General features: G+C 45.1%; 1 long non-coding RNA gene across 1 annotated transcript; it reads left to right on the forward strand.

The window, feature by feature from the left end:
- Positions 1-20902: 20902 nt before the first annotated feature.
- Positions 20903-84757, forward strand: LOC311228022. Its single transcript, XR_014619659.1, has 6 exons — positions 20903-21069; positions 32552-32634; positions 36693-36842; positions 62246-62332; positions 64304-64396; positions 83969-84757. It is a non-coding gene; the product is annotated as an uncharacterized lncRNA (long non-coding RNA).
- Positions 84758-144179: the final 59422 nt, after the last annotated feature.

Below are 144179 nucleotides of genomic sequence, written 5' to 3' on the forward strand. Positions count from 1 at the left end.
ATTGTATTTTCTGTGATCTGATACTCTGTTTGTGTACTGTAATGCTATTTGGAAATATTTTTATATTTTTATATGTAGGAATATTGGAATATATTTTTAAATGTATGCTACTATAATGTTATGTATGTATGTACTGTTTTTGTTGTGTGTGGACCCCAGGAAGACTAGTTGTTGCTGCGGTGATGACTAATGGGGATCCGTAATAAAGATAAAGATAAAGCGCCGTTGGAAACAAGTACAATACCTGTCAGATCTATTTTGGACTAGATGGATAAAAGAATACCTACCTCTTATGAATGTACGTCAAAAATGGAACCGCATCCGCAGGAACTTTGAAAAGGAAGACATTGTGATCATAGCTGACACGAATGCACCAAGAGGATCCTGGATGTTGGCTAGAGTCCTGGAAACAATGCCAGACTCAAGAGGACTTGTGAGAAGTGTGCGTCTTCAGACAAAAACCAGTGTACTTGAAAGGCCCATCAGCAAGATTTGCCTGCTGGTGCCAAACTCAAATTAGGTACTGAAGATTCAAACAGGCCTATACACCATGCCTGTTTCCCACCTCACAAGTATTTATTTTGTTTTGAACATTTTGTATGGCTCCAGCAGTTTTTTGATTTTGTATTGTTATTAGAGCCTGCCCATAACAATATGGGCCGGTTATGTAGGAGCCATTTCATTTGATTTAATAGTTTTGACTAAATAGCGCCGCCACTGGTCGCCTCGTAAAATGGCACCATGGTCCTCCTATTAATTATGGCCCAGCTGTGTGTAGGGACACGCCAGACGAGAAACAGTTTTTCAACCGCTCGCTTGCTACACACACACACACACAGCGCAGATTGAATGAATGAAAGACTGAAAAGAAAGACTTTGTTTAGAATAATTTTGAGTTTATTTGAAACCCTTTTGCTGCGCCTGTTTGCTTTGAAACCCTTTTAGTACAAGTCTGGAGCCTGTTTTGTTTCATTGTATTCCCCGTTATTATTTGAAACTTTACGCAACTCCTTCCATAAAACTCAACCGGTTCGAACCCATCGGATGCAACTATCAACAAACATCAAACAGTGAGTAACAAACAGCCCAAGTCAAAGTGGTGTGAGCGCGTTGAAGACGTATCCTGGCTTAGATAGGCAAATTGAGCCTACAATATTCATTGAACCCCATAGACTGATACATAGATATACACCCATAGACTGATACATAGATATACACCCATAGACTGATGCATAGATATACACCCATAGACTGATACATGGAGATATACACCCATAGACTGATACATGGAGATATACACCCATAGACTGATACATGGAGATATACACTCATAGACTGATACATGGAGATATACACTCATAGACTGACTTTGCCACTTTGGATTACAGTTTTTTGTTTTTTCTGACTTGACTGACCAAGCGATCATAAAGATCCCTCCTTAAGGCTATGTGCTAGTAACCTCTGGCCCTAGGATACAATTAAGAAAGAAGAAAAGGACATTTGCGAGAAAATTATAAAAAAAAATCGAAAAAAGAAGACACGTGTTTGAATAATGTCAATAATTGTGCCTTATATTGAATGTTTTTCTTGTAGGCTCCTACATAATGTACAATTCTGTAATTATTACATTTGAATAATTAGGGGCCGGTGACGAAAAAAAACTATTGTTTGAATGATTGTGCCTTATATTTAATGTTTTTCTTGTAGGCTCCTACATAATTTACAATTGTGTAGTTATTACACGTGAATAATTAGGGGCCGGTAACGAAAAAAACTATTGTTTGAATAATTAGGGGCCGGTGACGAAAAATAACTATTGTTTGAATAATTGTGCCTTATATTTAATGTTTTTTCTTGTAGGCACCTACATAATTTACAATTGTGTAATTATTATATTTGAATAATTAGGGGCCGGTATGTAGGCGCCGTAATGGAGGTCTCTTTATTATCATTCAGTATTCTATTTGTGTTGTATTATTAGTTGTACTGTCACTTTAGGTGGTGGGCGTGCTCACGGGGGTGTGGCGCTAATGGGAGTGTTTTATGGAATTTCATTCACCTTTTCACGTCTGACAGTTCTCGGGGGTTGACAGTTCACTGAGGTTGACAGTTCACGGAGAGAGGGGGTGAGAGTTAGGAGAGCATATTTTCTTTTGACCGCAATAACGCAAAGCGCAAATCGCAAATCGTATTTTGTTTGTCTCATGAAGCGAAAGAATAAAAGCCTCAAAAGTATTTCCTGGACGTGGAACGGAGTTATTTCACGTGCGTGTCAATTGTTTGAACTCCTCCACTCAGCCCCTCGGCACTACCTGTCTATGACAGTCTACTGCCGCAACAATGACATTTAAGACATACATGATGTTAGGGTTTGTAACCAACCTCAAACGCAACGGCACAGAGAGAGTTGTTCAGAGTTAGCCAAAGCAAGGGCGTATTTATTTTCAGAGTTACAAGATGGAATGAAGTTGAGCAACCGAACAAACGGGGAATCTGGCATGTGAAGATTGTTGCGGCTCTGCAGATACTCCCAGTAGGTGGTGGTGAGGAATTGGCTTGTGACGTCTGAAGCGGCTCTGCAGATCCTCCCAGCTTTCACTCCCGGTGGAAACGGAGAGAGAGAGAAATCTGAGTTAGCCCAGCGCACAACAGAAACAGAGAGGTGACTGATCCAGTATATATCCAAGTGACTTGATCTTCGGTGTACCACACACAGTTAGCAGAGTCCAGAGAAAAAACAATACGGTAATCCAAAGTGTAAATCCAACACAAAAATAGGTGAGAACAGTACAAACAAAAACGGGATCTCTTCGGTGTTTCACAAACACACAAAAACTAATGATCCAAAAGAACTGTTTCCAAAAACTCACCAGAGCGCAACGCGTAAAGCGGGCAGATAACGAGGCGCAGCTCAGAACGGGAAACCAGGTTCTCCACAGGGATTCTCCACGAAAGTCCTGGAGAGCAAAAGACAGCAAACAGCGACGGGGAAGGCAGGCAAATGCAGGAGTATTCAGAACGATCCAACATCGATAGTAGGGGGATCAGGGTATATAAAGCCACAGGGCGCTGATTACAAGCTGTGACAGCTGCGGGATGAAATTGATACTTGCTCCAGAAGCGTGTGGCGGGGAGAGCACCAATCAACACGGCACCTTACATGAACGGAGCGTGTGGCGGGGAATGCAATTAATCAACAAAGTACCTTAAAGGAACGGAGCGTGTGGCGGGGAGCGGACCAAACCTCACAGTACCCCCCCCTCCACGGGAGCCACCCGGCGACCAGGCCGACCCGGCTCGCCCGGATGGGCACGATGGAAGTCGGTGATCAGGCCGGGATCCACAATGAGCTGGCGGGAGACCCAGCTCCGTTCTTCCGGACCGTACCCCTCCCAGTCCACCAGGTACTGGAACCCCCGACCCCGCCGTCGAACGCCCATCAACCGGCGGACCTGCCACTGGGGGTGACCGTCCACCATCTCGGGAGGAGGTGGTTCCGGAGCAGGAGGCATCAGGGGACTGAGAGAGACAGGCTTAACCCGGGACACATGGAAAACAGGGTGAATGTGCATGGACGCAGGAAGCTTAAGACTCACCGCCGCCGGACTGAGTACCTTCAGAACCTCAAAAGGTCCGACGAACCGGGGGTTAAGCTTCTTGGCCGAGGACCGAAGTGGAAGGTCCCTTGCGGAAAGCCACACCCTCTGCCCAGGGTGGTACGTCGGCGCAGGAACCCGGCGCCGGTCAGCCCCACGACAGGCGCGCTCTGATGACCGGAGCAGCGCGGTCCTGGTGATCTCCCAGACCCGACGGCACCGGTCGAGGTGGTCCTGTACGGAGGGAACTGCCACCTCCGTCTCCTGTGCAGGGAAAAGAGGGGGTTGGTAGCCCAGGGATACCTCAAAGGGTGAGAGGCCGGTGGCAGAACTGACCATGGAGTTGATGGAGTACTCGACCCAGGGAAGGAAACGGCTCCAAGAAGCTGGTCTCTCGGCAGCCACACACCGAAGAGCAGACTCCACACTCTGGTTCATCCTCTCCGTTTGTCCGTTAGTCTGGGGATGATAACCAGAGGAAAGACTGACCGTTGCCCCCAATCCCTTGCAAAAAGCCCGCCATACCTGGGAAGTGAACTGGGGCCCCCGGTCCGAGACGACGTCCTGGGGAAAACCATGGAGGCGAAACACGTGGCGTGTCAGGAGGTCCGCCATCTCGGCCGCCGAGGGAAGCTTGGGAAGGGCCACGAGGTGAACCCCCTTGCTGAACCGATCCACCACGGTCAGTAGGCACGTGTTCCCCTGGGAGGAGGGAAGACCCGTGACGAAGTCCAGCGCCACATGTGACCAAGGACGGCTCGGAATGGGAAGCGGCTGTAATAGCCCGGAGGGTGCCTGGTGGGAGGCCTTGCTGCGGGCGCAGACTGCGCAGGCCAGTACGAACTCCTTGACGTCGTTCCTCATGGTGGGCCACCAGAATCGACGAGCCAGGAAGGAGAACGTGCGATGAACGCCCGGGTGGCAGGTGAACGGGCTGGTATGGCCCCACTGGAGGACCCGGGACCGGACCGAGTCGGGGACGAAGAGACGATGAACCGGTACATTGCCTGGAGCGCGATGGAAGCGTAGGGCACGCCTTACCACCCCCTCGATGCCCAAGGTGACGACTCCTACCACCCTGGCCTCTGGGAGGATGGGAGTCGGGTCCTCAGTGGTTGGAGCCCCCTTGGAGTGTAACCGGGACAGGGAGTCGGCCTTTGTGTTGCGGGAACCAGGGCGAAACGTCAGCGAGAAGTCGAACCGACTGAGGAAGCTGGCCCATCTTGCCTGCCGGCCATTGAGGCGCTTGGAAGCACGGATGTACGTCAGGTTCTTGTGGTCCGTCCAAATGGTAAACGGCTCCTCGGCCCCCTCTAGCCAATGACGCCACTCCTCCAAGGCAGCCACAACCGCCAGCAGATCCCGATTGCCGATGTCATAGTTCCTCTCGGCAGGGAGGAACCGACGCGAGTAGAAGGCGCACGGATGTACCTTCTGGTCTGTTGCCGACCGCTGGGATAAGATAGCTCCCAGTCCAGTATCCGAGGCGTCCACCTCAACGATGAACTGTCTCTTGGGGTCTGGATGGAGCAAGATCGGGGCGGAAGTGAACCTCTTCTTGAGGGAGCGGAACGCAGCACACGCCGCTGGGGACCAGTCGAACGGCAGGGCGGGAGAGGTCAGTCTGGTAAGCGGTTCCGCCACTTGACTGTTCCGGATGAACCTTCGGTAGAAGTTGGCGAACCCGAGGAAGCTCTGTAACTCCTTCCGAGAGGTGGGTTCCGGCCACTCCTCCACGGCCTGGATCTTGCGAGGATCAGCTCGGGTCAAGCCTCTCTCCACGATGAAGCCCAGGTAATCGACGGAGTCGGAGTGGAATCGGCACTTCTCCGCCTTGACGAAGAGCCGATTGTGGAGGAGGCGCTCCAGCACACGGCGGACATGCTGGATGTGTTCCTCGAGGGTCTTGGAGAAGATGAGGATGTCGTCTAGGTATACTACCACAAACTCCTCCAGCATGTCACGAAGGACGTCGTTCATGAGCGCCTGGAATACCGCCGGAGCGTTGGTGAGGCCGAACGGCATCACCAGGTACTCGTAGTGGCCCCTGGGAGTCTTGAAGTTGGTCTTCCATTCATCGCCCTCTCGGATACGGACTAGATGGTAGGCACTCCGGAGGTCCAGCTTGGTAAAGACGGTAGCCTGGGTGAGAGGCTCGAAGGTGGAGTTCATGAGAGGTAGAGGATACTTGTTCTTAATGGTGATCTCGTTGAGCTGGCGATAGTCGATGCAGGGTCGAAGGTCTCCGTCCTTCTTCCCAACAAAGAAGAAACCGGCCGCCACAGGAGAGGAGGAAGGCCGAATGAGTCCTGCTTCCAAGGACTCAGAGATGTATTGATCCATCGCTGCCTTCTCCGGGACGGTCAGACTGTAGAGGCGGCTGCCGGGAAGGGGAGCCCCTGAGCGGAGGTCGATGGCACAGTCGTAAGGCCGGTGAGGCGGAAGGGCCTGAGCCCTGGACTTACTGAAAACCTCCATGAGGTTGTGGTACTCGGGGGGTATGGTCGAGAGGTCCGGAGGCGGCTCACCAACGGATCTCCGGGGCGAGGGACAGGACGCCGCCTGAAGACACTGGGCATGACAGGAGGAGCTCCAACCCTTGATGGTACCGGAGGACCAGGCGATGTGGGGCTCGTGCAGCGCGAGCCAGGGCCGGCCCAGGACTACTGGGACAAGAGGGGATCTGGTGATAAAAAACTGGAGTCTCTCAACGTGGTTACCAGCAATGGTGAGCAGGACAGGGCAGGTGCGTTGAGTGATGTCAGCCAGGCGGGGTTGGTCCAATGCGAATACCTCCAATGGCCTCACTAGGTCCTCAAGTGGAATGTTGGCCCGGGTAGCAAACTCGAAGTCTAGGAAACTCTCGTCAGCCCCCGAGTCAATGAGTGCCTCCACCGTGGCCCGTTGGTCCGCCTAGGCCAGGGTGACGCTCATCAGACGGCTAGGTGGTGCACGGCTCTGGGAACGAGAAAAACGGCTCACCAGGATCTCCCGGGGTCCCGGCGAGCCTGGTCTTTTGGCCGGGTGGGGCAGTTGGCGATACGGTGTCCATCCCGACCGCAGTAGAGGCAAAGGCCGGACCTGAACCTCGCCTCCCGTTCAGCTTGGCTAAGATGAGAATGTCCCAGCTGCATGGGTTCCTCCTCGGGCACCGAACGGGAGGGAAAAGAGCCACCAGTCGTGTTGGGAGCAGGGCGACCAGCAGTACCGTCACGAGTACGGGGGGTCCGGAGTACCTCTGGAGGTCCCTGTCGGGTTCTCTCACGTCTTCTCTCCTGGAGGCGTCCGTCGATGCGAATGGCGAGGCTGAACAGGTCCTCGAGGGACTCAGGTTCCTCACGGGTCGCGAGCTGGTCCCTGACTGCGTCGTTGAGCCCCCTCATGAAGGTGAGACGAAGTGCTTGATCGTTCCAACCGCTCTCCGTTGCCGCCAGTCTGAACTCCAGCACGTAGTCGGTGACCCCGCCACTGCCCTGCCGGAAGGTACCCAACCGGGCTCCAGGGTCCTGGCCACGGGCTGGGTGGTGGAAAACCCTGCGGAGCTCAGCCACGAAGTCTGGGTAGGAAAAACAGAACTCTGCCCCCATTGCCCAGGAGGCAGTGACCCACTGGGCTGCCCGGGCTGAGAGCAAGTTAGTCATGTAAGCCACTTGGGCTCCCCTTGAAGTGAATCGACTGGGTTGATGACGAAAAACCAACTCACATTGCATGATGAATGTGGCACAATCCTCGAAGTTACCGTCGAACAACCGTGGTTCGGAGAGACGTGGCTCCCGAGGTGCGGGATCGGGAGGCGCAGGGCCTGCCAGGGCTGCGGGTGATGCTCCGGCCGAGGCTCCTGAAGTAAGTGGGGTTACAAGCAAGGTGTTAACGGTTTCACTCAGCGCTTGTAAGTGGAGGAGAATATTAGACTGCTGGCTAGCCAGACAGCCCAGGGACCCCTGAATAGGCAGGACCTGCTCTCGGAGTTCCTGTACAGCAGCCGCAGCCGCATCTAGCTGTAGGCTGTGGTCGTTGGTTAACTCTATCTGGACTGCCAACGCTGTTCTGACTCTCTCTGTGTCGGCTGGGGTCGTCATGGTTGGATCGTAATGTTAGGGTTTGTAACCGACCTCAAACGCAACGGCACAGAGAGAGTTGTTCAGAGTTAGCCAAAGCAAGGGCGTATTTATTTTCAGAGTTACAAGATGGAATGAAGTTGAGCAACCGAACAAACGGGGAATCTGGCATGTGAAGATTGTTGCGGCTCTGCAGATACTCCCAGTAGGTGGTGGTGAGGAATTGGCTTGTGACGTCTGAAGCGGCTCTGCAGATCCTCCCAGCTTTCACTCCCGGTGGAAACGGAGAGAGAGAGAAATCTGAGTTAGCCCAGCGCACAACAGAAACAGAGAGGTGACTGATCCAGTATATATCCAAGTGACTTGATCTTCGGTGTACCACACACAGTTAGCAGAGTCCAGAGAAAAAACAATACGGTAATCCAAAGTGTAAATCCAACACAAAAATAGGTGAGAACAGTACAAACAAAAACGGGATCTCTTCGGTGTTTCACAAACACACAAAAACTGATGATCCAAAAGAACTGTTTCCAAAAACTCACCAGAGCGCAACGCGTAAAGCGGGCAGATAACGAGGCGCAGCTCAGAACGGGAAACCAGGTTCTCCACAGGGATTCTCCACGAAAGTCCTGGAGAGCAAAAGACAGCAAACAGCGACGGGGAAGGCAGGCAAATGCAGGAGTATTCAGAACGATCCAACATCGATAGTAGGGGGATCAGGGTATATAAAGCCACAGGGCGCTGATTACAAGCTGTGACAGCTGCGGGATGAAATTGATACTTGCTCCAGAAGCGTGTGGCGGGGAGAGCACCAATCAACACGGCACCTTACAGGAACGGAGCGTGTGGCGGGGAATGCAATTAATCAACAAAGTACCTTAAAGGAACGGAGCGTGTGGCGGGGAGCGGACCAAACCTCACACATGACATACAGTACTGTTACATTTGTGAGAGTCAGTGTGTCTGTTTAGAGAGAATAAAGCATATCCTCTAAAAATTACTTTTAGTCAGTGTTTTTGTGTAAACCTCCCATTTACTGCACTTCATTTTACACTTACTGCACTTCGAGCGCCATCTGCTGGCAAAGTTAAAGTTGGTCCAAGGAGCGTATTGAGGAAGTCCCCACCCCAGCAGAAATTACGTCAAGGCCCGCGCTCTCCTCGTTGTATGTTGCTAACGGGCTAATGCTAACTTGTGATTCTGAACAGATCTATTGATTGATTGATTGATTGATTTATTGATTGAAAACTTTATTAACAGATTGCAGAATGGGTACAGTACAGTACAGCTCAATACATACAATTGTTAAGGGGATGCAGACCAGAGAAAGACTTTCGTCTTGTTTACATCAGGGTCCCCCATTTTCAATTCATCATAACATATATGACACACACGACATACAGATAGACAGTACTGCTACCAACTATACATTTATGACATACCAGATTTGCAAATACAGTACTGTTTGTGATACAAAAAGAGTCCAGAAAAGAGAGTATATACATTTGACGTAGAAACTGTACATTGGAGGAGGTTGGGTAGGGGGTGGGTGGGGAACACTGTACATTGGAATATTGACTAGAGGGCGCTATAGGCGGAGCCGCTGATGCTACAGCCAGGTGGAGAGTATTTAAGGAGATGTCTCCTCCCCCTCTATCTCTTTTCCACCTGCCTCTCACGGAGAGGAGAACTCATGTACTGCTGCCTTGCCATGTAAATAATAAACCACGCCGATTAAAGGCTGAAGGTAGAAACCATGCCTCTTGACCACATTATTGTTGCCCCATAGCCAGACTCTGTCAACAGTGTTTTTGAAAGTGGGTAGTGATTCACATTCCTTTACAGCTTTGGGTATGGCGTTCCACATTGATGTGGCATAATTGCGAAACGTGTTTAGTCCCTTGTTTGAGCCGAATATGGGTTTAACATGATTTGTGGAGCTCCCTCTGGTGTTGTGATCGTGGTATTCACTGACCTTTGGGAAGTATTTTTACATGTACATGGGTACCTTGGTCGTGTAGTGTATCTTGTAGACCAGGCCCATTGCAAGTTGCTGTACTCTGTTGTCTACTCTAAGCCATCCTAGGTTGTCAAAGTGGGCAGGGGTGAGGTGGGTTCTAGGAGTCAGGTCAAGCAGTAGTCTGACCAGTTTGTTTTGAGATGTTTGTAATTTTGTTTTTAGAATGTAGAATGTAGAGATCGTGTAAAGAACGGACTAACTGCAGCTGCTGGAGAGATATGTGAAGTATTTGAATGGACTAAGGAGCAGTATGAACTAGAGTAGAGTTTGGTCTCCACCTTGAAGGTTCTGACGTCTGAACGTGAGATGAAGAAACACAAAGTAAGTTTGTTAAATCACCAGAAGGTCTTTTGGACTATATTCTTACACCACTTATCAATAGGGATATGCTTTGAGGTTACGTTATTTCACAGTTTTCTACCATTCAATTATGTATCCAACAGCTAGACCTGTGTTGCGTGATTAGCGTCTTTTAAGAGTTTTAATAAGAACAAGAATAAGATGTCCGGTATGATTCTGTAAACTATGGATGAGTCGGTCGAAGACACTCTGACACATGATTTTTTTCCCATAGCCTATGTTTGCGAAGACGCTCTCTGATTGGCTAGCCGCGTACAGCGAAGACCCTCTCTGATTGGTTTAGTGCCGAAGGGTCTCTTCCGCCTTGTACATATATTCTCTGCTTCAAAGTGGTTATGCTTTGGCCCTCTTTCGAAGTGGGTTATGCTTAGAGTTAGGGTTAGGGTTAACAGGTTAAGGTTAAGGTTAGGGTTAGGGAACAACATATTAATTGTTGTTGAATATGTGGAAGAGACCCTTCGGCGCTAAACCAATCAGAGAGGGTCTTCGCTGTACGCGGCTAGCCAATCAGAGAGCGTCTTCGCAAACATAGGGTATGGAAAGAAATCACGCCACTCTGATGTCACGAGACCGCCGCCATCTTGGCATTGGGGAAACAAACGGATTTCTACGATCAAATGTATGCGTTGAGCTCCGTTTTTATTACATATTTTATCACATTCTTGTTCATTTCATAACCTTTTCATATAATTTGTTTTGAAAATATTGAGGCCAACATGGCATTTCACTATTTCGAAAGCCTTTCTGGTGATTCTAAAAGTGCATGTTTCCCCCAAGCTTCGAGTGTGTTAAGAGTGGGGGGAGTGAGCTGAGCGGCCCTCACAGCGCATGCACGGGTCCAGAGTGGGGGGGGTGAGCTGAGCGGCCCTCACAGCGCATGCACGGGTCCAGAGTGGGGGGGGTGAGCTGAGCGGCCCTCACAGCGCAGGCGCGGGTCCAAGGTGGGGGGAGTGAGGCGTTATTTTTTTCCGTGGCCGCATTTTGCGGAGACGCTCTCTGATTGGCCACTGACTGACGCTCTCTGATTGGCCACTGACATGTGCGCCAGTGGCGTCGTTAGCCCTGGGCTTCCGGGTCTTTAGCCCTGGGCTTCCGGGGCTTTAGCCCTGGATGTTTTTCTCCTAGCCCCGGATCTAAAAAAAAAAAAAGAAAAAAAAAGTTTAAATTTTTTTTTTTTTTATGGCAGCATCCCCATTGTCTGTGCTGAATGTTTGTTAGTGTTTGGTATTTTTCTTTGGTTTTTAGTACTTTTAAACATTGATTTTTAGCAAGTAGTAGTTTTCATTTGATCCTATATAATTTTTTCATTCACCGATTTGTGGACTTTTTTTTTAGTGTCTTGAAAGGCGCATTATAAATCAAATGCATTATTATTATTATTATTATCATCCAGGAGGGAAAAGACACTTTGGATAGTAGGGACTGCATCTCTGCCTGTCCTGGCCAGGAAACACTTTGCAACTGTGATCTCCTCTGGCAGTAGTTGGATATTGTAATGTGTGGCGAGGGGTTGCAGCAATTCCACTGAGAGAAACTGGTCTGAGGCTGGATAACATGCCTGTATGCCTCTCATACGTTGTTCTCCAACTCATGAGAACCTGCTCTCAAGCTCTTGCAGCATTCTGTCGAGGACTGGATAGAACAGTCTCTGTCTCAGCTGATCTCCATGAGGTCTGAGCTTGTGCCACTCAACTACATACTCGTCCATCCTTTTCTGCTTCCTCCTTTGGCTGGTAGTATGTTCCTCAATCCCAAGGCCATTACATATGGCCTTTGTCCTGTCATACATGTCCACTGCCATCTCTGAGGTGCGATAACCTTTGAGTGTGTCCTGCACTGTGCTTTTAAATAGTACAGATACATAGGTATTGAAGATGTGCACTTTAACGCAGCAGCACCTGGAGCCATCCATACCCATGTCCAGTGTCCACTGACAAAGACATGCTCATGATACTGTGATAAACTATAATAAGCTTTAATCGAACCCTGGTTCATTCCCTCGGATAGTCCGGTTGGTTTGGGGTGGTGAGAAAGCTCATTCACTCTTGCAAGTGAACCCTGCTGTGGTTCATTTGAGATGTGAATGCAAAGCGGACCAAAGGCAGGAAAAGACCCCAAAATCTAATATTTTTTTATGAGAAGACTGAAACATTATGTATATAATTTTTTCGATTGCTTAAGCACGATTTTGAAAACAGGGCCCGGTGTTTTAAAACACAACACACAATTAGCACAACCACACACACAATTATCAGAACACCTCAGATCCTTTGCTAAATTAAACACAAACTATACACTAATTTATAAAAACTACATTTTGTTACCATATGAAACACACATTTCATATGACTTAATTCTGTTTGAACCAGTTACACACTGCTGTGCTTAACCTAAAACACATTTAGCAATTCTACTTCTCAGTGATTAGAGTACTGTAAGTGAAGTACACAGAGAATGTGCAAATTAAACAATAAATTCACCAAACACTACACAAGACCAATGCTGTAGAGACTGATGAAAATATAATTTATTTATCTCCATATACCCAGATCAATGATGCAGAAATAAAAATGTTCTCTCCATATAACCAAATCAGTCAACATTTCAACATGGAGAATCACAACAAAACATGTCCCAGTTTTCATGCTACTACAGTGTGCATAACACACTAAGCTCAGCAAATATCAGACAAACATAAAATACTGTATCCAGTACAGGTTAAAATTACAGTAAAACACTAACAAAAATTGAAACAATTTAAATAGAGTACAGAAAATACTAGACATTATCTCTTTGCCTAGCTGGATCTGGCAAGATATTATTTTGTTGTGATTCTCCATGTTGACTGATTTGGGTATATGGAGAGAACATTTATATTTTCATCAGTCTGCATCATTGGTTGTCTTGTGTAGTGTTTGGTGAATGTATTGTATATTTTCACGTTCTCTGTGTACAGTACTTCACTCTCCTTCCATTTTGGTTGAAGGCAGGTGAACTCACCTGCTGCATTTTTATAGTGCTTAAACCTGATTGGTGTATCTACAATTAAGCAATGGTGTGTTTGTGCATCTGATTGCTGTGTTTAACCAATTGGCTCATATGTGTGGTAATTTGACATTCTACGTGTAATGTAATGCAAGTGTGTTTAGTGTTTTGCAAATCACTGTGTGTATTGTTTTGCAAAAAGTGTGAGGCTGACTTTGTGCTTATAGGGGTGCAAATCTGGGCCTATGTTTTGCTCCTTGAGTGTAAGGTTTTGATAATTGTGTAATACTTTTGATTTGAGTGTTTAAGCAATCGAAGAAAAGTGTAAAGAATAGAGATTAACTGTTTATTTCTTTTGTACATAGGCTGTGCATAATGTTTTTTTGTTTATTTGCTTATGTGTATGATTCTTAACTGTGTTTTTATTTTGTTATTGGTGTATATGTGTGTATGTATATGTATGTATGTATGTATGTATGTATGTATGTATGTATGTATGTATGTATGTATGTATGTATGTATGTATGTATGTATGTATGTATGTATGTATGTATGTATGTATGTATGTATGTATGTATGTATGTATGTATTTATGTATATGTTATATGTATATTTGTACCCTCGTTGGGGCCTCTTGGACCATATCAATGTTTTATCTGGCTAAATAAAGGTTAAATAAATAAATAAGAAACTGATGATTTGGTCCTGTTAACTTTGAATTTTCTATGGGGACTGCCCATATCCCTCTCATGGACCTGGACCTCACTTTAAAAAACTCGAATCTAGTTATTCAGTATTCGTCTCTAATTACTCTAAAATTGCGTATTTCTGTGTGGGCTGAAGCCCCCAATGTTTTCTAACCCTAAAAACGCCCCTGATGTGCGCCCAATCGCGTGACGAGCTGTGTCTTTGCCCATTTCCGCGTCGAACAGCAGCAAACGACCTAACGCCTAGTTTATCACTGGTTAAGCTTAGGCGACTCTTTCGAAGTTGGTTAAGGTTAGAGTTTGGAATCAGGGCTGGTGTTCTATCGCCCTGCTCTAAGACAAACTCTAACCTTAACCAACTTCGAAAGAGTGCCTAAGCTTAACCGGTGTAGAAACAGGCGTCACACGATTGGGCGCACATGTCACATGAAGTGGCCAATCAGATGGATTGGATCATATCTAGATTCCACATACTATAAATACTGCCAACAATGTAGAATGCATTACAGTTAGGAATGGAAAGATTGTCTACACAACTTCAATGACATTGATCTACCCTTGTGCTTTTACGTTAGGAATGTTACAGGTTAGAAACTGGCTGACAACTTATTAAATGTACATGGAAATTTGAGGCTCTTACAGATTGAAACTTTATTAACAGATGCAGAATACAAGTATGATTCAAGACACAGAACATTAGTATGCAAAATAAAAAATTAACACAGATTTGAGTGTGAATGAAAACTTTATTTAACATATTGCAGAATGGGTACAATACAGTACGGCTCAATACACACAATTGTTAAGGGGATGCAGACCAGAGAAAGACGTTTGTCTTGTTTACATCAGGGTCCCCCATTTTCAATTCATATTGACATAGGGACATACAGGTATTTAGTACAGATACATTTGTGACATATACGGTATTCAAATATACAGTACTGTTACCCATAGATCCTGACAGAGTATATACACATATGATGGGGAGGGGACTGTACATTAGGAGGGGGTGGGTGGGAGAGAAATATACATACGGTGGTGAGGAGACTGTACATTTGGAGGGGGTGGGTGGGAGAGAAATATACATACGGTGGGGAGAGAATATATACATGCGGTGGGGAGAGAATATATACATGCGGTGGGGAGAAGACTGTCTATTAGGAGGGGGTGGGGGGTTTGGACATTTACGGTGGCCAGTTTCGAATTGCAGCCTCCCGTAGGTGCTCTTTAAGAGCGGTTTTGAATGTGGGTAGGGATTCACATTCCTTTACACCTTTGGGTAGGGCGTTCCACATTTTTGTGGCATAATTGCGAAACGTGTTTAGTCCCTTGAGGGTGAATAGATTTACGAGGTTTAGAGAGATGATGTTTCCCATTAGGGGTGTAAAGGTACACATATCCGTACCGAACCGTTTCAGTGTGTAACGTACCGAACAAATACAACGGTATGTTAACCACTAATGATTGTGGAGGAGGAGGCTCTTGTAGGGGATTCGGTAGTTGATGGGGAGCCAGTGGAGTTTTTGCAGGGTGGGGGTGATGTGCTGCCAGGGTTTGGTGTGCGTGAGGACCCTTGCAGCCGAGTTCAGCGCTGCGTCTTCCTTTCATGGTTGATTTGGTCATCGAATGCCTCCCACTCACTAATATGAAAAAGCATAATATATAGAAAATGTAAAAAAGTTTGACAATGCAATATTCTGGTAATTCTACACTGTAACACTATACATAGTTAGGTCTAATAGCGATATGACCAGGACAACACATACTGTGACAAAGAAAATTCAAAACAGACATTTAAAAGAGAAAATGTTTCAGATAATAAAAACGAATCTGATGATTAGGATAATGTTGGCATGCCTTTTGTCGACATCTGGGGGCAGCCAGGAGCAGTATCTCTCATCGGTGAACCATCACATCTAAATGCCATATGAACACAACAAACAGTAGCTCTCATCTGTGTACCTAAAAACAGTTCTGTAGTCTTCATCGCCAAAGCCAGAGGTATGCTCTATGTATTTGGAGTCCAATAATAGAATCTCCTGTATGCGTGGCTTCAAGACCTATAATGGGTATGTAAAAATAAGCACAGCATGTCAGTCAGGTTTCTGTGGTAATGTGGATTCTGCTATTCTCCCAGAACGGCAGACATGTGCTCCTCTCACCCAACGTGGATTCTGCTATTCTCCCAGAACGGCAGACATGTGCTCCTCTCACCCAACGTGGATTCTGCTATTCTCCAAGGATGGTGGACGTGTGCCCCTCTCATCCAACGTGGATTCTGCTATTCTCCAAGGATGGTGGACGTGTGCCCCTCTCACCCAACGTGGATTCTGCTATTCTCCAAGGATGGTGGACGTGTGCCCCTCTCACCCAACGTGGATTCTGCTATTCTCCAAGGATGGTGGACATGTGCCCCTCACCCAACGTGGATTCTGCTATTCTCCAAGGATGGTGGACATGTGCCCCTCTCACCCAACGTGGATTCTGCTATTCTCCCAGGACGGCGGCCATGTGCCTCTCTCACCCAAACGGCAGAATCTGCTCCGATAGAATGTTTAGTTAATAGCTATCAAAGCCTTTTAGTTTATAATTCCTTATAAACAGATTAAGTTTATAAGACACGCATTACTAATTTCACTTACACATAGCACAAAGTGGTTTTCGGTCCAGGCTGGAAAGACTATTGCATGTTTCATCTTCATGTCAGCCTAATATTTATGAAACATGAGTTTGCCATTAGAGTAGGGATGTGCCATTATGCTTATTCAATTTACTAACTGAATAATTATATTTATTTCATCAATTAATTACACTTACCGGAAATGAAGCTAACGGGTTGATACTTCGGTCCTTCCAGGTAGGAACAACATACATGTCTTCTATATAAATGTCCATGTCCTGATGAGGAAAAAACAAACATGATTATTAATAGTCTGCCTTCAGTACCAAAAGTTACTTTTAAATGTGTAATTAAAAAAGAGGTCATACACGTTTCAGAGCCAGTTCACCAATGAGCTTCAGGCATGCATTTCCAATCTGCAAGAAATCACAATTAAGACATTATAGTGAACATGACTGAAACTCTTCCTTTGGTAATAAATGTTAATCTGTTAGACCATGTGACTACTCACAGTTGAATCCATATATCTGTTCAACCCAAGGCTCCAAAACTCATCCCGTGTCAAACAAGTTTGTCCTTCCTTCACAATTATTTCTTCCGAAGGCCTCTTTCGGTCCAGGACATAACTGAGCTGAAGATAATAACCATTGTTGTGATACAGATGCATGTAGTTTTACATAGAAAGTAATTATTTGTAGAAATTTGCCTACCAGTTGTTGTTGGATAGGGTTTCGGGACATTGCCCAGGGTTGGTCTGGTGAGTACTCATTATTGTCCACTGGAATCTCAAGTTCTACAGGGATGGACATACAAAAAAAGATAAGAGAAATAGTTCTAGATCAAGGACTGCTTCCTGTGACATTGTAAGCAGATGACAAACACAGCTTATAGATGGGAGGCCGAGTCTGTCTAAAGTGAACTTGATTGATCCATGTTGGCAGACTACACAATTCTTTGTGTGTAATATCTAGTTATTATGTTGAGTCAAAATACGTTTGTTGGCCAGCCGTCTGGTGGTCATCGGTTATCGTAATCTTACATTTAAATTAAATGTTTGCTCATGCATATCTTTGGACACCTCTAGCTGATAAACCAATCAGGATACAGAAACGGGAAGTACGGACCCCAAAATTGTCAACAAGAACAACGGAGAATCTGACTGGAACGCTAGCTGGATTATACATCGCAACATGAGACAGTAAATAATAAATGTAATAAAACGTTCAAAACTATGTTCAATTTGTGTATTGTTTTGTTACTATAAGATTGTATTTCGCACTGTATTAAGCCATTCCGAGTCACAGATGAGCTTTAGATGGTTAACGTGATATTAACTTCTATCTATCCGACCTAAATACTATTGTAATAAAACGTTCAAAACTATGTTCAACTTGTGTTTTGTTTCTTACTATAAGATTGTATTTCGCACTGTATTAAGCCATACCGACGTCACAGATGAGCTTGCTAGCCATTAGATTGTTAATGTGATATTAACGTTAGATCTATGACCACAATTTGATTCCAAGTTTTTACATACCTCACTTTGTTGGTCTCTCACGAAAGTCTTTCTCTGGACTGCAAATATACCGTCTCATAAATATACTCTTCCAATATATAAATATACATATAAATATATTGTTTTAGATGCTGTTGTCACTATGAATTACAAATGGGGGACCCTGATGTAAACAAGACAAACGTCTTTCTCTGGTCTGCATCCCCTTAACAATTGTTTGATACTTTTCTGGACTCTTTGTATCATAAACAGTACTGTATTTGCAAATCTGGTATGTTATAATTAAATGTATAGATGTAGCAGTAGGCCTACTGTATCTGTATGTCATGTATGTCATATATGTTATGATGAATTGAAAATGGGGGACCCTGATGTAAACAAGATGAAAGTCTTTCTCTGGTCTGCATCCCCTTAACAATTGTATGTATTGAGCTGTACTGTACTGTACCCATTCTGCAATCTGTTAATAAACTTTTCAATCAATCAATCAATCAGTTTATTGCCACCGCTGTCCCAAATATTTTTGTGATGTTGTCCATTCGCTTCTTGTTTTTGTTGTTGAAGTGTTCTATGTTTCTCATCAGGAACAGATGGGTTGATGGTTGTTGCTGCGTTAAAAAGTAATTATTCCTCAGAATCCTTCTCATTTGTGCAAACAGTTGTTCTGCAACTTGACTGTTTACATGTCCTGCCATTTGAGGGACCAGACCTCAGGGCTTTATGGGGTAGAACACATAGTAGCTTACTACAAAAACCTAGGGGTCCGCAAGGACGACTTCAAGCTGGAAATGGTAACAACAGATGAGGTACTCAATAAACTGAGCGCCCTCCAACCTAACAAGGCCACTGGCCATGACAACATCCCCTCCAAATTCCTCAGAGACTCAGCAGCCGCCATCACCCCAATCATCACACACATAATAAACCTCTCCATAAAACAGGGACACGTCCCCAAGGACTTCAAAATTGCGAGGGTGACCCCTCTGCACAAAAAGGGCAGCAAATTAGACCCAGGCAACTACCGCCCTGTTTCTATTCTCACCTCCATCTCGAAAGTCATGGAAAAAATAGTCTACGAACAGGTCGAAAAGTACCTAGCGGAAAAAAATCTAATCTACGAATTCCAATCTGGCTTCAGAACATCCCACTCCACTGACACATGCCTTCTCTATTTGAATGACCACATCAAACAAGAGGTGGACGCAGGCAAATACTGCGGCATGGTCATGCTGGACCTACAAAAGGCCTTTGACACGGTCAATCACTCCATTCTGATTGACAAGCTAAAAGCAATTGGTTTTGATAGTCTATCAGTGAGCTGGATGCAATCCTACCTTGAGGGGAGGGAACAGATGGTGGAGGTAAACGGTACCCTATCCCCCCCTCTCACAGTGAGCTGTGGTGTTCCACAAGGAAGCATACTAGGACCGCTACTGTTCCTAATTTATGCAAATGACATGTCGTCAGCTTGTGACTGCAACTTGTTCCTGTTTGCGGACGACTCAGCCCTGCTGGTCTCTGACAAGAACAAGTTACAGGTTGAAAAAACCCTCAGCTCGGAACTAGGCAGAATCTGCATATGGCTCGCTGATAACAAACTATCATTACACATGGGCAAAACAGAGTCCATTCTCTTCGGTTCAAATAACAAACTCAGCAAGACCGACGGCTTCTCAGTTACAGTGGGTGACAATATTGTCACAAGGAAAGATGAAATTACCTACCTGGGTTCCATCCTAGAGGCTAATCTCTCCTGTGACAAAATGGCATCCAATGTAATAAAAAAAGTCAACCAACGAACTCGATTCTTGTACCGGATCTCCTCTCTGGTAAACAAGAATACCCTGAAGACTCTGGCAGGAGCACTCATTCAGGGGTACTACGACTATGCTTGCACCTCATGGTACCAAAGCACCTCAAAGGCGCTAAAAACAAAATTACAAACATCTCAAAACAAACTGGTCAGACTACTGCTTGACCTTACTCCTAGAACCCACCTCACCCCTGCCCACTTTGACAACCTAGGATGGCTTAGAGTAGATGACAGAGTACAGCAACTTGCAATGGGCCTGGTCTACAAGATACACTACACGACCAAGGTACCCATGTACATGGCAAAATACTTCCCAAAGGTCAGTGAATACCACGATCACAACACCAGAGGGAGCTCCACAAATCATGTTAAACCCAGATTCGGCTCAAATAAGGGACTAAACACGTTTCGCAATTATGCCACATCAATGTGGAACGCCCTACCCAAAGCTGTAAAGGAATGTGGATCACTACCCACTTTCAAAACCTCTCTCAAGAGACACCTACGGGAGACTGCAATTCAACACTGGCCCCTGTAAATATCCTAACCCAACCCCCTCCAATGTACAGTCATTTACCTAGTATGGTTGTCAATAGTCCAATGTACAATTTTGTTTGTTTGTACAGAGTCTCCCCCCCTCAATGTACAGTTTTGCTTGTTTATACAGTGTGCCCCCCCCCCCCCCCCCAACCACCTCCAATGTACAGTTTCTACGTCAAATGTATATACTCCCTTTTCTTGACTCCTTCTGTATCACAAACAGTACTGTACTTGCAAATCTGGTATGTCATAAATGTATAGATGTAGCAGTACTGACTATCTGTATGTCATATATGTCCTGATGAATTGAAAATGGGGGACCCTGATGTAAACAAGACGAAAGTCTTTCTCTGGTCTGCATCCCCTTAACAATTGTGTGTATTGAGCTGTACTGTATTGTACCCATTCTGCAATCTGTTAATAAAGTTTTCAATCAATCAATCAAACCGAGTTTGCGCAGAGCCTGAACGGTCATCCAGAGAGAGAGAGCGAGAGCGAGAGCGAGCGAGAGAGCCCCCCCCCCCCCTTCATCCGCATGCGCAGTAGTGAAAAGCCAGGTACATGCCACAAGGCTAGTCCACGCCACGAAGCCCCGCCTCAAGCCTAGTCCACGCCACGAAGCCCCGCCCAGACGTTGGGCTCTGTGGCTCTGCAGATTATGCTATTGGGTCAGAGTGCAGCGCGAACGGTAGAACTTTATTTGTCTGTAACTTTAGTCAATAACATTAAGGATAGAGAGCTGTTGTCAACCCTGCAAACCCAAATAAATGCGCAGTCCTCGAGAGAAGTGTTTCCTGGTTTACTGTCACCACCTTCCAGAGGGAATGAGCCCGAAGTCCGGCTACTTCTAACAAGTAGGTTACATGACGGAGCTCCACCTGCAGCAGGAGACGCTGCTGGACTCTACTGCGTTCAGAACAACACAGGGAAACAAACACAGATAGGTTCTAGGGGTGGGACGGGAGTCCGTGGGACGATATCGATCTAATTTCAAATATCAAGTAGGATCGATGCAACGTAAAACGATCAAATATCGATGACTCTTTTTGTATCACAAACAGTACTGTATTTGCAAATCTGGTATGTCATAAATGTATAGATGTAGCAGTAGGCTACTGTCTATCTGTATATCATGTATGTCATATGTCCGACTCCTGATTAATTGAAAATGGGGGACCCTGATGTAAACAAGAGTCACAAGACGAAAGTCTTTCTCTGGTCTGCATCCCCTTAACAATTGTGTGTATTGAGCTGTACTGTATTGTACCCATTCTGCTATCTGTTAATAAAATTTTCAATCAATCAATCAATCAATTCATTTTCCTGTTGCGCAAGTCTCATTTATCCAGAAACGAAAGCTCCGGCAGCTGGATTCGTGCGAGATCATCACGTGAAACGGGAAATCAAACCATCAACACAACAGTCAACAGCAGCTGCGGGATGGCTGATTGATTGATTGATTGATTGAAAACTTTATTAACAGATTGCAGAATGGGTACAGTACAGTACAGCTCAATACATACAATTGTTAAGGGGATGCAGACCAGAGAAAGACTTTCGTCTTGTTTACATCAGGGTCCCCCATTTTCAATTCATCGTAACATATATGACATACATGACATACAGATAGACAGTACTGCTACATCTATACATTTATGACATATCAGATTTGCAATTACAGTACTGTTTGTGATACAAAAAGAGTCCAGAAAAAAAAAGAGTATATACATTTGACGTAGAAACTGTACATTGGATTGGGTAGGTGGGGGTGGGGGGGGGACTGTACATTGGAGGTGGTTGGGTGGGTGGGTAGGAGTGGGGGGGGGGGGGGGTTGGGTAGGAGGGGTGGGCGGGCGACACTGTACAACTGTACAAACAAAACTGTACATTGGATTATTGACAAGACCATACTTGGTAATTTACTGTACATTGGAGGGGGTTGTGTTCGGACATTTACAGGGGCCAGTTTCGAGTTGCAGTCTCCCTTAGGTGTTTTTTGAGAGTGTTTTTGAAAGTGGGTAGTGATTCACATTCCTTTACAGCTTTGGGTAGGGCGTTCCACATTGAGTTCAAGTTCAAGTTCTTTAATAGTTGTCATACAGAAGTACAGAATACTTTCATACAAAATGCTTCTTACTGTTACGCTCCAGAGACTGTGCTAGACAAGATAGTATCAAATAACATAATAACATAATATAGCATGAATTTAGAAGAAGAAAATGAGGTCACAGTGTTCGGTATAGACATATGTACAATGTTCTGAGTTACCATATAATATACAATACACAATACTATGCAGTGTACTAATGTACAGTACTATCTAGTGCAAAGCAGAAATGGGATGAGGTACAATTTTAGGTACAATTTACAGTAAGGTGTACGAGTTGTAGTGCAATCCTTCATCCATAAATATAAAGTGTGGGGAGTGGGTGCTACAGTGTGTTTGTTTAAAGTGGGTGTGTGCTATAAAGTGTGTGTAGTGGGTGCTACAGTGTGTTTGTTTAAAGTGAGTGTGTGCGTGTGGATGTGTGTGCTATGTGTGTTTGGTGGTTGTTGTTGTGTAGTGTTCATTCATTGTTCGTTTAGCAGCCTGATGGCCTGGGGATAGAAGCTACTTCTGAGTCTTTCTGTGCTCGCCTTGAGACTCCTGTATCGCTTGCCTGACGGCAGCAGTTCAAAGAGGCAGTTGTTCGGGTGGCTCGAGTCCTTAATAATTCTCTTAGCCTTCCCCTTGCAACGCTTGTAGTAAATGTTCTGGAGGGTGGGGAGCCCCCCTCCAATTGTGCGTTCGGCTGAACGTGTCACTCTTTGTAGTCTGCTTTGGTCTTTTGCAGTGCTATTCCCAAACCAGGAGGTGATGTTGCCGGTCAAGATGCTCTCTATTGTACATGAGTAGAAGTTCTTAAGGATCTTCTGGCTGACTTGGAACTTCCTTAGGCGCCTGAGGAAGTAGAGGCGTTGTCGTGCCTTCTTCACCACACTGTTAATGTGTGTGGTCCATGTCAAGTCCTCGGATATGTAGGCTCCGAGGTACTTGAAGCTGTTGACTCTCTCAACCGGTGCCCCGTCGATGCTGAGGGGGCTGTAGTCCTTGACCCCCGACCTCCTGAAGTCCACAATCATCTCCTTTGTTTTGCTGACGTTCAGGGAGAGGCTGTTTTCCTGGCACCATCCCGCCAGGACCTTGACCTCTTCCAGGTAGGCCCTCTCGTCGTTGGCAGAGATCAGGCCCACCACCACTGTGTCGTCAGCAAATTTGACGATTGTATTGCTACTCCGCTGAGCCACACAGTCGTGTGTGTACAGGGAGTAGAGGAGGGGACTCAGAACACAGCCCTGGGGGGCCCCTATGTTGAGGGTGATGGATGAGGAGGTGCAGTTGCCTGCTCTCACCACCTGGGGTCTGCCAGTCAGGAAGTCCAAGACCCACTGGCAGAGGTCATAGCCCAAGCCCAGGTCCCTGAGCTTGGCTATGAGTATGGAGGGGACTATGGTATTGAATGCCGAGCTGTAGTCGATGAATAGCATTCTCACATAGTTCCCCTGCCTCTTGTCCAGGTGTGATGCTGCTGTGTGCAGCACATGGGATATGGCGTCCTCCGTGGACCTGTTGGGGCGGTATGCAAATTGCAGGGGGTCCATGTTGATGGGGAGGGAGGAGCAGATGTAGCCCTTTACTAGCTTCTCAAAGCACTTCATGGCTATGGAGGTGAGAGCTACAGGGCGGTAGTCGTTGAGGCAAGCAGGCTTGGATTTTTTGGGTACAGGGATAATAGTGGACTTCTTCAGGCAGGTGGGGATGACAGCCTGTTCTAAGGACAGGTTAAATATGTCAGTGAATACTGGGGCCAGTTGGTCGGCACAGACTTTTAGGACGCGGCCGGGGATGCCGTCCGGACCTGCTGCCTTCCTGATATTCACTTTTTTAAAGGTCCGCCTCACCTCATGCTCTGTTACCCTGAACACTGCGCCTCCATCAGCAGCCGACCCCCCCCCCCCCCATTGCCGAGGCTTGTGAGCTGGTGTTGTTATTACCAGCATCAAACCTCGCATAGAAGGTATTGAGGTCGTTTGCTAAGGAGATGTCACTGTTCAGTTTGAGGGAGGCGCCTTTGTAGTCTGTCATCGTTTTGAGCCCCTGCCACATAGCTCTAGAGTCAGCTTGTTCAAACTGGAGTTCAATTTTATCCCTGTAGCGCCGTTTGGCCTCTGACACTGTCCTCCTTACGTTGTGTCGCGCCACCTTGTGGTCATTCATGTTGCCTGCCACTAGGCCGTCATTGTATGCTTTGGTGCGCTCTCTCAGAGCTTCACGGACGGATTTGTCTACCCAGGGTTTTTGATTTGGGTAAACTTTCATTTTGGTAGTGGGGATTGTTTCTTTCACCCTAGTACAGACATAGTCCAGCACTGTCTCCGTGTAGGCATTAATGTTATCTGTGTCGCGGAACACAATCCAGTCTGTGTTGTGAAACACTGACCGGATCGTATCCTCTGACGTCACATCCCATTTCTGCACCTCTCGCGAGACTACGGGAGTACTTTTAATTCTTTGTCTGTACTTTGGTGTAAGGAAAATGGATGCGTGATCTGACTTGCCAAAGCCACTATCAGAATGAGCCTTGTAGCCACCTTTAAATTGCGTGTAACAGTGATCTAGGATGTTACCGCCTCTGGTGTTGCAAGTCACATGCTGATAGAAATCAGGCAATACCTTTCTCAGATTGGCGCTATTGAAATCTCCCAGTACTAAAATGGCGGCGTTAACGTTCGTCGCTTGTATACTATTTACCTCGTCGTGGAGTCTGGAGAGCGCGGCGTTGTTGTTGGCTTGCGGTGGAATATACACTCCGACCAGGACGATCGCCGTTAACTCCCTCGGGAGGAAGAAAGGACGACACTTGATGGTTATATATTCCAGTTCTGGGGAGCAGTGGTTGGATAATTCCTTCACGTTCGTTGGGTCACTCCAATTTTTGTTAAACATGAAGGCAATACCTCCTCCACGTTGTTTACCGGACTCTGATTGTGTCCGATCCTTCCTATGGATAAAGAAGTGATCCGCTGGTTGAATCGCGTGATCTGGAACCTCCGGTGTTAGCCATGTTTCGGTGAAGCAAAGGACATTGCAGTCCCTAACGTCTCTTTGATATTGAATCCTTGCTCGGATGTCATCCAGTTTATTGTCTATTGATTGTACATTGGCTAGCAATATACTGGGAAGTGGTGTACGGTGCCGCCTGGTTCTCAGCCTGTTACGGACTCCAGCTCTCTTTCCTCGCCGTCTGGGTCCTTTGTCCCTGGGGGCGAGATCCGGTCCTGATGTCCTCAAGATCTCAACGGGCCATTGTTGCGGTTCAGAGAGCTGATCCAGAGAGTAATCCAGTCGGTAAGTTTCCCGTAATCCAATGTCTATTAGTGACTGACGGTCATACACATTAATTGCACCTACTGTTGGTACAGACAAAACTCTTAAAACTATAAATATTAACAAAAGTATGCACAGTCTCGACGGAGCGCACAGACAGGCAGCCGGACGTAGCGGCGCCATCTGATGTGGTATAATTGCTAAACGTGTTTAGTCCCTTGTTTGAGCCGAATCTGGGTTTAACATGATTTGTGGAGCTCCCTCTGGTGTTGTGATCGTGGTATTCACTGACCTTTGGGAAGTATTTTGACATGTACATGGGTACCTTGGTCGTGTAGTGTATCTTGTAGACCAGGCCCATTGCAAGTTGCTGTACTCTGTCGTCTACTCTAAGCCATCCTAGGTTGTCAAAGTGGGCAGGGGTGAGGTGGGTTCTAGGAGTAAGGTCAAGCAGTAGTCTGACCAGTTTGTTTTGAGATGTTTGTAATTTTGTTTTTAGTGCCTTTGAGGTGCTTTGGTACCATGAGGTGCAAGCATAGTCGTAGTACCCTTGAATGAGTGCTCCTGCTAGAGTCTTCAGGGTATTCTTGTTTACCAGTGAGGAGATCCGGTACAAGAATCGAGTTCGTTGGTTGACTTTTTTTATTACATTGGATGCCATTTTGTCACAGGAAAGATTTGCCTCTAGGATGGAACCCAGGTAGGTAATATCTTCTTTCCTTGTGACAATATTGTCACCCACTGTAACTGAGAAGCCGTCGGTCTTGCTGAGTTTGTTATTTGAACCGAAGAGAATGGACTCTGTTTTGCCCATGTGTAATGATAGTTTGTTATCAGCGAGCCATATGCAGATTTTGCCTAGTTCTGAGCTGAGGGTTTTTTCAACCTGTAACTTGTTCTTGTCAGAGACCAGCAGGGCTGAGTCGTCCGCAAACAGGAACAAGTTGCAGTCACAAGCTGACGACATGTCATTTGCATAAATTAGGAACAGTAGCGGACCTAGTATGCTTCCTTGTGGAACACCACAGCTTACTGTGAGGGGGGGGGGGGTAGGGTACCGTTTACCGGCTAACAACCAAGACATTGACGGTGAGGATATTATCTCCCCTAAAGGAAATAAATCAGCGGTCTGGACATACTTTGGATTTCGGATGAAAGACGGGACAACAGACAAATCGCATGCCGTCTGCAAACAATGTTACAAATGAGAGATTCGTTACTCGGGAAACACACAAACCTCAGACCGTACAGGCTTTTAAATCACTCTTGAAAACCTACCTGTTATCCTTGGCCTTCCCCCCTACTTAACCACCACTAGACCCCTGGCCCTTCTATCCTCTTTGTTTTACTGTGTCCTACCAGTTTTTATTACTTTCATTGCTTTATTATGTTTTTAATCCTATATCTTGCACCATATTGTTTTGTTTTTGTTGCTTTCATTGCTTTGCTATGTTTTTTTTTCTTTCTTTTAATCTTATACCTTGCCTCACACTATTTTGTTTTTATCAACTTGCTTGTGAAGCACTTTGGTGTCAGCTGCCGCTGCCTGGAAATGTGCTATACAAATAAAACTGACTTGACTTGACCTCGCTGTGCATCTAAAGAAAAAGCACGGCATTGATCCCCATGCCGCTAGTGCGTCAGAGGCTAGCGCGAAGTCAACAACAACAACAATCCTATGTAGCTGTGACCTGTCATCATATTGACAAAGACTGGCAAATGAGAAATGATGTTCTCCAGATGCGCGTTTTGAATGACGCACACACAGGCTCTTTATTAACAGATTGCAGAATGGGTACAATTGATTGATTGATTGATTGAAAACTTTATTAACAGATTGCAGAATGGGTACAGTACAGTACAGCTCAATACATACAATTGTTAAGGGGATGCAGACCAGAGAAAGACTTTCGTCTTGTTTACATCAGGGTCCCCCATTTTCAATTCATCGTAACATATATGACATACATGACATACAGATAGACAGTACTGCTACATCTATACATTTATGACATACCAGATTTGCAAATACAGTACTGTTTGTGATACAAAAAGAGTCCAGAAAAAAAGAGTATACATTTGACGTAGAAACTGTACATTGGATTGGGTAGGTGGGGGTGGGGGACTGTACATTGGAGTTGGGTGGGTGGGGGAGGGGGGGGGGGGGGTTGGGTAGAAGTGGGGGGGGGGGTTGGGTAGGAGGGGTGGGTGGGGGACACTGTACAACTGTACAAACAAAACTGTACATTGGAATATTGACAAGACCATACTTGGTAATTTACTGTACATTGGAGGGGGTTGTGTTAGGACATTTACAGGGGCCAGTTTCGAATTGCAGTCTCCCGTAGGTGTTTTTTGAGATTGTTTTTGAAAGTGGGTAGTGATTCACATTCCTTTACAGCTTTGGGTAGGGCGTTCCACATTGATGTGGCATAATTGCGAAACGTGTTTAGTCCCTTGTTTGAGCCGAATCTGGGTTTAACATGATTTGTGGAGCTCCCTCTGGTGTTGTGATCGTGGTATTCACTGACCTTTGGGAAGTATTTTGACATGTACATGGGTACCTTGGTCGTGTAGTGTATCTTGTAGACCAGGCCCATTGCAAGTTGCTGTACTCTGTCGTCTACTCTAAGCCATCCTAGGTTGTCAAAGTGGGCAGGGGTGAGGTGGGTTCTAGGAGTAAGGTCAAGCAGTAGTCTGACCAGTTTGTTTTGAGATGTTTGTAATTTTGTTTTTAGCGCCTTTGAGGTGCTTTGGTACCATGAGGTGCAAGCATAGTCGTAGTACCCTTGAATGAGTGCTCCTGCCAGAGTCTTCAGGGTTGAATACAGTAGTTGAGTTTACTCACAATTGTTAAGGGGATGCAGACCAGAGAAAGACTTTCGTCTTGTTTACATCAGGGTCCCCCATTTTCAATTCATCATAACATATGACATACATGACATACAGATAGACAGTATTCAGTATACCTTCACACTCTATTATCTTATGCAACTCATATTCACTCCACAAACTGAAATATACATACATTGTTGAATGAACAGTCTGTTTCTTGAAGTTAGACTCTCCTCTAAATTGTAACCCCCCTCTATATAACAAGAATTTTTGGATGTTACCCGGGAGTGAATTGTTTCGTGCTTTAAACATGATTTGTGCAGTCTTAAATTCAGCCAGGTCCCAGAGTTTCATGGCATGTGATTTAAAAAATTGTGTGTTTGTGTGTTCCAGATATCCTACCTTATTGATAATCAAATCAAAATCAAATGTATTTGTAAGGCCCGACAACGTTAATGTCCCTTCAGGCCCATGTCCCTTCAGGCTATGGATTTGCGGTGTTTTCCAGCTTATACAAAAAATATATATATTATTTTGGAATATTGCAACTATACTACACAAAAACGTGAGTACACAAGTTCAACTCATGTTCAGCCCTATGTTACTCATTAGCACTAAAGGTGATTTTTCTTTATTGTGTACGAAACTTCAGAATGTTATCTTTCAAAAGAGACCAGGCTTATGCATGTGCTATAAGCATAAAGTATAAAGATAAAAAAAAGTATGCAGTCCTCAAGTTCAAGTAAAACAAATTTTTTCTGGGTGCATGTTTCCAAGCATATGTTAAAACAATAAAGGCATCTTTGAGTAAACTGAGTAGAGATTCAAGAGGTTTATTCATCACATACAGTACAGTACACAAGACATAGTGAAATGAAGGTGGCCATGCCCGCTTCGATTGTGCAAAGTATCATTAAGTATCTCGAGGCTGGGACCAGCATGTCCTCTTTTTTGGAAATCAAAATATGGTCACCCTAGTACTGTATATTTGCATATCTTGTATGTCACAAATGTCATGATTAGATTACCGGTAGATTATTATATCTCTATATCTGTATGTTGTGTATGTCATAAATGTCATTATGAATTTGGGGGGCCCTGATGTAAACAAGACAAAAGTATTTCTCTGGTCTGCATCCCCTTAACAATTGTATGTATTGAGTTGTACTGTACTCTACCCATTCTGCAATCTCTTAATTAAAGTTATCAATCAATCAATTGGGATGGAGGAGATATCAGCAAACGGGTCTCGCCCACGCAGAGGGGAAAACATTCTATCCTCTGGACTGGGCAGGATATTCCTTTATTGATCCCCTTGGGGAGATTCAGTCGCAATAGCAGCAAGTACAGGTATGGTCAGGGTAATAGGAGAGCAATAAATATAAGCAATAAACAAATGTAATCTGAATATACAATGTTTATAAAATAAACTATACACAGAGTTGCATATGAGTCTGTATACCCTATTGGTCATAATATAAGTTACAATAAATATAGGCAATATAAAATATGACCAGTATACACAAAGGTGCAGATCATAATGTGCGTTAGTCCATGCAGGGTTTAGTGGTTAAGAGTCAGACATTCCTAATGGTTCTCAAGTTCTGCAGCCGTTAGTTCTCCAGCTACTGGCAGCAGTCCGTGCCCCCGGTTGTGGAGCCTGATGGCCTCTGGCTTGAAGAACTGGCAGACAGACACACGTTGTTGACCTAGTAACGTTTAGAGATGTTCCGATACCCTTTTTTCCTTTCCGATCCGATACCTGAGTTTTGGGTATCGGCCGATACAGATACTGATCCGATACCAGTGCATCTTTTTTAAAATATTCAATATTTTTTTTTTTTTTTCTTTTTTTACAGCTACATACACTGTTTTACATAATACTGTTTTTTTTTTTTTTTACAATATACTACTAACCCTGTGATATGATTGCCATCATTGTTGTATGGCATGGCTCAGTTAAACCCTTTGTAAAATATGAACAAATACATACAGAGAATGAATGCCATGATAGAACTTTCTTTTATTATCAAGTTTGACAGTCAGTCATAAATGAACAAGCACGTTAGCACTTAGCACACTAGGGCTGTCTTAAATACTTCGAAGCTTCGTTCGATGGGCATGGGATTCGAATATGAAAATAAAATTAGATTATTCAAAAAAAAAAAAATTATGATTATTCTTTTTGCAAAATCAACTCTGCCTCTCTTTGTTAACTACAACAAGCAATGCTGTTTGTTATTTAAGAAGCGGTCGGACTCAGCACCGACAGATTTGTGTTCATTGTGCTGCTTTTATAAAGCCTCAAATGACGGCTTACAATATTTCATGAAAGCAAAGTGTTTTGTTTGTCTAAGATTTTAAATGAACAGCAAAACAACATGAACGTTGGACTTGGGGATGTTCCATTTGGCCAACATCCCTTCAATTGTTTCGGCAATTGCAGTGCCAGTATGTGACCCACGGAATTTATTTGCTTGCAGCACCGCACTTTTAAGAGCAAATGTCAAAGCCGTGTCCACCCAGTGTGCAGTTAAACTGAGCAAAGACATTGGGCACACGTCGGAGCTCCAAATGTCAGTTGTAAAACTAATCGCATGCACGTCTTTTAGTGTTCCTGAAATGTGTTCCCTCACCGTCTCATATAGTTTGGGGAGGGCAGTTTCAGAGATATATTTGCGACCTGGCAAATTGTACCGTGGCTCCAAATGTTCCATTAAGCGGCGAAATCCCACGTTTTCAACGACCGACAGGGGTTGGTCGTCCAGAACAATGAATTCCATCAGTTTGTCAGTTATTATTGTCGCTTTTGGCCTGTCTTTTAGGAACTTTTCACGTCGCTGTAATGCGGTTACCAGAGTTTGCTGCTGCAGCTCGTCACTTTTTTCCCCCCTTTGCCTTGATGAACTCCGCATGCTCTTTCGCGTGATGCGTCTTAAAATGCTTGATAAGGTTGCTCGTATTGAAATTGGCAACACTTGTGCCACCCCTCGAAACTAAATTCTTGCATATTGTACACGTCGCCGTTTTAGTGGTGGGATTTTCCAGTGTCAAATATTGCCAAGTTACTGACATTTTTCTAGCTCTGCCTCTGACTAATGTTACACTCCGCTAGTGCCGCACGTGTTGTTTACCTATGAAAAAAACTGTTGCGTGATAAATTACGTCATATCGGACGAGCATAGACTCGCATACTCACCAATACCAGCATTTTAGGCAGTATCGGCGGCATTTCCGATACTGGTATCGGTATCGGAACAACTCTAGTTAGAGATAATCTGGATAACTATCGTCCAATCTCCACCCTTCCTTGCTTGGCCAAAGTACTTGAGACCTTAGTCAGTTCGCAATTGAAGTGCTTCCTTTCAAGCCACTCTATTCTTAGTCCTCACCAATCCGGTTTCAGACCTGGCCATAGTACAATCTCTGCTATCACTCATGTAACCAACAATATAGTCTGCCTTGGATAGGAGGAAGCACTGCACGGCCCTCTTTGTCGACCTCTCAAAAGCCTTCGACACGGTCGATCACCACCGGCTTTTAAAAAAGCTGTCCGATATCGGCTTGGATATGGGTGTTTCTGCATGGTTTCGTGACTACCTATCTCTCCGACGTCAATGTATAAAATCATCACATGGCAATTCGGAATTCTTAACTGTTAGAAAAGGTGTCCCACAGGGTTCGGTGTTGGGGCTAGGCTTGGGCGGTGTGACGGTATTACGGTATACCAGGGTATTTAGAAATCCCGACGGTATTGAAAATCAATACCGTCAAAACGGAGTTTTGTTGTAGTGCACACACGCGCCTGCAGAGGGCGAGACCAGTCCTCACTAGTGGAGCGAGCCACGCAGAGCTGGTTGTCTACACACAGGAGGAGGGGAAACCCCGCTTCACTGGACATTAAATGAGACACGCTTACCGCTGCTGGCTAACTGGCTATTCTGAGAGCTAACTGTTAACTTAACTTAAACGGAACACATTTGTGATCAGTCACCGTCAACTCCTCTGTGCAAACATGACTGACTTTTAACCCAATTGTGAACAAGATCAAGTGTGTTACCTTTTGTTGTGAGTCGGATCAGAGACATGTTGGATACAATTAAACAAGTCTCTTTCTAACATCTCTGTGGCAGAACTGTACTGGACCAAGACTTCACATCTGGATCAAAAAGTTCTTCTTGTGGAAACGGATCAGACTGTGGACACCACAACATCTGTAAGTACAATTATGTTCACATTGTTTTCCACTTATTGCTCCTTCCTTGCAGCAGCAACGCTCGAAAGAAACAGTTGCGGCTACATGTAGGCTGTCAATAAAAAGGCTGCGAGGGGCTAAACAGAGGAGTATAAACACTGTGACGCGCATCGTATAATAATTCAGTTCCACGTCCAGAATATGCTTTTAAACTATATATTCTTTCACTTAATGAAACGCAGTAGGGGAGTCTGGGGTAAATTGAGCATAGGGGTAAGTTGAGCCACCCCTTGTTTCTAGGAAACCGTACAAAAAAATGTATTAGACATGCATGTTAAAAAAAACAATGTTCACTCATGAAAGTGAATTTAATCATGAGGATTGTGTTTAGACCAACATAGATTATTTAAAATGTGTTTTATAACTGAGTTGGGATATCTAAAAGCTGCACCATGAGGTAGTAAACCTAGCATGAAAGTGCACCATTTTAGCTGTTGGGGCTAATTAATTACATATGGTATCTCTGGGGTAAGTTGAGCCATTTGGCCAGGGGCAATTTGAGCCGGTGTGAACTATAATTGCCCTCATGTAGTGATCCTGAATATGTCTCAACTTACCCCAGTCTCCCCCAATACACACGTAAACGAATACTGTTGCAATCTTGATAATACTGACTAATCTCGTGGTTGGCACTGAATGGGTTAATAATATTTGGCACACAAAGACCGAACTGAGTGAAAAATATAGGCAACATTTGTCAAAGTATTAACTTGGTGCAAACAAACAAAATAATTAAACATTTTCTATTTTTGTGGCCACATTATAGACAAAGTCCATCAACATAATGCATAATGCAACATAATGTCATGCACATGTCCTAATCTAACCTACACTATAGCACTCAACACTTTGATGAACATTGTTACTCAGCTGATAGAGTTGTACCCATGGACCGCGGAACGCATTTGGAATGGGTAGGGCCAATTGGCCAAAATTATGTGACGTTGCTCCCTCCGCCCAAACCAAGCCACATGCTCGTAATGCATTTGTTTATTGATTATAGCCTACATTTAGTCACAATCAAATAGTATCATAATATGTATTACTTAACCAGTATGATTAGAAAGCGTAATATTGTGACGCGGCGGTCAACCAGTTGCATAACCCTTTCGTGACTGTGATGCACCGAGTGAATCCACAGTCACTTGCTCCTCAATAGCAAACCAACGTATGTTGACCATGAAGGACTGGTTCTAACCGAACCGTTCGTTATACAAGAATCACAGAGACATTTCAAAGGTACTCACAGTTGCACAAGGGTTTCGGACAGAGATACGGGATGGTTTGAAAGCTCGGCGTTGCTAATAAACATTTTAAATATTTTTTATAAACTGGTCAACACCGCTCAAAACGGCATTATTTCCGGCGTTGGGTGCCTGGTGTGATCACAGCGCATGCGCATCATGCACCCAACGCCGGAAATAATGCAGTGTTCGAAACCCTCGTGCATCTGTGACTACCTTTGACATTTCTCTGTGATACTTGTATAACGAAGCCATCTGTGGTCCTTGAACCACTTGGGATAAACAGACCGGTTTCTTTGAGATGTCCTTTCTCCTTGTATCTGTTTTGTACCTGCGAGAACAGCAGGGTTGTCTGGTTGATTGGACTTTGAGAGGAACAGTGGACGTCTGCGAGGCTCATAACGGTAGCAGAGCGCTATTTGAAATGGATGCGCGTTAGTGTGAGTGACATGACACAATAGCCAATCAATCATTAGGAAACAGAATTTGTCACTTGTGATAGGCTAGTTCACGTTTTTTTTTTTTTTTTTTTAACGTATGCTTACAGATAGTGGAAATTAACCCGGGAAGCGTGCAGAAGTGCAATACATTAAGAACGTAAATGTATTTGCTGATATATTATATTATTAAATGTTTACATAATGTTTGATGTTTGATACACCCCAAAGTAGATAGGGCCATCGCCCTACTGGCCCTACCGGTTCCGCGGTCCATGGTTGTACCCTTCCTGCTGTCTTGTTGTACAAAACTTGTAAGTCACTTTGGATAAAAGCGTCAGCTAAATGACAAAATGTAAAAATGTAAAACATAAAGTATGCATAATTATATGCTCAACCAGCACTAGACTTTCTTATCAAAAAGGAAAAGTCACTGTTATTTAAAATAAATAAATCATGTGTACTAAATTAGTGATGCACTGATGTGAAAATTGTGGCCGATACCGATATTAATATTGCTGTTCTGGCCGATACCGATATTTACAGATGTTGATATTTCTGTATAGAAAACAGTTTTTTATGATAATCAAATAAAGAGCTTGTTAAAGTTAGATGTTATGTATGATTGCAAGTAACTGTCTAACTGTGTCTAACTGTTTCCACAAGAGGGCGCTATAGGCGGAGCTGCTAATGCTGCCGCCAGGTATAGAGGTATAAAAGTAGATGTCGATTCCCCCTCTGTCTCTTCCACCGTCGCTCTCACAAGAGAAGGACTCTCATGTACTGCTGTGTACTGCTGTGTACAGGCAGAGATGCAGTCCCTACTATCCAAAGTGTCTTTTCCCTCCTGGATGATAATAATAATAATAATAATAATAATAATAATAATAATAATAATAATAATAATAATAATAATAATAATAATAATAATAATAATAATAATAATAATAATGCATTTGATTTATAAGGCGCCTTTCAGGACACAAAAAAAAAAGTCCACAAATCGGTGAATGAAAAAATTATAGGATCAAATGAAAACTACCTACTAAAAATGGATGTTTAAAAGTACTAAAAACCAACAAAAAATACCAAACACTAACAAACATTCAGCACAGACAATGGGGATGCTGACATCTTAAATAAAAAAAATAAAAAAGAATGTAATTTTTTTTAAACTCTGCAGTTTCATTATTTCAAGTGAGTATTAATACATTTAGTTAATTAACACTTTGAGTGCCACGCCGGGTTTCCTTTTTACCCCCTTGATGCCACGGTCCACTTCAATGTTAACGTTAATATCGCCTAATCTATGTTTTAAATTATGGCTATGTGTCTAATCTGCCCGTCGCTTATCAAAGACTACTTTTCCAGTCAGTGCTGTCAAGGTAGATTGGTTTTTTATCGCTTCATTTCCGTTTCAGAGCATTTAGAAAAGCACCCGTTTTGAGATAAAAAACAGTTCATTCTGGACCATTCTATGATAATCGTCTTTTACTGGAATATTCCAGAACGTTGATATTCGTCGGCCTATTTATGAATCGTTTTCAAATAAACGCTAGATGATCAATATTATACGTGCACGCAAGCACATTCGGGCCGCGCACGGATAATCGCCGTATTCATTTCCTCTTGGACTTTTACAGTGAAACCGAAAGAGCCCATTTCACAAAACAGCCTATATCTTCATCAAAATGAGTCTGATTATCCTAACACTGATAACATAGATTCCTTACCTGACATCAGATGGTATCCAACTGGTATATTCCAATTCCTGATCACCATTCGAAAAAATCTGGATGGATCCAACGTGATACAGTAGTACACATGATTCCGCGGGGCTGAGAGGCTCCAGAATGAACTGTGGTAACCCCGGCTGGATCAGTGGACTGGAAAATGTGGAGTACCGGATTTTTTTTTTCCCCATCCATTTTCATTGAGTCCATTCCAAAATCCCTTATGTCATCTGGGAGACGATAGGGGGTGCTTTTTTCCACATATGATCGCCGGCGGCGCTCGGGTATACTCGGGTAGGCTCGCGTGATGCAATATGATTTCAGATCGCTAAAAAAAAAAATTCAGAGAAATCTCGTGAGTGGCTTTCAACATAACTATCGGAAACCCGAGATATCTCGTGTGTGGCAGTGAAAGTGTTAATACATTCATTGTATATGAAGTCTGAAATTGTGTAAGAGTCTGTATGTTTTTGTATTCAAATTCATAACTGGATAGGCAGTGTCTTGTATTCGACTTGTGTCTTGTATGTCTTGTATTCGGTTTTGTCCCTATCGGCGCCTCATAGTAGGTTAGTGACGTGTCTGTGGCCCCGCCCGCCCGGTAGATCCCCAGAGGTGGAGACAACAGGTTTTCGACTTGTGCAGTACGAGGCCGAGCTGTCTGTAGCAGAACTCTACTGGACCAAGACTTCACATCTGGAGCAAAACGTTTTTCCTGAGAAAACACACATCACACTGTGGACACCACAACATCTGTAAGTACATTATGTTACATTGTGTTCCTCTCTTGTGCTGCTTCCTTGCAGCAGCGGCTCGAAAGGAGCCTTGAAGTTGTACACTCCCAGCTTAATTCAGAACAAATGCCAAATGTTTGACATGTGTAGTACTTTACCATCTCCATGGTTCACGTGAACGCGCAAACATATTATTTTGGTCCGCTATGTTTGTCTGTCCGTCACTGAGTTATTATAAAGTGTTATTGTGATTGTACCACAGTTTCATATTAATGTACTTATATACAGGTATTTATATATATACCGTATGTATGTATTTATATGTATAATGTATTTATCAGCATACAGGTATAAGGTAAACAAAGTGGATGAGTTCGGATAGATAATTGGCACAATGCGAGGTCAACTAATTTATTTATTACATAATACACCACATATTATCATTGTCTCTTGCATATTGTATAACGTTTATATCTTTAGATTGTTCGCAGCCTTAGGGGTAGTGCTAGGCTTAGAATCAACTATTAGTTGCAATGAAACACAGTATATATAGAGCAATCTGTACTGTAAAGTGTAATGGCTAGCACAATGTGCAATGGTAAGAAAAATCTACACAAGCTATGGGCTATATACACAGGCTATTCAGTGAGGTGCAATGGGCTATGTAAACAGAATATAGTGCAATTGTAAGCTTATATACAGGTTAGGCTGTCATAAAATCGTTATTGGTCTCAGGAAAACCTATATAATAATCGAATATCTCGATTGTGGTCTCAGCCTTGATAGCAGGGCCGTAGCCAGGGTTTAGAAATTAGGGAGGTCCATTTATTTTTTTGGCCCAGACCGGCCCACCATAATCGGTCGGACACCACCCACCAGTACACCATCCTTGCGTCCCCCTTAAATATGCGTACCTACTGTACTATTCCCCCAAACCACTACAAAGCTGGGTAGTAAGTGCCATGGACAAGTGGACCAGTGTACTCACTCGCTCTTGGCTGCATCTTGTTTTGGGTGGTGATGTAAAAACACCTGCATCATAGCAGGCTCAGGATGGGCAAAGTAGTCTATAGCCTGTTCATCCCTGTCTCTCTCCTCCACAACCTGGCTTGACTAGACATAAGGAGAGAGAGATGATTACAATTTACTGGTACATTCAGGTCCAGAATTGTTGGAATTCCCTGACAAAGATGTGCAAAAAGCTGTACAATTTAAGCAATACCATACTGGTAATGAGCAAATAGTTGTTTATTCAATTAATGCATGGAGCATTTGATACTAACTACTCAGTTCATACAGATTTCAAGTATCCAAATATCAATGATGAATATTGCATAAGGTTTACACAGTTAATAGATCACCTTTTTGTTTTATATTCATGTTCAGAGAGGAGTAATAGTTAGATCTTTGTATGTGTGATTTATATAGCAATTAAATCAATGGTGTGCTTGTTTGTTTGGGGAGTTTGACCTACAGTTAATGTGCCTACCACGTGAAGGTGCATGCTCAATGGACAGCACACAAACTATTTGTGTAGGTGGAGACTATAGAGCTACCACAGATAATAAGTTATAAGTATACTGATATTGTCCAACTCTTAATTTCCGATACCGATATCAACCGAAATCAACCGATACCGATATATGCAGGGTCCCCCCCCCAAGAACTGAATAATTTCAGGTAATTAACATTACATATCTCTTTTTTTTTTTTTTTTTTTTTTTTTTATCGATACCGATATTTTTCGATATCACATTTTTATGCCAATATCGGCCAATAATATCGGACATCCCTAGTTATAAGAGTAAGTAATCCATACCATATATATCCTAATAGTTACCTTATTACCATACTTGGCTGAAAATAAACGTTGCTGCCTGTTGTGAATGTGTTTTTTCCCTGTAGGAAATACATTTTTGCAGTTGAGCAAAAATGTGCAGTTAAGTAGGCTATATGCTGTGTTTTTATGTCTTCCATCGAGGATCACCTTGGAAATAAGTGTTTTAATGAATGCTTTTAGGTGATATCCTCAGGAATACAAATTGGTCAAGATAATTTGTTTTTATGATGTGTTTTTAATTTCCAAATACAAATCTAATCAAATAAAAAAAGCAGTTTTTGCAGTTGAGCTACAGGTGTTGTATATTATACAGCCTTTTCATACATCTTTATCAAGGGAACCCTTATATATACCATTACTATATGCCAGTCGAGGTTAAATCAGTCTCATGGAGTTCTAATAGTGAGGATTGAGGAAAGGGGAGGTCTCCTTCTCTCTTTCTCTCTGTACGTTCAATGATGATGATCAATGAAGTAGCAAAAATGTACACTATAAAAACGAACTTGATAGTTGATGATAATAATATTGCACTTCATTAGCAAAAATATTGTAACATCAGACATTAAGTCTCCTATAAGCTATTCTCCCTCTTGTGTGTGTGTGCATACATTTACTATATGCTACTCTTTTTCACATGGATTAGGCTAATTGGCTTTAACAATCCTGATTGCTGAGCCTATTTGATTCAAAAGGAAGATATTGATTTAAATATGTATATAGTCTATATATAAAAAAATTATTGTTATCGTATCTCCTGTGCTGGCACAAGCACTACCATAGCGTGCAGTGGAGAGATAACACACAATACATATAATAATTCATGGAAATATACTGAAAAGCTATTTATGGCCGGTAATAATCTCTGGTTGGTCTTTTTTAAATCTAAAGCTAAAAAGGAGGATAGACATTAAACATTTTGAAATATTCAATTGAAATACATTTTTTGGGTAAATTAATGATTAATCAACTAATCGATAAAATAATCAACTGATTAATCGATAACAAAATAGTCGTTAGTGACAGCCCTAGTCCGCAGTATAAAGAACAAAGAGGAAGGGAGCCAAAACTGTTCCCTGAGGGGCTCCAGTTTTTGTCCAGATGGCATCTGATACTATATCATCCAGCCTAACAAACTGAGGCAGAGGAACAAGATATTTCATGCACCAGGTGCTGGTTGAGTTATGCAGTTTAAACTGGATATTTTTGTTTGCTAGGATATGTGGCTGGATTGTATTGAAGGCACTAGAAAAATACAAATCAGTGCATCGTTGACTCCTACACTCTAACTGTATGCAAATTGCAAGGGGTCTAAATAAGGTGCCACCTGCTCCCTGAGGTGGCCCAGCACAACCCTTTCAAAACACTTCATAATGTGGCATGTCAGAGCAATAGGTCTCAGGTTAGTGAGGCTCTTACGCACGTTGTTCTTTTTAGGCATAGGGACAAGACATGATGTAACCACATTGCAGGAAAAACAGGTGAAGACAGAGATAGAGAGAAAATAATGAAAAACATGGCACAACTGGTCAGCACAGACCTTAACCATTTCAGTGCCAGCCATAACGTTGATTAATGTCCTTGAGTGCCATCATCCACTTCAATGATAGCGTTAAAATCGCATAATCTATGTTTTAAATTATGGCTGTGTCTAATCTGCCCGTCGCTTATCAATGACTTGTTTGCAGTCAACATTGTCGAAACGGATTGTTTTTTAATCGGTTCATATCCTTTTTATAGCATTTCAAAAAGCTATAGTTTTCTCGAAAATGTCCGTAAAATAGAAAGATTCCCTCATAAACGGCATTTATTGGAATATTCTCGAATACACTAGACACATTGTCATTTGTCGGTCTATTTATGAATCGTTTTCAAATAAATGCTAGATTATCGATAGTATGTGTGTATTTATGCACGCTATAGAAGCGAGCTGAGAAATCGATTCTCTCATTTCCTCAACATCACACACACACACACACAGGCCCGGACTGGCCATCGGGAGCACCGGGAGTTTTCCCGGTGGCCTGGCCTGCACAGATTAAAAAAAAAAATTATACAAAAAAAAATTATAATTTTTTTTTTTTTTTTTTTTTTGCCAGGCCATTGTTTCTAGTTGTGGCGGCGGCGCGGCGCGATAGTTAGATAACGTAGGTGGGTGGGGAACAACCAGGATTTCACTGTCTGCGACAGAGTTGAAGAACTATCTGACTCTCTCCCTCACGCGGACACACACACACACAATGGAGCCGTGCTGCCGCTTGTGATTGGTGGAGGCGGGACCAGGCGATACAACTGATTGACAGCGGTGGCGGCGAATGGAATGGCAGACGGCACTCAGATGCAGAATAACAGCCAGGCAATGAGCCAGGTAGTGAGGGACTCGGGAGAGATACAGCAGAGCGAAAGTCAATTAACGTTGATGTCAAGATGGACAGTGGAAGAAAGAGAAAGGGTGGAGGAGAGAGGGATAAAACAAAGAAAAAGAAAGGCCCTTACAGGAGAGAGTGGTTAACTGTATTATAATAGTAAATAGAAAAATATGTTGTGCTCTTGCTTTTTTCTTTTTGAAGGTGGAGAGAGTAGCATTGCTAGTGCCACAACAGTTTTATTTGAGGTCCATAACAGTACATTGTAATAAGCAATTGTTGGCTCATTAGTTTGTGATTCACATGCACTAAAATTCACCAGAATGCAGGAAATTAAGTCTTTGTAACAAAAAATTTCCTGGTGGGACCCCCAGACCCCCCGCTTAAAAAGTGGCCTGATTGGGGCTATATTTCACGCTATATCTCCCGGTATGAATTATTTCCCCAGTCCGGCCCTGCACACACACACATACACTTACGGGACACGCTGTTATCTCAGTGAATACAGCTCTGATTATCCTAAAACTGGTAACATAGACTCCTTACCTTAGATCAGATGTTCTCCAAAAAGATTATTCTAATTCCTGATCACCATTCCAAATATCGATCGTGTTTATTGATTGATTATTGGCTGCTGTAAATATATATTCCACGCTGCTTTCCAACTCGCGATCACTTCCCTCATCATCAGATCCCTCGCCAGTATAATGGAGCCAGTTGGCTCCCCCCACAGGGATCTTCCAGTATAATCGAATGTGCAGTTACACAGGGATAGACGATAGGGGGCGTTTTTTTCCCATCGGAGCTCCTGGAGGGGCTGCTGTACCAAAATGGGTTACTGGTCACACAGACCTTGAGGGTGCAGGATAAATACCATCAGGCCCAGGGCCCTGTTTACCTTGATGGAGGTTAGGGTTACTGGTCACACAGACCTTGAGGGTGCAGGATAAATACCATCAGGCCCAGGGCCCTGTTTACCTTGATGGAGGTTAGGGTTACTGGTCACACAGACCTTGAGGGTGCAGGATAAATACCATCAGGCCCAGGGCCTTGTTTACCTTGATGGAGGTTAGGGTTACTGGTCACACAGACCTTGAGGGTGCAGGATAAATACCATCAGGCCCAGGGCCCTGTTTACCTTGATGCGCTTAAGCTCCTGACGAATCTCTTCAGTAGAAATGACAATAGGGGGACAACTGTCCTCAGGACTAGGCTGAGCCAGAGAGGAGAGGATACTCTCCTGCTCAGCTGAAAAATAAAAGCTGTCGAACCTAACCTAGCAAAGAACTGGTTTGCAACATCGATCCCAGAGCGCGAACAACTGGAATTGTTGGTCCAATCAGTGATCGATTGAAAGCCTTTCCAAAGGCCTGTGGTATTGGTTTTGGACATTTGTCTTTCTACCCTATCTTTATATTTAAGTTTTGCACGTTTTATTTGAGCTTCAGCTCCTTTTGAGCATGTTTAATCATATCTCTATCACCATACAGTGTCTCCCCCCCCCCCCCCCCTCAATGTACAGTTTTGCTTGTTTATACAGTGTGCCCCCCCCCCCCCCCCCCCCCCAACCACCTCCAATGTAGATTACCCAGTATGGTTGTCAATATCCCAGTGTACCCAACCCCCCCCACCCAACCTCCTCCAATGTACAGTTTCTACGTCAAATGTATATACTCCCTTTTCCTGACTCCTTCTGTATCACAAACAGTACTGTATTTGCAAATCTGGTATGTCATAAATGTATAGATGTAGCAGTACTGACTATCTGTATGTCATGTATGTCATATATGTCCTGATTAATTGAAAATGGGGGACCCTGATGTAAACAAGACGAAAGTCTTTCTCTGGTCTGCATCCCCTTAACAATTGTGTGTATTGAGCTGTACTGTATTGTACCCATTCTGCAATCTGTTAATAAAGTTTTCAATCAATCAATCAATCAATTCAATCAATTTCAAAACCACTAAGAAATGCTCTCTTCTTTCAGTTAATTGCAGTTTTCGCCTCCCTAGACACCCAAGGTTTATCATTGAGGAAAGTTTTAATAATTTTACAGAGCGCAGTCGAGAGAGCAGTCGCAATTGTTTGTCCTGCGTCGCCCAGCTGTTTTCTTGTTTTGTTCGGATTCAGAGCATTGCTGGCGTCTCCGTTGTGACTGCCGCTTCTGTCCGTGTCTGTGAACTTTATTCCAGCCCTGTTACCCGTTTCTTGTATTTTTTACTGTCTACGTTGCTTGTTTTCCCTGTCCACTCTCCTGCGCCCGTCCTGGCTGTGTACAAACATTTAACGTCCTCACTTTTTCCCCCCTCCGTGGACCTGCTGACTACACTACCACCGTTCTCATCACTGGATCTCAAATTGGATTACAAACCCCGCCGCTGGATAATAAACTCCCCGGATCTACACCTTTTTTCCCTCGACTTAGCGTTACCTGTCCTCCGGTCCTGTGTGTTCCTCCCTCTGCTCCTGGCTCTGTTTGTTGTCGGCTAACCAGCTACCTGCCGCTGGCACTGCCTGCCTGGCCGTGCGGTGCTACTACCCCCTTCCCGTGAGGGTGTCATCACTCCCTCACGCTGGTCTGCGGGTTACCATCTCCACGGGTGAGTGTCGGCGATATTACACTACTGCTCTCACTCTCCTGCTGGACTTGGCTGTTGGAATGGTGCGGTCAGGTTGGCCTGCTATGCGGGCTAGGACTGGAGCCGGCTACTACGCGCTTCATCACAACAACAACACACTCCCCCCCTGCTCTAACGCTAGTTTTCCTCAACTCTCCAATAGCGTCCAGCTGCAGCTGCGGAGCGATCCTCTCACAACGCTACTACAACTCTCCGCCCACCAGCTACTATCAATTTTTAACCCATTCCTGCTCCTATCCTATACCCAACTTGGATTCCTGCTTCTCCTACCGTTTTCCCTTGGATTCACACTCCCCCCCCCCCCCCCCCCCCCATCCCCCCATTTTTTACTGCACCTCGCCGCCTCTCATATACTCCTGCTGATCTTCACTCGTACAATAACAATTACCGTCTCCATGCTGCCATTGCCACTGCTGTCAGAAACGCTGGCATTCAGTGTCGCCACCGCAACATCCACGAGGCCCTCTCCTAAATCGAAACCGGACTCTCCACCTCCCTGACGGCTCAAACATCCCCTCTTCTTGGACTACCTCTCGCCCCCCTGTCACCTTCACCCACCGCACCGCTAACCTCAATAACCTCCGCTCCTTCCTCCCTGCTCCCCCATCCATCTCCCTTGCACTCCTGAACACTCGCTCTCTCTCAAACAAATCACCTCTGATCTATGATTTACTACTGGACAACAACCTCGACCTACTCCTCCTCACTGAAACCTGGCAACAGCCCTTGGACTTCTACTCCCTCAACCAAGCTACCCCCCCAAACTACAGCTTCATCTCCAAGCCCCGCCTCTCTGGCCGAGCGGGGGGTCTTGCCGTTTTCCACAAACTCTCCTTATCCATCACTGAACTGCACCTAAACCTCCCTCCCATGTTATCCTTTGAATACCTTGCCTTCTCCAGGGCTCGAAATTAACATTTTTACCCACCAAAATGTAAGGAGCAGCAACAATATATATGTAATATATTTTTTTTATTGATACAAAAACGACTAACAGTACTGTAATGCAGTAAAACAGTGAAAGTAGCCTTAAACTATAGTATAGTGTAGACCAGGGGTCTCAAACTCGCGGCCCGCGGGCCATTTGCGGCCCGCGGGATGATATTTTGCGGCCCCCTACTTGACGTCAAAGTGTAGTGTTAATGCGGCCCGCACGCAACTGTTTGCTGAGTCGTTGCGCGAGAGTTGGGCGTTTTATGGGGCTGCGGCACTGCAGACATACCCTACTCCAATGATCCGCACGGACATTAGACGGTGTTGCACTCGCTACCCAGTCTGTAGCAGTCGCAGAGACTCTGGCTAGTAGTGACGTTCGAATGTCGTGATTTTAGATGCAAAATAAATATTCAACATTCTCTTTTGAGACTCCGCCTCAGAGACTCTTATCCTTTGGCACTTGGAACTTGCTGTACTTTGCTTGCAGGTCTGCAGCCATTATTGCTGGATTATGAATAGCACCAACTTTAGCCACGGGACCGTTGTCAAGCTAAGCTAGCTGACCTAGCCCGTCTTCCCCGCAAGGTTTTCACATTGACATTTGATAACGTTAGTCAGCTAACGCTAGTCAGTAGCTACTTGACTTAAATACGATTCACCATGGGTGCATTATTGTTGATAGACGGACAGAGTGTCAGGTCCTGGAGAAAGGATAGGCCATCATCTGACTTGATGTAACGTAGCTAACGCTAGCTTTTCAGCTAATGCTATAATAACACCAAGCAAAACACATCCCGTCCGAACTCCCCGTCACACGCTCTGTCGGGGACAATGGAATTTAAGAAAGTGTATCTGCTGTTAAAATGACAAACAGCATCACACTTTAAAACACGTTCATTTTCTAATCCTCACTCCGCAGGAGATAAATGACGTCATGGGATCGGAGGCTAGAATTGACGTGTATTGATTGATTGATTGATTGAAAACTGTATTAACAGATTTCAGAATGGGTACAATACAGTACAGCTCAATACACACAATTGTTAAGGGGATGCAGACCAGAGAAAGTCTTTCGTCTTGTTTACATCAGGGTCCCCCATTTTCAATTCATCAGGACATATATGACATACAGATACCAAGTCCTCACTCAGTGGCAAGAAGCCATTCTCTCTCTCTGATGCATACATAATAAAATAATGTATGACTGAAGTGATGGAGACCATGTTTGAAGGCAAACAAAAGCAAATCCCCCTCAGATCGCACAGCAACCAGAATAAACAGCTTTGTGATAGAATAAAAAAAATGCACAGTGCATTTCCATAGCTGTGGATGTGTCCACTGACACCACTGAGAAGCATATGTTCTGAAGAACCGTTCATGTTCTGAAGAACTGTTCATGTTCTGAATTGTTATTGCTAAAGATTGAGACGATTGGATCAGTTGTACTTTTTTTTGGAATACTTGAAACCCTTTTTTTGTGGAATATTTGATGCAGCCCAGCCTCACCCAGACTCTACCTCCAGCGGCCCCCAGGTAAATTGAGTTTGAGACCCCTGGTGTAGACCTAGTAGTGTAGCTCCACTCCATTGCGAAGTAAAAGGTAGCCACTAGCCAGCACAGCCCGTATTAGCTAGCTACAGTTGCTAGGTAGCTAACGTTAGCCACCCGAAGATCGGTAGCTAGCTAACGTTAGCCACAGCTGCAATGTTATGAGCTATCAGTAGCTAGCCAGCTAGATAACGTTAGACAAGTGAATAGTTTACTGGGCCATTGTTTAATGCTTCAGTGGTGTTAAAAGAGGACCTGCACGCTTGCTATCTTCGGTGCGAATGCGAGGGGGAGGGCACTGCGAGCAGCGTGTGTGTGCGTCAAGCTCACGTTTGATTGGTTAGAATGGTCACTGTCAACTCACTGGCACATACTGAGTGACAAACTACAGTAGCGAATGTACAGAGAAAGGGATGAGGGGGGCCGGGGGGGAGGGGGAGCAGGAGGTTGCACCAGAACAATTATTTGCACTTGCACGAATGCTCCCAATTATATTTTGAGGTTGCACAGATACAATTTCGGTCGCATATGCACCCAAATCGGTCACAATTTCGAGCCCTGTTCTCCCTCCCCAACTCTACCACTGCTTTACCGCACTCCAAAGCCTCACCCCTCTTTCCTAACTGAACTTTCAGATCTCCTGACTATAGTTTCCACTCTCTCCACCAGCCTCCTACTCACCGGTGACCTCAACATCCATGTTGACCAACCTAACTCAAACCTCACACCTGACTTCCTCTCCCTCCTTGACTCCTTTAGCCTCACCCAGCACATCAACTTCCCCACCCACAACAAAGGCCACACACTCGACCTTGTCTGCTCTGCCTCCCTACCCATATCCAATCCTCACCCTATCCCATTCCCACTCTGACCACTACTGCATCCTTTTCTCTGCTCCGCTTCCCCCACCACTCCATTAAACGCACCATCTCTTTCCGTAACATAAAATCCATTGACCCTCTCACCAATGTTCCCTCTAATTATTTTTTGGTCTGAGCAAACACTCAAACCTCCTGAGCAGACATCAGCAACTACTGAGCAACATACATCACCTGCCGATTAACCGGTTAGTTGATAAGCGGCGGTTTGTAAAAAATCTGATAATCTTAATTTCCCTTAATGTCTAACATAAAAATATATACATTTTGCTGATACACAGAGAAATAATACAAAAAGGCATATTATATTCCTTAATCAAATATTTATTTGACCATTGATTGACGATACAGAGCATAGTCCTTACTTTGGCGGTGGCTGTGTGAGTCGTGTCACTAACTTTTGTCTTTTTAGGAGGCTGACTCGTCATTATTTTATTAAGTGAATTATAATGCGACTTCAAGGGTGACCATATTGTGATTTTTTTAAAAGAGGACACTCTGCCTTCAGCCTCAAGATACTTAATCAAAGTTTACTCAAAGATGCCTTATCATTATAATATATTTAAAGTATACCTCCTCTGTATGGATATAAAATTATTGTTTATATTATTTTATATAACAAAATAATATCTCTCTATAACCAAAGTTACTCAACATGCTGTATTATGCCTAAAGTAATCTATCTGACAAATCTCAAGAAAATAACTAAATCAACCTATGACAAAATAATATATATTTTCAAGTCTTACTGGACAAAATAAATAACAAGAAAAATATGATGTAATGTTCTAAATAATACCTCTTCTGTATTAGAAAATCCAGCTTTAAAAAATATATCTTTATCTTTTCATTGTAATGTAAATTATAAAACGGTAACCTCACAAAGATACTAATTTAAAAGTGCACTATGCAGTTTCAGATTTTTTGCAATTAGTGTACTAAACTAATTTATTACACACATAATCCTTATGATTGTATCATAAGCATCTTATCAAACCAAAACATCATTTTGAGGCATCAAAATAGTTTTCAATTATTTTCTTTCTCTCTCTGTATAGCTGTATTCTTCAATCAATTTGGTCAACTTTGCCATCAAACTCTCGCCTCGCACCGCTTTGTTTGTAATGTTTTGCTGTGTCCATGTGAGCTTTGAGATCGTCAGCACCTTTATTAGACACAGAAACATATGGTCAAGCTTTGCACGCGTTGCACTCCGAACTTCCAATTAGTCTCGACCGGGATGATAAATTGGAAATTTTCTCTGCAGTTCATCTGTAATGTACATTTTCGCGTTTGCATTGTGAGGAGCCAGCAATGCTGGTCGGATCTGTCCGACCATATATATATTTCTTTTTTATCCCAAGTTCTCACATTACATTCACCCTGAATGTTAATGTTATCCAGGTGAAAAGTTAACTTCATTCAAGCGAGGCATTGCTATCCTTGACATAAATCATTTGATGTATAATTAAATCAAAGGAAATGCGTTTGGGTCTGAGAGTGTGGCTGGTCTGCCGTTCTGCAGCTGGATACTATTGGTTTGTTTTGGCAAAATTCTTCTGCTCTGTGTGACAATAAATAAATTAATGATGATATGCAATTTAAAACCAAAACTAAGGCCTCAGTATGAGTTTAAGACGTGAACATGGTCATGTTTGTTGAATAAAAAAAAATAGTAAAAAAAAAAAAAAACATTTTTTTTTTTATTTTTTTTTGATCGATTTCAGATGTGCGCTGGAGCGTTTTGCCATGTGCGCGCGCGCGCACGGGCACACCTTAGGGGGAACATTGCCTCTCACCCTGTCCCAGTCCATATCCTCTGCCTTTCCCCCTGACTCCGCACCCTCTAACCCCGACGACTATGCCCTCCTGCTCAACTCCACTCTCTGACTCCCTTGACACACTGGCACCCCTGAAAACCATCACTGTCTCTTTCACCACCTCCTCCCCCTGGTACACTCCGGAACTCCGCTCTATGAAGCAGACCGGCCGCCAACTTGAACGCCTCTACAAAAAAACCCATCTCACCATCCACGTCTCCTCCTACCGTGATGCACTTCAAGCTGCCAAATCTGCCCACTACATCATCAACAGCAGCAACCGCAACCCCCGGACCCTCTTCTCCACTGTCAAGAAACTCCTACAACCCCCGGACAATAACTCGCTCTCCTCCCCTGACCTCTGCAACTCGTTTCTCCTCTCCTTCAATAACAAAATATCTCAAATTAACAGCCCGCATCGCCAACTCCCCCACCCTTGACCCCCTCCCCACTACTCTCACCAAGGCCTACCTCCTGCTCTCATCCCCCACCTCACCGCCCTCTTCAACCAGTCACTATCCCTAGGCTACGTCCCCTCTCTCTATAAACTCGCCGCTGTCACCCCTGTCCTCAAAAAACCCACCCTCGACCCATCCAACCTCTCCAACTACCGCCCCATATCCAATCTCCCATTCTTCTCCAAAACACTTGAATGCATTGCTGCCTCCCAACTCCACTCCCATCTCCAGTCCAACACCCTCTACGAACCCCTTCAGTCTGGCTTCCGTCCTGCTCACAGCACTGAAACTGCACTGGTCAAAGTCATCAACGACCTCCTCATCTCCGCTGATGCTGGTGCCCTCAACATCCTGATCCTACTAGATCTTAGTGCAGCCTTTGACACAGTGTGTCACTCTTTCCTCCTCCAAAGGCTGCACCAACTGGGTGTTGAGGGCACAGCACTTGACTGGTTTTCCTCCTATCTCACTGACCGACATCAATTCATCTCCCTCTCCGGCCACACCTCTTCCCCCTCCCCAGTCACACAGGGGGTCCCCCAAGGCTCAGTCCTAGGCCTCCTGTTCTTCATCTGCTACATTCTCCCCCTCGGTCACATCATACGTAAATACCACCTCAACTTCCACTACTATGCTGATGACACCCAAATTTACATCAGCACACAATCCCCCCACAGCCCTCCCCTCAGTCACATCGAATCCTGCATCACTGAACTGCAAACCTGGATGACCCATAACCTCCTCAAATGAAACAGCGACAAGACGGAACTTTTCATCATCGGCACCAACACCACCCTCACCAGATCCGGACCCATCACACTCACCATCAATGACTCCACCATCACCCCCTCCCCCCTAGTCCGCAACCTCTGTGTCATCCTCGACCCCACCCTCTCATCTGACCCCCATGTCCGCTCCATTGTAAAAACATCATATTTTCACCTCCGCAACATTGCCAAAATCCGTCACTGCCTCTCCCCCCCCTGCTGCTGAATCCCTCATACACGCCTTGATCTCCTCCCGTCTGGACTATTGTAACTCCCTCCTCACTGGCAGCATCACCTCCTGCTCCCTCCATAAACTGCAGATGGTCCAGAAATCAGCCGCCCGCCTCCTCACTAACACCCGGTCCTGTGAACACATCACTCCTGTCCTCCACTCCCTCCACTGGCTCCCGATCAAGGAACGCATCAACTTCAAAACACTACTCCTCACCTTAAAAGCCCTACCTGACTGACCTCCTTCTCCCCTACCGCCCCACCCGTTCCCTCTGGTCCTCTTCCACTCTTTCCCTCACTGTCCCATCATCCAAACTCAAACGTTTTGGTGACCGGGCATTTTCACGAGCTGCACCCTGACTCTGGAACTCCCTCTCTCAGACCATCAGAGACTCTCCCTCACTCTCCACTTTCAAATCCAGACTCAAAACCTACCTGTTCTCCCTAGCATTCAACCTTCCTTACCCATAACCACCCTCCTCCAACCTACCACCCCCTTTTCCCCTGCCCTACGTTCTCTCCTCTCCTGCCCCCCCACCCCCCTCGGTTTCCCTTACTCACTTCCCGACTGTCTCCCCTACTGACTCCTGTATTTTTTATCCGTTACTCGTGGTTTTATGTTCTTGTGTATTCATATTGTTCTCCGTTTCCCTGTGGTTCTATGTTTTTTTTTGTTTTTTTGCCTATTGTCAGTGACTTTGGGTCATTGAAAAGCGCTATACAAAATAAATTAATAATTATTATTACAGGGGATGGCATCATCAACACAGAAATGTATATAAACGGTGACTATCAGCTTTACTGTCCAGGTCAAGATCACTGTCGTCTAAAAATACAGACCAGTCAGTACATTCAAAGCTCCCTTGTAATGTATCACAATCGTTATCAGACCACACACGCAGTTTTAGACTTAGTAGGCTGTCTCTGGATAACAGGAGAATAGCTAGGCATCACAGATAACCGATTGTGATCAGATTGTCCAAGAGGGGGAGCGGCTTCGTAACGTAGCTCTTCTTAACGTTTGTGTAGAACAAATCGAGTCGCCACACACACAACGCAGACGTAACACACGGGTTACATTTGCATCCTAAAATGGCTTACCTGAGCTTGGTCCACCTTGGTTGGTCTCCTTGTTCTCATGCAAGGCCAGTGTTTCCTCTAGGATTTTTTTCAGGGGGGGTGGTAGGCCCCCAAAACGACTAGTGTTTTTGCGGGGCACGCGTGTCCCGCGGATACGTGGTGTCAACAGTGTCGTCATAGACGCGCGCAGTAAGGCGGTTGTTAGTATCGTGCATTTCTCTACACTGAGCTGAAATTAAATGATTGCACATAATTAGGTAAATAAATATTAACAATATTTATTTACAACACATAAATTAACTTATTTACAATTATACATACAGTAGTGACAACACACATATGAACTATTTACAATACGGCGAGGCACATACAACACTCATAACTATTTACAACCAGTGTCAGAGCAGCGCACTCAAGTTGTTCTGAAATTCTGAGGGCTCAGAGTGCACACTGGACGCTCTGACCAAAGAGTCAGTTTATCAGAGCGGAGCAGATTTTCAGAGTGAATTTATTAACTCACCTTAACACTTTGAGAGCCACTCACGGCTAATCTCGTGTTTACGATAGTTACGTTGAAAGCCACTCACGAGATTTCTCGAAATTATTATTATATATTCTTTTTAGCGATCTGAAATCATATTGCATCACGCGAGCCTACCCTAGCCTACCCAAGGGCCGCCGGCGATCAGATGTGAAAAAAGCGCCCCCTATCGTCTCCCAGATGGTAAATCACCCTTTTGGAATGGACTCGATGAAAATGGATGGGGAAAAAAAAATATTCCAGTCCACATTTTCCAGTCCACTGATGCAGCCGGAGTTACCAGAGTTCATTCTGGATCCTCTGAGCCCCGCGGATCATGAGTTCTACTGTATACACGTTAGATCTATACACTTATCGATTTTTTCGAATGGTGATCAGGAATTGGAATATACCATTTGGATACCATCTGATGTCAGGTAAGGAATCTATGTTATCAGTGTTAGGATAAACAGACTCGTTTTCGAGGAGATATACGCTTTTTTGTGATATGTGCTCTATCTGTTTCACTGTAAAATCCATGAGGAAATGAAAGCGGCTATTATCAGCGCGTGGCTCGAACGTGCGTGCGTGCACGTATACTATTGATCATCTAGCGTTTATTTGAAAACGATTCATAAATAGGCCGACAAATATCAACGTTCTGGAATATTCCAGTAAAAGGCGATTATCACAGAATGGGCTGTTTTTCACCTGAAAACGGGCGCTTTTCAAAATGCTCTCAAACGGAAATGAAGCGATAAAAAACCAATCTGCCTTGACAACACTGACTGGAAAATGATTCTTTGATAAGCGACGGGCAGATTAGACACATAGCCATAATTTAAAACATAGATTAGGCGATATTAACGTTAACATTGGGAGTGGACCGTGGCATTCAAGGGGGTAAAAAGGAAAACACTGCGTGGCGCTCAAAGTGTTAACTAGGGCCCTATGAAATCCGTGTTTATCTTTCCCTGTTTTCGGATATGAATTTTCCTGTTTTCGGATTTCTCCGTTTTTAATTTTTCCGTTTTCAAATTTCTCTGATTTTATATTTTTTCCTTTGGATTTAACAAAAAAAACCATACAAAATTATGTTTTTAACTAACTTTAATAACTACATCTGCAAACAGTGCCAGTTGTAGTTCAATGTTCAGTGCCAGTTATGGTTTGTATGGTAGGTTATGAGGTTTCTTTTTTCCAATTCAGTTCAGTTCAATGCAGTTCAACTGCCAGTTAAATATAATACAAAATAATACAAAATAATAATTTGTTTAAAAGAAATCAGAAAAAAACTGTAAAATGTAATTTATTTCAAAGAGATGTCCTTTAAAGGTTCATGCTTCTCCCCATCTCTGGCTGACATCACCATTGTGATACATGATTGTTAGGCCTTTGTGTTTTCCTCAGTGAGGGATTCTCTTTTGCCGGTCAGCAGCGTTTTGAACTTGCTGAAGCTTCTCTGTATAATAATTTTTTAAGTTTAAATATCAACATTATCTGGTCATCCTCAGTAAATAGTAAATACTATCAAACTAGCCAAAGACCAGAGTTGGGACGGACACACACACACACACACACACACACACACACACACACACACACACACACACACACACACACACACACACACACACACACACACACACACACACACAGAGAGAGACTGCGACGTGTTACGCGCAACGCTAGTCAGTCTCGGAGTTGTCTCGGAATGGATTTGGTAGCTTTTTTCTGCGTCTCCGTAGACTGTGCCGCACCACCGTTTTAAAGTCTTAGTGAAGATTGATTTATATGAAAACCTATTTATGTATAATTTAGCTAGCTCGCCAACGTTACTATGATTAAAGCAAACTAAAAAAAATTATTTTTAATTTTTTAATACATTTTTTTATTATTATAATTTTTTCTGGCGGGGCGGGCCGCTCCCCCAAGGCAATGGTAGGGGAAACACTGAAGGCTCTATAATGCCTCAGCATCGGTGAGGTGTTATTGTTGTATCCAAGTTATTTTGAACACAACAGACACTTCACCTTTTAATGTAACAGAAATTAGAACAAGGGATACACTGTGTTGTCACATTTATGAATATGACTATGTGCATACTTAGGAGAGAGATCAGCTCAGTTAGTTATTACTATGTGCATACTTAGAGAGAGACCAGCTCAGTTAGTTATTACTATGTGCATACTTAGGAGACAGATCAACTCAGCTCAGTTATTACTATGTGCATACTTAGGAGACAGATCAACTCAGTTAGTTATTACTATGTGCATACTTAGAGAGAGACCAGCTCAGTTATTACTATGTGCATACTTAGGAGACAGATCAACTCAGTTAGTTATTACTATGTGCATACTTGGAGAGAGACCAGCTCAGTTAGTTATTACTATGTGCATACTTAGAGAGAGACCAGCTCAGTTAGTTATTACTATGTGCATACTTAGTTAGTTGAACAGATAGCAAACAAACGGGCAATAAATACCTAAGTCGACACAATGTGAGGTCATAGGTAGGGATGGGTACCGACCGAATCACGTCTGTACTACTGAGTACCGATTCACGTGAGATATATTTTTTAAGTCTGATGACGTCAACGTTTAGTTTACCGCGAAACAACCTATGAAGTGTGCCGCACGATCACACGCACAATACACGCTTACCTAGGATTTGACTTGATTCAACAACAAAGCAGTCGGGGCAATGGCAAGCCGAAAACGGTTGCAAGTGTTGTTACACTTTACAAAGCTAGATGCAGACAACGCGTGCTGCAATATTATATATTATATATTAAGGCTGTCAAAGTTAACGCGTTAACGCCCGATTCTATTAACGGCACTATTGTTTTTAACTCACGATTAACTTTTAAGAATTTTTTTCCCTTCCCCCCCCCCCCATAGACGTCACTCAGGTGTATTATTGATGCTCTCATTGATACTATGTTTGTAGGCCAAGGGGTGCTTGAGCACCTGCCTTTTTGAGCCTCAACAAAAAAGTGCCTTTTTTGAAAAAAAAATAAAAAAAATATTTTATTTTTATTTATTTGTTTTACCATTGCGCATATAGACTGCCCTTCCAACTGAAAAAAATTCAGGATAGAATCAAAATATTAGGTAAAGAGAGAGAGATGCCCCATATTCCATTGCAGTTTGCACGGCTTCCTCACCGTGCCTCTCCGCGGACCTATATATTTTATGCATAGCGTGGGTGGCGATGATGATGATAGAAACCGCTGTGGCGCATACAGTTGAATGCTGGTATTACACTCATTGAGGGATTTGATTTGATTTTTAATTAGTACATACAATTTATACAATAGTATAAAAACAAGGGGTACAAGGATAACATGTGAAAGTCTTTCGACTTGTTTCCAACATGGTCCCAAGAAGAATACAATAAATCACAAAGAAAGAGTTAAGAAGATAAGATAGATACAACAAGTAGATAAAATAGACAACACAATTTTCTGAAAGAGCCTCATTACAGCATGTCATGTTCCTGTTCTTCAAGAGTGGTGGCCAAGCACCCTCTGCAACCTATTGTTGCAGATGTCGCTTCACACCCCTCTTGAAGACAGCAATAGTGGGGGCGTTTTGGATGGCCCTGGGCAGAGTGTTCAACGAAGAAGTCAAGTCCGATGGGATTTGGGAATCTCAAATACAAATCGGGATTGGAATAAAAAATGCATTTATATTAAACAATACAGAATATACAGCACTTCTTGGGGTCTGTAGGGTAAGCACTTATTCCCTCCCCCCTGAACATTTATGGAGATGTGTGGGCCTTTTAAGTCAGTGATAAGTGATAAGTGAGCTCCTGCACTGATTATTATAGTTCAATATTCAATATTTGATCACCAAAACCCCCCAAAAAGCATAAAAAGGGGGCCCACCGCCCGAAAGGGGCCCTTAAAAATCGTGCTTGCGAGCTACGCGCGCTCTGTTAATATATACACACAAGTAGGCCTGCCACGATAACACATTTTGCTGGGCGATTAATTGCCCCCGAAAATATCGCGATAAGCGATATTATTGCGACCGGTTAGAGAATTTTTTTTTTGGAGACATTTATTTCATAAAACTTTTATTTTGAAGCCAACCGCTCCGTCTTTTCCGGTGTTTTAGACTTTTATTTTGAAGCCCACCGACCGGACCGGAAGTATTGTTGCGATTATCAGGTACTTTGGGTACCAGAAAAGTCACGTGAAACACTGCAGACCACTGATTGGTCAGAATAGAGACGCGTCTCTAGGATTTCATAAGCATTATGTTTGCAGCAGGCACAAGTGCAATAAACAAAGGATACAGTCACTGTGTATTCTGCCTCATTTATTGATTAAACAAAACCGACATCAACACAATTTGCCACCGAGCGGAGAGTTTAGTCTCGCAAAAAGATCGCTGACTTGTTAAGGCTTGTTGTTAGGTTAGGTGCTAATGTTGTGCTAGCGTTTTAGCATGGCTATCGTACATAGCGTTATCAATATAACTCGCTATTGATTGTTTGTATGAGTAACGTTAATGCTAGTAGAATAGACACAACGTGAGGTAATCACCATCCATTTTAAACCGGTTATTACCTAATGCTAACGTTAGCAAATAGACGCGACTGGTAACGTTACAGCTAACGTTAACGCTTGTAGAATAGACACATTGAGAGGTAACGTTAGCGTTAGCAGAATAGACACAACGAGGGTCTCGTTAATGTTGTTATTGATTGATTGATTGAAAACTGTGTTTACTCTGTTTGTATGAGTAACGTTAATGCTAGTAGAATAGACACAATGAGGGGTAACGTTAGCCCCACGGAGCTCCTGTGCTGTGCTCTGTAGTAAAGCCAGCGGCCCGCCTCCCAACACGGACAGTGACTGACAAGGGGCACTGGGTCCGCCTCATTAAAACAAACGCGCAAATAGCAATTAATCGCGCCCGTCAAAATCATTGCATTCATTTTAATTATCGCGGCAATTAATCGATTTATTGCTTATCGCGGCAGGCCTACACACAAGTATAGTGCCCTTTTCAGCCTCTGAGCAACTGCCCCTCTAAAGTCCTGTGCACGTCCCTGTGTGTGTGTGTGTGTGTGTGTGTGTGTGTGTGTGTGTGTGTGTGTGAGAGAGAGGGAGGAGGGGTGAAAGAGATGAGGAAGGGGCAAGAGAGTAAGAGAGCTGGGAGAGTGTGTGTGAGAGAGAGGGGGGGTGTGATTACTCAGCCCTTGTGTGGGTGAATGTAACAAGTTCCTAACATTTTCTTTCCCCTATTATTTCATGCACACTTTATTCATTGTTTTAAATTATTATTTTGTGGCGATAAGAAAGTAGCGAGCCAGAGACGTGGTTCGAGTTGAGGTACTTTACTTCTCACTCACATAGCATTTACAAATAACAACAAAGTTAACCCGGAACCGGAAGTGGTATTTAACCTGTCCCCTAAACAGTAAAACCCACACTCTTAAAGGCACAAGCCCACCTCGGTGAATGTCTCTTAATATAGGTCACCACACAGGCCCCCCCAGAATTCACCAATACAAAAACTGCAACTAATTAATAGCCAGTGAACAGTCCATCAGTGAACAGATCACAGCACGAAATAGTCAACGTGGAGGGGGACGGATCAAGCGGCCGAACCGACTGCGCTTAACCAGAGGGGGATTAAGGGAGATAAGCGGGACCAGCGGCCGGGCCCCGGAAGGGGCCAAGGCCGGAACAGAGGATAGGGCAGGGGTCTGAGCCGAAACCGGGGGGCGCCCCCGCCGCGGGGGCAGGGCCAACCTAACTGGTTCGTCCTTGTCCAAGTAAGCAGGCTTAAGACGGTCTATAGTGACCCGCTCTGGCCTGCCTCCCATGTCCACAACAAAGTTTTTAGTGCCTGCCTCCAGGACACGGAAAGGCCCGTCATAAGGGGGCTGCAGTGGGGTCCGATGGCTGTCGTGCCGGATGAAAACATATTTGGCCAATGGCAGGTCCCTGGGGACGTAGGACTGGGGAAGGCAGTGGCGGGATGTTGGAATGGGAATAAGGGCATCGGCAACACCCCGGGACACTGTTCGATGGGAGGCGACGGACCAGGACGCTGTGGCCTCCGGAAGAAACTCCCCAGGGACCCGCAGCGGCTGGCCGTACACCAGCTCGGCGGACGAGGCCTGGAGGTCCTCCTTGGGGGCAGAACGAAGACCAAGCAAGACCCACGGGAGGCGGTCAACCCAGTCGCCATCCGTAAGGGCAGCCCGAAGAGCGGCCTTCATGTCCCTATGGAACCGCTCGCAAAGTCCGTTGCCCTGCGGGTTGTACGCCGTAGTGCGGTGGATCTTCATCCCCAGGTGCTCCGCAACTGCAGTCCAGAGCTCCGAAGTGAACTGGGGGCCCCTGTCGCTTGTGATGTCCCCCGGTGTGCCAAAACGGGCTACCCAGCAGCCGATGAACGCCCGGGCCACCTCCGCTGCCGTAGTGGATGACAGTGGAACAGCCTCCGGCCACCTGGTGGTCCTGTCCACCATGGTGAGGAGGTGAGTATATCCATGGGAGGGGGGCAGGGGGCCCACCAGGTCCACATTCAAATGGTCGAACCGCCTCTCCGGCACTATAAACGGTGCCAAAGGGGCTTTGGTATGGCGGTGCACTTTGGCACGCCACACATGAGCTAGCCCAGGTCCTAACATCCTTCCGGAGGCCAGGCCACACAAACTTGACCCCCACCAGCTTAGTCGAGGCCTTCACACCTGGGTGGGAAAGGCTGTGGATCATGTTAAAAACCCGGCGCCGCCAGGCCGTAGGCACCATAGGGCGCGGTTGGCCAGTGGAGATGTCGCAGAGGAGAGTGGCGTTAGCTGTGTCGAACACCACATCCTCCAGCTGCAGTGTGGTAGGACCCGTCCGATAGGCCTGAATGTCTGAGTCCGTGGCTTGGTCTGCCGCCATGGCGGCATAATCGAGTCCCAAGTGGACGGACCCGATGACCGCCCGAGTGCTGAATGTCCGTGGTTAACTCGGAGATCGCCGATAGCTGCCGCTGCTGACGTCCCGACCACGGCTCCGAGGTCTTGGCCATGGAGAACGTTAGCGGCTTGTGGTCCACAAAGGCATTGAACTGGCGGCCTTCCAACAGGAATCTAAAGTGCCTGGTGGCGAGGAACAGACCCAGCAGTTCCCTGTCGAAAGTACTGTACTTACGCTCGTTGTCGCGGAGCTGTTTGCTAAAAAAGGCCACGCCCACCCACTGCTCGCACACCGCCCCCACTGCATAGTCAGAGCCGTCTGTCGTGAGGGCGACCAAGGCAGTGGGAGAGGGGTGCGCCAGCAGAGCAGCGTTGGCTAGCGCGGTCTTGGCAGCCCCAAAAGCGCTGTCCATCCCCGAGGACCAATCTAACTCCTCCTTGGGCACTTTGCCCCGCAGGGCCTCATACAAGGGCCGCATGAGGTGGGCAGCATGGGGAAGGAACCGGTTGTAAAAGTTCACCATGCCCAGGAACTCCTGTAGAGCCTGTACGGTGCGGTGGACGAGGAAAACTGGCAACGGCCTCCACCCTGGCGGGGAGTGGGGTGGCTCCCTGTGGAGCGACATGGTGTCCGAGGAAAGTGATGGAGGACTGCCCGAACTGGCACTTGGTTGGGTTTACGATGAGGCCGTGTTTACTGAGCCGCTCAAACAGCTGCTGGAGGTGTGTCATGTGCTCCTCTATGGACGTACTGGCTATAAGAATGTCATCCAAGTATACAAACAAAAACGGCATGTCCTGGAGCACAGAGTCCATCAGGCGCTGAAACGTCTGCGCCGCCCCCATGAGCCCGAAAGGCATTCTTAGGAATTCGAAAAGCCCAAAGGGTGTAATGACAGCCGTCTTTGGCACATCCCGTGGATGGACCGGCACCTGGTGGTAACCGCGCACCAGGTCCACCTTGGAGAAGATGACAGCCCCTGCCAGGTGGGTAGAGAAGTCCTGTATGTGCGGAACAGGGTACCGGTCGGGGGTTGTGGCGTTATTAAGGCGACGGAAATCGCCGCAGGGGCGCCAACCTCCGCCAGCCTTTGTAACCATGTGTAATGGAGAAGCCCACGGGCTGTTCGAGCGGTGCACAATGCCAAGTCGCTCCATGGTGGAAAACTCCCCCCTGGCGATTGCCAGCTTGGCTGAGTCGAGGCGCCGGGCCCGGGCATAGACTGGGGGGCCCTCTGTGGTAATATGGTGTTCCACACCGTGTTTGGCCACTGCAGATGAGAACGTGGGTGTGGTGAGGTCAGGGAACCCGGCGAGCAGGCGTTCATACGGGTCCCCGGTGGCAAGTGTGTTCAACAGGCAGAGAGCTCCGCCCCCCCCCCACCGCCCCAAGCGTGCAGGGGTAAGAGGAAAAAGAGAGGGCATCGATCAAGCGACAGTTTTTAACATCTACCAGCAAGCTGAAAGCACAGAGGAAGTCTGCTCCCAGGAGCAGCGTGGACACCGCAGCCATCACAAAACCCCAGCCGAAACGGCGCCCCCCAAAACACACCTCCACATACCTGGTGCCGTAGGTACGTATGGGCGTACCGTTCGCTGCGTCCATCTGGGGCCCGTGTCTGCCGTCCATGGTGTCCACGCCCTGTGCCGGCAGGATGCTGCGTTGCACGCCCGAGTCCACCAGCAGCCGCCGGCCAGACAAGGAGTCGGTGATAAACAATAGCTTGCAGTCATGGCCGGCACCCACAGCCACTAATGAGCGCCGGCCCTGGCGTTTCCCTGCCCCTTGAAACTGCATGGCTTGCGACACTGCTTGGCCCTGTCCCCAAACCTGGCATGGTAATAGCAGAGCCCATCGTTGGGTTGGCGTCGGGCTGTCACCGCAGCCGCGGTGTCTGTATAGGCCTCCAGTGGTGGGGCAGAGGTGCCCTGGTGGGGCAGCAGCGCATGGACAAACTGCTGCTGCCTGTTGGCCAGGAAAACCCTGTCTGCTTCTGGATAGTCCTTGGTGGAGGAGAGGAGGGAACTCGCCAGTGCTGTGCGCACAGGCACTGGAAGCTGTCGCAAGAAAATGTGAGTAAATAGAAAAGAGGGATCAGCTGATCCCAGTACAGCCAGCATTTTTTCCATCAACTCCGACGGTTTGCCATCGCCGAGGCCGTTGAGGGACAGCAGGCGGTCCGCTTTCTCCAGTTCTGACAGCTCATACAGCTTCAGAAGGAATGTCTTTAGCGCATTGTACTTGTCAGCTGCCGGCGGATCCTCCAACAGCATCATCGCCCGTGCCGTCGTTGAAGCATCCAACGCCGCCACAACATGAAAGTACTTAGTTAGATCTTGTGTTATTCCTCTCAGCTGGAATTGGGCTTCGACGTGTTGAAACCACGGCCGGGGATTATGCTGCCAAAAGTCGGGCAACTTGACGGTCGCAGCGTAAATGTTCGCTTGTAGCATGTTAGCGTCGTTAGCATTCGGTGCGGGTGCTTGCGGTTGCGCGACGCCGTTGTTTTCAGACATAAGGCTAAATGCTGTTAACGTTACAAATGTTCTTCACAGGGTCACCAATGTGGCGATAAGAAAGTAGCGAGCCAGAGACGTGGTTCGAGTTGAGGTACTTTACTTCTCACTCACATAGCATTTACAAATGACAACAAAGTTAACCCGGAACCGGAAGTGGTATTTAACCTGTCCCCTAAACAGTAAAACCCACACTCTTAAAGGCACAAGCCCACCTCGGTGAATGTCTCTTAATATAGGTCACCACAATTTATTTATTATTTATAAGTTATTTTGTGCATCACTCTGTTTTGAATTTGATGCAAATTTGCAATACATGAGGGTCATCCTTTTGTGTTAAATGGCTGCATAAAGCAAGCATTTGTTGACTCATGTTGATAAGAGTATTAAAACTTGGAACTTGAAAAAGATCTGTTTAAGGTAGATACAAAAAAATTATTCATTTGTGATTAATCGTGAGTTAACTATGGACAATCATGTGATTAATCAGATTAAATATTTTAATCGATTGACAGCACTATTATATATATATATATATTAACAAATTGTTATAATAATGATAATAATAAATTATTTGAAGTTTGGATTTTTTCTTTACAACATGTAGATATATTAGATTTTTAGAGACTAAAGTATCGAAAAAAGGTAGCGTTGGGTATCGATTCACAGGTACCGGTATCGGTTCAAAAGTGAAAGGTACCCAACCCTAGTCATAGGAGACTATTGCCCTTTGTTGCCCCTTATATCTCGAATCGCGCGCCAAATGTCCTGAATCAGTCACGTGGTACGACTGGCAAGTGAGGTTCACTGTCACCACACACGTCATCAACACGAGCCTCGATACACTCCACATAAATTCCTGGATTATTCAACAAACGCTTTGTGTGTTTACAGTGTGAAGTCTCTCTGTGGCAGAACTCTACTGGACCAAGACTTTCTTCTTGTGGAAACAGACACCAGACTGTGGACACCACAACATCTGTAAGTACAATTATGTTTACTTTGTTTTCCTCTTATTGCTCCTTCCTTGCAGCAGCGGCGCTCGAAAGGAGCCTTGAAGTTGTACAATCTGAGTCTCCTGAACATGGAGAGACCAATCCCAAATCGACCGGAACTTTCTCGGCCGAGCTATAGTCACTTTTTCAGCACCTACTCCCCATGCGCATGCGCAGATTGCCCACGGAGTCTCGGGATTGTCCAGATGTCTAGGTTTATCAATCTGCGCATGCAGAGTTTGGGAAGTAGGCCCGGAAAAAATTAGCTCGGCCGAGAAAGTGCAGATCGATTTGCGATTGGTCTCTCTATGTTCAGTGCCCAGTGATTCAAAATATTTTATCCCAATCAGATCCGATCCGATTTGAACCTCTTTACCTCTTAACCTCTGAAAATCCGCCTAAAAATACACACCTAAGTAAATGGAAGATTGCTCCACTTCTACAAGGCCATTTGCATGTTCCTGGTATCTAGGGACATCTATGGACCTCAGGGAATGTATTCCCAGTGTCATAAATATTGTGTCTATTACTAGGCTTGAGTAAATTGTTATGAAACACTGTGCAAATGTTTCTAAGGAAACTGAGGATAGGGCTACATATGGGATGATGACTCCGATGACAGTGGTGAGGATGATTAACATCAGTGTTGCCTGGGAAGTGTGGTGGTGGATGAGGGGTTGGGTGGTGGATGAGGGTGTGGACTGGGGTTTGGATGTATAGGGCGAGGGGATTAGGGTTATTCAGTAGGTAGTGTGAGTTGTTTGTATTTTTGTACCTGCATTCTATTTATTTTTTAAATGGAAAATAAAAAGGTTAATGAGTAACTTATTGAATTGTAATTTTTTTTGACATTATTCCAAATTAAGGGGATGGTGTAGTGTTTTGATTTAACTATCTTGATAAAAAGTGTGTGGGTCTATTCTTTTTCTCATTATACTATCCACTGAACTGTTTTATGTGTACAACCTCAATCTTTAGAATATCTACATCCTGATCTGCACTGCACACTTTTTTAGAACTGTATAGTATTCTTTATTCTAGTCATCTTATTTTATTCTAAGCTAAAATTATCGTATTGCACTGCACACTTTTTAGAACTGTATATAGTTATCTTTATTTTAGTCATCTTATTTTTTTTCTATACTAAATTTATTGTATTTTATTATTGGAAGCTGCTATGGTCGAGGGACCACAATAAATAGATTTTCACTCTACTTGCTGTAAAGCACTGTGATCAATACATAGAACTATCAGGGCTGTACACTGCAACGAGATGATTGCAAATTGCCCCTTAATTTGGTCCATGCGAGTGGTAAATAATATTTGGGGGCAACCTTGCGAGTAGTGATTTCAACCCTTCATTCGTATTTCACTCCTAAATTATATCAAAATCAAGGTAGACCGCGCTCTCAGTATCTGACACTAGGTGCTGAAATCCCAAGGATTATAAGGAAGAAAGCCAAAGGCCGGACCAGCACTCTCAGATTTAAAACTTGTTTTTAATGGCAGCCTATAGTACAGACATGTTTCGGAACAGGTGTTCCATCTTCAGTGTTAATAGGCTAGCAATGATAGCTTGTAAAAGTGGGAGCTATATACCATGTGGGCAGGAAGTGACATCAGTGATTTATGTTGCATGGTTTAGAGAGCTAGGAGGCTACCTTACGCTCTAGCCTAAAGCTAACATTTCCTTTTTCTGTTTCAAACCTTTATTTCAACTTGTTAGGAAGTGGAGGTTCCCCTCATTTAGATTAGATTAGCTGTCATTTTACAGCACAAGTACAGTACAAGAAGAAAGTTTGGCAGATGTAGGCCATTGTCGGTACATTATGAACCATGACACAAAGGTATCTTTTTCTCTTAACCTGCTGTAAATTAGCCTTTAGTTTTTTTGGCAAATAATCCACTGTGCCCACCATGATGAATTTGTTTTGGGCATCTTTGTGTCAACATCTAGAGAAACCCCTAATGGATTGTCCAGACGTCCACATGCTTCCCATCACCCGTGGCAACAAGGATGGTCTGCTGGACATAGACGAGCTTGCCAGAGGTGATCATTTTACCACTTAATTTACATTCCTTACATTCTTTAAAGTAATTTTGTTCTTAATTTCTATCATTCCTAAACACCTCATGGATATCAATCAATCTACATTTTATTACGTAATCAGGGTCCATATAAAAGACGATACATAGAATAAATTACATATAAAAGCACCATAAAAAAACAGTTTAAAAGATAAGAAAAGAAAATGCAGAGTCTTACATAAAGACAACTGTCTCAGTGTTTCCTGGGATTGAAGGACAAAACCAAGATGATCTCATTTACAGTAATTTACCCGGCAAATACATGTCTGCATACGATTTCTTAAGACAGTTTGGGATGGAAGTCCTGCAGTCACAAACATCTTACTTGCACTACACCATCTAGCCCTCTTAAGTAATATTATCATGACATCATTATAAGCTACTTGTTTCTGTAAGCTTGCTTTTTTGTAGTTTGAGTGCAGTATAAAGTGGTGTACAATATTCTCTGAACAGATATATCTTCACTACATCTGTACACATAGTAAACTAACTGAGAGAACAGAGACATCTCACTACATCTGTACACATAGTAAACTAACTGAGCGAACAGAGACATCTCACTACATCTGTACACATAGTAAACTAACTGAGCGAACAGAGACATCTTCACTACATCTGTACACATAGTAAACTAACTGAGAGAACAGAGACATCTTCACTACATCTGTACACATAGTAAACTAACTGAGAGAACAGAGACATCTCACTACATCTGTACACATAGTCAACTAACTGAGAGAACAAAGACATCTTCACTACATCTGTACACATAGTAAACTAACTGAGAGAACAGAGACATCTTCACTACATCTGTACACATAGTCAACTAACTGAGAGAACAGAGACATCTCACTACATCTGTACACATAGTAAACTAACTGAGTGAACAGAGACATCTCCACTACATCTGTACACATAGTAAACTAACTGAGAGAACAGAGACATCTCACTACATCTGTACACATAGTCAACTAACTGAGAGAACAGAGACATCTCACTACCTCTGTACACATAGTAAACTAACAGAGAGAACAGAGACATCTTCACTACATCTGTACACATTCTGTACTAATCTTACTGAAGGAACATATAATCAGTATTTTCCTCAACATAGATGTAGTATTTTCTCCAACATACCGGTAGATATAGTATTTTCCCCAACATGGATATAGTATTTCCCCCAACATGGATATAGTATTTTCCCCAACATATAGTATTTTCCTCAACATAGATTTAGTATTTTCCTCAACATAGATATAGTATTTTCCTCAACATAGATTTCCAAGATGTTAGAAGACAAAGTGTATTACAATGGCAGCATGTGTCTGCAAAGGGCTAGATTGTGCCACAGGGCAGCTGTCTTGGACCACTCCTGGGCCCACATTCATCAACGTGTCTTACGCACAGATTTGTGCTTACCCTGTGCGTACGATCATTTCTAAGCAAAGAGTGGGATTCATCAATTTCAACTTGAACTTGACTTTGTGCTTATGTCTACGCACAGCTCTGAGTACACTTAGCTGACGCCCAGTGGTAGAATATATTATTACAACAAGGAAATGAGCTTCTGTGCATTAGTTTCGACACTGGCGGAGCGCAGTCAGTCAGTAGCCTACACCCCGTATATTCCGATAACGCTATATAAACCATGCTGCATTCATTCTGAGAGAAAGATCTATTATTCCAAATGCTATTTATAGGGTTTTGACCATAATTACACTACTGTTGCTATTTTACAATGAACTATAATGAATTACGGTTCATACAGAAGTTCTGTATGAACCGTAATTCATTATAGTTCATTGTAAAATAGCAACAGTAGTGTAATTATGGTCAAAACCCTATAAATAGCATTTGGAATAATAGATCTTTCTCTCAGAATGAATGCAGCATGGTTTATATAGCGTTATCGGAATATACGGGGTGTAGGCTACTGACTGACTGCGCTCCGCGTATCTCAACTCGTTATTATTTTGCGCACAGACCGCAGAGACACGGGAACGTTTTAATTATATTTAAAAGGCTTTACGTTAAACGAAACAAGTGGAGTTTCGAAGCTGTAAGCAGAGTCATATGAACACCCACGATATAGTGTTCTTCCCCCTTTTTACTGCATAAGAAAGAATAGAAAACGCATTGCAATGACACCAGATAGTGGACAGACTATGTATATGATGGGATTCAAGTTCGCGTTTTTGTTGATCATAGGCATGCTGTCAGAGTATGATATCTTAATCAAACATTCTAGAACATTTGTCGTCACAGATCATGTCCTAATAGAACATAGGCTATGGCATGGTCCATCGTGATATTGTGTGGACTGTTATTATTACTGTACCGGTACCACCCATTGTGACAACAGCCTTGTGAGTCCCGCACACAAACATGATGGAATTCAAGTTCATGTATTGAAAGGCAGGCTACATCATACATGCAGTGAGATTCATTGTTCTTGTATATGGTCTCGTATTATTGTTTATATAGGCTACCCAATACTGACATCAAAATAGATGCCTCTAAAAATCATATAGCCAATCGAACACAACTAATAAAGGCATTCATATTACAGCACGGTTATAATGACACACAACCAACGCCAAACAGTGGTCAACGAACGGTCTTTATTAGTATTTTGAGCTGTCCAGGCAGAATTGCAGCAATGGTCTTAGGGAGCCGTTGATATCTGACATCACCGTTTACAAGTCCGCCTTTTATTTATCCCATAATACGCGATAGTGTCTTCTTGGTTCGACAGCAGTGAACAATCTCCGTGAAGCTTCTCAGAGTTCCGCTCGGGTCAGTCCATTATTTCACATCCCATGGGGGGTGTTTCCTCACTTTCATGACCATATATGGATAATCATGCACGAGCATTGACGGTAGAACAAAGTGGTATTCATCAACACGGAGGAGCATAGGACCTGTGTACGCACGGTTGATGAATCCCGACTTTCCTGTGAGTACACTGATTCTACATTCTGTGCTTACGTGTGGAAATAGAACATATTCTACGCACACGTTGATGAATGAGGGCCCTGTATTCTATATTCACAAATTACTTACCATCTACTTTGTGTAAAGCAAGTATACAAATGTATGCAGACGATTCCACACTGTATTATGCTGCAAACACTAGTGGTGATCTACACAGTTTTATCTTCAGAGTAGGGCTGTCAGTTTATCACGTTAATTAGATTAATTAATTACACAGCATATTATCGCATTATGAAAATTAACTAAAAATGTATAATTTTTTTTAAATGTTTTAATAATAATTTTTTTGTATCATTCATTCCATAAGAATGTAGAATACACATGTACAGATTTTTTTTTAATATGGTCCATTTGCATGTTCTTGGTATCTGATTCTAGGGACATCTCTGATTCGCAGGGAATGTATTCCCAGTGTCAGAAATACTGTGGGCTAGATCAGGGGTTCCCAAACTTTTCAGGCCGGGACCCAGAAAATAAGGCGTCAGAGAGCCGCGGCCCAATGCACATCGTCAGGCTTTTCTTTTTTTTTGCCAGGCGACCGATTTTTTAAGCCAAATATCACTTCAATCCTATTAAGTTAGTTCAAGTTAGTTATTCATTTATATGTGCTATTTATGAGAGGGCTAACTTGTTGCAAAATAATAATGATAATAATAATAGCCTCATTAAAATACTATTGTTGCTTCGGTTGTTTTCAGCGTTTTGTGTGCATAATCTGTTATTTAGTTTGAAATGTTCATTGAAATAAGTAGATTTTTCGTTTTTGTTTATTTATTAAGTTAATATAAAACCATATAGTCACATTTTAGAATACAATAGAATAGAATTTTAGAATACAACTAGAAACACTGTCCTGGCCTGCTTCTAAGTTCAGTGGCCTGACAAAAAAAAAAAAATTTAAGTTTTTATTTTTTAAATCATCTCACCTTTGGGTCGCGACCCCGACTTTGGGAACCACTGGGCTAGATCCACAAATAATGGATTGCACGGTGCAAGTTGCACCCTTACTTACAATTCATTATGAATTGAAAATGGGGGACCCTGATGTAAACAAGACGAAAGTCTTTCTCTGGTCTGCATCCCCTTAACAATTGTGTGTATTGAGCCTTACTGTATTGTACCCATTCTGCAATCTGTTAATAACATTTTCATTCAATCAATCAATCTGCGCGGTGATTGATTGAATGAAAATTTTATTTTGAGTAAATTGTAATGAACCAAATGAGAATATCAATACATTATCTTTTATAAAACTAAAAGAAGAATACCTTGAAAAGAAAGAAGGGACTGCACACTCCTCAGGACTGGTTTTTGCTTTTTTTTAATTGCACAACGCGTTTCGCTTCTGCTTCCTCAGGTGCTATGCAGCAGGTGTCAATGATCATCATTATATACAGCATACTCCACCCCACATCGTAACACATCAAGCCCATTGGCTACTCAATTATCACATTTAATTTATCATTTTGCAGGATGTAATGCATAAAACTCACATGTATAAATATGATGCATAAAGACCACATATATACACATAGACTCATTTTGAAAATGATATATAATAACACAGTATGAGAGAAGTGACAAATACCTAGGTCATTGGATATGACAAACAATTTAAAACAGATTTAAAACCACACCCACATAGGTTACACAGAACCCCTGGGGTAGTGATTACAAAAATGGATTCAGCTCGAGGGATTCATTTAGACCATGGGGTTCCACAGAATTCCGAGTGAAAATCCAATACGCTTCCCTCTGTAGGATAAGTTTTATTATATCACCGCCCCTAGGTGGCAGGGTGACTTTTTCGATTCCAATGAACTTTAGAGAGGCTGTAGATCCATGATCTCTCTCTTTGTAGTGTCTAGCAATGGCATAATCCATATTGTTGTTCCTGATGGCTGCCTTGTGTTCTGCTATTCGCACCTTCACATTTATTTTTGTTTGCCCAACATAGACCTTACCACAGGGGCATTTCAACATGTATATCACATGTGTGGTGTTGCAATTAATAAGATCCCTTATTTTATATTCCTGCCCAGACTGTGGATGGTAGAAAACCTTTGTTTTCATGGTGTTTGAACAATGGGTGCATCGACCACATGGATGGTTACCACACAGCTCTGTTCTTAGCCAGTTAGAGTGACCTACTACAGGGGATTTATACATAGAATTGACGACAGAGTCCCTTATGTTTTTTCCCCTTTTAAAACAGAATCTTGGTGGTAATGATGAAATGTTTTTTTAAATGGGGGTCACATTTGAGTATGTTCCAGTGTTTGTAAATAATGTTTTTAACAACTTGGGATGAAGTACTATATTCTGAAACAAACGTGACTCTGTTACCTGGGGTGTCTGTTTTGTCAGATTCCAAAATGGTTTCCCTCTGTACATGTTTTGTCTTATTTCTGGCTGTGTGTACAACTGATGCTTTGTATCCCCTCTGTTCAAATCTGTTGCTCATTTCATCTGCCTTCTTTTCTAGGTCTGTAGGATCACTACAGATACGTTTAAGGCGCAGGAATTGTCCGTATGGGATATTCTCTACCATACGTCTCGGGTGATGACTCTGTGCATGTAAAATAGTATTGCGGTCTGTTGGTTTGCGAAAAATAGTAGTGTTCAGGTTTCCCTCATTATCTGTTGATATCCGTAAGTCTAAGAAATCATTATGTTCTCTGCTGTGTACCATCGTGAATTTTAAAGTGTGATGTGTACCATTGATGTACTCCCTGAACTGGAATAACTCATTTTCCGAGCCAACAAACACCATGAGAATGTCATCTATGTACCTTTTCCAAAAAATTTCATTTTTCAAGAGGGGCGAGGCATCTTGGTTGTGGATAAACTGGGATTCCCAGTGGCCCATAAATAGGTTGGCGTAATTAGGTGCGAATGCAGAACCCATGGCAGTACCCTGGATTTGAATGTACCATTTATCATCAAGCATAAAGTAATTGGATTTCAAGATACAATTCGTCAAGCTGAGTAAAAAATCTGAGGAGACTTCATCATTTGTACCCAGAAAAAATGAGATAGCCGCCAGGCCATCCTCATGTGGAATATTAGTATAAAGACTCTCTACATCAAAGGATACTAAATATGCATTTTGTGGGATGGAAGTCTTTAACGACTTCAACACATCCCTAGTATCTGCAAGGTATGAAGGTAATGTCTTTACAATATCTTTGATGAAATAGTCCACAAATTGACTTAGAGGTTCTGATAAGGAATTGTTTCCTGAGACTATGGGGAGTCCTGGCGGGTTTGTCAATTTTTGACTGTGAATAACACCATGCTCAAATTGACCAGACCTGAAAAATCTAAGCAAATTAATAGATGGAACATGATTAAACAGAAGGTTTTGTAGATACAGTACTGAATTCTGCCATCCGGACACATGCAATTTGAAATATGATTATAGAATATCAGGCATAAAATGGTTATGCGATTAAAATGCGATTAATTAATTACAAATCCTGTAATTAATTAGATATTTACTAACTGAAGTTAAATATCACTTCTCTCTATTTACTAACTGACGTTAAATATGACTATTTATATTTACTAACTGAGATTAAATCTGACTATTCTTTATATCTACTAACTGAGTTTAAATATGACTATTCTCTATTTACTAACTGAGATTAAATATCACTATCATCTATTTACTAACTGAGGTTAAATATGACCATTTATATTTACTAACTGAAGTTATATCTGACTATTCTCTAGTATATATAGAGGTTGAGTAGTTTCCTGTGATATATCACATTCACACTCCAAGTGAGTTAGATTAACTTCAAAACTGCAAATATACCCTATGTAACTGAGGGGTACAATTCCCTGACTGTATTGAATAAGTATGGTATCATTAAACCACTACTGCGTTATGTACATTACTACTGGCCATACAGTACACAGGTATATGAGATGAACACACCCACAATAACACGGCTTCACAAGAAATACTGTTTAGAAGAATATTTATTAGCAGGACGAAGATTATCTTACATTACTTATCAAGATTGAGAGTTGCGCTTGTAAGGCGAAGAATGTGCATGAATAGGTCAAGAGCGTAAGTCCATGGGCATATTACGCAGGAGATAATTAATACCACCTGTATCATAAGAATTATATATGGTACACTAGTAGATTAGCTGGAGATACTAAAGGGGGTCCCTCCGGTTGTAAGCCAGCAGGGGAGAGGATTTGTCGGTAGCAGAAAGTCTGGGTCAACGAGGAATAAGGAGACTCCAGGTACAGGAGACAGTGCAATAATCCCTTGATCCGTAGACGAACAACAGCTATTCTCCGGTATGCAGTGCCGCATGGAGGAAAGCTAGCCAGCCTCAGAGTACTAGAGGCGGGCTCGACGGTGCTCCTCACAGGGTAAATCCCACACAACAGTGGGTGTAGACGATTCTCCGCTCCAACAGCTACAGGACCAAAGCAAATATAATCCAGCCGAAAAGGGCTCTGTAGTCGTCGGGTAGGTTATCCAGTGTACATATCCACACGGTTCTCGTCTAGGGCTCCTCGGATGACGGCACCAGGTTAAGCCGCCCAGCCTGGATAAGCACACTAGCTCGGTACGATGAAACGTTGGTAATGCTGGTCACTGTAGAACGGTAGCCGCACGATACACTATACATAATAGAATATTACTTAATAATAGAATAGGTCGAACTCGACGATACAGCGTTAAACTCTGACACTTCAGCTATCAATTCGCACGCGGTCTCAAGGCTCTATTTCGGGGCAAAACGGGCCCACTTCACAGCACGTTGTATCGTGGTGTGAGGCTTCAACTTATTGGTTAACTAACTGCTGTATCCACCTGCGACGTATTTATACGTAAGGTGAACAATCTAGTACCAGCCTTATTTCTGTCTCGTATTCTTGCGCAGAACCGGGCATGTCCAGGCATGTCTCAGCGGTGACTTTGAACTAGACATTGGGGGGTATGGCCGTGGCGCCTAGGGGATCGCTGTCCAATAGGAGAACGAATATTATGGTCTGGCCTGTACTAGGTAAAGGGATATTCCGTGTATATGTACAAAGAATATACAAGGGATATCAGACGATATACAAATACTATACAATATATCTCAAGTAATAAATATATATATTCGGTTTAATCTGACCCTTTGTAACAGCCGCCTCCTAATTAGTCCGCACCTAATTAGATAAGCAGAGACAGATTAACCGCACTGTCCACTACTCAATGTCCGTTGTGAGGGTAGGGCAGTTCACAAAGTCAGGGGGTCATGGTCGTCATCAAGAGAGTCGGGGAGCCTTGGCAACTCTATCAGCCTCGCCACTGGTCGGGTGTATGTCCGCCCTTGGACGAGCACTTCTGCCGCTCTGACCTTTCCGTCGGCACCAGTGATCACTTTGCTTACGCGGCCGGCCGGCCACATAGCTCGGGGGTAGTGACTGGTCGATAATCATGACGACTGTGCCCTCCGTCAAATTGTCTCTTTCTTTCACCCATTTCTGGCGGGTCTGTAGAGACGGTAGATAGTGGAGGAGGAAACTGTTCCAAAACTTGTCAGCCAATACTTGACTGTACCTCCACATTCTTCGGCTGTTCGCTTCTTCAGGTCTGTACACTGTCTGTGGGAGCGCGGGGTCCAGCCGCCCCATCAAGAGAGTGTTGGGGGTGACTGGGTCGACATCTGCTACATCACTTGAGACGTAACCGAGGGGCTTTGAGTTCAATACTCCCTCGATCTCCGTGAGGACCGTCGTGAGGACTTCTTCCGCCACGGTCTGGGCCCCAAGCACGGCGTACAGGGCTGTCTTTATTGAACGTACTTCTCGTTCCCAAGTTCCACCGAAGTGAGGTGCATTCGGGGGGTTAAACTGGAAATCAATCTGAGAGGGAGCGAGGTGGGTCTTGAGTTCTGGGCCCATAGCTTGGAAGCTCTCTCTCAACTCTCTTTCTCCGCCTTTGAAGTTTGTCCCGTGATCAGACAATAATATAGACGGTTTTCCTTTCCGCGATGTGAATCTCCGGAAGGCCATAAGGAATGAGTCCGTACTCATGGTTGGAAGGAGTTCTATGTGTATCGCTCGGGTGGTCATGCATTTGAATACAATACCCCACCGCTTCTCCGTCCCTCTTCCTTTCTTTACATACAGCGGGCCGAAACAGTCCATACCGGTGGAGTGAAAGGGCTTGCCGCCGAGTCGGAGGCGACAGGGGGGTAGGTCAGCCATCCGGGGTATACTGGGCTGTGCTCGCCACTTGCGACAGTCTAGACAGGTCCGCTGGAAGCGTCGTACTGCTTCTCTTCCTTGCAGTATCCAATAGCGACGTCTGATCTCCGCGAAGACTCTCTCTGCCCCGGTGTGGTGCACGTCCTCATCGTATTTCTTTATGATGAGCTCTGTGACCTTGTGTCGGCTGTTTAAGACTATCGGGTATTTGACGTCATCCGTTAAGTCTGGGGCTCTCCTCAGACGACCACCCACTCTGATGAGATTATGGGCGTCGCTCTCAGGGGCCAAGTGGAGCAGTCTGCTGTCTGATGGGACTGGCTTTGATCCCTGCAGACAGTCTAGCTCGTCGGGGAACGAGTCTCTTTGGGCTCGCTGTAGCAGAAGGAGTTCTGCTTCTTCGTAGTTAGCTGCAGTAATGTCAGTAGTGGACGGAACCTCTGGGTGGTGCCACAGGAATGTCTTTAACTGCGCACTCTCAAGGGTGGGGCAGTCGTCTATGTTGGGATCTGTGGGGACTAGTGTGTGTGTCAACCCACAGAACATAGATTTCTTCTTCTCTGCCTCCTCTTCACTTGCCTCCCGTGGGGTGGGTGTAGGCCACTCTTCTTCCGGGAGCTTGAGGAACTCGGGACCGTCACTATAGAGATTGTGACGGGTGAGGTCATCCAGGGACATTCCCCGTGTGATGACGTCGGCTGGGTTCTGTTTTGTGTCCACGTACCTCCAGCATGCTGCTTCTGTTAAATCTTGTATCTCTGTGATTCTGACTCCCACGAAGACCTTGTATCTACACGAATCGGACTGGATCCATGTGAGTACGGTCATGGAGTCTGACCACAGGATTGTTCTTTGCACCGGGATGGTGAGTTCACGTTGGATTAACGTGGCGAGTTGCGCTCCTGCTAGGGCTGCGCAGAGCTCTAGACGCGGGATAGATTGTTGCTTGCGGGGGGCTATTCTTGAGCGAGCCAGGATGAAGGCAGTATGTATTTCTCCTCCCTCCTCTCGGGCCCGCAAGTAGGCCACCGAACCGTAGGCTACTTCGGAGGCGTCGCTGAAGACGTGCAGGTCCATCTGACACGTCTCCGGCCTCACTGTGGGTGGGAAGTAGCTGCGGCGTATGTTGACACCTGGGAGCGAGCTGAGTTCTGTCTCCCACTCTCTCCATGTGGAGGCAAGGTGTTCGGGTATGGGATCGTCCCAGCCCTGGTCCTTGTCCCATAGCGCTCGTACAATCATCTTTGCCCTGGTGGTGTAAGGTAGAATACATCCCAACGGGTCATATTGTCTGGCGAGTGTTCTGTATACACTCCGTCTTGTGGTCGGTAGTGAAGTCGACCTTCCCTGCTCCTTGGTCAGGGGTGTGTGTCTATAATGGAGCGAGTCTGTTTTGAAGCGCCAGACTAGTCCTAATGTCATTTCTTGGGCTTCTCCTGGGATGGTCGCCATCCAGGTCTCGCTGCTTGCTGCCTTGTCCTCTGGGGAGAGGCTGCGCAATACTTGCGGGTCCACTGCCGGAGATCAAAGCCGCCTTTGATCAGAGAGGCGCAGAGCTTGAGTAGGAGGGCCTCGGCTTCTTCTGGCGTCGAGACGCTTTGCAGACAGTTGTTCACGTAGAAACTATTTCCTACACTTTGTCGGACCTCTTCATCAGCTGCTGGGTCCTCTGCGACGTGTTTTTGCACTGCGAACGTAGCACAGCATGGGCTGCATGTGGTTCCGAAAGGGAGGACTTCCCATTGATAGATGGATGGTTGCTCATCCCCGATCCTCTCTCTCCATAAGAACCGCAGCAGGGGCTTGTCCTCTTCCACTAGTCGCACCTGCAGGAACATCCCTTTGATGTCGCCGCTGATGGCCACCTTGTTCTGGCGGAAACGTAGCAACACGCCTAGTAGAGAGGGGCCGAGTGTTGGGCCGGGCAAGAGCTCTTTATTCAGATTTTGTGATCCGATCTGGTAGCTGCAGTTAAACACAATACGATCCTTGCCGTTGTGGTGGACTTTGTGGTGCGGCACGTACCATGATTCGGTCGTCTGATCGGCCTCTTTAATGTCAATTCTCTTTATGTGTCCCGCTGTGATTAGCTTGTCAATCTCAGCGCGGTACACAGTAGCTTGAGCGGGGTCTCTGGCTAGGCGCCGCTCTGTGTTCGATAGATACCGCTCCGTCGCTTCTTTTGGGGCGTGGAAGGTAGGCATACCCTCTCGCCTCAGGAGTGGAGTTGCGTATCTCATCACTCCGTTGACTTTGACTCTCTTTGTCCCCTGCTCGAGGAGGGCTATGGCATAAATGTCTTCCTTGGAACAAATGTGTTTCTTTTCGTTCTTAAAGGGCATTGTCTCTAGTGTCCATAGCCTCTCGACGTGCTGTAAGAGGGCGGTGTCTTCTTCTGTCACTCTGGAGTGGAGGCAGCGAGTGGCTGCTGTTCGGTTGGGAGACCTGGAGAGGGGGCCTTGTAGTGTCCATCCTAGGCGGGTCTCGACTGCTGCTGGACAGCCTCTGGGCCCAGTGTGGACCCGGTCCATCGGGACGATGAGGTGTGCATGGTCGGATCCTATCAGCAGGGTCGGGGTGGCACCGTCTATGAGCGGTATAGGTAGTTGACGCAGGTGCACGTATTTGTCCATCAGCTTGGCGATGGGGTAGGTGTACTGCGACAGGCCTATGTCTTGGCTGGTGAAAGCGTTAGTGATCCTATACCGTCTCTCTGGCTGCCCGCTTGCTGCGATAGTGAAGGAGACGTTCTCGCCCTTGATCGTCTTCAGGTCTCTTCTTATAGTCCGAATCATCATCGTTTCTTCGCTCCCCCGCAGCCCCAGCTGGGCCGCAGCGGACGCGAGGAGAAGGGTCTTCTCTGACCCGTCGTCAAGGACGGCGTAGGTGTCCATGACCTTGTCCTCGTAACTCAATGTTACGCGGACCACCTTCAAGAGCACCCGGGCGCCCCCACTGCTGGCGGGGTCAATGTACATAACACTTGCCTTTGTGCTGCTTGAGGGTGCGGGCTTTCTTCTGTTACTGTCATGTAAAACGTCCAAGTGGGCTCCGTCACACCGACTACACCTCTTCTTTAAGCGGCACTCGGCTGCCATGTGACTGCGCGCACAGCGGTAACAGCGGCGGTTGGACTTTATCCATTGACTCACCTCGTCGGCGGTCATCTTCTTGAACGTGTCACAGTGTGACAGCCAGTGTTCCTTTTCGCAGTACGGGCATGCAATCTTCCACTTCTCTTTCGTCGAGGGGATACTGTGGTTCTTGTTGCGCGGTACTGATTCGGCTTGGTGCATGACGGTCACCAGCCTGCGGTTATCGTTTGATCTCCTAGGTCCCTCTCTGGAGCTTGGTACGCTCCGCACGAACGTATCCAGTCGTAGGCTGCTGACTTCTCTCGCCAGGAAGTTGGCCAGGTCTAGGAGGGATGGCTCGGGACCGTTGGGATCACGGTGGTCCTTTTGCCGCCTGAAGCGCTCTTGTCGGGCGGGCGGAAGCTTCTCTAATATTCTCTCAACATTAGAGTTTGCGTACAGTTCGTGCATACCCTTTTCCTTTTGTGCCCCCAGCATCCCTACCAGGGATTGTACCTTGATAGAGAGGTCATCTAATGAGCGATTGTCTGTGGCTGGGGGTAGACGGTCAATATTCCTTATCTCTTGTATTACGTAGTCCCATATGCGTCCATAACGTTGGTCGAGGGCTACTAGAGCCGCGGTGTATGGGGTACTTGAGTTGGAATATGCCAACGCTATATTATGCGCTCTGGGCACCTTCAGGTGCTTGAGTAGGATAGCATACTTGTACGTCTCATCTGGGACATCGGACATCATTGTCTCTAAGCACATTCGTAGCTCTGTGTACTGTGCTCTGTTCTCGTGTGTGAAGTCCGGGAACGTCGGTGTGCCAAGGTACGATGCCATGGATGGCTGGCACATCGGTGAGCGTTGGGGGAGAGGCCTCCTAGGCGAGTCTCCTCTTACGTGTCGTGGTGGGCTGGTACCTGGCGGGTACCAAGGCCCGTGTACCCAGGTGCTGTTCCTCGGGGCTGGTCGTGCGTCAAGCTCACCCGTGAGTTGAGTCGGGGGTCTGTAACGCAGGGCCTCGGGGGTAAAGTCTGGGCTGTACTGGACCTCCTGGTCCTGTGGAGTACGATGCTGCTGTTGGGCTTGGCTTTCCTCCTCTCCCTCTTCTTCTTCCTCTGCCAGGTCTTCTAGATCCTGTAATCGTCTATTTAGTCTCTCTGCGGCGTAGGCCGGTTCTTCCCTGTTGCTGGGTCTCGCATGGACCGGTCGGGGAGGGGGTTCGGAGAGGTGTATAGGCTTTTTCTGTTGGCCGGGCTCCGGGTCGCTTGATCGGGTAGGGGAGGGTGCCCTAGACCAGGGGTGGCCAACCCGCGGCTCGCGAGCCGCATGCGGCTCTTTGCCCGTCAATGTGCGGCTCTTCCATCATCATCATTTTTTTTTTTTTATGTCACTCATTCCATAAGGACGTAGAATAAACATTTACAATTTTTTTTTAAATGGTCCATTTGCATGTTCTTGGTATCTGAATCTAGGGACATATATGGATCAGTGTCAGAAATAGTGTGTCTGTTACTAGGCTTGAGTAAATTGTAATGAACCAAAGGAGAATTATCTTTGACTGTAAATAACACCATGCTAAAATTGACCAGACCTGAAAAATCTAAGCAAATGAATAAAGGGAAGATGATTAAACAGAAGGTTTTGTAGATACAGTACTGAATTCTGCCATCTTTTTTATAATGTAAATTTCTCCACCATTTTTCATCATATTGCAACACCATTTTTTGCAAGACGTTCACAGAAAGGTAGAGAAACTAACTGCGTTCTGTTTTATGGCAATAACGTTCAGGTTTGTGGGAGATAATCCCAAAAAATAAGAGAAATTAAAAAGTAAATCCAGAAGTCAGATGATTGACAGGGGCTGGTGTGAGCTGGGTAGGGTAGTTTTTCGAAATTTGAAAGCCCTGAGTCTCTTCCTTCAAAAGACTACACTCACTTTTGGCTGTGCCACTTCCTCCTGTCAATATGCGCCGGTTTCCGACTCAATGCCCTGAGATTTCTATAATCTTATATTTCACTAATAACAGTTAAAATAATTGGTAAACAAACATAATGCTGAAAATATACACTTTTACTGTATATCTCGGGCTTAAGAGGTTAACCCTGTGAGGCCCAAATTAAAAAGAAATTAGCAACTTCAGAGGCCAGAGGGTGGGACATATAAACACATTTACTATCAAATAGCATTGTGAGGCTGAACAACAGGACCAATTGACTATACATGTGCTTAAAGGGGAACTATCTTATAAATGGCTTTTTTCAGTGTTTACCATTGTTTCTTAGCTATGTGGACTTATATTAATAGGATATATGTCACTAATTCTCATATTGGCGAATTCTTCCAATTCTCCTCTCACAATATTCACCCTCACTGAACTGAGTCATCTGAAAATGTGCATATCTGTGATGTCAGAGATTTCTCAGCTGCATAATAATATGGCAGTTGATGTGGCAGTTGGCACCAGGCCACACAGTGGTTGGAGCCCAGCCTCAAAACGGCTTAAGATCTTGAGGTAGAAAAATGCGGTTTTTAGTACTTGATTAGAAATACAAAACAATGCATTTTTTTTGAAAAAAACCTAGGTGTTCCATAGACTCACAGGAATTGTGTAAAAGTGCCCAAATAGTGAAAGAAATAGTAAAATAGTTCCCCTTTAACATTTTTTAAATAAACATTATTTTTTTAAATGGCTAAAAGTGATTTTGTAATTTTGCAACCGTGGGTCTCACAGGGTACTTTTAACCCTGTGAGGCCCAAATAAAAAAGACATTAGCAACTTCAGAGGCCAGAGGGTGAGACCTATAAACACATGAAGGGTGCCGTGACTGAAAAAAAAGGTTGAGAAACGCTGGTATATGGTGTGGCTCTTTGTGGTACCACAGTCATTTTTTTGTGGCTCTTAGTCTCTGACTGGTTGGCCACCCCTGCCCTAGACCCTTGTCTTGATGAGGCCCTGGAGCTCCGTGCGGAGGGAGGGGGGGTTGCCCTGGCAATCAGTTGCTCCATTATCTGCGCTTGTAATCGGTCGCGCTCGGCTTCGCGCTTGATGTGAGCGAGGTCGCGCTCTGCTTCGCGCTGGGCTTGGGCTGCGTCGCGCTGTGCATTGGCGGCTCCGCGCTGTGCATCGGCGGCGGCGCGCTGGGCTTCGGCGCGGTCTCTTTCCATATTCTCTTCCGTCTGGAGGCGTCTGGTCTCCAGGCGTATGCGGTCGTCGTCACTCCTTTGCTGCGCCTGGAAGCGCTCTCGCTCGATCGCAGAGTGTTCGCGTTCACTAAGGGCTTGCGCTTGGAGTTGCGCGTGGAAGCGTTCTCTTTGGTCTGCAGATTGTTCGCGCTCACTTAGTTGTTGAGCCTGCAGGCGGTCTCTTTCCATGGTAGAGTGTTCGCGCTCACTTTGGTGTTGCGCGCGGAGGCGCTCTTGTTCCATGGAAGAATGTTCGCGCTCGCTAAGCGTCTGTGCTTGGAGTCGATCGCGTTCGGTGGAGGCTGCCAGGGTGGCGATAAATGCCTGCGCTAGCATCTTGTCCGCCTCCCTGGGGGAAGACACTGATGGAGGTGATCGGCTTCTGGCAGTGCTCGTTGGAGATCCGTTCTCCTGTTGCGCTCCGAGGAGGTCAAGTCAAGTCAAGTCAAGAGTTTTAATTGTCACGGCATACAGGTATACAATGAAATGCGGCTGGTCTTGCCCGCGACGATGTGCAATACAGTGGTACAACATATAATAGAATCCAATAAAAATACAGTGGTACAACATATTAATAGAATCCAGTAAAAAACAACAGTGCAATAAACAGGTACATGGTGTGCCATCTCGGTATCTGTACATAGTATTTACAGAGCATATAGGACATGCTAGGTAGCTTTAGTAGTGCAATACACTGTTCCTGATGTTATACTAATTTAAAGTGGCCTTTCCTCTGGCCATAAGTGTGCGTATGTGCGGCATGAGTGTTAAAGTGGCTGCTAGTGTGTGAGCGTGCTCAGCGTGCGTGTCGTGTATGTGCTTGTGTGTGCTTGTGTGTGGATAGTTCAGTTTCTGTGTCTCTCAATGTTCATTGTTCAAGGCTCTGATGGCCTGGGGGAAGAAGCTTAGCCTAAGCCTCTCCGTCCTAGTAGCTGGGGTTCGCAGGCGTCTGCCTGACCTCAGCAGCTGGAACAGGCTGTTATTGGGGTGGTGGGGGTCTTTCATTATCCTCCATCTCCTGGGTGCGCGTCTCTTCTGGTGGTGGGTCGGGTTCCGTCCCTGGAGGGCTTTCTTTATCCTGGAGCTCTCCGGGGACTACCTCGTTGATGTTGGCGGGGGGTAAAGTCATGTCAGGTCCCTCCTGGTCCCCCCCGTGAGCTTGGTCAGTTACGTTAGAACCCACTAGGGTCTCTACTGGCGGGGTCGCCTGGTCGGTAGGGTTTGACATACTTTTACTATCCGCTTTTTCCGCGTTTAACGTCTGTATAAAGCTAGGTAGTAGACTGGCAGCGTAGTCCTCTAGGTAACGAGGTGGCTGCCGTCTGCGCTCCGGGCGATCTAGCTTAGGAGAACCGTTTGTGGAGTGTTCATCATTGGCCATGTTAATATTAATATTATATTAATATTACGCTAATTACCCTCCGGCTCGAAGGACCAATTGTAACTGAGGGGTACAATTCCCTGACTGTATTGAATAAGTATGGTATCATTAAACCACTACTGCGTTATGTACATTACTACTGGCCATACAGTACACAGGTATATGAGATGAACACACCCACAATAACACGGCTTCACAAGAAATACTGTTTAGAAGAATATTTATTAGCAGCACGAAGATTATCTTACATTACTTATCAAGATTGAGAGTTGCGCTTGTAAGGCGAAGAATGTGCATGAATAGGTCAAGAGCGTAAGTCCATGGGCATATTACACAGGAGATAATTAATACCACCTGTATCATAAGAATTATATATGGTACACTAGTAGATTAGCTGGAGATACTAAAGGGGGTCCCTCCGGTTGTAAGCCAGCAGGGGAGAGGATTTGTCGGTAGCAGAAAGTCTGGGTCAACGAGGAATAAGGAGACTCCAGGTACAGGAGACAGTGCAATAATCCCTTGATCCGTAGACGAACAACAGCTATTCTCCGGTATGCAGTGCCGCATGGAGGAAAGCTAGCCAGCCTCAGAGTACTAGAGGCGGGCTCGACGGTGCTCCTCACAGGGTAAATCCCACACAACAGTGGGTGTAGACGATTCTCCGCTCCAACAGCTACAGGACCAAAGCAAATATAATCCAGCCGAAAAGGGCTCTGTAGTCGTCGGGTAGGTTATCCAGTGTACATATCCACACGGTTCTCGTCTAGGGCTCCTCGGATGACGGCACCAGGTTAAGCCGCCCAGCCTGGATAAGCACACTAGCTCGGTACGATGAAACGTTGGTAATGCTGGTCACTGTAGAACGGTAGCCGCACGATACACTATACATAATAGACTATTACTTAATAATAGAATAGGTCGAACTCGACGATACAGCGTTAAACTCTGACACTTCAGCTATCAATTCGCACGCGGTCTCAAGGCTCTATTTCGGGGCAAAACGGGCCCACTTCACAGCACGTTGTATCGTGGTGTGAGGCTTCAACTTATTGGTTAACTAACTGCTGTATCCACCTGCGACGTATTTATACGTAAGGTGAACAATCTAGTACCAGCCTTATTTCTGTCTCGTATTCTTGCGCAGAACCGGGCATGTCCAGGCATGTCTCAGCGGTGACTTTGAACTAGACATTGGGGGGTATGGCCGTGGCGCCTAGGGGATCGCTGTCCAATAGGAGAACGAATATTATGGTCTGGCCTGTACTAGGTAAAGGGATATTCCGTGTATATGTACAAAGAATATACAAGGGATATCAGACGATATACAAATACTATACAATATATCTCAAGTAATAAATATATATATTCGGTTTAATCTGACCCTTTGTAACACCCTACCTGCAGTATTTTAGCCTGGTATCACCCTCAGTACCTGCAGTATTTTAGCCTGGTATCACCCTCAGTACCTGCAGTATTTTAGCCTGGTATCACCCTCAGTACCTGCAGTATTTTAGCCTGGTATCACCCTCAGTACCTGCAGTATTTTAGCCTGGTATCACCCTCTGTACCTGCAGTATTTTAGCCTGGTATCATCCTCAGTACCTGCAGTATTTTAGCCTGGTATCGCCCTCAGTACCTGCAGTATTTTAGCCTGGTATCACCCTCAGTATCTGCAGTATTGTAGCCTGGTATCACCCTCAGTACCTGCAGTATTTTAGCCTGGTATCACCCTCAGTACCTGCAGTATTTTAGCCTGGTATCACCCTCAGTACCTGCAGTATTTTAGCCTGGTATCACCCTCAGTACCTGCAGTATTTTAGCCTGGTATCACCCTCAGTGCCTGCAGTATTTTAGCCTGGTATCGCCCTCAGTACCTGCAGTATTTTAGCCTGGTATCGCCCTCAGTACCTGCAGTATTTTAGCCTGGTATCACCCTCAGTACCTGCAGTATTTTAGCCTGGTATCGCCCTCAGTACCTGCAGTATTTTAGCCTGGTATCACCCTCAGTACCTGCAGTATTTTAGCCTGGTATCGCCCTCAGTACCTGCAGTATTTTAGCCTGGTATCGCCCTCAGTACCTGCAGTATTTTAGCCTGGTATCACCCTCAGTACCTGCAGTATTTTAGCCTGGTATCACCCTCAGTACCTGCAGTATTTTAGCCTGGTATCACCCTCAGTACCTGCAGTATTTTAGCCTGGTATCACCTTCAGTACCTGCAGTATTTTAGCTTGGTATCACCCTCAGTACCTGCAGTATTTTAGCCTGGTATCACCCTCAGTACCTGCAGTATTTTAGCCTGGTATCACCCTCTGTACCTGCAGTATTTTAGCCTGGTATCACCCTCAGTGCCTGCAGTATTTTAGCCTGGTATCACCTTCAGTACCTGCAGTATTTTAGCCTGGTATCGCCCTCAGTAACTGCAGTATTTTAGCTTGGTATCACCCTCAGTACCTGCAGTATTTTAGCCTGGTATCACCTTCAGTATTTTAGCCTGGTATATCACCCTCAGTGCCTGCAGTATTTTAGCCTGGTATCACCCTCTGTACCTGCAGTATTTTAGCCATCAGTATCTGTGTCATCAGTGTGCATGGGACGTATGAATCAGAGATATGAGCCTATAACGTACTGAATCTTCTAAACATGCACTCTTTTACTCTTCACAGTGTGAAAGTGCAGTCAACACTGAACATTCACCTAAAGAGCAAGGGTTGGAACATGAAGATCTGCAACGTGAACAATCCATGGATCTAGAACACAGGGAACTGAGGGTGGATAAATCTCCACAAAGTGAGGAGCTATCTGTGACGGTAGACTTCCATTATAGAGCTAAGATGGAGGAGGAGGATGACGACTGGATGGATATGTGTGTGGACGTGTCAGACCTTACATTTGAACCCACAGACCCTGTTCTGCCACAGGATGTTGGAAATGAAGACCAAGAAGACGATGTAGTCATTCTTCCTCTTTGTGAGGCGCAAGACTCCACCTCAAAACTAGCAGCGGCGTCTCCCTCCTCTGACATAGAGGTGTTCGACTCTTTTTTTTTTTTTTTTTTTTTAATTTTTTTTATTATTGCAAAACAAAACTTATTAAAAGTCAGTACTCAACACACAATGTATAATGAAACTTTCAGTAAAGGTGGTTAAAATATATGCAAGTACAGAAACAGGATAAAACAAAAATAGTCAATAATAACATTTTAACCGTATACCGTGTATATCTAGCGAAGTTACAATTATATAAATGTTAGTATATAATATACCCCGAATACCTATTTTCTAAAACCCTACACACATATGCTCCAGCTCAAATCCCCCCCTCCCGGACCCCCTCTTGGATAGTACCTCCATTATCCCTCACTCCTAACCAGACATCACCATTATAGGCTAGCTTTTATTCTCTCCACCACTTCTAACCACATTAACATTTTGGATTCATTGAGCCCTAGAATTCTTGCTGTTGATATTTCTTGATATATCACATCAAGATATGTAAGAAACCACACTTTCCGGCACATTTTTTCCGGTTGAAACCAACGTGATGCAATCAGTTTTTTAGCTACTGTGATACCCGATAAAACCAATCTTTTTAGTTGTGGGTTCACTGCAAACTCAAAAACATCATTCAATAGCAATACCGCGGGGTGTACAGGTATATTCCAAAATACGAGTATTGATAATTGTTGGGACACATCTTCCCAGAATGCCTTAACTGGTGGGCAGTCCCAATACATGTGCATAAATGTTCCTTCGTCCCCATTTGTACATTGGGAGCATTTGGAGTCTTGTATAAGCCCCATTTTGCACAGCCTTATAGGAGTCAAGTATGTCCTGTGAATATAGTTCAGATTGATTTGTTGATGATCCGGGTTCCTTGATGTAAGTCGGACATTTGCCCAGGCTCCTTGCCAATCAAAGTCATTTTCCAGGTCTGGTATATCCCTCCTCCAGACATTGTCTAGTTGAAGGGTTTCGTACGAGGACGTTAGTAATTGATAATAAAAACCTGATACAAAACCTCCCAATGTATCTCTGTCATAGAAAAATTTGTGGTATCTGTGGTGTTCAATTGGTATGTGTAATGGAACACCGTGAGATCTCATACAAAGTCGTAACTGTATGTAAAAAAGCCATGTGGACTCGGTGAGGTTAAACTTTATGCATATTTCGACATAACTACAGAGGCCCTTGTTATTAAAAATATCCCCTAATGAGTGTATGCCTCTTTCTTCCCATACAGGGAATCTTATAGGTCGTTTTCCCATTAAGAGAGCATTGTTATTGAATATGGGAGTGTGATTATGCCATACTTGATTGTTAGGAAATTTCCTTTGAGTTTCCCGCCATGTCCTGATTGCATGGGTTATTATTGGGCCAAATTCTCGCTCACAATGCTTGATTGAAAGTTTAGTGTATGCTATGTCTTTCAATCTCTGTGGGGCTACTATGTTTTCTTCTAATTTTCTCCAAGATACCAAAGCCTCGGGGTCAAACCATATCTTCTTCAATGGTCTTAATGTGAAGGCATTAAAATATTGTAAAAAATCTGGGACTGCCATGCCACCGTCTGCTTTACTTCTCTGTGCGGTGGATCTTTTTATGCGAGGTGGTTTGTTATTCCAAATAAATTTGTATGTGGAGGTTTGTAATCTTTTCCAGTAGCCCTCTGGAGGAGGTAACGGAAGCATTGAGCTGAAGAAATTGATTCTTGGTAATACATCCATCTTAACTATTGATACCCTTGCCTGTACTGAGTTTTTAAGTTTTGCCCACCTGTCCAGGTCGTCCTTGATTTTGTTCTGTATTTTTGTGTAATTGTGCTTCACCGTTTGTCTTATGGTGGGGAATATTTCCACTCCCAAGCATCTGAAATGTTTTACCATCGGTATCGCACCTGGGAGGGTTATATCTTTTTTTGCAGGGGTGTTAAGTGGAAGGAAAGCCGACTTCGGCCAATTTATCTTAAATCCCGATAAATCACCAAAGTTCTCAATCAACTTGAGCAGATGAGGCAATGTGGTGTTGGGGTTTTGCATGAACAATATTACGTCGTCCGCATATAAACTAATTTTTTGTTGTGTGCCCTTGATTACGATTGGTTCTATGGATTGGGATTGTCTTATATATTGTGCTAAAGGCTCTAATGATAAATTGAATAGTCCGGGACTAAGAGGGCAACCCTGTCTGGCAGAGCGTGATACCGGAAAGATTTTGGAGATGATTGTGCCTGTTGTAATCATGGCCGATGGGTCTTTGTATAGTACTTTAATCATATCAATGAAACCTTTTCCTAACCCCATCCTTTCCAATACTGCCCATAGAAACGACCATTCCAACCTGTCAAATGCTTTCATAGCATCCAGGGATAGTATCGCCTTAGGTGTGATGTCCTCTTTGTCTGTATCTAGTACGTGCAGTATTCGCCTTATGTTATCATTGATCAGGCGACCTTTTATGAAGCCTGTTTGGTCCGTATGAACTAAAGACGTCATATGCTTTTGCAATCTGATGGCTAATATCTTAGAGTACAGTTTGACATCGGTTCCGAGGAGGCTTAAAGGACGGTAACTACCGCATTCAGTGGGGTCTTTGTCTTTTTTGTGAAGAACTGAAATGAGTGCGGTATTTTGGTGTTCGATGAAGCTTCCCTCTTTGACTGAGTATAAGATCATATTTAGTAATAAGGGTCCAAATATGTCCCAGCAAGAAATGTACATTTCTGATGGGATACCGTCAATTCCCGGAGCTTTGCCGTTTTTCATTCCGGATATGGCCTTCTTGAGTTCTTCTAATGTGATCGGTACTTCTAACTGTTTAGCGTCTTCATCCGTAAGTTTAGGGAGAGTAATTTGATTAAGATATGTGTCTAATTTGTCTTGATCAAAGGTCGTTTCTGAGTTATATAAATCGGAGTAGAATTCTTTGAATGTATCGTTTATTATTTTGGGTTCTGTTACTAGAGCTTGTTGTTTCCTAATGGCAGTTATATCTGCAAATTTTGCATTAATTCTTAGTCGCATGGCTAATAGGTGACTAGGTTTAGAACCTTGGAAGTACTGCTGTTGTCTAGTGCTGCGTATTTGCAATTCCGATTTTTGTCTGTACATTGCTTTGATCTCGGTCTTTAGAATGTTAACTTGGTTATCTAGTCTAGTAGAGTTGTTGTATTTTAAAGAATTAAAAAGCGTTGAGTAAAGCGTTTCCATTTCAGACAGTTTTGTGTTTTGATTTTTGCGCAATATGGAGGTAAATCTATCCGAGAAATCCTTGATCATACTCTTTACCGACATCCATAATATTCTGGGATCTTGCACCGAGTTAGCATTAACTTGTAGGAATACTGTGAGAGCTTCTTTAATTTGTGTAATGAATTCCTTGTTGTTAAGCAGCATCGAATTAAAACGCCATCTTGGGGCCCGGGTAGATAATGTACCAAATGTTGCTTTCAGGATTAAGTAGCAGTGATCTGATAGCGCATTGGGTGTCATTTCCACTTCGTATTTATCAAATATTCTCGGGGATGCAAAGACGTAATCAATTCTGGATAGTGTGTTGTGTCTCGCCGAACGACAGGAGTACTTGCGGGTCATGGGGTTAAGTGAACGCCATAAATCAGTTACTCCTGTTGATTTCGACCAATCTTTTAATGCTTTAGATGAATTCTTTTGTTCGCTGGAGAAGGAAAGGTAAGTTTTGTCCATCCTTGGGTTCCAAATGGCATTAAAATCCGCACCTATTATGTATGAGTACTCGGGATGGTTTAACATTTCTCCTGTTAGTGAAGTGAAGAAACCCACTTCGTACAAATTCGGGGCATATACCGCTGCCAATGCAATTTTCCTGTTATTGTGTATAATCCTAGCTATAGTTATGCGCCCCTCAGCATCCGACCATACCCCTTTCAATTCGATATTTAATTTGCGTCTGACGACTATGGCTACCCCTCTAGTTCTCGTAGCAAAAGAAGAGTGACCAATATTATGGTATATGTTATCCGCTAACGTATTTATGTCTCCCTCTAAAATGTGCGTTTCGCTTAATAGTGCCACGTCCACATGTTCTTTTTTCATCAGTGTAAGCACGCTTTTGCGCTTGTGTTGTTTGTTTATCCCACCGGTGTTCCATACCATTATATTCAAACTAGCCATAGTCTATGCATGTTTTCGTGTAGTTTTTGGTAATGTTTCTGGAGTATGAAGCTACAATAGATGCACATCCAATTAATGAGGTCCCGTTGAGAGCTGAGCTTAAAAACATATATATATACAAATAAAAATCCCCTATTTTCCCCTCTCCCAGAAAGTCGAACATGCCTGTGTTCCAAGAACACATCCTCCGCGATTGACTTTCTCCCATGGTCCACCGGATTGCCCAACCTGAGCATTGTAATCCTAATTTTCCTATGCTCATTGCCATAGGATCTAACATTTCCATTCTATTGCAATAGAATGTCGCTTTTGGTCTTGCACCTTCCCTTACTGTAATGAAGTATTGTGATAAATAACCTAAAGATAAAAATAAAAAATAAAATAAAAAGAGAATAAACCTTTATCGACATATTCCTTTGAACCCTCCACCAACGTGTGGGGGAAAAAAAAAAAGGAAAAGATTGTAGATCAGTATTGACACTTAATGTGAAGAACATTGGAAAAGAATAATGTAAGTTACAATATATTTAAAAAATATATAGTAATATTGACACCTTAATGTGAAGAACATTGGAAAAGAACAATGTAAGTTAAATTATATTTAAAAAATATAGGGTGATGAGAAGAAAAAATTTAATAAAATAAAAATCAATGGAAAGATATAGATAAGGAATAAGAGATAAATAATTATCAACGTGGAGAAGCCACTAGAACCGATTTAACTGATTAGATAAGATAGAAAAGCAGCGCCTTTTAGCGCTTCAATGTGCCTTTAATGGAGTGATTACTTAAATTGTTAGAATAACCTTGCTGTGCTCATACGTTTATGTGTGGATAATTTTAAAGTATTATTAAGGGCTGATTGCACTTCATTTAATTTATATATGCTATGTGTATGCACACCGAATGTTATTGTTAGAGTTGTATGCTTCGTTGTCATGGTGCCTTATATTCTAGAAGGTTGTAGAATATACTAGTGCCTAGACTATTTTACATTCCAGAATGATCTAAGAGACCCAGGGCATTTGAGCGATAAACCCAGAATATTCCAGATAGATCTTTTTGCATTGATATTTATTTGTCCCCTCAGAGACCAGAGACTGAAATTATAATGTATTATGAATCGTATTATACACAGTACACATTGTTATAGACGACTTGCATATCGTTTGCTACTTTGATGAACACAGCAATGTTATTCCAACACTGGTGGAGTGACCTCATTGATGAACACAATAAAGTCATTCCAACACTGGTATATATTTAGAGAGAGGCTTAACTGATTCCGGCATTTCCGTCATGCTTTGGGTTATTTGCTGCATTTTGAATCAGGAAATCCTCAGCATCAAAGGGTGTAAATGGACCTGACCTGCGGCCGTTATTGTCCAAGAATGATAACAGCGCCGGATATGCTAGCCTTGGCTTGTGGCCGGCTGTGTACAGCTTTTGCATCACAACTTTGTATGGTTGACGTCGGATGATGGCCTCTCTGCTCAAATCTTCGTAGATAAATATTGGTTTATCACCATACTTCAGCTTCCCACGTTGGTTGCGAGCATATTTGATGATTTCATCCCTTGTTGTAGTTTTCCGCAGAGTGACAATGATGACTCTCGGCCCGTTGATATTTTGCCCCTGGGAACCAATTCTGTAAACCTGTTCCACTTCTGGCACTTTGTTTGGATCGGAGTTATCCAAAATCGTTGATAACTCGTTTGGAAAGTTGATGTCATCGCAGTTCACTGATTCATCAAGCCCCACAATGCGGATGTTATTCCGCCTGTGGTAACGATGGGTTTCTAGTTGCCTCTCCATCACTTCGTTTTTAAGCAATTTTATTTCCCTCCGGTATTCATCTTTAACTTTTTCCATCTCTTCTCCCATCTCTGTCATGATACCTTCGTTCGCCTTGACTGCTTTTGTGTTTTCTGTCACCGAAATCTCCACTGTCGTGATTCGCTCTGACTGTGCATCGAACGCTTTCTTGACTTCTTCTAATTTCTCATCGATGTGATCGAATTTAGCCTCGATGCGATCGAATTTAGCCTCGACGTTTGCCTCGAGCGCCTTGATGTGTGTAATCTGCAGGTTAGACTGTTCTACCATCTGTTCTTTCATCAGGTTAGACTGTTCTACCATCTGTTCTTTCATCAGGTTAGACTGTTCTACCATCTGTTCTTTCATCAGGTTAGACTGTTCTAACTGTTCTTTCATCAGGTTAGACTGTTCTACCATCAGGTTAGACAATGTGTTGAAATCGGGTGGATTTCTGCTTTCTTCAGTTGACGGCATATGGTAGATAGATGCAGTGACGTTGGAATCCATAAATCTGGCTGCTCTCCCTCTCACGGAGCTTGAATCTGTACCTTCTTTTATGTTGGTTTCTATTGACTCTCTTTCGGGGACCGTAATCGATGATCCCGGTACGTTGTCCTCTTCCTTCTCCTCCTCGGAGCTTGTCGCCGTCGGCTCAGAACCAGCGACGGTTAGGACGCGTCTATCTCGTTTTTTTACGTCCTGCGCCGTTGAAGTTGCCGTAGTTATTTTCTCTGCCTTCTTTCCACCTTTAACCATATTGTCTTTTGATATGGTTAGTGGAGGGTCTTAACAATACATACGATGTGGTCTATTCTCTTTCTTTACTGTCCAAATAATGTTTTTAAACGAAATTAGCGTTAGTGGGAGCGGAGCAATTGCAAAATGCGTGTGCTACATGTTGTAGCGTAACCGGAAGTCCATGTTCGACTCTTTAGGCCCCGTTTAGACGAGCGTTTTGTGAACAGAAACCGCAAAAGTCATCTTGCGGTTTCACTTTTAATTTTACGTTTAGACGAGCGTTTTGGGATGGAATTCTGCGTGCAGACGACGCTGTAACGACTCGAGACGACGGAGCCCCACTGTCACACGATTGGCGCATATGTCACATGACGTGCTGTGAAGACCCGCCCTACTCTGCCTCTGATTCGCAGACTGTGGATGGGGAATGTGATTGCACCAAAGCAGAGTCACTCACAGACAGTGGGTCCACTCACGCCGCGGGACAGATTCTTGTGTATTTAACCCTTTCACTGCCACACGACAGCCGGTTGTGTGATAGTAAAGGGTTAACCTTCTGTCGTGTGGCAGTGAAAGGGTTAAAAGTACTGCCAATGTAGCCTTCAGGTGATCTCCGTTCAGACATACTTGCTTTGTTTACGTCTCGGCTACTGGCGCATACCTGCTACCTGTGACGTAAGCAGTACGCGCGACCAGAGCCGTGACAACCATTTCGTCATCGTTTTATCAGATTTATACGTTTTAACAGTTTAGACGAGAGCGCAAAGCTTTTGCGTTTCTAGGAATTCCACCCTGGAAGGTAGTCTCACTTTTTTGCGGTTTCACCCCGTAAAAACGCCGTTTCCGTATAAACGAAAGGCACATCCGTAAAAATATTTTTGCGGATTCACCTGCTAGCGTTTCCGTCTAAACGGGGCCTGAGACATGGCCTCTTCAAGAGATGGTTTGGCCTCTTCAAGAGATGGTTTGCGGTCTTCAAGAGAAGGCTTGTCTAAGCCCTCCAGAGATGGCCCCTCCACTTCCAGACATGCTCCATTCACCTCAAGGTTGAAAGTAAGTATTCTTTCCAGCTACTCTTAATTACATCAATATTGGGCATTCAGAACAGTTATGTTTGTAGGTAAAGTATTTACCAGGTGCTATAGATAACATTTTTATGTAGAGTAATCATTAAAAAACATATACATCCACAGCTTTTAGAAAGATGCAGATTAAAATTATTGCTTTTTTCCATTACCCTTATCCTTGTAGCTAATGCGCCAGGTTCCCATAGCCTACTTTCACTGTGCGTCACTATGTTTGGAGAGCTATATCTATATTCTATATTATAGCTATGGAGACAATACTATGGTCATTTGACAGTGACTTTCTCCCGTCGAACATGCAAAAAAAAGATTATTTTTTACGTTTTTTACGTATACGTTCGCGCGTTATCCCGTGGTGAATATTGTATAGTTTAGGAGTGATCCGGGCTAATTCCTGAAAAGCTGAGTTATAGGGCGCTACGTGAATTCTGCTATACGCGTTAGAGTTTCTCGCCTGGACAAGCTACTATTTCCAAATCAAATGTATATAATAGATATTATGTTTCATCATGAATGCATGAAAGGGGGGTCGTTTTTTTATTCTTTGATCGCCAGTAACAGAATTAGTTTTGAACACCACACACGCTGATCAGCTGAATCGATATGAAATCATGGTTGGATCAATGTAGGATTGATGTCATATAGTCCTTACCTTTACTAGGAGGTATCCCAAAAAGAATATTCCAATTGTCTGATCGCGATTTCCAGTATTGGTGTCCATCGTGTCCCCAACATAATCCAGCACAACACACGCATCGAGGGCCATTGGACGCATTTCAATGTGATCGGGTGAACCGCTAGACTTGCCTGACCCAAAATACTGCACCCGGAGGGAATTAAATGTAACACCCGGTGTGAAAAAAGGTTTCAAAGGGTGGGCGATACTGCCACCTAGCAGGATGCGTCCGGTATTGCACTCTAGCGATCTCAGAATGATTCCCTATGGTAACCCCAAGGTCCGTGTGCCTGAAATGAATAAAAAAATCAAATAAAATAAATAACGATCCAAAAACGTATATACGTTTATGGCGCTGAACGGTTGGCGAGCAAACACTTATATATATACGTGGTTGGCCGTGAATGAGTTAAAAAAAATTGTTGTTCCAAAATTAATGTTGCAGCAGGCATGTATCCCCTCCCTACTTCCCATTTCTCCATGTGGAATGCGCCTGATTGGATAAAATGACATGCTGGAGCTCTTGTGCGACACCTTGTGGCTGAATGTTATCTATAGCACCTTTTAACAACCAGCAAATTCCCAAGAGAAAGTTGTATGTTATAATTAGGGCTGTCAGTTTATCGCGTTAATTAGATTAATTAATTACACAGCAAATTATCGCGTTATGAAAATTAACTCTATATATATATATTTTTTTTTAAATAGCATTTTTTTTATCTCATTCATTCCATAAGAACGTAGAATACACATTTACAGACTTTTATTTTGATATGGTCCATTTGCATGTTCTTAGTATCTGATTCTAGGGACATCTATGGATCTCAGGGAATGTATTCCCAGTGTCAGAAATACTGTGTCTGTTACTAGACTTGAGTAAATTGTAATGAACCAAATGAGAATATCAATTACATTTTTTGTATCTTTGACTGTGAATAACACTATGCTCAAATTGACCAGACCTGAAAAATCTAAGCAAATTAATAGATGAAAGATGATTAAACCGAAGGTTTTGTAGATACAGTACTGAATTCTGCCATCCGGACACATGCAATTTGAAATATGATTATAGAATATAGAATATCAGGCATAAAATGGTTATGCGATTAAAATGCGATTAATTAATTACAAATCCTGTAATTAATTAGATAAATTTTTTTAATCACCTGACAGCACTAGTTATAATCCATGCATAGAATTCCTTTTTTTTTTTTTTATCTCAAGATTGGAACAGTAATGTATTTTATAGTTTATACATGACATGGCTTTCATTTTGGGTAAATGGGGTTTGTTTATCATGGCGACTTGCGGCCCTGTAGTCGTCCGAAAATAGTTACTGCATCTTAAAGGTTTACAAATTTATTTAAAAAAAATTACGTGTACATTTTGACAGACCTAGAAAATATATGAGTGACAATTAAAATATAAATAATTCACCTTATTTGCTTGATCTAATTTGAATTCTTGTTCCGGACCTTTGTTTCTTTTCATAGGACACTGTGAGTGAAGGTTACAAATGGAAAGATAGGAAACAGTCATGTGAAACAAAAGGTAAGACCTGCCATTTTGCTTGGTAGGGTTCCTTCCATGCTCTAATCATACACATTACTTCACCCATCGCCATTCAAAACACAATGGAACCAATTTGCACGTAATCACAACAATAACGAGCACCCTTTCAGGTAGAAAACTCCAACTCCAACAGATTTTCTGTGGCTTTAAATATATAATATAAATATTATATGAAATATATAGCCCTATTAAATATACATAACACTACAGATATTACCTGAAGAAATACAATCAAGCTCACAATAAACTTCACAAGTCATCATATTCACCATGACTGAGAGAAAGAGAGAGAGAGAGAGAGAGGAAACAGTCTTGTGTTCGCAGGTTAAGTATTTAAAGATCGCTATTACCTATTTCGGGGCCATGCAAACACGGGGGGAACATGCAAACGCCACACAGAAAGGCCCACTGCTAGGGTTTGAACCCAGAACCCTCATGCTGTGAGGCAATAGTGCTGACCACTGCTGGGATTTGAACCCAGAACCCTCTTGCTGTGAGGCAACAGTGCTGACCACCAACCAACTAACTAGATTCTTGTACCGGATCTCCTCTCTGGTAAACAAGAATACCCTGAAGACTCTGGCAGGAGCACTCATTCAAGGGTACTACGACTATGCTTGCACCTCATGGTACCAAAGCACCTCAAAGGCGCTAAAACAAGATTACAAACATCACAAAACAAACTGGTCAGACTTCTACTTGACCTTACCCCTAGAACCCACCTCACCCCTGCCCACTTTGACAACCTAGGATGGCTTAGAGTAGACGACAGAGTACAGCAACTTGCAATGGGCCTGGTCTACAAGATACATTATACGACTAAGGTACCCATGTACATGTCAAAATACTTCCCAAAGGTCAGGGAATACCACGACCACAACACCAGAGGAAGCTCAACAAATCATGTTAAACCCAGATTCGGCTCAAACAAGGGACTAAACACGTTTCGCAATTATGCCACATCAATGTGGAACGCCCTACCCAAAGCTGTAAAGGAATGTGAATCCCTACCCACATTCAAAACCGCTCTTAAAGAGCACCTACGGGAGGCTGCAATTCGAAACGTTAGGTTATGTATATAACCAAGTTCTGTTAATACTAGTGACGCTCAGCGTCATATTGCATATATCTCGCTTCAGCGTATATACACTGAATACATTTCAAAATGTACCTTTACATGCCAGCATTCATCTGGCCACACCCCCATCCGCTTACCTACATAAGCAGGGATGGGACCACACACTCATCTCCTTCCCAACAAATTTCACCACAATGAAAAATCAAGGGCCGCAGCGGCGTCTAGACGCTGAGCGTCACTAGTATTAACAGAACTTGGTTATATACATAACCTAACGTTCTGTGTCATACTAGCTCCCGCTCAGTGTCATATTGCATAACAGGAGCTGAGCGGGAGCTAGAAGCTCGACAAATGAACCCCGCTGAGGCCCCCCACAACCATCAGATCAGGGAGGACCGAGCCCCCCCGACCCCCCCTAATGGAGGGCACCCCCCCTATTGGAGGTTTCCCGGGAGGGCGACGGACCCGACCGTGCGAAGAGGCACTCAAGCAACTCAACGCACAGGGTGAGCAGACCGTGGCCTGACCCCACGACTTACACACGCACAACCCGCATGCCACCCGGGAACGAACGGAGGGAACAACCTCGTTACTGCCCCCAGAAATCACGGGGTCAAGGGCAAACCCAACCCCGTGGCAAGGCCGTAGCAGCGGAGCGCGAAGGAAGACCCAGACCCACCGAAGGGACTGGATCCCCTGGAAAACGGGGGCCCGGAGAGGTCAATGACGCCAGGCATCAAGACCCCACCAGGCGGTCACTTAGTGACACCGCCCCCCACATAGCCAGCGTATTCGGATAAGGGCCCTCTTCTCCAAGAGCGGGCCCTTTCCCCCCAATAGCACACCGCCTGGCACACTGACCCTGCAGAACAGGCAGTCAGCATGGCCGTAAGCACACAAAAAGGTTAACCAACGGAAGCAGGCAGCGCACCGGGGAAAACCAGGCAACAGGCTGTAACCTGAGCCTGGAGCACTGCGGACGAGACAGGCGCCAAAGGAGTCAGCTGAAAACAGCCGCACCGGCGGAAGGGGCGTATGCTGGCGTTGTTGCATGACCAAGCCTCCATTTAAAAAAAATTTATTTGGCAGACGTCATGAACGTGCAGGGGCACCCTCAACCGGGTAATCCAGGAGTTGACACTGCTCCAACACACCAGGGAATCAACCACCTTGGTGTTACCCAATGCGGTGGTTGTTCCTATAACCCCTCAAGAAAAAACTCCAAAACACACCTGCGGGTATACACCGGCTATACCGCAGTACAAGTGTTTCAGTTTTCAAAAAAGGGTTAACCCAGGCCTACGGGTCGACGAAACATTACTTCGGACCGGGCCCGGCGATACGGAAAGCACAGGGTCACCAGAGGAGGTCAAAGACCACCCCAACAGGCCCCTCTTCGCCATGCGTGAGAGAGGAGCGAAAAGAATGGAGAACCAGCCCTAAGCACACCGTACTTGGTATTCCCAGGCGGTCCCAACCAAGTACTAACCAGGACCAACCTGCGTAGCGGCCGAGATCTGACGAGATCGAGCGTGTACAGGTTGGCATGGCCGTAAGCCATTACGACAGTGCAGAGTACAAAATGTACCCACCCAGGGTCTCCATAGCGCTTAACCCTGTGACACCCGGACCGACCTGGCATTTTCCCCCTGAAAAAGCCCAAGTCCCTCAGGGTACCAGAACAGCAGATCTGCATCCCCGGCGGACAACGGGTTTAACTGATCCGGACCAGCGTGACCAGAACCAGTCCCGTGCCCTAACCACGCCGACATGCCTACTCCAGGAGAAGGGGCAGATATGCGTGTTGATCTTAAACATGAAAAGAAGGCGGCACCCAGACGTTCGGTGCGAACCGCGCCCGGTGGCCCAACCCCAGGGCGTGAGACCCCTCTACATATGTTCAGATCCATTCCGTCATCATCCCCCAGATATGAACGAGAATCCGTCGACAACCAAAACAGGTCGTCGGAAGAGGAAAAACCTCCATCCCAGTTGCTTTATAAAAACGCCGTTTTAACCTCAAGCAACCAAGGCGTGCCAGTCATTCGCCTGATTACAGAACACCCCGAGCTAGCACTATACGTGCGTCGGGACACAACCACATCAATGAACAGGCTATTTAGTCATTGAATCCCCAAGGCGCCCAGGGGAACGACAAGAGGGGTGTGATGCTTCCTAACTCCAACTCTTCTTAATAGAAAAGAAGGAAGCACCAACAGTATGTATCCCAGTCTACACAGCTGGGGGTAAATTTTTTTCACATTTTTACATCCCACCACCCTCCCATAGGGAGGAGACGGAAATCCCCAGAGAGACTTCCCACGCGAGCCGTACAGATTGAAAAGAATATATTGCACCTTGAGCCATGTAAAAGTTTGGTTTTAGGGCTCTCCGGGGAGGAGGCACTGAACCCATACACACTCAATAATCGAATTGAATCGAATACACACACAATAGAGTAGGACTCCTTCTTGAGGTTCCACTCACCTTGACAATCTGAGGAGGAGGCTCTGTACTCTGAGGAGGCTCCCTCACATGGAAGGAGAGTCCCAACTCACAGAAGGCCCGAATAGGAGCTTCGTGAGGAGGAGCCCTGACCATCCCCCGAAACAGATCCATCATATGGACCTGAACAGCACACGGAAGTCCTACCAACAGAGACGCGCACAGTGACATACTCTATGGCGGGGGAATTTCTGCGGTGCACACGCCCAATATTCCAGGGCGTGGGACCAGGAAACTCCCTCCCCCCCCCCCCCCTCACCCTGTAACGTGCCGAACCGCAACGTGACAGGAACCTTGAAGGACAGGTGGGTTTACCCCTGACCAACAGAAAAAAGGGGGAGAAAAGGTTACCAGTTCACCCCTTTACGACCCCACACCCATGATACGATGTAATGACAAAAAAAGAGTATGACGCAGTCATAGTCAGTTCCATGAAGCGTCTAACAGCTTCACACAGCGCATGTGCCAACCTGCTATCTGATTTTTACTAAGGAAAAAACACAGAATAGAGAGGGCCCTCTCAAGAGCCCCGGTACCAGACTTACACATGTGCTTCTGTGGCCAGCCCAACCCAGTTGTAGGTCACACGACACACACAACCCATTATCACCTACAAAAAATGGCAAAAACACTCTACAGAGGAACGCCGTTTTTCATAATGAGAGAATACACAATTCTCGATTAGTATCGGCCACAGGCCTTGCTAAGCACACACGAAAAAGTGACCAAACAATCTTTTCTTTAGGAAAATAAAGTTTCTCAAGCGGTTAGCACAACCCCAACAACTAAGCCAAGGGTTACATCATATCCCTACCACACAGTGACACAATATAGTGTAACAACATGTCTGAGAGGAGGATGAAGAAGTCCCCAGGGAACCGGGGGGAAACACAACCCTCCTACTTTACCCTTAATACGGCCAGTTAAACAGGTAAACCTGTTAATATGTGAACACACTGTTCATTGTCATTACAGGCTGAGAAAAGAATCATTCTTTACTCATATGTCACTAAGCATAGCTTTATAGGTTAGTTTAACCCCCTTAGTTGTGAGTGCACGGTACAAGAACATGCATGATGTTTCTCAACACAACAAACCAGATCATTTTCACATCTGTAATAAACAACCCGATTTGCATGGAGAAGCTAAATACCAGTGACAAGACAATTCACACATAACTCGCGTCGTATCCTAAATGTAGTGCAGCAACACACGTTTTGGAAAACATCGTTATTTACAAAACATTTAGAAGGGAAAGAAAGAAGAAGTGTACAAGGTCTGGTCAGGACCTTGCCTACCGGGAGCGCAGATCAAGTGAATTGCAGTCTCTAACATGGCACCGAAGTAAACACAGCCTCCTGTGTTTGACGACACAGGCAGCTCGCTGCTCCAACCCGCCGCTACGGTGCTCCTTGTTGACGCAGTCCTCGCCGGCCTGGCTCAGGGCAGGTTCGACGAACATCCTCTGTCAAAGATGACGTCGTAGTCAAGAGTGTTTAAAACATGTTATAGTCACAGCTCGTTCAACAGTGTAGCATTAAGCTAACGGCCGCCTCGGCCGATAGCAGCAAGCTAACGTTTCCTAGCCTAGCCTAGGTAAGCCACAACTAGCATGCAAGCTAATCAGCTATCACCTGAACCTGTACACAATGATATAACAAGCCACACTTAGACATGCCGCCGTTCTGAAACCCTCCTCACTGTTTAAGAGAGAAGAGAAACGAGATGTTAACACAGTTTTACAACGGTGATTTTACCAACAATTCCCATCTGGGCTGTAGCTGACTTGAACACGGATCTTCCGCTAACGAACATCCATGCCCATATTTCCTCGTGAGGGTATACTCTCATGTGTATATGAAAGACGGGGCCTACACGGTGACAGAGAAACATCCACTCGTCCAGAAAACACAGGGATCACCAGTGTTACTGGTCGTGGCCCACTAGTTAACTATAATGGGCTTCAGACCAAGGTCCTCCGCCGTTGCCTAAGAGGCTGAACAAAGGACCCTAATCTGGGGCCGGTTTTCGTAAACATTGTCAGCCAGCCCCCATAGCACTAACAGACAAGCGGCGCTCGCAAGCAACATTACTCACCAACCTGGAACCCACCGCTTCTCACAACAGTCGGTGCGTCACTACAGTCCAGCTGCACCGTCGGAGGGTTTCACCCCGTCCAGCCGCAGCAAGGAGGACTGTAGTTGGGAGGCATGTAGCGGCGTGAACTCCCAATACGAAAACCGATGGAGGTTTTTAGAATGATCACCATCTTCCAGACACTCCAGTACGAAGACAATATCGCTGTATTTTCTCCAAAATAGTGAGAGAGAAAATAAAGATATGATGTCAACGTATCTCCTTGTTCTTCCTTTCCTCAGAGTAAATATTTTTCTCCACGTCAAGTGGGCATGTGAGCAGCACTTAGCTTGTGATGAAATTTGAGAAGGAGATGAGTGTGTGGTCCCATCCCTGCTTATGTAGGTAAGCGGATGGGGGTGTGGCCAGATGAATGCTGGCATGTAAAGGTACATTTTGAAATGTATTCAGTGTATATACGCTGAAGCGAGATATATGCAATATGACGCTGAGCGGGAGCTAGTATGACACAGAACTGGCCACCATAAATGTCCAAACCCCCCCACCCCCTCCTAATAGACAGTCTCCTCCCCACCGCATGTATATATTCTCTCCCCGCCGTATGTATATTTCTCTCCCACCCACCCACCCCCTCCAAATGTACAGTCTCCTCCCCACCGTAATGCATAGGGAACTCTTATGGTTAGGGCTGGGCAATATGGCCTCTAAAGGATATCACGATATTTTTTGGCTATGTCACGATACACGATGTACATCACAATATTTTGACATTTCCTCTAAAGCCCTTAAAAATGCTTGATTTAACCCTTTGAAGCCTACAGTCACGCCAACATTTATAGGACAGCACACCTCAAAAAGAATTAAATAAACCAAACAAAGTATTTGACATCCTGTCAATAACTTGTAAACATAACATTGCAAAATGTAAACATTTGCCAATATCCATAGTGAGGTTCATCACTCAGTGATGTAAAAATAAAATAAAGGCCTCTAGAACTGTTGCAAATCTTTGCATAAGCCTGGGATTCAAATTCAATACTGGCAGGTAAAATCGGACAGTCAGATATGTCTCTATGTAAACAAAGTATACAAACTCAAAAAGTGCATTCCTCACAGTATCAAAAACAAATAAATAAGCTACTGAAACAAGTTCCACACAGTAACAAAGGATTAATGGCTTGCCTTATAATAATCCATATAAATGACAGTGAGTGAACCCTTTTTTCCACTAAACTACTAAAGCATTGAGGTTTCAAACTTTCAATTGTTTTCGTAGCCGCGGCAGCCTCAGATATTAACACTTTGATTGCCAGGCTTATGTACATCATTATACCCTTCTCTGCCAGCTCTATTTGTCTATGGAGAAGTTCCCCTTCTTTGCAGGGCTATAACTTTTTAAATTGTATTGCTAAATTGACATTACTATGGCCCATTCAACATCAAGTATCTATTGTTCAGGGTGTAGCAACGTTATACTTTTTCATTCACATATTCATACTAAAATACGGTATAAAGTATAAGTATGTTTATAAGTATCGTTTTCTGCAGCTTTCTCCAGAACGTGATTTATAGCCCTAAATGCATTATATTTATGATCAAATACAGTTTGATAGCGATCTGCGCGTGATAAAAAATTTAAAATGGACGTGCTTCTAGAAGTTACTACTTAGTTTTTCAAGTTTCAAGTTTCAAGTTTCTTTAATAGTTGTCATACAGAAGTACAGAATACTTTCATACAAAATGCTTCTTACTGTTACGCTCCAGAGACTGTGCTAGACAAGATAGTATCAAATAACATAGTATAGCATGTAATTTAGAAGAAGAAAATGAGGTCACAGTGTTCGGTATAGACATATGTACAATGTTCTGAGTTACCATATATCATCTGATGTTGACCGGATGGGGGGGGGGGGGGGGGGGGGGGGCGTTTATAATTCCGTGGCCAACGTTAGATGATTCATCTAGTGTGGGTGATATGATCATTAGAGCAGTTTGTATCGAACACGTTAAAAAAAAACGCTGAACCTCACCGTAGCTTCCTCGTAGCGTTGGGCGATGAGCGTGGAGCAGAAATATTCCTATTATGGGATGTTGAAATATGCTATCCATCTCCAGGTTGTATAATAGTATATACGTCCAAATCATGTTGTTTATCGAGTTATTGGTAACGGATTGCTATCCATTGTGTCTATCTCGAGTCCCGGGACTATTAGCGAGTGATCGGACCGAATTGGAATGAGCACCAGGTTCCGTTTCCGGTTTGAGCGATCCGCCGATCGGCCACCAGATGGCGCTCTTGAACCGTTGGAGAGTTGAGAGGGGATCAACAGTAGATCTCAAGTCTCCGGGGGAGAAATATGATTGTGATCACAGATTTTTGAAATATTGATATCAATGAGGTGTTACGGCGTCTTTGGCAGAATGAGCATGGCGGAGAATGACGAGTTTAGGCGTCCTTGGCGGGGAAAGTGTTAATCAAAATTAAGCAAAATCCAGAACTAACATTAGCTTAGCAGTGTTTCTCATCTGTTTATCTGACATACATTATCCTAGTTTAGCTTGGTTTAGGAGTCCATGGTAAAGTTGTATTATTTACAGTTATTTTTCAATCTTCTGTAGATGGCCACGATATTGCATTTAGTTGTATTTTCATTTAATTTAGTGTACTTTCTGACGAGGACGTGGTCTTAGTTTTTCCAATGCGACCCTGGAAACACCACTTTGGAGACAAAAACAACAGCTGCCTGCATCAATAACCAATCAGATGTTTTGGCCATCAAATTAAATGCAATATCATAGGCTTATATTCATAGATCAGAACTATAGCAGTGCAGCTGTCTACACCCATGTGTTTTTCAGTTCTTATGAAAATCTTCCTGTCAGGATTTTCCTTCCTTTCCAATTGGTTAGCCTAGGAAAATAGAGCTACCTGTATAGCTGGTTAAGGACTGATGGTTCTTGCTTGGCTTTCTGTGTTCCTGATGAATTTCAACTGAAAAGTTAGACCTTTTGTTTGTTAGGATGAATGTACAATGTACTGATATTTCTTTCCTTACTTTCCCCAAAGACTGCCATAATAAGGTAATTTATAGGCCTGATATTCTATATTCATAGCCCACAATCAGTACTGTATCTACAAAAAACCTGTAAATCATCTCTCTTTTATTCATTTACTTTTTTATTTATTTTTGTACACTTGATCTCAAGAAGGTGCTGAATGAGCACCTGCATTTTTCATGTCTGTTGTCATGTCATGGTGTTATTCACCTTCAAAGTGAATTAAACATTTTTAGAAAATAATGTATATTCTCCTTTGGTTCATTACAATTTACTCGAGCATAGTAACAGACACAATATTTCTGCCACTGGGAATACATTCCCTGAGGTCCATCTATGTCCCTAGATACCAGGAATATGCAAATGTACTTGTAGAAGTGGAGCAATCTTCCATTTACTTGGGTATGTACTTTTAGGCCGATTTTCTGAAAATATGGCTACGCCTTAAGAGGTTAATTCATACGGATTGTATTAATAGGAAATGAACGAATAATGTATATTGAATATCAGATTAATAATCTGAATAATCTGAAATTAATTTTGTACCCGAGCTTAAAGAGTCAAGAACAGACAGTTTGCTGTACAATGCAAATCTTACTTTGCTAGTCCGCCCTTCACACAAAATCACACAATACTTAAATATTTTTTATTTAAATACAAGTAAATGCAAAAAATAAGGTAAACATATATTTTGTATATAAAAAAAAGAAAAAGGTTTAAGATATATACAAGGCACAAGTGAGTAACATTGACTTTATTGCACGTTCCGATTCCCAGTGTAGGATCCAGTAGTGTTTACAAATATAAATATGGAGGGGACAATTAGGGATGTCCGATATTATTGGCCTACCGATATCGGCATTAAAATGTGATATCGGAAATTACCTGAAATTATTCCATTTTGGGGGGGGGGGGGGGGGGAAACCCTGCATATATCGGTATCGGTTGATATTGGTATCTGAAATTAAGAGTTGGACAATATCGGTATATCGGTATTGGTAAAAAAGCCAATATCGAGCATCCCTAGGGACAATGGGTCACAGCAGCAGTTAAAAGTGTCTTTAGTGATTGACAGTTCGGGGGAAGGGTGACAGTGAGGTCACAGCAGCAGTCAGGTCAGAGTGTCTGCCTGGCACAAAATAAAAAGTGTGGGGGGGGGGGGGATCACAGTTTCGTAGTCCTGGATTTCAGATAATAATGCAGGACCTGTTGCAGAGGTTGAAGAGTCTGTGCATACATGGTGACAGTAGAATCGTGTTATGTAATAGCACAACGACGGGGAGCTGTGGTTTTAGACATGTGTGTGTATATATATATATATATGTACATATGTGTGTGTTGAGGCGCACTACATGGTACCCATTCCGCAATCTGTTGATGCGATTTCCAATCGATATTATGTCAATCATTATGTCATGCTGGCTCGCGCCGTGTTAACAGAAGGTGAAGTACCGCGCTGGGCCATGCAATGCCTTCACATTTCCCACTCGTGTTCATGAGGCGGAAATTGTATGAGGGGCCGTTTAGCGCATATACCGTCACTGTCACATATACATATTGAAATGTGTCTCATATGTCCACACTCCTCACTCGTGTTATGTAATAGCACGACAACGGGGAGCTGTGGTTTTATGGTAAATTGGAAATGGGGTGCCCAGAGGTAAATGAGACTATGTCTTGCCCTGGGCTACGTCCACCTGACAATTGTGTGTATTGAGGCGTACTGCATTGTACCCATTCTGCAATCTGTCGATACAATTGTTGTCCCCCGGAAGACCGGGACTACAGGTTCGCCCTTCGGGGGAACTGTGGACGGGCCACGACACGAAGGAGGTGAATAGAAGGAGGTAACGGCTTCCCCGTTGCCCTGGGTGGTTTTATGTACGTATTGTTTTATTGTTGGGTGCGACTGTGGTAGTGGGATGCTGGAAAGCGTTCCCCCCTCTCGCCCACGTTGTACATAATTCCTCTATTCTTTGCACTGTACATACAATGTTTGTTGTTGTTTACGTCGGTTTTTTGTAATAAAAAAGCCAGAGTGAAACCGGTGGGTTCTGTTCAACAGACAGAATTATTTACATTACAGAATAATTATTCCTCCGTTACCATGTCTGATGTGGCCTTTTCCGTCGGCAGGTCCTTTTTCAGTAGAGAAAAGTGACTGTGTTGGATTTGGTCAGTGGCCCTCCATCCTATTGTTATTGTAATGCGCTTTGAACCCGCTGCCCCCTGGCGTTAGCCCGGGGAGCTGCGAGCCGTGCTTGAGGTTCCATCTTTTCTATTGAAAACTTGAACTGGCATTACACTTGGCGGGGGCCTTTTAACCTAATCATGTGTGTGTTTTGTGATATGACATTTTAGTCATATCCCCCATGGAATATGCTTTTTCCGTCAGCAGGTCCTTTTTCAGTAATGTAAAATGACTGTCTGGTATACTGGGTTTGGTCAAGTGCCCCACCGATTCTATTATTATTGTAATGTGACCCCGCTGCCTCCTGGCGTTTAGCCCGGAGAATTGCGAGTGGTGCTTGGAGTTCCATTTCTTTTTATTTGAAGAACGGGAACTGGCGTGGCGTTACACTCAGTGGGGGCATTGTACTTGATCGTGTGTGTTGGATATGACGTTTTAGTCTTATCCCCCATAAGAATATACCTGGTATGATTTCTGACTGTCTGATAACAGATTGTCAGTGACCCTACAGTCTGTGTTATTTATAATAACGGTAAGGCCGCTGGGTCCGGTGGCGCTCAGCCCGGAGGCAGCGGGCGGTGTCTGGTCCCATGTTTTCAAATTGGAACCGGCATTATACCTGTAGGGGGTCCTTTACAGTCTGTTCATGTGGGTATATGACGTATCGGTCTTCTCCTTCGGGAGAAGGCCTGATGTGTGGGGCTGTACTATATTTATTCATTAAATATCTTACATCCAGCTCCTCTGGTCAACCATGAGCGAGGACAACACGCCGCGTTGCCGCTCCCACTGGGAGAAGGTAAGCGGTGGCGTATGGTATTTACATATCTGTATTTACATATCTGTCCTTTGCATAGACTGGGTTACCCGCTATCGGTCGGTGGATATATGGGGACCCTTGCTGGCTTTAGCGTTAGCAACCAGGGGAGTTGCGTGCGCACCTCCCTGGTTTGGGTTGTTTATTCAACGTTCCTTTTTCGTCTTGCTCTGTTTCTGGCTCTGCTGTGATACAGCAGGTGTCACAGCCATGACGGCCAGACAAAATCGGTTTCATTCTGAATTTTGTTGGCGAAATAGATCGATTTTCTAGTCCCTAGGTCTGGTTAGACACAGCCAGAGACCCCCAAGAGAGGGTGACTGGGCAGGCCTGTGGTCACGGGGGGGCCCACCTGGCCAGTGGAATGCTGCTCTCGGGCGGTCAGTCCCTCTAGCGTCTCTGTCACTTACGGCCAGGACGCACACCCCCTGTCTGTTTTACTGGGGGCAGCTGCGTTAGGGGACACAGGACTCGCCTTGGCCGTGCCGGGCGGGGTCGTTCTTATCCTAGTGACCGCCGGGTGTCAGCCATGCTCTGCTCTACTGGTCACCTGTAGGCCCCAGCATTCCGGGAGGCTCACTGGCGGCTGCCTCGGCAGGCCTGGCTCAGTGCTTCCGGTGTGGGAATGGGTGGAGCGGGCTTGCCGTCAGCCCTCTGTGGCTCGTCGGTCAAGCACGTGCGCACTCCCTCTCTCTGCACTTGGCTCGATAGGGAGCACGGTGGCCCTGGGGGGGGGGGGGGGGGGGGGTGTAGGGCGCTGTCATGAATCCGGGTGAGGACTTTTTGGTCCCAATCGGAACCTTCGGGGGGGTTCTGTCTCGCAGCCTCTGTAGAGGAGGAGTGCGGCTCTTAGAGCTGGAACCCCTTCTGCATCCCACTGCCGGGCGGCTGGCGGGGTGCATGGTGGGGTAGACAGCGGTTTTTCGCATGATCTACTCACCTTGTGCGTTTTGGGGTAACTGCGCCACACTGCGTATGATTGGTGTCCTTCTCTCCGCTCCTCGTTAGGAGGCGCGAGGGGGTCGGACCCCACCCCATGTTTTTCTGATGGTCGTGAAGGGACCTCAGGGGGTGCATTTGTCGGGACTACGGCCCTGCTTTGCCCGTTGTCCCATAGGCGAAGCAGACAGCGTAGCCAATGATATATAACGAAGGTTATCATATAACCCTAGTTATATGATTGGCGTGCTTTAATCGCAGCCCTGAGGACTAGGGATGCTCGATATTGGCTTTTTTACCGATACCGATATTCCGATATTGTCCAACTCTTAATTTCGATACCAATACCGATACCGATATCAACCGATACCGATATATGCAGGGTTTCCCCCCAAAAAAACTGAATAATTTCAGGTAATTAATAATTTCACTGGATGCATTCAAAAGGCTTTCTAAATGTAAGCATTATCTGTGCAAAATATGATAATTAAAAAAGTAAAAATTAACATTACATATCTCTTGTTGTTGAATTAAACCAACATGCATACTTTTGACAATAAATAAAATAAGAATTGGTTCTTACTTGCTTGCCTGGGTAAATAAAGGTTAAATAAATGTAAAAAAAAAAAAAAAAAAATTTTTTTTTTTTTTACCGATACCGATATTTTCCGATATCACATTTTACTGCCGATATCGGCCGATAATATCGGTCGGCCGATAATATCGGACATCCCTACTGAGGACCCTTGGCTGGGTTTCGCTGAAAATTCAGACTTGGAAGGAAGAAGTAGACCGCACACCTGGGCTTTGAGTGGCTGGAGGTGGGCGTGGTCGGGCAAATGAAAGGTACATGTGAAAAGTTTTCATTGAACTCGCACAGGGGCTGAGTGTATTCCCATAGGCGAAGCAGACAGCTACGCCAATCATATAACTAGGGTTATAGGATAACCTTCATCTTAAACAGTCACATTCTACAATAACAGCATCCATGCCTCTAAGCCTGAGTTTTTATATAGTCATATTATCAGATGTAGTCACTTACACAATCATTTAACTAGAATGGCAGGAGAAGGTAAAATCATGTTACCTCGCCCAAAATTGAATGCCATACGAAAATCTGTAAATTATCTAGCCATTACTTATTGGAATAGCTGCCCAGAACACATACGTCAATTAACACATTGGTCGCCAAAAATGACTTACGCCGTTTTTGCCCGCCATGCGTTGAACGCTAACAACGGCGTATGCCGTTTTTGGGATCAATATTTAATTTTTTCGCCATGGCATTCATAATTCATACAGCCAACCTCCGGACTCCCGCGGGACCCTGTATGAGATTTCAACGCCTCAATACCGCCGCCTGGTGGATGGTCGGGTGAGTTACACTCTCGCCGAAACCGGAAGTGCCGATCGGTGCGTTGAGGAAATCCCTCCGGCAGTCACATCTTGTTACGGGACTCCAGACAAACACTATAGTGCATTTGGATTGCTTCCATAACGCAATAATCTATATGATTTCGGCGTTTATTGCACCATACAAACCGGAAATGGATGTAGGAGATCGGCGTCAAATAATTGGGATCTTTCTCCTCCAGTCTCGTCGGCGTGCTGTACGTTATTTTCAGCCCGATCGTTTATTCATTTCACTGCAAACCATCTGATCAGCGTATCAACCCATAGTAAATAAAGCCGTTACTGACTATCAAGGAATTATAAACGACCCCCCCCCCTTTCATTTACGCATGATGAAGCATAATGTATACCGATCATATACATTTGAATTTTTTAATATAGCATGTATAGGAAAGAAACGCCAATCGATAATCTATATATGCTTCAGGGCCTATAACTACTTTTTTTGGAATTACAGCAGAAAAGATAAAAAACACACATACTTATCAAGTCAAGTCAAGTCAAGAGTTTTAATTGTCACGGCATACAGGTATACAATGAAATGCGGCTGGTCTTGCCCGCGACGATGTGCAATACAGTGGTACAACATATAATAGAATCCAATAAAAATACAGTGGTACAACATATTAATAGAATCCAATAAACAGTGCAATAAACAGGTACATGGTGTGCCATCTCGGTATCTGTACATTAGTATTTACAGAGCATATAGGACATGCTAGGTAGCTTTAGTAGTGCAATACACTGTTCCTGATGTTATACTACTTTAAAGTGGCCTTTCCTCTGGCCATAAGTGTGCGTGTGTGCGGCATGAGTGTTAAAGTGGCTGCTAGTGTGTGAGCGTGCTCAGCGTGCGTGTCGTGTATGTGCTTGTGTGTGCTTGTGTGTGGATAGTTCAGTTTCTGTGTCTCTCAATGTTCATTGTTCAAGGCTCTGATGGCCTGGGGGAAGAAGCTTAGCCTAAGCCTCTCCGTTCTAGTAGCTGGGGTTCGCAGGCGTCTGCCTGACCTCAGCAGCTGGAACAGGCTGTTATTGGGGTGGTGGGGGTCTTTCATTATCCTGCAGGCTCTGGATTTGCACCTCTTGTTGTATAGAGCCTGCAGGGGAGGTAGCGCAATACCCGTGGTACGCTCGGCTGAGCGCACCACTCTCTGTAGGGCCTTCTTGTCCTGTGCCGTGCTGTTCCCATACCAGGCAGTGATGTTTCCGGTCAAGATGCTCTCTACAGCTCCTGAGTAGAAGGACTGGAGTATCTTCCCCGATACTCTGAACTTCCTTAACTGTCTCAGGTGGTAGAGGCGCTGCTTCGCTTTCTTTACTACTGTGTCTATGTGTGTTGACCATGTCAGGTCCTCTGAGATGTGGACCCCCAGGTACTTGAAGCTGCTCACCCTGTCCACGGTAGCCCCGTTAATCATCAGTGGTGTGTGTGTCTCCTGCTGTCCTCTCCTATAATCCACGATCAGCTCCTTGGTTTTACCAATGTTCAGGAGCAGGCTGTTGTCCTGGCACCAACGTTCCAGTACCTCAACCTCCTCTCGGTAGGCCTTCTCGTCGTTGTCCGAGATCAGCCCCACCACCACCGTGTCGTCGGCGAACTTCACTATGGAGTTGGAGCTGAACTTGGCCACACAATCGTGTGTGTAGAGTGAGTACAGCAGGGGGCTTAGAACACAGCCCTGTGGGGACCCGATGCTCAGGGTGATGGTGTTGGAGGTCTGACCCCCCACCCTGACCGCCTGGGGTCTCTCACTCAGAAAGTCCAGTACCCAGGCGCTCAGGGCGGAGCTCAGGCCTAGCTCGATCAGCTTGTCCACCAGTCTGGTGGGGACTATGGTTTCAAGTTTCAAGTTTCAAGTTTCTTTAATAGTTGTCATACAGAAGTACAGAATACTTTCATACAAAATGCTTCTTACTGTTACGCTCCAGAGACTGTGCTAGACAAGATAGTATCAAATAACATAGTTGGTGTTGAACGCTGAGCTGTAGTCAATGAACAACAGTCTCACATAGCCCCCCTTCTGACGGTCAAGGTGGGAGAGAGTGCTGTGCAGTACCTGGGAGACCGCGTCATCAGTGGACCTGTTTGTCCTGTATGCGAATTGCATAGGGTCCATATCACTGGGGAGAGAGGCACAAATGTGGTCCTTGACCAGCCTCTCGAAACATTTCATGACCACAGAGGTGAGTGCCACCGGTCTGTAATCATTTGGACATGTTGGGGAGGGTTTCTTCGGTACAGGGATGATGGTAGACATCTTGAAGCAGGCAGGGACTACTTACTCCGCCAGGGATTGATTAAATATGGCGGTGAACACCGGGGCAAGCTGGTTTGCACAGGACTTAAGTATGCGTCCTGTTATACCATCTGGGCCTGCAGCCTTCCTGGTGTTCACCTGCATAAATGCTCTTCTCACACTGTGTTCCGACAACGAGAGAGCGCCCCCGCCCCCCCGCGGTTGCCCCCCCCCCCCTCCACAACAGCCGGTGCGCCAGTGACGTCACCAGCCAGAGGGCTAGCGGCGACACTGTCTACACCGAACCGAGCGTAGAAGGAGTTGAGTTTGTCCTTATATTCTCGACGCTAGTAACACAACAATGTATGAATGAGAAAATATAATGTTCCCACATCCTGAACGATAGATAATCGATGTTGAATGGGCCATAGTAATGTCAATATAGCAATACAATTAAAAAAGTTTTAGCCCTGCAAAGAAGGTAAACATCTCCATAGGCTTTCAACGGTGGCAGACTGGCTATATTGATGGATATAACCCATGGCACCCAATGTGTTAAATAGCATATCATCATTTAAACATAAATTCCGAATGTATTACTTAGCTAGTGAGCAGTAGTCCAGTGGTTATTTATTTTTGTTTTTAATAATTTGTTCTTATTATTTTCTTAGCTGTGACAAGCTGAAGATGGTAATCGTGCCCTTTACAGGCAAGCATTAGCTCTTCATCTTTCATGTGCAATATTGTTTTAGTTTTTTATGTCTTTTTTTGTATGATTGTAATAAGTTAGGTTGTTGTTTTGGTTATATACTGAATATGTGTGTGTGTGTATATGTATGTATATAATAATAATAATAATAATAATAATAATAATAATAATAATAATAATAATAATAATAATAATAATAATAATAATAATAATAGATCAAATTTATATAGCGCCTTTCATAGAACCCAAGGTCGCTTCACAATCAGGACAAAAAATAGGGCAAGGAAAATAGAAAAAAAAAAGGGGGGGGGGGGGTGAGGGAAGGTAAGGGATAATGGACCTAATCTAATCTAAACTAACTGATGGGGAAAAGCCTTGGTGAAGAGGTGTGTTTTTAGAGCGGATTTGAAGGTGTCCAGGGTTGGGGCGTTGCGGATTTCGGGGGGGAGAGAGTTCCAGAGGGTAGGGGACACCACGCTGAAGGCTCTGTCCCCAAAAGTCCGTAACCTGGTGCGAGGGATGGAGAGGAGACCTAGATCAGAGGATCGTAGGTTCCGGGATGGAGTGTACTGGTGGAGGAGATCAGACAGGTATCGGGGGCGAGGGCATGGAGGGATTTGTAGGTGAGGAGCAGGAGTTTGAAGGTGATGCAGAACTTGACTGGAAGCCAGTGGAGGTGGATGAGGGTGGGGGTGATGTGCTGCCAGGGCTTGGTGTGAGTGAGAACCCTGGCAGCTGAGTTCTGAACATACTGGAGCCTGTCCATATAGTGTGTATGTGTAACTGGTCTAAGGCCACCCTCTTGAATGTCGTCGTGCATGAGAAGTGAAAAGACAGTTGTGGCCAGTCATTGTGTTTATTTCTCCTGTTGAAGACATTCAAACAGGGCACATATCAACACACTTGGCCAGCAGATGGCGTCAACAGCTTGCATAGGCTATTCCTCGTTCAGGCCAGACTGCACGTTTTGAATCATACATTGAAATATCACATTAAAATAAAATACACAATGAAATAATACAAATTAAACAATAAGACATCTCCAATTACCTGTTGAAGACATTCAAACAGGGCACATATCAACACACTTGGCCAGCAGATGGCGTCAACAGCTTGCATAGGCTACAATGGGGGAAACATGTCACGCTGTCAGAACGAGGCCTACAAGACATCGCTCAACCATTTACTACTAGCTCAATCACATGTCCTTGCAACAGTTCGCCACCACAGCTAAACCACATTACAACAAGTGCAGAATTGTTCATCATTAACACAGTTACCACTATATACAACTCTGGTTCATTTGCCCGGTAACTTATTTACAAAATGTAAACCATTAATAAGTTCTTTTAAACCAAGGATATGTTTAGGGACATGGGACAGCTCTTACCTATTCCTCGTTCAGGCCAGACTGAACGGGAAAGGCACGCACCAACGTAAATACGTCACTTCGGGAGGAAGTGACGACGGTTTCAAAATAAAAGACTATGAGAGTAAAAGATAATAATAAACAAATTAAAATAAAACGTTAGGGAGGGATTCTTTGTGGAATACATATTAGTATATCTTATATATACCTGCTACATACTCCCCCCCTGAATTCCGCTAAAATCCCGAACCGACAGACATGACACACACTAACAGGGACCTCCAACACACGTCAGAACCGGCACGGGTTTACATGAAGAAACGTATCTTCAGAATCAGCTAGAAGCTACCTGTCAAACAGGTTCAGAGAAAACAAAAGGGTGTACAGTCCTATGTTCCTCCGAGAATCGCTTGGTGCCTTATACACCAAACCTACCCGGCCTACTCGAGTCCCATATCCTACCTGTGAGCACATGCAGTAACACTACTTACAGTGACACATTGCAAGACTAAAGTGTACAAAGACTAAACAAATATGCACTAACTACAGCAACTACAGTATACTGCCCATTGACCTAGACAACGTCGGTTTCTATGGTGTGAGCTAACTGCAGCCGCTACAGTACACTGCCCTGCAAAGGCTAACCGCAGTCACTATAGTATACTGCCCCTTGACCACACGGTGTGAGCTAACTGCAGCAACTACGGCAACCTGCCCTCCAACCTAAACACTTAGATACAAACACAGGACGTGGAAATCAAGGAGTGTGAAATCAAAAAAAATTAAATTGGCCTCTGCACAAAGCACAGAGTTCCCGTGACATGACAGAGAGTTCCCGACTCTGTATGCTGCAAGGCACCAGCTCTGCACCAAAGCAGAGAGTTCCAGTGACACGACAATACAATTCCAGGTTCTGCTCACTGCCATATAACCATATTCCCAATTATACTATGTACATGTATATAAACCAATATCAAAAAAAAATTATGAACTCCCCTCTACGACATAGGGATCCATCTTCCTTCTCTTACTACAAAACGAGCTATCAGGAAAGAAGGGGAAAAAAATTATATATATCCCACTAATCACAAAAAAAATTCTCCAAATGCTTCAGCACCTTTAACAAAACAGAAAAACAAAAACTGACCACCAGTCCTTTTCAACAACTCATCTGTCCTCTTTTCCCAAAAAGAACACGATGTCCTCTTTTCTAGAAAGAACACGATGTCCTCCTTTTTTAGAAAGAACACTGTGTCCTCTTCTCTCTTCTTCTTAGAAAGAACACGATGTCCTCTTCTCTCTTCTTCTTAGAAAGAACACAATGTCCTCTCAACTGTGACACAGTCACTTCGACAAAAATACAGCCATCTCAATGGAACCTTCTTTTTCTTCTTCCTCTTCCTCCTCCGACCTCTGATGATCAAGCTGGCCTTGACCCACATTGCAAAAACATTTTTTAGTGATCACAGCATTTTTTTTTTCCTTGGCTATTCTTCGTCGACGACCCTTCCCGGCGGCCAAGCTGGTGTTGGCACTTGTCGTCCTGGTCAACGGCACCACTGTAACTGGTCTAAGGCCACCCTCTTGAATGTCGTCGTGCATGAGAAGTGAAAAGACAGTTGTGGCCAGTCATTGTGTTTATTTCTCCTGTTGAAGACATTCAAACAGGCACATATCAACACACTTGGCCAGCAGATGGCGTCAACAGCTTGCATAGGCTATTCCTCGTACAGGCCAGACTGCACGTTTTGAATCATACATTGAAATATCACATTAAAATAAAATACACAATGAAATAATACAAATTAAACAATAAGACATCTCCAATTACCTGTTGAAGACATTCAAACAGGGCACATATCAACACACTTGGCCAGCAGATGGCGTCAACAGCTTGCATAGGCTACAATGGGGGAAACATGTCACGCTGTCAGAACGAGGCCTACAAGACATCGCTCAACCATTTACTACTAGCTCAACCACATGTCCTTGCAACAGTTCGCCACCACAGCTAAACCACATTACAACAAGTGCAGAATTGTTCATCATTAACACAGTTACCACTATATACAACTCCGGTTCATTTGCCCGGTAACTTATTTACAAAATGTAAACCATTAATAAGTTCTTTTAAACCAAGGATATGTTTAGGGACATGGGACAGCTCTTACCTATTCCTCGTTCAGGCCAGACTGAACGGGAAAGGCACGCACCAACGTAAATACGTCACTTCGGGAGGAAGTGACGACGGTTTCAAAATAAAAGACTATGAGAGTAAAAGATAATAATAAACAAATTAAAATAAAACGTTAGGGAGGGATTCTTTGTGGAATACATATTAGTATATCTTATATATACCTGCTACATATGTATGTATACATGTATATATGTGTGTGCTTATGTATGTATATTATTTGTATACATAATATCAAAATTTGAATTAAAATGTTCAGTTTCAGTTAAATTCAGTAATAGAATGGATAATAAAAATCAAAGGGTATTGCACATAAATAGGCACTTCTATCAACCGGTTTTAATAAACAAACAGAAACAGTAGCATGTGCATCTTTTAGATCAATTAGGCTATGAAAATTAGGCTGCCTCTAAATTAGGGGTGCACGATATAGATTTTTGGACCCCGATACCGATAACCGATATATATATATATTTATTGTATTATAATTTTTTTTCTTTTATATATATTCCTGTAGTTTTGACCTAACCAGATGTATCATGACATGAGCGTTACTACTATGAACAAAACAAAGCCAAGAGAACAGTTTTGACTCTTCCAATAAAGTGACTATATTTATTTTTCCAAATAAATATAATTTGAGTCAATCACAAAATTCACAATCCGTCAATGTCATTAACAATGTGTTTTCCTGAACAATGAGTGAACAAAAAACCAACATGTATTGTGCTTTGTCAGTAGGGATGGGTACCGGTACCTGTGAATCGATACCGGTACCCAACAGTATTTTTTTTCTGTACTTTAGTCTCTAAAAAATCAAACTACCTCAGTTGTGAAAAACAAGAAGATCCAAACTTCAAATAACCACATTTTCGACCGTTTTCGGCTTGCCATTGCCTCGACTGCTTTGTTGTTGAATCAAGTCAAATCCTAAGTAAGTATATTGTGCGTGTGAACGTTGACATAACATTTTTTTATAATAATAATAATTATTATCGGAGCTATCAATACTTTTATCGGGTTTATCGGGATGACGTCATAATAGCTGGTATCGGCCCGATAATTATCGACCCGATAATTATCGTGCATCCCTACTCTAAATATAAAAAGGAATGAAATAAGAATGGTTTGCTTAAAAAAAAAAATCTATATATATATTTATTTTTTATTTTCAATTTTCTGATATGAAAATCGAATGTAGATATGGGATCGAATATTCGGTCCCATCCCTAATGTGTATATATTGATATGTGGGACTTCGGACCCCAGTAAGACTAGCTGGTGCCATTGGCATCCTTTTTAATAAACAAATACAAATATGATGTTTCTCTCTCAATTTCAGAAAAGGACACAGACTGGTTTGTAATCCAAGGTTATGAGGAGCTTGGAGAGAAAAGTGGAGCTAAACTACAGACAAGACTCTTGGAAATCCCGCTCAATAGATTGTCAGCGGTAAGATGGGGAAGAAAATTACAGTGGGAGTTGTTTTGCATAATCCATTCTTAACTAGGCTTGCCATGTCTTGTTCTCTGCTGGGTCTTGCTTAACTAGGCTTGCCATGTCTTGTTCTTGGCTGGGTCTTGCTTAACTAGGCTTGCCATGTCTTGTTCTTGGCTGAGTTGGGCTTGGCTGGGTGTCTGTCTGTAGCCTACTGTCTCTTGGTGAGAGAGAGGTGTGGAGAGAAAGAGAGACACTCTAACCAAACACACTCAGTTTAGTTTGCGCAGCAGACTTTGATAGTGGGATGTACAATGTACCCCTGTGGTGTACCCTTTTTAACAAATCTCAGACCAAAACCCTGCTCAGACTAGTGTTAGTAAAAAACCTGCTCAGAGAGATTGGTGTTGGATTATTCCTGATTCTTGGACGATTAGTCAGTTAGCTAAGATGCATCCAAATAAATCAAGCAAATCAATAAAAAATTTAGATTGTGGTTGAGGCATATAGCCATAATATCGGTTCTAGTGAGTGTAAACACTTCTACTTTTCAAGTTCAAGTTCAATTTCTTTATTAGTTGTCGTACAGAATACTTTTATAAAAAATGCTTCTTTCTGTTTTGCTCCAGAGATTGTGCTAGATAAAAATAGATAAGTATAGTAAGTATGAAATAGAAGTCAAGTAAGTAGACAAAAGTGTTCAATATATATACATATATACAATGTACAATGCAGAGTAGAAAAGTAACTGAGTTACAATACTATATACTATACAGTAGGGCTGTACCGAATGTCATATTTTAACATTCGAAGCTCCGATTGAAGTATTCGAACGAAGCTTCGAATGTCAATAAAAAAATGTACTTAAAAAAAAAGAAATAATATTTTTTCTTTTTTTTCAAACTAAATCCCCAATTTGAATAAAGTTATTAATCTGATTAAATTAGTCTTTCTTATTAAATCAACTTTCTTTAATGAATATAACTCATCAGTTTCATCAACATAAATAATCCAATAAGGGCACGTGTAACTGAGGGGTACAATTCCCTGACTGTATTGAATAAGTATGGTATCATTAAACCACTACTGTCTTATGTACATTACTACTGGCCATACAGTACACAGGTATATGAGATGAACACCTCCACAATGACACGGTTCCACAACAAATATCGGTTAGAATAATATTTATTAGCAGCACGATGATTATCTTACATTACTTGAGAATTAGAGTCACGCTTGTAAGGCGAAGAATGTGCATGAATAGGTCAAGAGCGTAAGTCCATTAGAATATTACGCAGGAGATAATGAATACCACCTGTATCATAGGAATTATATCTATGGTACACTAGTAGGGCAGCGGGAGATACTAGTAGGGTCCCTCCGGTTGTAGGCCAGCAGGGGAGAGGATTTGTCGGTAACGAAAGTCTGGGTCAACGAGGAATAAGGAGACTCCAGGTACAGGAGACAGTGCAATAATCTCTTGATCCGCAGACGAACAACAGCTATTCTCCGGTATGCAGTGCAGCATGGAGGAAAGCTAGCCAGCCTCAGGCGTCCTAGAGGCGGGCTCGACGATGCTCCTCACAGGGTAAATCCCACACAGTTGTGGGTGTAGACGATTCTCCGCTCCATCAGATACAGGACCAAAGCAAATATAATCCAGCCGAAAAGGGCTCTGTAGTCGTCGGGTAGGTTATCCAGTGTACATATCCACACGGTCCTTGTCTAGGGCTCCTCGGATGACGGCACCAGGTTAAGCCGCCCAGCCTGGATAAGCACACTAGCTAGGTACGAGGAAGCGTTGGTAATGCTGGTCACTGTAGAACGGTAGCCGCACGATACACTATACATAAATAGACTATTACTGAATAATAGAATAGGTCGAACTCGACGGTACAGCGTTAAACTCTGACACTTCAGCTATCAATTCGCACGCGGTCTCAAGGCTCTATTTTGGGGCAAAACGGGCCCACTTCACAGCACGTTGTATCGTGGTGTGAGGCTTCAACTTATTGGGTAACATACTTCTGTATTCACCTGCGCCGTATTTATACGTTAGGTGAACAAACTAGTACCAGCCTTATTTCTGTCTCGTATTCTTGCGCAGAACCGGTCATGTCCAGGCATGTCTTGGCGGTGACTTTGAACTAGACATTGGGGGTATGGCCGTGGCGCCTAGTGGATCGCTGTCCAATAGGAGAACGAAATATTATGGTATGTACTAGGTAAAAGGGATATTCCGTGTATATGTACAAAGAATACACAAGGGATATCAGACGATATACAAATACTATGCAATATATATCAAGTAATAAATATATATATTCGGTTTAATCTGATCCTTCGTAACAGCCGCCTCCTAATTAGTCCGCACCTAATTAGATAAGCAGAGACAGATTAACCGCACTGTCCACTACTCAATGTCCGTTGTGAGGGTAGGGCAGTTCACAAAGTCAGGGGGTCATGGTCGTCATCAAGAGTGTCGGGGAGCCTTGGCAACTCTATCAGCCTCGCCACGGGTCTGGTATATGTCCGCCCTTGGACGAGCACTTCTGCCGCTCTGACCTTTCCGTCGGCACCAGTGATCACTTTGCTTACGCGGCCGGCCGGCCACATAGCTCGGGGTAGTGACTGGTCGATAATCATGACGACTGTGCCTTCCGTCAAATTGTCTCTTTCTTTCACCCATTTCTGGCGGGTCTGTAGAGACGGTAGATAGTGGAGGAGGAAACTGTTCCAAAACTTGTCAGCCAATACTTGACTGTACCTCCACATTCTTCGGCCGTTCGCTTCTTCAGGCCTGTACACTGTCTGTGGTAGCGCGGGGTCCAGCCGCCCCATCAAGAGAGTGTTGGGGGTGACTGGGTCGACATCTGCTACATCACTTGAGACGTAACCGAGGGGCTTTGAGTTCAATACTCCCTCGATCTCCGTGAGGACTGTCGTGAGGACTTCTTCCGCCACGGTCTGGGCCCCAAGCACGGCGTACAGGGCTGTCTTTATTGAACGTACTTCTCGTTCCCAAGTTCCACCGAAGTGAGGTGCATTCGGGCGGTTAAACTGGAAATCAATCTGAGATGGAGCGAGGTGGGTCTTAAGTTCTGGGCCCATAGCTTGGAAGCTCTCTCTCAGCTCTCTTTCTCCGCCTTTGAAGTTTGTCCCGTGATCAGACAATAATATAGACGGTTTTCCTTTCCGCGATGTGAATCTCCGGAAGGCCATACGGAATGAGTTCGTACTCATGGTTGGAAGGAGTTCTATGTGTATCGCTCGGGTGGTCATGCAATACAATACCTCACCGCTTCTCCGTCCCTCTTCCTTTCTTTACATACAGCGGGCCGAAACAGTCCATACCGGTGGAGTGAAAGGGCTTGTCGCCGAGTCTGAGGCGACAGGGGGGTAGGTCAGCCATCCGGGGTATACTGGGCTGTGCTCGCCATTTACGACAGTCTAGACAGGTCCGCTGGAAGCGTCGTACTGCTTCTCTTCCTTGCAGTATCCAATAACGACGTCTGATCTCCGCGAAGACTCTCTCTGCCCCGGCGTGGTGCACGTCCTCGTCGTATTTCTTTATGATGAGCTCTGTGACCTTGTGTCGGCTGTTTAAGACTATCGGGTACTTGACGTCATCCGTTAAGTCTGGGGCTCTCCTCAGACGACCACCCACTCTGATGAGATTATGGGCGTCGCTCTCAGGGGCTAAGTGGAGCAGTCTGCTGTCTGACGGGACTGGCTTTGATCCCTGCAGACAGTCTAGCTCGTCGGGGAACGAGTCTCTTTGGGCTCGCTGTAGCAGAAGGAGTTCTGCTTCTTCGTAGTTAGCTGCAGTAATGTCAGTAGTGGACGGAACCTCTGGGTGGTGCCACAGGAATGTCTTTAGCTGTGCACTCTCAAGGGTGAGGCAGTCGTCTATGTTGGGATCTGTGGGGACGAGTGTGTGTGTCAACCCACAGAACATAGATTTCTTCTTCTCTGCCTCCTCTTCACTCGCCTCCCGTGGGGTGGGTGTAGGCCACTCTTCTTCCGGGAGATTGAGGAACTCGGGACCGTCACTATAGAGATTGTGACGGGTGAGGTCATCCAGGGACATTCCCCGTGTGATGACGTCAGCTGGGTTCTGTTTTGTGTCCACATACCTCCAGCATGCTGCTTCTGTTAAATCTTGGATCTCTGTGATTCTGACTCCCACGAAGACCTTGTATCTACACGAATCGGACTGGATCCATTTGAGTACGGTCATGGAGTCTGACCACAGGATTGTTCTTTGCACCGGGATGGTGAGTTCACGTTGGATTAACGTGGCGAGTTGCGCTCCTGCTAGGGCTGCGCAGAGCTCTAGACGCGGGATAGATTGTTGCTTGCGGGGGGCTATTCTTGAGCGAACCAGGATGAAGGCAGTATGTATTTCTCCTCCCTCCTCTCGGGCCCGCAGGTAGGCCACCGAACCGTAGGCTACTTCGGAGGCGTCGCTGAAGACGTGCAGGTCCATCTGACACGTCTCCGGCCTCACTGTGGGTGGGAAGTAGCTGCGGCGTATGTTGACACCTGGGAGCGAGCTGAGTTCTGTCTCCCACTCTCTCCATGTGGAGGCAAGGTGTTCGGGTATGGGGTCGTCCCAGCCCTGGTCCTTGTCCCATAGCGCTCGTACAATCATCTTTGCCCTTGTGGTGTAAGGTAGAATACATCCCAACGGGTCATATTGTCTGGCGAGTGTTCTGTATACACTCCGTCTTGTGGTCGGTAATGAAGTCGACCTTCCCTGCTCCTTGGTCAGGGGTGTGTGTTTATAATGGAGCGAGTCTGTTTTGAAGCGCCAGACTAGTCCTAATGTCATTTCTTGCGCTTCTCCTGGGATGGTCGCCATCCAGGTCTCGCTGCTTGCTGCCTTGTCCTCTGGGGAGAGGCTGCGCAATACTTGAGGGTCGCTGCTGGCCCACTGCCGGAGATCAAAGCCGCCTTTGATCAGGGAGGCGCGGAGCTTGAGTAGGAGGGCCTCGGCTTCTTCTGGCGTCGAGACGCTTTGCAGACAGTTGTCCACGTAGAAACTATTTCCTACACTTTGTCGGACCTCTTCATCAGCTGCTGGGTCCTCTGCGACGTGTTTTTGCAGTGCGAACGTAGCACAGCATGGGCTGCATGTGGTTCCGAAAGGGAGGACTTCCCATTGATAGATGGATGGTTGCTCATCCTCGATCCTCTCTCTCCATAAGAACCGCAGCAGGGGCTTGTCCTCTTCCACTAGTCGCACCTGCAGGAACATCCCTTTGATGTCGCCGCTGATGGCCACCTTGTCCTGGCGGAAACGTAGCAACACGCCTAGTAGAGAGGGGCCGAGTGTTGGGCCGGGCAAGAGCTCTTTATTCAGATTTTGTGATCCGATCTGGTAGCTGCAGTTAAACACAATACGATCCTTGCCGTTGTGGTGGACTTTGTGGTGCGGCACGTACCATGATTCGGTCGTCTGACGGCCTCTTTAATGTCAATTTTCTTTATGTGTCCCGCTGTGATTAGCTTGTCAATCTCAGCGCGGTACACAGTAGCTTGAGCGGGGTCTCTGGCTAGGCGCCGCTCTGTGTTCGATAGATACCGCTCCGTCGCTTCTTTTGGGGCGTGGAAGGTAGGCATACCCTCTCGCCTCAGGAGTGGAGTTGCGTATCTCATCACTCCGTTGACTTTGACTCTCTTTGTCCCCTGCTCGAGGAGGGCTATGGCATAAATGTCTTCCTTGGAACGAATGTGTTTCTTTTCGTTCTTAAAGGGCATTGTCTCTAGTGTCCATAGCCTCTCGACGTGCTGTAGAAGGGTGGTGTCTTCTTCTGTCACTCTGGAGTGGAGGCAGCGAGTGGCTGCTGTTCGGTTGGGAGACCTAGAGAGGGGGCCTTGTAGTGTCCATCCTAGGCGGGTCTCAACTGCTGCTGGACAGCCTCTGGGCCCAGTGTGGGCCCGGTCCATCGGGACGATGAGGTGTGCATGGTCGGATCCTATCAGCAGGGTCGGGGTGGCACCGTCTATGAGCGGTATAGGTAGTTGACGCAGGTGCACATATTTATCCATCAGCTTGGCGATGGGGTAGGTGTACTGCGACAGGCCTATGTCTTGGCTGGTGAAAGCGTTAGTGATCCTATACGTCTCTCTGGCTGCCCGCTTGCTGCGATAGTGAAGGAGACGTTCTCGCCCTTGATCGTCTTCAGGTCTCTTCTTATTGTCCGAATCGTCATCGTTTCTTCGCTCCCCCGCAGCCCCAGCTGGGCCGCAGCGGACGCGAGGAGAAGGGTCTTCTCTGACCCGTCGTCAAGGACGGCGTAGGTGTCCATGACCTTGTCTTCGTAACTCAATGTTACGCGGACCACCTTCAAGAGTACCCGGGCACCCCCGCTGCTGGCGGGGTCAATGTACATAACACTTGCCTTTGTGCTGCTTGAGGGTGCAGGCTTTCTTCTGTTACTGTCATGTAAAACGTCCAAGTGGGCTCCGTCACACCGACTACACCTCTTCTTTAAGCGGCACTCGGCTGCCATGTGACTGCGCGCACAGCGGTAACAGCGGCGGTTGGACTTTATCCATTGACTCACCTCGTCGGCGGTCATCTTCTTGAACGTGTCACAGTGTGACAGCCAGTGTTCCTTTTCGCAGTACGGGCATACAATCTTCCACTTCTCTTTCATCGAGGGGGTACTGTGGTTCTTGTTGCTCGGTACTGATTCGGCTTGGTGCATGACGGTCACCAGCCTGCGGCCATCGTTTGCTCTCCTAGGTCCCTCTCTGGAGCTTGGCGCGCTCCGCACGAACGTATCCAATCGTAGGCTGTTGACTTCTCTCGCCAGGAAGTCGGCTAGGTCTAGGAGGGATGGCTCGGGACCGTTAGGATCACGGTGGTCTCTTTGCCGCCTGAAGCGCTCTTGTCGGGCGGGCGGAAGCTTCTCTAATATCCTCTCAACATTAGAGTTTGCGTACAGTTCGTGCATACCCTTTTCCTTTTGTGCCCCCAGCATCCCTACCAGGGATTGTACCTTGATAGAGAGGTCATCTAATGAGCGATTGTCTGTGGCTGGGGGTAGACGGTCAATATTCCTTATCTCTTGTATTACGTAGTCCCATATGCGTCCATAACGTTGGTCGAGGGCTGCTAGAGCCGCGGTGTATGGGGTAGTAGAGGTGGAATATGCCAGCGCTATATTGTGCGCTCTGGGCACCTTCAGGTGCTTGAGTAGGATAGCATACTTGTACGGTTCATCTGGTACATCGGACATCATTGTCCATAAGCACATTCGTAGCTCTGTGTACTGTGCTCTGTTCTCGTGTGTGAAGTCCGGGAACGTCGGTGTGCCAAGGTACGATGCCATGGATGGCTGGCACATCGGTGAGCGTTGGAGGAGAGGCCTCCTAGGCGAGTCTCCTCTTACGTGTCGTGGTGGGCTGGTACCTGTCGGGTACCAAGGCCCGTGTACCCAGGTGCTGTTCCTCGGGGCTGGTCGTGCGTCAAGCTCACCCGTGAATTGAGTCGGGGGTCTGTAGCGCAGAGCCGCGGGGGTAAAGTCTGGGCTGTACTGGACCTCCTGGTCCTGTGGAGTACGATGCTGCTGTTGGGCTTGACTTTCCTCCTCTCCCTCTTCTTCTTCCTCTGCCAGGTCATCTAGATCCTGTAATCGTCTATTTAGTCTCTCCGCGGCATAGGCCGGTTCTTCCCTGTTGCTGGGTCTCGCATGGACCGGTCGGGGAGGGGGTTCGGAGAGGGGTATAGGCTCTCTCTGTTGGCCGGGCTCAGGGTCACTTGATCGGGTAGGGGAGGGTGCCCTAGACCCTTGTCTTGACGAGGCCCTGGAGCTCCGTGCGGAGGGAGGGGGGGTTACCCTGGCAATCAGTTGCTCCATTATCTGCGCTTGTAATCGGTCGCGCTCGGCTTCGCGCTTGATGTGAGCGAGGTCGCGCTCTGCTTCGCGCTGGGCTTGGGCTGCGTCGCGCTGTGCATTGGCGGCTCCGCGCTATGCATCGGTGGCGGCGCGCTGGGCTTCGGCGCGGTCTCTTTCCATATTCTCTTCCGTCTGGAGGCGTCTAGTCTCTAGGCGTATGCGGTCGTCGTCACTCCGTTGCTGCGCCTGGAAGCGCTCTCGCTCGATCGCAGAGTGTTCGCGTTCACTAAGGGCTTGCGCTTGGAGTTGCGCGTGGAAGCGTTCTCTTTGGTCTGCAGATTGTTCGCGCTCACTTAGTTGTTGAGCCTGCAGGCGGTCTCTTTCCATGGTAGAGTGTTCGCGCTCACTTTGGTGTTGCGCGAGGAGGCGCTCTTGTTCCATGGAAGAATGTTCGCGCTCGCTAAGCGTCTGTGCTTGGAGTCGATCGCGTTCGGTTGAGGCTGCCAGGGTGGCGATAAAGGCCTGCGCCAGCATCTTGTCCGCCTCGCTGGGGGAAGACACTGATGGAGGTGATCGGCTTCTGGTAGTACTCGTTGGAGATCCGTTCTCCTGTCGCGTACCGAGGAGGTCAATCTCCTGGGTGCGCGTCTCTTCTGGTGGTGGGTCGGGTTCCGTCCCTGGAGGGCTTTCTTTATCCTGGAGCTCTCCGGGGACTACCTCGTCGACGTTGGCGGGGGGTAAAGTCATGTCAGGTCCCTCCTGGTCCCCCCCGTGAGCTTGGTCAGTTACGTTAGAACCCACTAGGGTCTCTACTGGCGGGGTCGCCTGGTCGGTAGGGTTTGGCATACTTTTACTATCCGCTTTTTCCGCGTTTAACGTCTGTATAAAGCTAGGTAGTAGACTGGCAGCGTAGTCCTCTAGGTAATGAGGTGGCTGCCGTCTGCGCTGCGGGCGATCTAGCTTAGGAGAACCGTTTGTGGAGTGTTCATCATTGGCCATGTCAATATTAATATTATATTAATATTACGCTAGTTACCCTCCGGCTCGAAGGACCAATTGTAACTGAGGGGTACAATTCCCTGACTGTATTGAATAAGTATGGTATCATTAAACCACTACTGTCTTATGTACATTACTACTGGCCATACAGTACACAGGTATATGAGATGAACACCTCCACAATGACACGGTTCCACAACAAATATCGGTTAGAATCATATTTATTAGCAGCACAATGATTATCTTACATTACTTGAGAATTAGAGTCGCGCTTGTAAGGCGAAGAATGTGCATGAATAGGTCAAGAGCGTAAGTCCATTAGAATATTACGCAGGAGATAATGAATACCACCTGTATCATAGGAATTATATCTATGGTACACTAGTAGGGCAGCGGGAGATACTAGTAGGGTCCCTCCGGTTGTAGGCCAGCAGGGGAGAGGATTTGTCGGTAACGAAAGTCTGGGTCAACGAGGAATAAGGAGACTCCAGGTACAGGAGACAGTGCAATAATCTCTTGATCCGCAGACGAACAACAGCTATTCTCCGGTATGCAGTGCAGCATGGAGGAAAGCTAGCCAGCCTCAGGCATCCTAGAGGCGGGCTCGACGATGCTCCTCACAGGGTAAATCCCACACAGTTGTGGGTGTAGACGATTCTCCGCTCTATCAGATACAGGACCAAAGCAAATATAATCCAGCCGAAAAGGGCTCTGTAGTCGTCGGGTAGGTTATCCAGTGTACATATCCACACGGTCCTCGTCTAGGGCTCCTCGGATGACGGCACCAGGTTAAGCCGCCCAGCCTGGATAAGCACACTAGCTAGGTACGAGGAAGCGTTGGTAATGCTGGTCACTGTAGAACGGTAGCCGCACGATACACTATACATAAATAGACTATTACTGAATAATAGAATAGGTCGAACTCGACGGTACAGCGTTAAACTCTGACACTTCAGCTATCAATTCGCACGCGGTCTCAAGGCTCTATTTTGGGGCAAAACGGGCCCACTTCACAGCACGTTGTATCGTGGTGTGAGGCTTCAACTTATTGGGTAACATACTTCTGTATTCACCTGCGCCGTATTTATACGTTAGGTGAACAAACTAGTACCAGCCTTATTTCTGTCTCGTATTCTTGCGCAGAACCGGTCATGTCCAGGCATGTCTTGGCGGTGACTTTGAACTAGACACTGGGGGTATGGCCGTGGCGCCTAGTGGATCGCTGTCCAATAGGAGAACGAAATATTATGGTCTGTACTAGGTAAAAGGGATATTCCGTGTATATGTACAAAGAATACACAAGGGATATCAGACGATATACAAATACTATGCAATATATATCAAGTAATAAATATATATATTCGGTTTAATCTGATCCTTCGTAACAGCACGGTTGGTATGAAAGTGATGGTGACGTCTTATAGTATAATATTATATTAGTGTAGCCTAATCTTTAACTGCAACTGTGAAGAAAACCCCCATTGGTTTAAACAGATTGAATAGAAAAAAAGAAAAAAAAAATTATTAAAAATTCTAATGTTGATTTAGAATTTGAATGTTAACATTATGATCGAAGCATTCGGTACAGCCCTACTATACAGTACAATGCAGAAATGGGATGAGGTACAATTTAGGTACAATTTACAGTAAGGTGTAATGAGGTATGGGTTGTAGTGCAAATTCTTTACCAATCAATATAAAGTGTGTTTAGGTGGGTGTGTTTAGTGGGTGCTGCAGTGAGTTGTTTGTTTAAAGTGAGTGTGTGTGTGTGTGTGGATGTGTGTGCTGTGAGTGCATTTGATGGTTGTTACATAGTGTTATTGTCATTTAGCATCCTGATGGCCTGGGGATAGAAGCTTCTTCCGAGTCTCTCTGTGCTTGCCATGAGACTCCGGTATCGCTTGCCTGACCGCAGCAGTTCAAAGAGGCAGTTGTTTGGGTGGCTGGAGTCTTTGATTATTCTCTTAGCTTTACCCATGCACCGCTTGTTGTAAATGTCTTGGAGAGTGGGAAGCCCACCTCCAATTGTGCGTTCGGCTGAACGGGCCACTCTCTGTAGTCTGCTACGGTCTTGTGCGGTGCTATTCCCAAACCATGAGGTGATATTGCCAGTCAGGATGCTCTCTATTGTGCATGAGTAGAAGTTCTTAAGGATCTTCTGACTGACTTGGAACTTCTTTAGGCGCCTGAGGAAGTAGAGGCGTTGCCGTGCCTTCTTCACAACACTGTCAATGTGTGTGGTCCATGTCAAGTCCTCGGATATGTGGACTCCGAGGTACTTAAAACTGTTCACTCTCTCAACCGGTGCCCTGTCGATGCTGAGGGGGCTGTAGTCCCTGACCTGCGACCTCCTAAAGTCCACAATCATCTTTTTTGTTTTGCTGACGTTCAGGGAGAGGCATTGAGCTACGTGACCAAAAGCTCAACACATATGCAATAGAGCGCAGAGCAGAAAACAAAGTTTCCACGCACCGCATAACTCAATCTTGACAATAACAGCGTCCACAACATGGAGCCTGAAAAAAACCTCACGGAAGCCTCACGACCAATAGAAACACGCCCAGTGACGTATTCTATGGCAGGGGAAATTCCGTGACCCACCTGCCCAAATATGCAGTGGGACCAGGAAACTCCCTCCTCCCCCCTCTCCCCACCCTGTGACGCGCTGACCCAACAGCGTGACAGGAAGACCGAAGAACAGGAGGTCCAACCCAGAAAAAAGGGGGGAGGGGTTTATCAGTTCACCCCCTTATGACCCCATACCCCGGATACGATGAAAACAAACAAGCAGCGATGATACCAGTTTTACCTAGTATGCTACATGAAAAGCGTATATCCACTAGGATAAGCTCAACCATCTGCACCCCAGCCACAGACTATAAACTCGTTTGCGAACAGGTTTTTTATACAAGGCTTTAGGCTCATGTGCGAACGCGTCACCCGTGTTTATGTACTTCACTAGCGGTGCCTGCCGTGTGCAGCGCGGTGTTTGCCCCCACGGGGAGCCGGCCCGGAGGAACGGTTCTGGGGAGCCTGGTCACGTCGATCCCTACCGTTACCTCCGGGCGTGGGGCGGCTGGCTGCGGCGGACGAGGCACTCCCTCCACTGATGGCCTTCTTCGTCGAAGGTCCAGTAGCGGCAGCGGTGGTGGCGGAGGCAACGGTCGCGGTCCTCTGCCGGCGTTGCTTTTTCCAGACATCGCCGGTGGCATCGGGTCGTGGGAAATGGGGTTGGAGCACGGAGCGCTCCTCCTCCATCTCTCAATAGGCTGCCGTCATCTGCTGCATGGCCGACCCGAATAGCCCAGCATCGGAGAGGGAGGCCGTGAGCAGGGGAATCCTCTTCTGCTCCAGCACCCGCGCTTGCTCCAGCCAAAGGTGGCGCTGGGACAGAGTGGCCAGGGCACGCTCCTTCCCTGCGGCTATCACCTGCAGCTGGGTTAGGTGCAGGATGGCTCCAGCCGTACACCTGGTCACTCCAATTAGCCATCTTCCTACCCGATTTCCCTTGGGGAACCGGCTTTCTCAACGACTCCCACACCATTTTGGGACAAAGTATGGATGCCATCGGGCTATCAAGCCGAGGCACCCCGTCCTTTAGCCCCTGGACCAAACCCGCCACCCGCGTGACTGGCACGTAGGCGGGGTAAGGCCAATAAAGCGGGAGATTACCTGTCCCTGTTTCACGTAGGCCTCCATTGATGGGAAGAATGGGCAGACAATGCCCGTCTCTCTCACAGGACGATGTTGCCAGAGATTACCTATCATGTCATCAGGAACAGGTGCAGGCAGAGGCTGCGGCAACGCCACGCCATTAGTGGCTGCGGCGGCCGCCATGAGCTCGGAACAAGGCAAGCAACTCCCCTTGCGTACCTCACTCCATGTCACTCGCGTCCCTCACGTACGGGAGGCTGCCACGGGTGCCACCATCCGACGCGGAAGATAGCTGGGCATCTTGTCTCAGGGTCGGAGGTTCTAACCCAACACCGGAGAACAAGGGACCCCAAGGAGACGCAACACTCCCTGCCACTCCCCGAGGGGGATAGTGATACGTCTCCACTGGGGCATCGAACAAGAGAGCTCTCGCCCCCTCCATATGATCCTCAGTCTCCATCGGAAATGGAGACGAGGCAAGAGAACTCTCGTCCGGCTCCAGCACAACATCAAAGCCTGGCCGTTCGCCCCTGCAGCTCGCCGCCTTACGACGAGAGCGAGCAGAGGCGAAGAGTCTGCGTCGCAAATCCCCAGCCACCAGAGGAGCTGTCGGCCACTGGCGGGGGAACCAGGGCCGGAACCAGGCCATCTCACGGGAGATAGCGGCTCAACGGCCCCTCGGAGAGGCAAACTCACCACCAGGCGCCGCCCGGGCGTATCTGACCGCCACGACCGCGGAGCCAGAGACGCCCCACGACGCACGGAGGACGCAGCAATGGAGAAGCGCCAACAACTATTTCGGCACTAAACTCAAGAGGTGTATACTAGGGTGACCAAACGTCCTCTTTTGCCCGGACATGTCCTCTTTTCACGCCCTGTCCGGGGCATCCGGGGGGGGTTTATAAATTCATGGCAATGTCCGGGGTTTCATTGTTTTTCAGTTTCAGTTTCAGTTTCACGGCCCTTTGCGAGCATCTGAAGGCTCGGGACTGCATTTTTCGCTAAACATATAAATGACTGAATTAAAGCGCTATTTGTTGCCGTTTGAATGCCATCTGAATCGCCAAAATCCGTGCCTCGGTTCTCGAGTTACATGCCGATATGTCAGGCGTGTGACTTTTTACATGACGCACCAGATTATCACCCCGGACTCCCGGAGAAGCATGCAGCTGCAGAGCTGCAGAGCCAGCGGCGCTCTCAGGGCCGCGCGCTGACGGCCGCGCTGTGAGGGCCGCTCAGCAGCGCCACCCACCCAATGGCTGAATTGCCAATGGCTGAGTATTGCACTGTGCGGGCACAGCTGCGAGATCCGCATGGGGCCAGACTCGAGGGAGTAAATTAACTATACTTTTCCTCACACAATATCTTGAATGAATGCGTTTATTTATTTTGAACATAAATTGAAAATAAATAATAATAAAAAACAAGTAATAAACAGATTAAAAAACAAACAAGCAGGAGTATAGAATGAAGTGTAAAGGTATGTATTCCTACCCCCTTGATTGATTGATTGATTGAAAACTTTATTAACAGATTGCAGAATGGGTATAATACAGTACGGCTCAATACACACAATAGACCTATCTCAAACCAGGTGGACAATGTCAGTCTGTTTGACAATGTGGTCTTGGTTGACAGGTGGAGAGAGTTGGTCTGTTTGACACTGTTGTCTTGGTTGACCAGGTGGACAATGTCAGTCTGTTTGACACTGTGTTCTTGGTTGACCAGGTGGACAATGTCAGTCTGTTTGACACTGTTCTTGGTTGACCAGGTGGAGAGCATTAGAGAGTCTGTTTGACACTGTGGTCTTGGTTGATCAGGTGGAGAGCATTAGAGAGTCTGTTTGACACTGTGGTCTTGGTTGACCAGGTGGAGAGCATTAGAGAGTCTGTTTGACACTGTGGTCTTGGTTGACCAGGTGGAGAGCATTAGAGAGTCTGTTTGACACTGTGGTCTTGGTTGACCAGGTGGAGAGAGTTGGTATGTTTGACACTGTGGTCTTGTTTGACCAGGTGGAGAGCATTAATAATAATAATACACTGTATTTGTATATCATCTTTCATACAAGAATTGCAGCTCAAAGTGCTTCACAACAGAAAAAAGACACAAAATGAGCACAAAGTGCAGACATATAAAAATCAGTTTTTCACATTAGGATCTAACATCCCAATAGGCCACCTTGTTTATTGTTAGGGATGTCCGATATTATCGGCCGACCGATATTATCGGCCGATATCGGCAGTAAAATGTGATATCGGTATCGGAAATTAAGAGTTGGACAATATCGGAATATCGGTATCGGTAAAAAAGCCAATATCGAGCATCCCTATTTATTGTTTACTTAATAATTTGGTTTGTATCTCCTCTCTCTCTGTACTTCAGCCCTCTTCTGTCTCGCACGTCGCCCACGTCCTCGATACTGTTGTTATGTAGGACAAGTTCCTTAGTTTTACTTACATTCATCTCTAAGGAACTTTCTTTTCACCAGTTCAGGAGAGATGACACATATGGTCCCTGTATGTACCCTCTCATGGTCCCCCGCCTGGGAGAAATGCGAGGCCCTGTGCGAGATTTAAACGCGAGCCCCCCCCCCCCCCCCCCTAAAAGGTAAAAAAAAAATATATATATATAATTATTTTTTTCTTTTCATAAAGTCAACATATTCTTAAATAATAGCGCTGCCCGAGGCTGGGCATGATACAGTCAACATATAGCAAGAGAGAGAGTGAGAGAGAGCTCCCGTTCTACAGTCAATATACAGTGTTATCGCTGCACAGACCCGGCAATGCCCCTGACCCTCCACCAGAGCAAGGCCAGAGAGAGAGAGATAGAGAGAGAGCATGTCTGGTTTGTGTGTGTGTGTTAGAAAGAGAGAGAAATATATAGAGAGAGAGCATGTCATTTTGTGTGTTAGAGAGAGATATAGAGCATGTCTGTGTGTTAGAAAGAGAGAGAGAGAGAGCATGTGTGTTTGTGTGTTAGAGAGAGAGAGCATGTCTGTGTGTCGTGTGTGTGTGTGTTAGAGAGAGAGCATGTATGAGAGAGATAAGCAAAGATGAGCCCCTAAAGGATATTCAACTTTTAATGGAAGAACAAAACAGAAGGAAAAGATAACTTCACAAAGGCAACATGAATATACATAGATCCAAAAGGACAAAGATCAACACTTAAATCCAAAGAGAAGAGGGTCTATACCAGAGAAAACAAAGCAGCAAGGAGCCAATGGCCGACATCAGCTAAATAGGCTAACTGCAAATAGAGTAGCCAGGTACTGACACCAGGCCACACACAGCTTTGGCCAACGCTACCCAAGCTACACAAACGACCAAGACAATTCACACACAGCACATGTCGTATCTCCAAATGATGTGAAGTAACTTATGTTTTGCCTGGAAAAAAACATCGTTATTAACAAAACATTCGGGAGGGGAAGGAAGGAAGAGTGGGGTAATGTCCAATGGACATCTTACCTGCACCAAGGAACGCAGGGCGAAAGGCCGCAACACAGGTCTCCACGTTGACGAAAGGCCTCTCGCTGGCGGGACAAAAAGAAGCTATGGCCGGCGCCTTGTCATGGTGCAGGCCCGACTACATCTTCTGTCAAAGATGATGTCGTAGTCAGAGTGCCAGGGCCTGCTATTCTCACGGCTAATGTCAATGGTCGTAGCACAAGCTAACAGCTAACTCTAGGCTAACTGATAGCATCAAGCTAACGTTCCCAGCCGAGCGAAAACGAGCAGCTAACGTCGTAGCTAAACAACTAACTGGCTAACAGTTAGCTCAACCCGGCTATCGCTAACCACTAGCTAACGCAGAAGCAAGCTATGCGGCTACCACTGAAAAACTGTACAACGTGAGAAAAGCAATACAGGCCAACACTTCAGACAGCCGCTGTGTTTTCCTCTTCTCATCCGAAGAGGGAAGGGAAAAAGAAGGCAATACACGTCCCACTACACTACAGAGTGGTGTTTACCATAGCGGTGCCGGCAACAAGTCCCTCGCGGACTATAGCCGACTTGAGCATGGAGATATTCTCATAATGAAACACCAAGCTCAACTCCCTCGCACCAGGTGCTGACACCAGGCCACACACCGTTAGCTACTACAACAGCTAGCCGGCCCGTTTGGCTCCCGAGAGAGAGAGAGAGATACATCCACGGCGGGAATAGAATAGAGTGCATTAAAAACTCACAAAACGTCCAAGAGGATGGAGACAACCGCGTGGAGTTGACGAAGTTCATCTGCCGAATGACCGTCCTCTTCATCTTGGCATAACAATGCTGCACGCGCTCTCTCTAGGTTAGCTAACGCTAGTTAGCCTTTAGCTAAGCTAGCTACTAGCCGACATCATCATGGCTATCCCGACTGAACCACACGTTAGCACTCAATATTATAACGTAGCTAATGCTAACTAGCTGTCCCTGCCTTTAGCCGGGATGGCTAGCCTGACTGAACTGTCTAACATGCAACAACTTTCATCTTCAGTCCATCTGCCGAATGACCGTCCTCTTCGTTTTGGCTGGCATAACTAAGCATAACCTCCAAAGCTGCACGCGCGAAATAGTCAAGCGCAGCTGACGCACGCCGGCGTACACATGATGTAACCCCTCCCTTCTTGAAACCAATCTGCAGAGCCCCAGAGCTCCAATAGAGATTAGTGCAGAGCCGCAGAGCCAGGAACATTCTACAAACGTGTCTAATGTGAAATATATAAGCATATAAGCAAAACTAGATTTTAGGTCTGTGATGAAAAAGGGCCTCGCGGGAAGGGGGGCCTCGCAAAAAAAATAAAAAATAAAAAAAATTATAAATAAAAAAATATATATATATATATTTTTTTATTTTTTTTTGTGCAAAGCCCCCCTTCCCGCGAGGCCCTGTGCGACCGCACTGCTTGCACACCCCCTGAGGCGGCCCTGCCTGTATGTACCCTCTCATGGTCCCTGTATTCCTCAGCTAGTCGGATAGTAAATTATATTGACCATATTGATCAAATTGTTTACACTGCCTGTGTTGTCTTTTACTACCTGTATACTGTGTTGTTTTACTACCTGTACCCCTCCCCCCCTCCCCCCCATGCTGCTATGATGCCTGAATTTCCCCAAGGGGATCAATAAAGGAATATCTTATCTTATCTTATGTACCCTCTCATGGTCCCTGTATGTACCCTCTCATGGTCCCTGTATGTACCCTCTCATGGTCCCTGTATGTACCCTCTCATGGTCCCTGTATGTACCCTCTCATGGTCCCTGTATGTACCCTCTCATGGTCCATGTATGTACCCTCTCATGGTCCCTGTATGTACCCTCTCATGGTCCCTGTATGTACCCTCTCATGGTCCCTGTATGTACCCTCTCATGGTCCATGTATGTACCCTCTCATGGTCCCTGTATGTACCCTCTCATGGTCCCTGTATGTACCCTCTCATGGTCCCTGTATGTACCCTCTCTCATAGTATCCCTCTTCTTGAGTAAGGCAACAAGGCTATTATCTGCGTATTTAAACAAGCAAAAGTTATCACAGTCAATTTGTAACTTGTTTGTATACAAGGAGAAAAGTAAAGGAGATAAAAAACTAAAGGAGATAAAGGAGATAAAAAACTCTCCAGAACATTTACAACAAGCGGTGCATGGGTAAGGCTAAGAGAATTATCAAAGACTCCAGCCACCCAAACAACTGCCTCTTTGAACTGCTGCGGTCAGGCAAGCGATACCGGAGTCTCATGGCAAGCACAGAAAGACTCCGAAGAAGCTTCTATCCCCAGGCCATCAGGATGCTCAACGAACAATAACACTATGTAACAACCATCAAATGCACTCACAGCACACACATCCACACGCGCACACACTCACTTTAAACAAACAACTCACTGCAGCACCCACTTTACACACTTTAGAACACCTAAACACACTTTATATTTATTGTTAAAGAATTTGCACTACAACCCATACCTCATTACACCTTACTGTATATTAGTATATTGTATAGTATATTGTATGGTAACTCAGTTACTTCTACTCTGCATTGAACATTGTTCATATGTACATACTGAACACTTGTGCCTATGTACGTGACTTCTATTTTATACTTGCTATACTTATTTTATTTTATACGTATCTATTTTTGTCTAGCACAGTCTCTGGAGCGTAACAGAAAGAAGCATTTTGTATAAAAGTATTCTGTACTTCTGTATGACAACTAATAAAGAAACTTGAACTTGAAACTTGAGAGTATCTGCATGGTGTTAACACTTTCAGCGCCAATCACGTAATATTATGTGTTTGCTCGCCAACCGTTGAGCGCCAAAAACGTAATATTACGTTTTAGATCGTTTTTTCTTTTTTCCGATTTTAATATCCTTTTTTTATCCACTTTTTCAAATTTTTTCTATTTTTTCTCCCATCCCAATCTCGTGTTTCCAATTATCCCCTCCCCTGTCTTGAACGTTGCTCGACTATGCCCCCCACTGGTCGGTTGTAGGGAGGATAGAAGCCTTGCATCACATGTCCCCTCCGGTACACGAGGAGGCAGCCTGTCACATCTTTTCACCTGCCAGCACGGACTCTCAGTGGCGAGGTGTAACGCATGGGAGGCTCACACTACAGGGCTCTACGCTAACCTTTTTCCCAAGGAGCACATGTGCTCCTAAATGAACAAATTTAGGAGCACACAAAGACATTTAGGAGCACACAAAAATATTTAGGAGCACAGTGAAAATATTTCAAAAATAAATGTATATTTGTACTGTGCGTGCATGTGCAAACGGGAACGGGACACACATCTGTGCAATAGCACATACCACCAAAGTCACTGTGTGCGTGTGTGTGTATCTGCGTGTGCAAACGGGAATGGGACACAGACATTTGAACTATTAAGTGATTAATGCCTACTGTGGCAAAGTTGTAGCCAACAACTACGACTAATAAAAAAGGCAGTGACATTGAACAAAAAGGAGACACTGGCATTACCACCAGGGCCATCAGTAGAGGGGACTGTAAGGTGCCTTTTCGGTATACTACCTTTGCTAAAACTGTGTTCTCTGTTAAAGGTGGTAACTACTGGAATAGCCTACCAGTTGTGATTAGAGAGTGCCCCACATACTCCATGTTCAAGACCCATCTTAAACTGCATCTTAAGGCAAACCAGAACTGTGATCATTTTTAATCTGATTTAGTTTATGTAACTTGTTTCTTGTTTTTATTGTTGTTTTTATCATTGATTGTCACAATTCTTTTACCCTAAGCAGGCTATTTATTTATTGAAAGAGTTTTGCTATCTCCTGGTGTAAATTAGCTCTTGTTACAACCCTGCATGTTTACATTTTGTATTTTTGTACTTGATGTTCATTAACATGTGCTGTCCCTATCAAATAAACCAGGGGTCAGCAACCTTTTTGACATGAAGTGCCAGTTTGAAATATAGTTGTAACTAGTGTGCCTTATCAATATTCCATGCATCGTAATATTTCTTTCTCATAATCAGGTATTTTTAATGATAATCTTTACATTATTACATCATTATTGTTATTGTTATTATTAACAATATTATTATGATGGTTGTATCAACCCTAAATCTGAGTTGGGGCGGGGGTGCAATGCAGACAAACAGTTTTGCTTTACTGAGCTCCGTTATCTGAGGGCTGTAGTTGGTCACTTTAAGCTGCACACCGGAGCATCTTTTAATCCATCTGTTTGCTGTTCTCTGATATTTTCTGACATTTCGTTGATGCGTCGCTCGACACTTCAAGCTGACATGGGGATATCTTTTATCCTTGATTTGATTGTCTCTTTGTTTGGCAAGCCTTCAAACAAAACATCTGAGCTACAGAGAAAAGCCTCCTTGATATACTCGCCATCAGTGAATGGCTTTCCACATTTCGCAATGCAATGAGCAATGCGATAGCTTGCTTCAGTTGCATGGTTTTTAGCAGTCGTGAACACTTTGAGGGTACTGGCTTGCTTTCCATACCTGGCCACAGCACGTTTAATCGATTCTGCCTTATCCGCCTGATCTTTGAAACTTTTTTGATGCTTCGTCTCAAAATGGCGTTTCACACCTGACGTTCTGCAAACTACATTTTCTAAATATAAAGTACACACAGCACGGTCCTTCTGACACACAAACCCGTAGTCGTCTGTCCACAAGGGCTGGAATGCCTGAATTTCCTTTGCTTTAACTTTCTTAGCGGGGGTTGCCATCATGAAAGACGGCACATACAGAATGCAACCGCAGCACTGTGTGATTACCTGGGAACAGCGTGCAGGCGCGGGAGGCCAGCTGACTGCTGACAGCTGAGCACCATGGGAACAGCTGTATAGCTGTCATAGGGGTGTGCAAAACAGTCGACTTACAAAAAATAACCTGTGGGAGGATTTCAACAAGATAAATGCGACAACAGTGCAAAATATTTCACTATAATATTTCAAAACGAAGGTAAATATTTTTTTTTTATGCTGCCCCCTGTGCCAATGAAAATGCCCCCGCGTGCCTATGCGGGCACGCGTGCCTATGCGGGCACACGTGCCTAGGGTTGCCTACCCCTGAAATAAACTATCAAATCAAACTACTGCTACAAAAGTAACAGTCACTTAACTTTAGCTTTTGCCCCTTTTATGCATACAATGCCTATGTTTTGGCTAGTGTTGCTCTTCTAGAAAAATAATCCTTTCAGGGTTGCCTATTGAAATACTGTACACCTCCAGTACAGAAACATTGTTTATGAGTTTGCGTGTCAGGTAGACCATTGATTGACAGTCGATTCTGCCAATTATGTCACACCGCTTGCACTCCGGCGCTGCACCCTATTGCCCACCTCTGCTGTTAACGCTATAGCCAAGTTAGCATACACACATAATATACACACACACGCACAGTGGGCCAGTGGCTTTGGTGTAGGGCTGTAACAATGCATCGAAATGCATCGATCCTAAGGGGAAAATTCAACTGCATCGATTTGAAAATGTTAGAATCGATTATCGCAAATTTGAATGTGTACACAGTGTTGCTATTCTCATGTCCTTTACAGCCAACACAACGACATACGCTACTGCATCAACGTTATGATTAACAAAGCAAGGCATTCGTTTTGTTGCATTAACGTTATATTACTATTGCTATCGATAAATCTAGGTGTTCTAAAATCTATTGCTATTGGTAAGACTAGAATAAGTTACATTAACTTAATGTTACTTGTGTCTCGGAAAACTCTCGCATATCGCAATGGCGGACTTTCAGGAAGTAAACAAGCAAATGAGAGCTTCCTATTGGTCATTTCCCTTGAAACCGGTCACGTCACTCTACTGTGATTGGACCGTTGGCTTGAGTCCAATGTGGGACTTGTAGTTTTTTAACGATTTATCAGTGGAGAAAAAAATAACACGACTGAGGCTGTAATCTTCACTCGCACACCATGCGAGTAATTGATTTTTCCGGTTCGCACACACATATTTCTAGGGGCATATGCGAGCAATATGGTCGCACTGTAGAGCCCTGCACTACCCCCGCTACTTCCTTTCTCTGCTGTGCAGGGACTGCAGGCGTCCCCCAACCGACCTGTAGGAGTCTCTGTCCACAACGTCCAAATCCCCACCCATCGACTTCCACCCTCTAACTCTGCCAATTGTATTAGTATGACTGCTGGCCCAAGCCGGAGGCAGTGCTGACACCTGGATTCGAGACCGGAGTCTCTTGCATTGGCGATGAGCGCAATCTCCGCTGCGCCACCCAGCCACCTCCGATTTTAATATCCTATACACTCTCACGGACCTCTGTGTTACCATTGGAACTCATTCTGAGACCTCAAGAGTGCAATGCCGGCCGAATCGTGCTAGGTGGCAGTATTGCCTACACTTTGAAACCTTATTTCACACTGTGTGTTACATTTTAGATGATCCGGGCGGAGAATTTGGACCTGTGCAAGTGAAACGGTTCATACGAGCATTTTGGAACGTGTTCAGCACACTTGAGGCATATCTTGTGCCATTTCATGTCAGGGACCCGATGGACATCAATACTGGAAATCGCGATCAGACAATTGAAATATTCATTTTGGGATACCTCCTAGTAAAGGTAAGGACTATATGACAACAATCCTACTTTGATCCAACAATGATTTCACATCGATCGCAACGATCAACATATGTAGTATTCAAAGCGTATGCCGTTGTGTAACGCTCCAAGATCAACTCATGCCTGGGAGAGAGAATGTCCCAGGCAGAGAGCCACCAGCGGCCACCTGCAGACAATGCACTCAGCCCTGAACATGTTGGTTCAAATCAATAACGTCCTAATGTGGCAATTAGTGTCCTTATTACAAATGTTGTCTGTTTAGGGTTGTTCTGTGTTAGTATTCTTATTCTGTGTTTTGGTATTTAGCCTGTGTGTGTTCTTTGATGGTTGTATTGTATTTTGTATTGTATCAGTTCTAGTGTGTCTTCCCCCAGCTGTTGATCGTTGGTAATCATTGTTAATTAGGTTGAGTATATTAGGTTGTCCTGTTCCCACTTCCTGTTGTGGCGTCATACCTCCGTGTTACCTGTTCGTTTGTACCTTGCTGTCGTCTGCCTTGCCCTGCTGTTGTACTTAGAGTCAGTAAGTGATATTTTATACTGTTTTTGTCATCTTTGTTTTCGTATCACAGTCCGTGTTTGTAGTTAGCGCCAGCGCCGCTGTGCCTTTTGTTTTGTATTGTTTATATCCCTGCCTTGCTCCTGCCTTGAGTTCTATATTAAAGAACACCGTTGAGAAGAGCAACCACCGTCTCCTTTATACTGTCTAACCGCATATTGGGTCCTTCTTCATGCCGAATCGTAACATTATGACGCCACCATCACAAGACCCAGCGGGAAAGATAGTGGGAACGATGAAGGTTCTCTCCAAATTAATGGAGGGAGATCTTTCGAAATATTCCCCAGCTAAATGGGTATTTCTGTTTCAGACAATCCAGTCCGCAGCAGACCAGTATCCGGACCAGGAGGCAGAGATGAGGGTGATGGCCGACCAGGCCGCAGTCCTCATGGCGAGGTATCGCGTTCAACCCTCTGATCTGCCTCCTGTTCGTGTTTCTGCAGCTAGTCAGGTCCAACCGACTAGCATTCAGCTCACTGTTAGCCTGGGTCCTCAGGCTGGCCGGGCTTCTAAAGCTAGCCTAACCCCTACAGCTAGCCTAGCTCCTACAGCTAGCTCAGGGCCCACGATCGGCCTAGCCCCCGCGGCTCGCAGGCCTCCGAGTTCTGGCAGAGCCTCCACGGCTGATCCGGTCGTCGGTGCCGTCCTGGTTCCGATCGGCGTGGTCCTGGATGTCACCGCTCCTCCTCCGGCTTCCACATCCTGTCCAGCCTCTACGCCTGGTACGGCTACTACACTGGGTCCAGGCTCCTCATCCCCGGAGCCTACGCCACACCTCGCCGCCGAGATCGGTCCGGTCTCCACGCCCTGCCCGGCCTCTACATCTGGTCCGGCTGCTGTGCCGGCTCCCGGCTCCCCGTCTGGTCCAGCTCTGCATCGTGGACGGCGTCCTGGTCCTCGCCGTGGTCTTCGCCGTGGTCTTCGACGTGGTCTTCGACGTGGGCTGCGTTGGATCCTGCTCCGGGGGTCGTCGCCGCCGCACCGCCGCTCCAGTTCTCCGGATCCGGTACCTAGTCCGGCGGCTGGAGGGTCTCCCGTCCGGGATCCTGCTCCGGGGTCCTTACCCTCCGTTCCTGGCTCCAGGCTCCCGGATCCTGTTTCTCTCCCCGCCTCCCCTCTCCGGGCCCCTGTTTCTCTCTCCACCCCCCCTCTCCGGGCCTCTGTTCCCATCCCCGCCCCTCCTCTCCGGGCCTCTGTTCCCCCCCCCCGCCCCCCCCCCCCCCCCTCCGGGCATCTGCGCCCGTTTTCCTCCCCCCTGGCTGCTATGCCCCTCCTGGGTTCTTTCCTCGGACTCCCGGCCCCAGTTCTCCGGGTCCTCGCCCTGTTTTTTTTCCGGGGTCCCGGCCTCCTGCGTCGCCCGTGCCCGGACGATGTTTTCGGGGGTCTGGTAGCCCCCCGTTCGGGGGGAGATACTGTAACGCTCCAAGATCAACTCATGCCTGGGAGAGAGAATGTCCCAGGCAGAGAGCCACCAGCGGCCACCTGCAGACAATGCACTCAGCCCTGAACATGTTGGTTCAAATCAATAACGTCCTAATGTGGCAATTAGTGTCCTTATTACAAATGTTGTCTGTTTAGGGTTGTTCTGTGTTAGTATTCTTATTCTGTGTTTTGGTATTTAGCCTGTGTGTGTTCTTTGATGGTTGTATTGTATTTTGTATTGTATCAGTTCTAGTGTGTCTTCCCCCAGCTGTTGATCGTTGGTAATCATTGTTAATTAGGTTGAGTATATTAGGTTGTCCTGTTCCCACTTCCTGTTGTGGCGTCATACCTCCGTGTTACCTGTTCGTTTGTACCTTGCTGTCGTCTGCCTTGCCCTGCTGTTGTACTTAGAGTCAGTAAGTGATATTTTATACTGTTTTTGTCATCTTTGTTTTCGTATCACAGTCCGTGTTTGTAGTTAGCGCCAGCGCCGCTGTGCCTTTTGTTTTGTATTGTTTATATCCCTGCCTTGCTCCTGCCTTGAGTTCTATATTAAAGAACACCGTTGAGAAGAGCAACCACCGTCTCCTTTATACTGTCTAACCGCATATTGGGTCCTTCTTCATGCCGAATCGTAACACCGTTGCTGACGATCAGAGCATCAAAAAACGACCCCCCCCTTTTGATGCATTCATGATGAAACATAATACCTATTATATACCTTTGATTTTGAAATAGTAACGTGTCCAGGCGAGCAACGTGAACGACTTTAGCAAAATTCACATAGTGCTCCATAACTCAGCTTTCAGGAATTAGCCCGGATCACTCTGAAACTATACAATATTCACCACGGGATAACACGCGAACGTATACATGAACAAATTTACTATTTTGTACATGTTGGATGAGAGATAGTGACTGTGAAATGAGCCATAGTATTGTCTCCATAGCTATAATATAGAATATATATATAGCTCTGCAAACATGACGCACGGTTAAAATGCCTATCTTTTAGCATGGCCTACACGCTACAGGATGAGGATAATAGCTGCCGCTGAATGAGTTAAAAGCAGATCTTAGGAAGTAGTCGTTGCTGGGATTTTAGTTTTTGTTTTACTTACACGCATGTCGTATCTGGCCTTGTAGTCCTCAGCGTTGCCGTGCAGTGGAGCGGGCACGTAGCTTGGACCGAACATCACAGGTTTTTGGTTTGGGTATGTCCTGTATTGTTTTCCAATGTTTTCCACACGTGCTGATGTAGCCAGTTACACTGGAAGCGTATTTCTCAAAATCCACAGTAGAGTCATCCCTTTGAGCAGCAGCTTTAAACATGTCCCAGTCTGTACTCCCAAAGCAGTCCTGAAGCACCAGTTCAGTTTCTTCATTCCACACTTTTTACAGTTTTATTTACTGGGGGGGGGGGGGGGGGGGGGCTTGCTTGAGGAGGTCTGTACACTGGATAGAGAGAGGCTGAGATGTTCATTGCAAACTGAATGGCAAGAGTCTGGAATGCTGTCCGAAAGCCAGGTTTCTGTGAAAATAAGAGCACAGCATTCTCTCATTTCACGCTGGGATGTAATCCTGGTTCTCAGCTCATCCATCTAGTTGTTGAGCGAGCGGACGTTAGCTAGCAGCAGGCTAGGTAGCGGTGGTCGTGTAGCCCTAGCCTTTAGCTTAGCATGTAGCCCCGCCCTCTTGCCTCTCCTTGCCTTGTTGTTTTGCTGTCCCGGCTGTGAATAGCGGGGTCTCGTCGTAGCAGAAAGTTGAAGTCCGTCAAGCTATAAGTGAGCTCATGGTGAGCTTTGCTGATGTCCAGAAGTGCATCTCTGTTGTAACTCACTGTTGCATTCAATATCTTTGCATTTAGGATGCAAATTAAGACGATAATAAATAAAAAACTAAGTTGTCAGGAGGACGACCCAAAGACGTCAGCCACGTGGGGCGTCATCTTGTAAAACAGTTGTTGTTGTAGGTGGGTTTTTGTTTGTTTTTGTTTACCTGCATGGTTCAAGGAGGGTCTCCAGCTTCTGGTTTTTCCCACTCTGCTGTAGTCAACGTGGTTAGCTTGTGCCTCTGGTTGGTTCGAGTCGCCTTCACAGCCTCTTGGTTCTTCAGGAGACTAGAGATCATAAAGGGCGTTTAATTCCACCTTGTGGAAACTGTATCAGTGGCTCTTTCCTGCCCAAGTATGGTTTGCTGCAGTTTTGAATACTACATACTAGTGATGCACGATACTGTATATACTACATACGTTGATCGACTGGATCCATATGAAATCATTGTAGGATCAAGGTGGAATTGATGTCAGATAGTCCTTACCTTTGATCGGGGGTATTCCAAAAAGAATATTCCAATTGTCTGAACGCGATTTCCAGTATTTGTGTCCATCGGGTCCCCGACATAATCCGGCACAACACATGCATTGAGGGGCCATGGATGCGTTCCATTTTGATTGGGTGAACCGCTAGGCTTCCCTGGACCAAAATTCTCCGCCCGGAGGGGTTTAGATGTGACACACTTTTCTTTTCTTGAACAGGGTTTCAAAGGGTGGGCGATACTGCCACCCAGCAGGATCTGGCCGGTACTGCACTCTTGGGTCCCAGTAGGCCTTTTAACGGTAACATAGAGGTCCGTGACACTGAATATAATATTAAAATCGAAAAAAAGGAAAACGGACGAAATAACGTATATATACGTGATTGGCGTTCAACGCATGGCGAGCAAACATGTATATATGCGTGGATGGCGCAGATTGAGTTAAGATTGACTTGTATTGATTAATCAATCCATCAATCAATCTATTAAAATAATTTGCTTAAAATGTTACTCTGGCCTCTTATTTAAGTGTGTATTCTTTATCTACTTGAACGTAATATCTTATCTACTTGAAATTTACTGATTTTTTTTTTTATATATATGTGACACAAAAATGCATTTTTGAATTCTTAGCTGGTAAAAAATCTGCCTCGCTGGTCGTTTTTTAAATCTACCAGCCACCTTGGCTGTTAAGCCAAAAAGTAAATGTTGTTCCCTGAGTCCACGGCAATCCAGCGAGCCAGTGAGTTAGTTAATTTGTTACACTTGGTCTGACAAATGTTTGCTTTGAATCCCGTCATCTGGTCTAGTGTGGTTAGGCGACCCTGCTTGCTTGTACTCTGGGTACGAAACATCCCATTCAACAGGCCAAGCAACGCAGTCTCAACAGATTTTTCCATGTTGGCTATAACTCTCTGACGTCACT

Source organism: Notolepis coatsorum (assembly GCF_963971535.1).
Source record: "Notolepis coatsorum genome assembly, chromosome: 5".
NCBI classification, from domain to species: domain Eukaryota; kingdom Metazoa; phylum Chordata; class Actinopteri; order Aulopiformes; family Paralepididae; genus Notolepis; species Notolepis coatsorum.